A 106,311-nucleotide genomic window follows, 5' to 3' on the forward strand; every position below is an offset into this window, starting at 1 on the left:
TTGTCATACAAATGCTGAGCTTCACTTTTTTGGGGGGGGAGTCAAAGCCGGGCTGTGCGATTTCTCATCTCTCAAATTTTTTAAATGCTTCTTTCTATCACTATGGAGAACGTGATCATCTTACCTTAAGTATTCATGATCAATTTTCTACAAAATGTAAATATAAATGTGCGTTTTAAAACGTCTCGGATGTCTGGCGCAGCTCCACGTTACTCCATTTCTCCACAGTGAATGAACAAGTGACGTCATCGGACCCTGGTTGCAACACTCCTTACCTGCGTCAGCTGCCTCTATTCTGTCCCGCGCAACGCAGGCGCTTCCAATCTTTCTGAGAGACACTGGTCCGAACCAGATACATTAATTATTTCTATGTGGTGTATTGCGGAATGTTTTGTGGACGATGCGTACATAAAACACCACTAAACACGCACACTAAACGTATAGTTTCTTTATTGTCATCTTTCCTATCTAAAGCGAGATGTTAAACATGCAGCTGAGCAGTTTTAATCCAAATTTTAACCACAATACGTCTATCTTTCGCTTGCCAGTTTCTGCATCACATCTCTCCGTCTGATTCCCTTGAGTAATCGGCTGTTTTCCTAGCCTTAGCACTCATTCTGCGACTCTCAGAGACCAACTGGTACGTTTAAGTATAATTGTGCAACAACAGCGACAACAACAACAACAACAACAACAACCGAAGTATTATTTTCTTATGTACAATGAGAGCTTTTGTACAGAATAAATAAAACAGAAAATTCCAGATATTGGCGGAGGTGCCACTTCCCGAACACATATTGCTCCGCGTAGGGCATTGCCTCTGCATTAAGTATGGAGGCGTCGACCTTTCAAAGAAAGGGAGCTCACGCATAAAAAAATTTGTATTGCTTTGAACCCTTGTGCATGTGATGGAGAGCTGTTCGTGACTGAGTTAAGGGAAAGAAAACCTGCGTTCACAACGGGAAGTATAAAAATGCTGTGAACAATGTAAGACCTGGTACGAGCAACTTTAGTGATATAGTGCTGTGGCAATATAAGTTTATATAACCCGCTTATAGCGCATGTAATATACACGGCATGACATAGAGCTACATATGCCTAAAACGTTTACAGTCACTTTAGCATACGGTAAAAATGATGAAGGCGAAAGCCTGCTCGCTCACGAGACATTGGTTACACGACATTTTCCTTCTAATGCGTTGTTACTTCCTATGACTTGTTTTCTAACACCAAAGGTCATGGGTTCGAGGGCCTTAATTAACTCTACCTAAATTACCTGTGCCTCAGTTAACATCGCCATAATTAACACCAAAGGTCGCGGGTTTGGCTACCGCTAAAGGGCGTGGGTTCGACTGCCCTAATAATTTTATATTTTTTATATGATACAAGGAGATGTTGACCCACAATTTAAGGCGCTGGCTGCTCTTTAGCTCTTGAATAGGTCTACCTTACAACATACAGGGTACGAGATTACATATAAAAAAACCTTTCCATACAAGCACCAGTACTTTTATGGCAACGATTTCACAGTAACACTATGACGTAAGAAACATATGGTACGTAACTATACAAGTTAAATGACTCTACAGTTCTGTAGAAAAGTCTCAAAAATAAATTAAATTTAATTATGGGGTTTACGTTCCAAAACCACTTTCTGATTATAAGGCATGGCGTAGTGGAAGACTCCGGAAATTTCGACCACCTGGGGTTCGTTCACGTGCACCTAAATCTAAGTATACGGGTGTTTTCGCATTTCGCCCCTATCAAAATGCGGTCGCCGTGGCCAGGATTCGATCCCATGACCTTATGCTCAGCAGCCCAACACCATAGCCACTCAGCAACAATGGCGGGTCTCAAAAATACAAACGATACTGTCTCCCAATAACAGTTGCTATTCAGTGGGTGGTACATATATCGTGTAAATACATTATCACATATAGTGACAACAGAACAGTCAACATAGAAGAATCGACATTTCGCCAAGTTGGTTCCGGCAGATCATCTTGAAGGGCCGGCGCGAGAGGACGAACAAAAAAGGCAGGAAACACGCAGGACCGCAGTGAACTCACAACTAACTTTATTAGAAGGCATACACAAATTATGTAATAATAATAATAATAATAATAATAATAATAATAATAATAATAATAATAATAATAATAATCCCCTGGGGTTTTTTATCATCATCATCAGCCTGGTTACGCCCACTGCAGGGCAAAGGCCTCTCCCATACTTCTCCAACTACCCCGGTCATGTATTACTTGTGGCCATGTCGTCCCTACAAACTTCTTAATCTCATCCGCTAACCTAACTTTCTGCCGCCTCCTGCTACGCTTCTCTTCCCATGGAACCCAGTCCGTAACCCTTAATGACCATCGGTTATTTTCCCTCCTCATTGCATGTCCTGCCCATGCCCATTTCTTTTTCTTGATTTCAACCAAGATATAATTAACACGCGTTTGTCCCCTAACCCAATCTGCTCTTTTCTTATCCCTTTACGTTACACCCATCATTCTTTTTTCCATAGCTCGTTGCGTCGTCCTCAATTTAAGTAGAACCCTTTTCGCAAGCCTCCAGGTTTCTGCCCCGTACGTGAGTACTGGTAAGACACAGCTGTTAAACACTTTTCTCTTGAGGGATAATGGCAACCTGCTCTTCATGATCTGAGAATGCCTGCCAAACGCACCCCAGCCCATTCTTATTCTTCTGATTATTTCAGTCTCATGATCCGGATCTGCGGTCACTACCTGTCCTGAGTAGATGTATTCCCTCACCACTTCCAGTGCCTCGCTACCTATCGTAAACTGCTGTTCTCTTCCGAGACTGTTAAACATTACTCTAGTTTTCAGCAGATTAATGTTTAGACCCACCCTTCTGCTTTGCCTCTCCAGGTCAGTGAGCATGCGTTGCAATTGGTCCCCAGAGTTACTAAGCAAGGCAGTGTCATCAGCGAATCGCACGTTACTAAGGTATTCTCCATTAACTCTTGTCTCCAATTCTTCCCAATCCAGGTCTCTGAATACCTCCTGCAAACACGTGCCCTGTTAAGCACACGTGCCCGCATGTGCGCTGTAGAATGGGAGTTGTTTACGAGCTTCATTTTTACTGCGGTCACGTCTATATCCGCCAAACAGGTCGATGCCTGAACATTAAATTGTCAGAACATAGGCGCTCCCTTACGGGTAATGCCTACTCCCATTTCGCGCGGCATTGCTCTGAGTGTAGGTGCACTCCAATCTATGAGGACATCAAATACCTTTCGCTCATAGCAACCAGACTACGAGGGAAATTATTGAGGCCTACTATATCAGGAAAAAAAGGATCGCGTTCTGTAAGCATACCATCATTAAATGTGTATGGCTATGAATTTGAATATTTAAATCACATCATGGTGTCACATTAAATTACGGGATTTTACGTTTTTGCCTGCACACTGATAATGACGCCATCGATGGGAGAGCACGTGGGTATGGGTTGTAGTAGATAAGTTTGTGTATGCCTTCTAATAAAGTTAGTTGTGTGTTCTGTGCGGTCCTGTGTGTTTCCTGACTTGTCTTCTTCGTCTTGCACTGCCCCTTCATGATGTTCAAGAAGTCAAGATAACATAATCCGCAAACACATACGTATATACAGCGACATTGAAACGGAAGGAATGATAAAAGCGTTAATAACGGCGATTAACGGCGTTAATAATAACGGCGTTAATAACGGCAATAACGGCCGCTGTCTTGAAGAAAAGTCTTTAATGATTTTAAAACGCTCTTCTGCAAAGACGTTGTTGGCCAAGGACCCAAAAGTTTCTTTAAACTGAAAGGTGTGGGATTTGATGTAATTAGCGTTGATTTAGATCAGGGTCTTGGTGTGTCCTGATGTGGGCAATCTAGAAGGAGGTGATATATATCTTCGTTTACAAATCCACGATTACATTCTGCGGCTTCTGCACGGCCAATTCTAAGAAATGTTTTGTGTAGGCAGTGCCTAGGGGCCTTGTTCGATGAATAAGGGTTTCCATATTTCTGTGTAATGACAATGAAAATTTGAATTCAATAGATGGATCAATGTGATACAAATCCGAGCTCTTAGAAATCTGGTCAAACCACGTATTTTCCCACATTCTGAAAGAAGTTGTCCCTATAATGCAGCGTAATTCATTCGTAGATATTAGGAGCGGAACCACATAATCTTTGAGGTGTGCTTGTCGTGCTGCTTCATCGGCTGCTGTGTTGCCAGGAATGTTAGAATGCCCTGGTATAAACTGAAATGCTATTTCATACATCGCTTGGCTTGCCTTTGTGAAGTCTAAGTGTTTCGTATAATTTACTATCACTAATTGCTTTTCCTTTTGTGCTGCAGTTTGATGTTAGAGCCACCTGTGAATAGCTGAAAGTTATGCATTTTTGCGCATTTTTGCTGACAATATAAATTTTAGAGCACATAGTATTGTCAACAGTTCAGCCGTTGTGCACGAAGTCGACCAAGGTAACTTAAATGATTCTTGTTTGTTGAGGCGTGGTGTAATTAAGGCTGAAGTTGAAGAGCTTACTGTACTGGAGCAATGTATATAGACGTGTCTGTATCCCGAATACCACATATAATCTGAAAAATTGCTAGTTGTTGAGCAGCTTGAATGAATGTCTTTTTCTGAATATCCCGCCTACTGACAGTTACATTTTGGGAAGTTTAAGCAGCTATGGATGATATTCGACGTCTGTGTTCCACAATTAATTTCTTGGCAATATATGAAGATTTTCTTGAATTTCTTTATCAACATAACTTCTATCTAGCTTCATTAGGTCTAAAGCCAATGGGTTGTTTTTATGCTGAGTTTGAAGACGGAAATAATGTCGACATTTTCTGTAGTTTTCATAACTGGAAACGGTGATTGGGGAGCCTCAGCTATAACAAGACAGCTAGAAGCCGCTCGTGCAACTCCTAGACATATGCGTAGCCCTCTAGCTAAACGTCTTTGAAGTGGCTCTTCTGATGTGTGAGAGAGACCGTGTAAGATGGGCGCGGAATAAGTAATTTTTTTGTCGTATTAATTCATTGTAAACAGTCAGCATGGACGATACTGATCCGCCCCATGATGTGCCTGCAAGTCTGCGAAGTGCAGACACTATCGCATTGGCTTCGTTTTCGAGTGTTTTTCATGTGGGGTGCCCAAGATAATTGCCTATTAGGTATTATGCCAAGAAATCAATGCTGTGTGAAAATCGTTAGACGGTGTCCTTCTAGATTAAGAGTGAAATTTTTTAACTGCCTCAGAGTGAAGGGAAATATAGCTGTTTCGCGTGTGATATAACCATTCCTATCTCTCTCAAAAATTCGTTAATGATATTCATGCCATCTTGCAATGGTATCTGAAGTAACTGAACATTAGACCCAGATGTCCAAATGCACATATCATCTGCATACAGTGAAAATCTTAGCTGTGATGGCAGTCTTCTTGTTAAATCAGCCATGACGCAGTAAAAAAAGAAGGGGCTGAGTACGCTTCCCGGTGGTACTCCCTGTTTTACAACGTGTTCAGCACTGTTCCCTTCACCCGTGTGAACAAATATTTTGCGACCTGACAAAAATTGAGAAATTCATCGCAAGGACCGGCCAGGCAGTCTGAGTTACAACATACTTAGCAGCACATGAACATGACTAACAGCCTCAAATGCCCTCTTGATGTCTACAAATATTGCTATCGTCATGTTTCCACGTGCACGCTCGTGTTCCACACAGGTTACTATACCTAATATTACATCCATTGTGCATCTGTGTTTTCTAAAACCTGCTAAGTAGTCGGACAACACACGCGTTTCATTACACTACCATTGAAGTCGCGCGTCAATCATTTTGTCCATTACTTCGCATAAACAACGTGTCAAACTAACTGGGCGGAAGAATTCAAGGCAGTACGGCGTCTTACCTGATTTTAAAATTGGGGTACTTCGAGCGGCTTTCCGAAAGTTAGGTGCAGGTAATTATATCCATAGATTATTATAGATGTCTTAGAGAGCATTTGTACCTGTCGGCGCGAGGTTTCTTAGCATATTGTACGTAATGCCGTCCGGCCCAGCAGCAGACTTTTGACGACATGTTGCAATTGCACATTGAAGCTCTCTTAGTGAGGAAGCATGATCTAATTGAGGTTGTTGTGCCCAATAGCAAGCAGTAATTTTCTGCATAGCTAACACTACGGAATTATCAAATTCTGCACATTGTTATGAAAAAGCTGGTCTGGAAATAAGCTCGCAAAATTCATCTGCAACTATAGTCTCACACGTATCCTGAGCTACAGCGAGAGCACGAAATGGGAAGCTCTGTATTATAGGTCCGCTTAAAGAATGCATTACTAGAAAAATTCATGGGACAGACGTGTGAGAAGACAGCGTGCCGCATAAATCGCGCCAGCTCCGTTTGCCCAAATTTCCCATGTGTCTGCGCATTACATTGTGAATTTTCTGAGCGTTATTGTATGCTTCTATACTTCTGCTCCGTCGGTACGGTCTTTGGGATCGGCGTCTGATGGGTCTTAGGTGTTCATACTCTCCGTCAACTGTGGCATAATCTTTTGGTATTGAGACATTTTGCGTGCATGTGTTCATATTATTCTGCAAAAATTCACTAAATCTTTCCACCGCTGTATGTTGATTATTTGTACCGTTAGGCGGTACCGAAAGGATTTCCAGTTGGTTAGTCTGCTGCAACGCCTGATATTATAGGGCATGCTAAGGTGATCTACAAGGATGGGAAAATGATCACTTCCGTGCGTTTCCATATCGGTTTTACATCCTACACCATTCACTAGATAGATTTTGCGAACACAGGCTAACGTCTATGCAGCTTGAATAAATATATCCGCGAAGAAATGTTGCCGAACCATTGTTTAAAATAGTCAAGTTGCATTAATCTATGGCGCACTTATTAACGTTACCCCGTGCATCATAATGATCCCTGCCCCAGATAATATTGTGTGCATTGAAGTCACCACATACGAGTATAACTACATTAGAATGAGCTATTTTGAAAATATCCACTAGCGCTTTTCTGAGATCCGGTTTGAAGGTTGTAGATATATATTAATCACTGTTATGCAGAGCTTACTGAAGTATACTTTACATGAGATGAATTCCGGAAAGTCTGAATCCCTAAATTTGATAAGGTGGTAAGTCCTTTCTGACGCACAGGAGCACTCTGCTAACACCACCTTGATGAGACGTCTTGTATATGATATAATTCAAGAGGTTAAAATCGTCACTGATTCCCGCCTCTTGAATGCAAAGCATTGGAAAGTTGTATTCTATAAGCAGTTTACGAGAGTGAGCACACTTCCTTCGAAGACTGATGGCATTCCCCTAAAATTCCACATTTTTGCAGTGGTTATTTATGTACTGCTTGCAGCACTTTTGGCCTGGATTGTTGACACAATAGTGCTTCAAGAAGTAACAAGGCTTTCACTTCTGGTAGGTTTCTTGCTTCCGGCAGAGCAGAACGAATTGCCTTATGAGCTTCGCAAAGCAATGGCAAAATCAGTTGCATCACCCATACGGTGGTATTGTCGCTATTAACTGGCGCTACTTCTGCAGTAAGTGCGTAAGGTCGCTGATAATAATTTGTACAAATATTGGAGCTTTCTGGTGTATTACTTTCTGCTGTTGTCGTGTGGGTCTCCGTAGCATTGAAGCATAATACCGGCCGCTTGACTGCGATTCTCTTGGTTGGTCACTTGATTGCAATGTTGGTTGTTCTCTTGAGGAAAAACAGATTCTTAGTTCTCTTGGCTGCGGGGGTTGCGGTGCCCACTGAGGTGGGGGACCTTGCAATGGATGAACAATCTCAAGGTTTGGGGCGGGTTTATTGCGTCAGGATTGTCTTCCATGGATAAGCATGTCGAAGCATTTGCGCTGTGTCCTTGTTCTGTGGGCAGCCTGAGTAGGAGGCGGCATGGTTCCCTGCACAGTTAGCACATTTAGACTGAAAGAGCGACTTGTACTTTTTGCGTTCATGATCTTCTGAGCAGATTTTGCATCGACGTGTGCTGGGGCAGTTTTTCGCCATGAGCCCAAATCGCTGGCCATTAGACCAGCGAAGTGCGAGTCTTAGATATTCCTCCACAGTATGAATGGTGAGACTTAGGTAAATTCTTCCGGGAATAGGGCGATCATCTCTTAAAGTCAGAATTACTGTGTGAAGTGGATGCAACTTTACTGCTCCATCTTCCTGGCGGTAATACTTTATCTCTCTGCGTGCCGATGTTACTCCTGCCTCTTTCAAGAAGTCTAGGAGTTGCTCGTCTGTATTCTGCAGAGGCACATGTCTTACTTTCTTACGACTGTGGAATGAAGGGCTTGACTTCGAGGCCGCCTACACTTGAGAATACCAACGGCGCTTTGCGGATGCTAGAAAGCAACGCTGAGACTGAAAATTCCATGTCTGTCCGTCCTGAAAGACTGTACTTTTTCTTCGGCAGCGGAAACTATTTCGGCAGACACTCGGTTTCGATTCACTTGCCCAAAATTTGTATCTCCACTTGTTGGGCAAAAGAGAACCGGAATGCCTTCTGCTCGCTTTTTCTTATACGTGACCAAAGTAAATGCCTCTTCAGCCATCTCTTCTTCATCACTTATGTCAAAATTCGATGTTGTATCGTCATACTTGCTGTCCTCTAGACGAGGTGTCTCAGCCTCGGTTTCACCATCAGCCATTATACCTGAAGTCGCCGAAGTTGATTCCGAGCTGTGGAGAACCGAACATGCCGGCTTTATGAAGCTTTGTGAAGCTTGCAAGACCCCAGGCTTTCCATTACGGCCTGTAGTATCATTCATATGGCTTGATACATGTGGCCGAGCATAAGGCTCGTGACAGTGTTCTCGGCTTCTAACTACCCTAGTGGCGGAGTAATAGCCAGGTCCTCAAAAAAGGGACCTCGTACCTGTAAGGCGCCCGGCCTGCACAAGCTTCACCCGACGTCTTGTAAGTAACTCGTAGTCAATGCTGACCGTCAATCACCAAAAAAACCACAAAAATCAGAGCACCGCACAAAGACAGCGACCAAACAGATGAAATTAACTTATTTTTCTTAATTAACCGTGTCCTAAGTACTTCGCCCTAATTAACACGAAACGTAGTGGGTTTGACTCCCACCAAAGATCGTGGTTTAGACTCTCGGCGTTCGCGATGACAATTGGAATCCAACCTGTATATATACCGGTTCACCCATATCTCCCACTGGATTCGACTCCCAATAAAGGTCGTGGGTTTCAGTGCCCTTAAATAACTATCATTTAATTAACAACACAGATCGTGCTGACGCTACCTCTTCGCCTCGGCTTCACGCTTACTTATAAAGAAATTGATGGCCTAATTGATGGTGGCGGGTTCCAACGCCTTGTGGTGTATATTGTGAACCGACTACCGGTGAAACCGTGGATATGTGCAGCTATAATTCGCGTCTCTGCATGGAGCGCATAATTAGCCGCACGGCGAACTAGCCCATGACTTGATTGATGATGGCCTAATTCCCAGTAACTGACAGCAAAGGTCGAGGCCTCGACTCCCAGCAAAGGTTGAGGGTTCGACTCCTTAAGAACTTTGGTGCCATAATGCCGGATAGCGTAACGCCGGACATCGGATTTTTGTCCAATGAGCCATCTAAGGCTTTCGCCTGAATAATACCTACACATTTACCACAACAACAAATGAGACAACGAATGCCTTGGCTACAGTGAATAACGACAACTAATCTCCACTGCGCTAGAGAGACTTGACGATGGCTGATTATCGGAAGAGGCAGTACTAAGAGATTGGTCTAGATGGCCATCAGCACCGAAGAACTTAAGTGCATATCTCCGCTTCCCGAATGTCCACGTGCTTTGTGACATACACTGAGTGTCCACGTGTTGTATCGTGTTGTGTGGATAATCTATCATTTTTTTCTCTCTCTTCCTTTTTTCTGTCTTTATTCTCCGCTATCCCTGACCCACCTATGGTGCAGGTAGTCGATTATATACTAAGGGCGAATGAGAAAGTTTTTGCCCCTATTTCTTATAAGGCAAAATAAGGCACATAGAAGTAATTGCAGATTAACATAATATTCTGCGTACCTTACCAAATTTCGCACATAATCCCCGCACCGGTTCAGACATTTGCCTCATCGCAGGGCTAAATTTGAGATTGCCCTGTGGTAGAATTCGTCGGGCTGAAAATAGAACCACCGTCGGACTTCTGTCTTGGCTTCATCGTTGCACGTGAATCGCTGTCCTGACAGGAACCTCTTCATCGGACAGAAAACGTGGAAATCACTAGGTACGAGGTCGGGGCTGTATGGCGGCTGGTCCAGACATTCGCTATGACATGACCGGAGCTTATCGGCGGTTCTGACTGCCACATGTGACCTCGCATTATGGTTAAACCCAACCGCCATTTTCAATAACTGACAGATGCGTCGTACTGCGGGGCTAACGGCAGATAAGGCCGGGCCGGTCCAAGAAAGGTCCACCGCTGGGAATGTATATGTTGACTTTGCATTTACGGCCTTAATTTGGCTAACAAAAAAAGGTGGTAAAGAATTTCTGATTAGCCCTCCTACTTTCGCTCTATTTATCCTTATCCTACACTAAAACACTCTATCATACTCGAACCCTCTGATGCTGTCTCGTCTGATTTAGTTGTCCTCTGACTTAGAATCGTTTACTGCCTTTTTACCACGGCGCAAACAAACCATGTATTAACGTTTGAAATGAAATGGCCAACAGCCGCACCTGATGTACACGTACCCATGCCGAGACCATCAGACGCCTCCTCGATGGCTGTCTAAGCCCTAGTGCGGATAGGATAAGTGATGTGCTAAGTGGTTGAATGATTGGGCAATCTTGCGCTATCGGAACAAAGTGTTCTAGGTAAATGTTCGGGAAGGAACTCCCCGGATAATGCAATATTTACGCCACCCGAGATCCTGTTCTCAACGGATCTGCACGATCGACATTGATAACGTTGCCTCGTGGCTGTAAGCAGAAAAGCCTTGTGTTGTTACTTAGGTTGAGACAAGGAAACAGTTGACACCGTGGTTGCACGCGTACCGAGGTATTGTGGGGCTTAACTAACGCGTTCAGCTATAGATTAACTTGGCTCCCCTCTTCCACGGAAAGCGTGGCCGTTTCCTCTCCAGCTTTTTTTATAAAACCAGCCTTTTCTTCTCTTCGGAACTTTAAGTGCAACAGCGCAATTTCATGACGGAGTCCAAACTGAAGAGCAGACGAGGACCACGCTTGTCTTCGTTTGTTCTTCAGTATCATCCTAGTCGAGAAATCCCGCTGTTAAACTTAAAATATTGCAGAACCAACAAGCGCAACCTTTGACGTCACTTAGGTGAAATTTAGTGACAAATTAGTGAAGCAGCCTCTCAATTATTACGTTAAACGAGTGGATAGTTCTAAGAGGTACTCATGCCCATTGGAATGCCATGCCACACCTTGCTGCTATATCTGTTGTGAAGCGGAACACTAAATTTAGTCTAGGCACCTCACGGCAAGCGCTGAAGGGGTTGCCTTTATTTACTTATTTCTAATAAACGTTTCTCCCTCTCTCCAACTTGTTCTTTGTCGTGGCGGCAGCTTTTCGGACACCGGTATGCGCAGTGACAACAGAGCTCTACGCCACATTAGGCCCAGTATGCTAGCCTCAAAAGTGTTTGAACGCTAAACGATATAATGACGTTGAACGACAAGGGCTGGACGACTCTTGTGCAATGGGTTTAACAGCTGGTGCTCTCTTGTGCGTGTGTGGGTGTGTGTGAGTGTATGTGTGCATCCGTGTATGTGAGTGAGCGTGCGTGTTTGTGTGTCCGTTTGTCGCTTCAAGAGACAACGCGCATTTACTCTAGCGCGGATTCCGACCGGAAGAACTACGTCCTTTCCCGCACCTACTCGCGTGGGGCAATAACCTTTACGGCCAGCTGCAGTAGATATCGAATTTTTCCATACTGTACAGTGCCAGCTAGGGCACCTCGATAACAGCGCCGCCTCTCGCCGTTCAGCGTGGTGACATCCATTTGACCAGGCCCGCGCCGCACCGCCACCATAATTTGTCGGAGTTGTTAAAGCGGCCATACATGTGCGTGCATTAGTCAGTGTAGCACAGCCATGTTTGCCTGGTGTATTTTTTAACAATGCTGATTTCAACTAAATTGAATGTTCGGGCTCGCGACGTGAGAAGAGAGGTGCTTGACAATTTTATGGCTAAAAATACTCCGTCATGCCCGTTTGCTACGCACCTTTGTGCACCAATCAACCGAAAAGCGACACCCATGTCATATTTCACCGCGACCAAGAACGTAGCAAAAAGTAGACATGAACCTTGTCCATCTTAGCCATGATGCCTAAATGCTTGTCTTCTCGTGAAACAGCCTCCTGAAAATTTTCTCATGCACTAGGCGATTGCTTTCTAAATTATTTATTCGAGTTGATGAGAAGCTTGCTAAATCTTAATGTGTGATTCCTAACCATCCAACGCGCTGAGCAGCCAAATGTTAGGAAAATATTCTCGGGGACTTCTTGTTGCGACTCAGGATTTATACTTGCACTGATCGTACCAGCCAGACGTAACGAGGGAGATGGAAGAAGAAGTAAAACCGCTGCACGTGTAAACTTGAACTTACTTGTTGTGCATGGCTTCCTGTGGCTTTAGGCACCTTGAACGTGTAGGTGAGCTTCCTTGAACTGCATTTCGGTTTTCTGGTTGTCTTCCTCTGGTTTTGCTTGAATGAGAGTTATGCGGGGTGACCATTTCTAAGCTTTCCGGAATTCTTAAAAATACCGCCTTGTGAACTTACCAGCTACAATTTATAAATTGTAACATCTGTCTTTACAGTAATTAAGTAGTTAATTAGTCCATTTTATACTATTTGAACGTGTGCTTGGTTTTTAGTGCAAGAAATGTCGACCTGTCTGAGTAATCCATCTCAATGACTTGAATTACGTTATCTGCAGCAGGCGATTTTGAAAAAAAATATTCGGAAAATTCATGGCATGTCGCCGCTAAAACTTTGAAATCAGAAGTTTCGCCTGTCTTTTTGAAGGAGAACCTGTGAAACATTTAGTGCACACCAGATGCGCAATCTTTGTGTTAAAATAATGTTAGCGTTAGGGAAACCGCGGCAGAAGACTTAGTTGTCAGCTGGGCTCGAAGTTCATTCTAGTATTGCGTTACAGTAAGCGCTCAACCTCTGTTTCTAAGGTGAGATGTAAATAAATGGAATGCAAGTAATGGTACAAACAATGAAAATTAGAAGTGTTTACAACCTGAATTCCCGCTGTCCATCATAGCGCGCTTCTATGAGTGCCTACAGAATATAGCGGCGCAAACAGACTAGTCACCACCCTGTATGGAGAAGAGTGGCATCGAGGGGCACCGCCAGCCGCACAGCAAGGCTACTTTCGCTGCTGTGCGCACATGTCGAATATTATTCATCATCGTGGCGTGTCAGTTAAGGAGAGGCGGCGCAGTGCAGAGCTGGAAAAAGAGACCTCCTCGCTCAGGTTTTCCTGTCACCACCAGAGGCAATAAAAGGCGCTCACCGCGGTGCCTGGTTTTTTCGCTCGCGTGCGTCAATATGTTCTTCACGGGCGCACTGCTGTTCCTCTCGGCTGTACTACTGGCAGCGTTTCTCATGTGAGTTGAGGGAGAGCTGGCGGGTGTGGGTGCTCAGCAGGAACGGACGGATGTCGTGTGGGCGAGAATTGAATTTAGGCACCGTATTCAAGATTTGTTGTTGTCAAGCGAAACAGTGCGTGTAAGTGTGCCGTACTATTGCGCTCTGAGTACGAGTGCAACACGGGATCTCGCTGAACGAGGGGCTATATAGCATAAAAGTGAAAACGAGCTAAGCAATGGCATGATTTCAGAGAGTTGGCTCATCTTGAAGGTAAAGTTAAGCAGTGCGCCCTTTGCATGTGCCTGTCAAGGCAGATGGTTCTTGTCTTCTTTCGACAGATTATAATTTGCTGGTGCTTCTTGAAATAACGTTCAATTGGCAGTAAGCGCTAGTTCAAATCGGTTGGCGCCGGACATTGTAATATTTCTGACTATGGACAAATCGTTTCTTTTTATGATAACCTAAATTGTCAGGAAGAATCGTAACTAGGTAATCGGAGAGACTATTGAAGCCGAACTGATATTGTAGCTTTCTGAAAATTCTGTCGGAACCATCAATCGCGCTATCAGAAAAATAACGTTGGAGAGAAAATTTTGAAAAAGATATAACTTTAATACCTGGCGCATGTGTGGCAGAACATTTATGTAAGAAAGCATGTTAATGTCAGTAAACGTTTAGTTGAAAGCCAGTGCTACGTAATCCCAGCCTCTCTATCTCTCATTATTGTTTAGTATACGCTACGCATGCGAAATTGAAGCAAAATGCTGAGCTGAGTCTGACGGAAGCGTTTGCTCAGAAAGCAATATTTCTGTACGCAGGCACAATCAACGCTTGTATGCGCAACATACATATTGGGAAGCAACAGCATAAAATTTAATTCTACTTCAACCTATATTATATGTAATCTACGCTACCTTCATAATGAAAAAAATTCTTTCAATTACACAAAAGTAAGAATGCTCACAAAACAAAATAGGCAATTGCGGCAAATAACGAGAAAAAGAAGCATTTCTGAAATGAAGTCTCAAGTAATGTATATGCAAGCAATATTAGCAATATTTCAGTAACGATCATAGTGCGATAAAGAAAGTGATACGCACATGTAAGAAACACTTTAACAAAACCAAGTAGCAATACCGTAGCTCTATTCCATATACTACCGTGAATAGGTATCGATAATGTGTGACATTCTTTTATTTTGTGTGCGGTGCTCGTATCGAACACAATGAGAATTGAGTATAAAGTATTTCTTATTATTATCTTGCTTATCATTATGTGGTTCGCTCTCTGTATCGAGTTTTTCAAAACTAGTGGACGCCTGCTGTCCGATATTGATTCCCCGATCGCTTGTAGTATCCTTTTCAAAGCCCTCTAGCGAATCCAAGAAAGTTCACTGTCGTTTTTCTCCGCCGATTTTCGTGTAATTATTGATGACTTCAAGAGGAGTATCTGTATTTAAGTTGTCGTTCTCTCTATTTCTAGATGGCGCCGTTGGCAATTCTCTTACTTCGAGAGAATTGGCATCCCCGGACCAAAGCCTAGCCTAATCTGGGGAAATATCCGGGAGTACCACTCAATGGTAAGATCAACGTCTATTTCGACTGTGTTCATTCAATGATTCTCTTTAATCCACATTTAAGCCGTTTGACTAGGAACTTGCTGCGACGGTTTCTGTGTATTACGATTGAAACTGATATCAGGTCTAAACTGTGTGCAAGAGGCTTATCGTTGAGGTTCAAGACCCTGTCCATTTAAATGAAGCAGCAAGAAAATTAACAAGTGCGTTAGAGGCACGTTGCAGGCATTTCCCTATTTTTGCAACCCTCAGTCACTACCGCACCACCCTGTACATAGGAAGGGGTTGCATTGAACTGAATTAGCAGAGTGTGAGTGAGTGAGTGAGTGAGTGAGTGAGTGAGTAAGTGAGTGAGTGAGTGAGTGAGTGAGAGTGAGTGAAAAACTTTATTAGCTTTAGATTCGCTGGTCCTCTGCGGTCTTCAGATGGCTTTGTCCATCTGCTAGCACAACGGTTGGTTGCCCTTAGTCCAGGGCTCCGCTGGATGCTGCTGCCAGTTGTGCTCGCCGAATCAGACCTTCTTGGTCGACCTGGCGATCGCTGGAGAACACTCCCTCCCATTGCTCCGCACTCTGGTTTGGTATAACGGGTACCACGTCTATCTTCTGCCATGCCCCCGTTATGTGATACAGCGTGGGTGTTTCGTGGCACCAGGGGCATTTGTCATTGCATTGTGCGGGATACATTTTGCTGAGTACGTTTAGCTTTAGCTGCCTCCACGCGACAGAGTCCTTTCTGCTAAGGGAGTTGTGCGGTGGTGGATACCGCTTACTGCAGCCCTTGTAGTAATTTAGTATCGCCGAATAGTCTTGGGGTACAGGTTCGGTCCCCTCGAGGTCGCCTACGTTGGATGTTCGGTAATAAGTGTACCGTCGAGCTATCCAGTCCGCCTCTTGGTTCCCTGCCACTCCCGTGTGTCCCGGCGTCCATACTATCGTATGCCTAATTGGTTCATTTTTTGTTTGTCGTTGTGTTATGTGGTCTCCGGAGCGGAGTATGCGGAGCGCTCCGTGCCCTATTCTGCCGCGTAGGTAGTTGCGGCACGCCGTTTGGGAGTCTGTAAGGATTGTTAGAGACCGTTTAGACCGATATCCCTCCGCTGCCGCTAGAGCGACGGCCGCTTCTTCAGCATCGACTACCGTAAAGTCTTGTAGGGATGCGCTGGTGATCTCGCGTAGGTTCGAATCAATCACCGTTGCTACCGCGTTGCTGTTGCTCTGCCCCGCTGCTCTGGCGTATGTGGCTGCGTCCACATATACCGTCGTTTTTTTTGGGGTTCTAGTGTGTTTTGTAGGTATTCAGCCCTCGCCTCTCTGCGTGCTTTCTGTAGGTTGGGATCCATGTTCCAGGGTATGGGTGCTACTTTTAGTGTGTCGCGATATTCGTCCGGAATTGTTTCGGTCCTCTGTATCTCTTGAAGTTGATCGGCGCAGCCTAGTTTCTTCAGGAGCTCCCTGCCAGATGGGGTCTGCTGTAGTCTTCGCTGTTGGGAGACTAGTTGCGCCTCTTTCAATTCCTCGAAGGTGTTGTGTAGTCCTAAGGCTAGGAGCTTTTCGGTTGAGGTGTTGTGGGGAAGGTGGAGTGCGGTTTTGTAGGCTTTGCGTAGAATCGCGTCCGCCTGTTGTACCTCACTCTTGATGGGATTGTAGTATGGGAGGCTGTATGCCACTCGGCTTACGACCAGGCTTCTGACCAGCTTGAGTGTGTCCTGCTCTCGCATGCCGTGGCGTCTGTGTGAGATGCGCGTGATCATGCGGGCCACTTGTAGGGTGGATGCCTTGAGTAGGGCGAGGGTGTGGGTGCAGCGTTGGTTTGACTGTATCCACATCCCCAGGATTCTGATGAGCGTCTTTTCAGGTATCGGCTTGCCCTCGAGGTAGACCTTGAGCTTTAACTCGTCGCTGGTGGGGACTGTGCTGTTTTGCTTTCCTCTCCAAACTCTCAGGAGCTCGGACTTGGAGCAGGCTACGTGGAGCAGGCTAGCCCTCTTGGTCTGACGTAGTCCTCTATGCAGGTGGCTGCCTCTTGTAACTTCTCTTCCTCCTCTCTGAGCGAACCTGTGTTAACCCAGATGGTGATGTCGTCGGCATACATAGCATGGTGTATGCCGTCGATTTCTTTTAACTGTTTTGCCAAGCCAATCATGGCTATGTTGAAAAGCGTGGGGGAGGAAAGCAAAGCAAACAAAGCAACGACTGAGGCTTGTCAAAGCGGTGAAAAAAAATAAGATTTGTCATGGCTTTGTTTTCATGGTATTGCAGAGTAACAACTGGTGTATTTAGCACGACGTGGTACATTGTAGCAACACTGATGAAGAATTCATCAAGCAATAACGTCAAGAAATAGTACTAGAATAAGTCACATGTACCAGAGGAACGTGCAGGCTGGTACTACGAAGTGAGACACGTTTTAAATATATTTGATAGAGAAACTCTTTTTCATTGATCTGATGCCTTCTATAATATTATTTTCGCCGGTTCGGCACAAGAAGAGTAAACGCTATCCGCGGGCGACTACTAGTCAATCGCCAGAGTTTGCGAACTTGCTACGACAATTTCTGCACATTGCGATTCAAGTTGTTATCAGCTCGAAACGGTGTCCATGAGGCTTATCATCGATGTATAAAAAAATTATGGGGTTTTACGTTCCAAAACCACTTTCTGATTATGAGGCACGCCGTAGTGGGGACTCCGGAAATTTCGACCACCTGCGCTTCTTTAACGTACACCTAAATGTAAGCGCACGGCTGCTTTCGCATTTCGCCCCCATCGAAATGCGGCCGCCGTGGCCAGGATTCGATCCAGCGACCTCGTGCTCAGCAGCCCAACACCATAGCCACCGAGCAACAACGGCGGGTAGCGATGTATAAGAGTATTTAAAAGAAGCAACAAGAACATGAACAAGTGCGTTAGAGGGACGTCACAGGCACTCGCCCCCGACCTCCCCCTTTTTTTTACACTCAGTGACTACCTCACAAGAGGCTGTATAAGTGATATTTTTTTTTACCTGAAGTCGTGAAAGGTGTTGACAATGGTACGAAGGCAAACGAGTTGCAAGCCTAAACTGTTTTAGAGTCTATGCGCTGTTCCTTCAGCAGCTGTCTCATGTATTATTTGACCTACATTCCAACAGGAGATATACAAGGTGATGGGAAAATGGCTTGACCAGTACGGCGATATATATGGGTAAGTTTTTCTTGAAGATATTCTCAACCAACTAACTGTTCTCGCACTACACTCAAGGCAGCTTTAATAGGCTTACGCAAATGACGCAGCACTTCCAGGCGGCTTGGTACAAATGCAATTTCATGACGCAGGTTCTACAACGGTGACGCTCCTTTTGTTGTGACCAGGGACCTAAACTTCGTAGAGCACGTCTTTGTTCGCAACTTTCAGAACTTCGTTGATCGGGGCGTGAGTATTCTGTAATGACGCTTTTCTTAATGTCTGGCTGCTGCACTGTTGTCGAGGCGCCATGACGGTGAACACTCATTATATTTCATGCTGCAGTTTGACATGAGTGGAATGGCACCAACGTGAATGGTGCGGAAGTATTTTGAAAACGAGATCTTGTTCACATTAAAGCAAAATATAGATTTACAGTACTAACCATCTCGTTATGGTTGTTGTTCCTTTTTTGTTGCAAATTTTTATTTGTACTGTACATTGTGCAGTCGCGTTCAATAGGAGCTGCAATACGGTGCCCGAGAGTGAGGTGGTCCCAATACTACTGAACGTTTGTGGGTTTATTGATTGGAATTAGTGGCAACACAGTGCAGGCAGCTAGACTGGACGGGGACAGAGAAGAATTTGACACACATATACACCGCACTGTGTGTGTGTCAAATTATTCTCTGTCCTCATCCAGTTGCCCTACACTGCGTTATCACCAGCCATAAGACTGCTCGCTAGCACCCACATAGGAACCATTGGAGATCTCAGCATGATTCCAATTACTGGTATTAGCGAAATAACTCTTGTATGTGAGTGGCTCAGAGTAGACCTGAGATTCCTTCGATGTCCGTCGCCGTGTTGCAGCTAATATTGCACGAGATGGCGCATTGGGCTTATGTCATATAAAGTCTACGTGTGCTCATGTTGATTGCAGTACGTTAACTTGTATCGATTGATATTGGAATCGGAGACTAGCGTCAAGTTAATTTTTCTGACTTTCCTCTCTTGTTTAGCTTTGGTCTTTTGAAGACATTGCACATGTGTAAAATTATTGCATTCTTGTGGCATGTTTAATGCATTTTTTATGTGGGAAGGTCTAACTGGCGTCACTCCAAATTAAAAATTTGGAAACACGTTATTTAGCTTCAGTACTGCCGATTGAAACAGAATTGAAACCATGGCCTTTCCCATAACCAACGTTCGCGACATCGGTAAGTGACATAACAGTTTAAATTTCGAGCGAGGGGATTCCATTTGAACAATAAAAAGCTGCAACAACTTACGGAGTTACTGTTGGCTTCTGGTTCCTGAGCAGTCATGAACCGGCATGTTCTCATTTCTTTACACGACCTCTTGCCTTTAAAATGATGTGCCGTAACAGTATGTGTAAGTTAAGTTTTACAGCAACAGAGACAGGAAGGCAGAGTCACAAAAAGTTACTAAACGGGTACCGAGAGGAGAGAAGCGCAGTCGAAGACGGCTGTGAACTAGATTAGTAGATTTGCTGGCATAAGATGGGAGCCAACTGGCGCAAGACAGGGTTCATTGGACATAAGTGCATGCATGTTCGTCCTGCAGTGGACAAAGATGGGCTGATAATGATGATGACTACGACGACGACAATGACGACGACGACGTGGATCATGGTGATAAGAATGATGATGGAGTGGCTAGGAAGGCTACTTCTACTCTGCCTAGGGTGCTTCAGGACTGCTATTTAAAAAAGCTGAAGATATGTAATCAGCCGTAATGGAACAGCCGCGAGTAGCAGTCATAGATGTTGCCCTGGTTGTGTAATTCGTACAAATAAAAGGTTGCCTTCGACACTTACGGAGGTGTAACGAACGTTCTCGTTTTTCCAGATCACAATGGCGACCGATCAAAATCACCCTGTGTTGAAGACGTCCATCTTCCATGCCTGCGGCCTCCCATGGAAAAGTATGCGGTCATGTGTTTCGCAGAGCTTCAGTGGTAGCAAGCTGAAACAGGTGCCCCATCAAGTTTTTCTGTAAACGTGTTCGCTAGGTATACTGAGGTGTTTTCACAGATACGTTACGTTGTGAACTCAGTTACAATGTCACAGTCAAATAAAACAGCAATTAAGACTTAAGTGCTATCTCTTGTCAGTGAAAATTTCATTTCAATTTCATGAAACTTTCATACATCTGTGTCTGTGGCATTGCGCAGCTGCACGCGAGGTGGTCGTGGGTTAAATGCCGGCCGCGGCGACTACATTCTGGTGGGCTCGGTAACGAAAAAAAGCACTCTTGTACCGTGCATTGGATGCAGGTTAAGGAACCTCGTGTGTTCGCAAAAATAATCCAGAGTCCTACCCTATGGCATGGCTCATAATCAGATCGTAGTTCTGCACGTAAAATCCTAGAAAAAATAATTTTTATGAGCTGAGGGTTGACTCCTCTGAGTATCTTTGAATTCTGCTCCTGTCGGAATGCGGCCGCCTCAGCCGGGATCGAAACGGCGACGTTGGACTCAGTAGTGCAATGCGATTGGCACTGAGTTACTGAGACTAGTTGTTGATAACATAAATATTGTAAGTCAAGTGGATAGGAATTCTGATCGACCTGCAAAGAGGTTGTTGGTACTCACCTCGTACGAACGTTACATGTGCCTTGGATAGACAAATTTCTCTAGATTTGGCGCTGTTTCAAGATGAGCGGAAGGTAGTCTCGGATAATTTGTGAAACTTCGATTCAACTCAATTCCGGATGTTCTTATGGTGTGAGGAAAGACTTGAACCGATGAACCCAAACGGTTAACGTGCAAATAAGCTATTTCTCAGCGGCCAAAGGGTCCACGCTGGATTAAGCGAGGCATCGTTGGTGCATTATGAGAGTCATATATGGTTATCATTGCTTTCATTCTTAACGCACGCGGCTGTGCGTCACTGATGATGAGTGCTTGATCTGCGCCTCACCAAAGGTGTGCGTTAAGAGTGTGTACTGAGTGAAATATGTATACAGGATGATAAATTTAATCCATGGAAATAACAAAAGGCGCGACTCTATAATGCAAACAATTGAAAACTATGAACCTATAAGAACATATATATGTACACGTGTAGGGGTTTACAGGCTATAGCTTTGTAATTAGTATATCGTAAGACGCCAGCAAACAATGACAACAAATAAAATATGAAACGTAGTAGGGCCCGCGTCACCTTGCAAGCTTGCGACGCGTGGTGCCATGGTCTGGGAATCTTAGTCCCTGAATATGGTGTGCTATCCAATCGGTTTAACACCACCTGAAGAACGTCGCGTTCGATCTGATAGAGATTATAAAAACACAACACGTCCTCAGTCGTCTCTTCCCATTTGCACGCGTCACAAATCGGTGTGTCGGACATTCCAATTAGGAATGAGAAGGCTTTCGTAAAAGCCACCAGTAAGCAGAGGCTGCCCAGTAAAGTTGCATCATGGTGGAAGAAGTGCGACGGAATCTGCAGCTTCAGTGTAGGATCCAGCCAGGGGAAATGGCAGTTGGAGAGAATCGGGGTGTTCCACAAAGTTGCAGTCTTGGTTTGAGCAAATAAAGAAAAACCTAACGCAGCGTCTGTCCTTGATAATGCTATCGGAATTGTCAGGGTTCTTTTGTGGATGGAACGGGTGGCATCATTAGCAAGGATATTTCCGACAACGCCACAGTGCCCCGGAAGCCATAGGAAGGTGATGTCACGTCCGTTTATGAGCGCTGGATGAAGAACCTCTCTGGTCTCAAAACACCAGTTCTTCATGAATCCTGTGCGGTAAGGTGGACTACAGACTCTGAAGGGCTGCCTTGGAGTAAAAAAAACGACCCACTTTCGAGGTTTGCCTTGTGCGATGTAATCAACAGCGGCACGTGGAGCGGCAAGTTTTGTTGCTGTAGAGGTCGTTATATGGGACGCTTTTAACGTAATTGTGACTTGTAACGCCGGGATGATAGCAGCGCTTGTGGAGCTGGTGGCTGTCACAGATTCATCGATGTAAATGTGCATTCTTTGTTCATATGCCTCGTTCAGTAATATTGAGTAACAACATTGTTAACTGACGTAGAGCCACTGTTGAATGACGGGCCTTGCTCGTGATTCCCGGACTCGTGAGGCGTACTTGTCTCGTAGCCACCACAGGGGAAACAGTGGTCTTGCTGCTGGTGTAAAGCCCGACGGAAGGTAGCCTTGATGCGTCGCAACAAGTTTGGAATATGTGGCTTGTGGTCTCTGCGCTCGTAAATCAGCCATGTAGTGACTGGGTACGCGACACAGATGTCGAATGTGTGCTCTTCGGTTGTCAGTCATTATATATGTTGCAGCCAACTAGTGTCTAGCCGTCATGATTCTTGCGTGAGTCGAGACGCATCGTGGTAGTCCAAGACATGTCCGTAGAACATGCAGCTGCAAACTTTCGAGGGTATAAATGTTTGTTCTACATGGTTTAGCCAAAACCGGCAAGCTGTACCATAAAAAGCCCAGAAACAGTGCTCTGTACAGCTGCAGCGTGGACCGTACCAACGTACTCCATGTTTTTTCGCACATGAACCTCATTCTATGTACAATATAAATTAGTCTGCACTTCAGGTAGATGCAGTGGGGGCTCCATGAAAAGTCTCTGTTAATAATCATACATGATAAGCGGTGAGTCTTCTGGTATTTGATAGCCTGGACATTGAGAGAAACAGGGTACGGTGCTATGGGTTTGCGCGTAAAGGCGATTAACGCGCATTTCTAAACTGCCTTGCTTTTTTCAGCCTTCTGGTTCCTATCTGCTGCGACCGGTGTGGGTAAGGGAGGTGGAGTAGCAGTGCAGGCGACGAACGTGGTAGAGGCCCCGACTTTAACGAACTTCGGCGTTGATATCGCCTCTTTCTGATGGTTTTGGCAGCCTCCCGATGAGATGAATGGTCTCTCGCCATTTGTTTTAGGACAGCCAGCTCATTTTTAATGTTTGGGCAATCCTTTGGCGAAGCTTCACTGGACCCATGACAATTCGAACACTTGAGAACAGTCGCCCTGCAATCATCCGCGGAGTGGGTTTCAGCGCAGCGAGAACACACTCCTGTATTCTTGCATGATCCCTCTTCATGCAGTTGAGGTACTGTAGTGGATTCGATGTGAAAGGTCGTACAGGATGCCGAAAATGGCCCAATTTTACATTAGAAGGTAGATATTCCCCCTTGATTACTACCTTCAAACAACGTGAGTTGCGCACACGGGTAACACTCGCGACGACAGCAGCTTCATTGGCTGCTTTTACAAGAACTTCTAAGTCAGAGCTGGGAATGGTGGCATCCATATCGTAGATGACATGGGCGATGACGTCAGGGCCAAGCGGGATGTGGGAACGGGCCTTCATTCCGTCAAGGTTGGTGACGTAGCGCATGGTATACAGCGCGGCCGCGTGCGTGACATCAATCGCCCAGTACGCTCTTACGTGTATTCACTCCGATATCAGTAATTTCATTCGGCACCAATTCTTCCAGGACCACCGAAATAGTTTGCCTGTTGAGCCGTTTCGTGTTCCCATCGGGCACAGCAGGAACGAAAAGTATCCAGTTGGTCACAGGCCTCCGTTGTGGTATTTCATTCAATTTGCTCAAGGAAGAAGAGGTCCTGGTGTTACGTCACTTCGCCTTACGGCCCACAACAAGTTCTAACTCGACGTCGGAGGGATCCTCGCTGCTGATACGGGTCTCGTCGCTGTCAGAGACGCTATCAGGGCCAGTATGCTTTGCTTTCTTGACACGGCCAGTGGTGACGCCTCCGAGTCTGGTAGACGTCCGAGGTGGTCCACGTCCATCACCAACGGAGAAACAAGCGACGCGTCAGAGGCACACGTATATTTTCACACAAAAAAAGGGCAAGAGAAATTCAAACTTTCTACCGAGCAGACACTTCGTCGTCGCCTTCTCTACGATGTTGCGCTGACTTATGGTGTTTGGCTGGTCATGTTCGACCACTTCTTTGTACATTGGACACGCGGCATTAAGCCTTTCATTTCTTTTTTCGAGGCACAATTAAGAACGCTACAAAGTAGATGTGCAAGCGCGCCATTTCATGGACTTTCCTAAGAGCAAGCGTAAAAGCTGGCATTTGGAAAGAACTTTATTTTGCATCAATATCTACAATATTTTTACATCAAATTTAACATGAATAAACTTAGCTAACAAGTTAACTAATTACACCGCAAGAAGTGTTCTTAGTAAGTTAGGACGACTACGAACTATAAGCCGTTGGTCTTAATCACTTACGGGTTATCGCCTTCAATTTCTGTTATCTTTATTGCGAAGCCAATACAAGTGCGCTTTTCTAGATAAGTAGTGAATGCACCATATAGAGAGCAAACATTCTAAACTCTAGATGATGCCACACATTGAAGAAGATGCAAGTATCTTCATCAAGTCTCTTCAGCAGTACGCGGACACTGGAGAAGAGGTTCACATGCTTCGCAAATTTGAGGAACTCTCCATGGACTACGTAGCCCGAGGATCTTTCGGCATCGACGAACGCTTTCAAGGGAAGCCCGACCACCCTTTTATGGTCATCGCCAAGGCTGCCCTAAGGGGTACTATGAAGGGACCTTTTCATATGATCGCACGTGAGTTCATACTTTGCCCAATACAAATATTTACTCTTTTTCAATTCATAGTGTCTGACCCAGGTGCTGTGTAGTCTTACTCGGCGCTTTGTATTGCGCTATTTTTTCATGACAATGTTAAGCCAACTGACCTGCACATTTGCACTTCTGAAGAATTTTCGAATAACATATATTTATCACTTAAGTAATGGTGTGCAGTAGAAAGATCTCAAGATTAAAAACCATCCGGTTGACCTTCGACGAAACGAACGATATCGCAGGGGCGAGCCTAAATGGTCACGAGGGAGCAAGGCACCCAAAATTTTCTCCAGACCCTAACATCGTCCGCTCATAACACCATAAAGTGACAGCAATGAGGTGCTTGGAGACTCATGCTCAGCGATCCCCCACCCATTCAACAAAAGATCTCTCATATATCGCATCGCTTTCCCTCTCCCCCGGTACAGGGTAGCCAAGCGGAGATAATCTCTGATTAATCCCCCGTCCTTAATTCCTTTGTGTTTCTCTCTCTGTGGCACCGTCCCTGCAATATCATGCTGCAGACACATTCATTATCAGCCGAGTTTCCCTCAAGGCTGATAAGCTAACTATTGCGCAGCAGCTATGTCAAAAAAGTGTTTACTAGATACTTTCTCTGAATGAGCTGATCAGTTTTGAACAGTCATTAGAATGCAGCTTTTTATAAATGTTTTCTCTCTAGAGAGCACGACCTCACTTGGGGCGCTCATGATGCCGCTCTACTGGCTTTCGCTTGTCCTTGGAGAATTTTCATTGGGAGACCTGAATGAACCGACAGCCAAGGTGATTCAGCTGAGAAAGAGCGATCCCTCGGTGAGTGCAAAGTTTGCGCCACTTGGGTATTAGGAATTACTTCTGTAGACGCAAGGAATAATGTTGCGTACTCATGCGCACCGTGTGTACCGAGTTATTAGAACCAGAATTTAAAATAAAAGCGGTATACCTTATTAGTAGAATGAGTTCAACAGTACGTTGTTTGCAGTCGTCTTGAATTACGCAACAGTTTTTTGAAGCGCTTTTACTTAGTTTACTAGTCCCATTTAACTCTGCAAAATTTTAAATATTCATTCTTGGACACAAGTCGTATATTAAAAGTTCTAGAGCGAGCTCAAAAAGACTTAATAAACTGGCTTTCATGACGTTGTCTCTCACGCGGCTGTATTTCCTGGAGATCTGAAAAACGCCCACGAAATATGAAAAGTATTAATCTCACTGCACGCTTGTGCGTGTCGGTAGCGGCGCTCTCTATCGTGTTTCAAAGGAACGATGGCCGCATGCCCATCAAAGGACTACGAGTGTGTTTGCGTCGAAGAATTTCCTACAACAAGTGCTAGAGGAAACACTGGCGGCGTGATCACGAAGCCATCATGGGAATGGTGGTTAGCGCATGGGTTTCAATGATCTTCCTGCTTGTGGCTTCAGATGTTCTTGTGGCTTCGTTTATTAGGCTTTATGTACCTTCAATGACATAAACTTCAAAGCAATTTATACTTTTCTTAAAATGCAGAAGGCAATAAGACTCTGCGAATAAGAATAACCGCTGCTAATTGCAGTGGTTCTGCTTGTCCATGCAAGAGTTTCTCACAATAACACCTAGAGGGAAATCTGCCGCCACCGTCTATGGGAGTTTCTTAAGGGGCGCTGTGCCGTCATGGGAATGATGGTATATGTGTCTGCGAAGGTTGTGTTAGCTGGTGTTGTAAGAGGCTTCGTCTAAAACGTGGATATGGCTACACAAATAACGCGTTCTCAGAGTAAAATCTTCATAACATGTTTCCATTCATGCGTATTACATCTTTACTCACCTACAATGCATGACCAAGCGAAGAAAAGCAAGAACAGACGAAAAACTGTTTCAAAGCGAGCGCGAATCTTGTCGTCTGTCCTCCAACTTGAGCGGCCCACTGATACTTTTTTACGTATCATGTAATTGTACATACAATGACAAGTTTTCATTGTTAAACAAAACGTGTTTTTGTATAATAATAAAGCTAAAACAGCTTTTTACATGCTGTTTTAGTAGAATATGGATCATTGTGGCAGATGGAAAAGGGCTTGCCTGGCTCTCCGAGAACGATGCCCATACGAAGTCACAATATACCGGCATTCCTATGCATACCATAGCGCAGCAGTGCCAGATTTCCCTCTAGGTAATATAGTGAGAAACCGTATGTGTCCTTGGGTCCGTTTCGTAATGGTTTCAATATCGGAATTTTTCGCTAGAGGCCTTAATTTCGAATCCTGCTGTGAAACAATCTGAATAATGTGAGCAATGCGTTAGCATTCTTTGGCTACTTCATGTAGTTTCCGAGGGCTATCTATCTATTATAAAGGAAATTTATTGAGGTTCGTAACGACAACCAGTTCTAGGATGCACCGAGCACAGTCCTCCTAGCTCGAGCCTCTGCCGCGCGCTTGATGCTGCCGATGCTGCTGACTCTGCGCGCACCCGCCGTGGTTGCTCAGTGGCTATGGTGTGTGGCTGCTGAGCACGAGGTCGCGGGATCGAATCCCGGCCACGGCGGCCACATTTCGATGGGGGCGAAATGCGAAAACACCCGTGTACTTAGATTTAGGTGCACGTTAAAGATCCCCAGGTGGTCGAAATTTCCGGAGTCCTCCACTACGGCATGCCTCATAATCAGAAAGTGGTTTTGGCACGTTAAACCCCCCCCCCCCCCCACTCTGCGCTCACGTTTGTTATCTTCCTTACAATGGCCCCGCGGAAATAAAGGAGCCATCCTGGCGACTTAGTCTTCTGGCAGGACACTATTATGGTGATATGGCTTGAGACGCTGAACGTGAACGACTTCGCGGTTATGACGTCGCATGTCGGACAGCGGCATTAGCGGCTCAACCAGGTAATTAACGGGTGGTGGTCTCTCGAGAACGTGGTATGGCCCGTCGTACTTCGGAAGGAGTTTTGAAGCGAACCCAGGTGTGCGGTGTGGCACTAACAACCAGACGAGGGCGCTGGCGAGAAAAGTGGGAGTCGAGTTCTGGGCGTCGTGAACAGCTTTTTGACGGTTCTGGTCTGCCGACGAGAATCGGCGGGCCAGCTGGCGACATTCCTCGGCGTGTCTGGCGGCTTCCGAGATCGGCAGCCATTCGGATGTGTCCGGCCGGTAGGGCAGAAAGGTGTCGATTGCGTGCGAAGGATGACGGCCGTAAAGAAAGCAAAAGGGCGAGAATCCGGTAGTGGCCTGTGTCGCGGTTTTGTAGGCGTAGGTGACAAACGGGAGAGCTAGATCCCAATTAGAGTGATCAGGTGAGACATACATGGCGAGCATGTCCCCAAGAGGTCGATTGAAGCGCTCAGTGGTCCCGTTAGTCTGTGGGTGATAAGCAGTGCATTTACGATGAACAATAGTGCATTCAGCAAGCAGTTGCTCGATGACTTCAGATAAGAAGGCACGGCTTTGTCGCTGAAAAGTTCACGTGGACCTCCATGACGAAGGAGAAAACGGCGTAGTATGAAATTGTCGGCCTCCTGAGCTGTACCATTTGGTAGAGCAGCAGTCTCCGCATAACGTGTTTAGTGGTCTACCGCAACGATTATCTACCTGTTGCCGGTAGGAGTCAATGGAAGTGACCCATAGAGATCGATGCCCACACGATCAAAGGGTTGTGAAGGGCGTTTTAAAGCTTAGAGTTCAGCGGCGGAGTTGTGCGGTGGCGCTTTGCGGCGTTGTCACTCATGACAAAAGCGGACGACGTTTCGAACGTAATTCGGACAATTCGGACGACGTTTCGAACGTTGGCGCTCGAGGGTCAAAATGGTGAAGAATGGGTGGCGTCGTGAGAAGACGGTGCAAGGTTGTGAAGGTGACGTCACGCTCTGGAGACCCATGATGCAAGATCTCTAGCGCCACAAAGGAGCTGCGTGAGAGGCGATATAGTTGGCGCAAAGTTTTGAACGAATCGTCGGAGGTAAGAGTAGAGGTGGGCGAAACTGCGTAGCTCTCTCATGGTAGGTTTTGGGAACGCAGTAACAGCACGTAGCTTCTCAGAATCCGGGCGAATGCCCTCCTTTGACACGACGTGGCCTAAAATTGTGAGCTGACGAACAGCAAATCGTCACTTCAGGTTAAGTTGCAACCCGGCGTTGGCCAAGCAAGTGAGTACGTGCTGGAGGCGGAGCAGGTATGTTACGAAACCAGGGACGAAGACCACGCCACGCAGAACAATATCCATCATTCTTTCGAGCGCAGCAGGTGCGTTGCAAAGTCCGAAAGGCATGACGGTGAATTCATACAAGCCGTCAGGTACGATCAAGGCAGTTTTCGGGCTATAGGCCTCTGCCATCGGAACCTGCCAGTAGCCTAACCGCAAATCCAGCGAAGCAAAGAAATCAGCTCCCTGCAAACAGTCCAGAGCATCATCGATGCGTGGTAATGGGTAGATGTCCTTCAGCGTGATCTTGTTCAACCGTCGAAAATCAACACAGAAGCGGATGGAACCGTCTTTCTTTTTAACTAGTACCACATGGGAGGCCCATGGGCTCTTTGAAGGTTGAATGACGCCTCAACGGAGCCTGTCATCGACCTGGTCTGCTATGACGCGACGTTCCGTAACAGACACGCGATACGGTCTTTGTCGCAGCAGTGAGTGAGAGCTAGTGTCGATGTGATTCTCGACTGTCGATGCACTGCCAAGAGATGTTTGCGCAACGTCGAAAGGACGGCGGAAGTGCTGAAGAATCGCGAGAAGTTCAGATCGCTGCGAATGTGTCAGATCTTCGGCAACGAATGGGCTGAACACACCAGTCCGTGTTGAGTCCGGGGCGGAGAGGGTACTCAGTTCATGGACGGTAGAACAAGGCACTTGGTCGAGGACGGAGACAACTCGTGTTGAATCGACCGACTCGACGTGACCAATGCATTTTCGGCGGAGCAGTGATAGCGGCGATGAAAGATGATTGCAAATGGGCATCGTGCTGACACCGGCGGCAAGGTCAAGAGCTGCATAAAGCAAAGGAAGCGCTTTTCAGGTAACAAAGTGATGAGAGGGCATCAGCGACGGTGACGTGGGGAGGGTGACCGGAGGCGTTCGATCAGTCTGGGAGCGAGCTGGTGATGGGTCGAAGGGTTCATAAGGCTCATTTGGATCGGGCGACACGTAGGGCACTCGTCAATCGTCATCAAACGCCTGCGATCGGCGGCGGTGGAACCTTGTGACATGAGCGGGATACCTACATACAAAGCATATAGGGCGATTGACTGGCGTACGCCACGGATTAGCAACGGCCGTGGTGGCCCAGGGGACGGGAGGGGGAGGGCGGTGCACAGGCTGCAGGAAGTGACCTACGAGCACACTGCGAGGGGCCATCGCAGCAACCGTAGCATAAGTGACCGGTGTAGCCACGGCTGGTGAACAGCCGGCAGCGCTTCGCCCACATCTTCTTGGATTACGTTACGGAGATGAGACGGCAATGTGCTGGCAGACTCCTGAGTGACGGACACCAGAGATAGCTGTCGTGCGACTTCTTCGCGGACAAAATACTTGATTTGGTTTATCAGGGAGGCTTGGTCGGGGCCGGTGGTCAGGCTGCAGGGTGACGCGGCATTTGGTGTAGGATGTGGCCTTGTCAGAGCTCGCTGCTTACGTGATTCATCACTGATCCGGCAAAAGCTGATAACGTCGCCAACAGTCTGCGGGTCCTTGGCCAGGAGCATCTGGAACGCGTCATCATCGATTCCCTTCATGACATGCTCGATCTTTTCCGCTTCCGTCATGGCAGGATTCATGCGCCTGCACAAATCGAGAATGGCTTGTATATAGCTGGTGAATGTCTCACCCGTGTCCTGTGCGCGTGTACGCAAACCCTGCTCGGCTCGGAGTTTCCTAACGGCGGGTCGGTCAAATACTTCTGTAATCGACGTCTTGAACGCCGACCACGTTCGGATATCCCCCTCATGATTTCTGAACCAGACACTGGTCACGCCCGCGCGGTGGAATGATACGTAAGCCAGCTTGTCCGAGTCATTCTATTTGTTCCGAACGCTCACCCGTTCGTAGGACGACTGCCACTCTTCAACGTCGTTGTCGTCGGTTCCGCCGAAGATGGGAGGCTCCCGCTTGCGAACGGTGCCAGTACAAGGGACGGGTGGCGATGGAAGAGACTGCTGGTCGGCGTCCGGTATGGCAGAGGGTAGCGTCCGAGAATGCAGTTCCAGGATGGTAGAGTGGAACGTTGCCCCGCACGGCTCCACCACTTATAAAGGAGATTTATTGAAGTTCTTAACGACAGCCGGTTCTAGGATGCACCGAGCACAGTCCCCCTAGCTCGAGCCTCTGCCGCGTGCTTGATGCTGCCGATGCTGGTGACTCTTCGCTCACGTTCGTTATCTTCGTTATACTATTTTTCTATGTTCGCGTCTAACCGTTTTCCGACCTATTTTGGTCACTGGGTAGTCAGTGATGGATTGGGTAGCTCATCAGGCTTCTGTGTGGAAGTAACAGGGTTCGAAACCAACCATCACACGAACTTGGGTTAATGAGTACGTGGCAATGTCTACACACGTGCCGCTCTTCCCCGAACCTGTTTTACGCTGACATAGGTCACTGTAGAGTGGGGACTGTGTAGGTGTCCCTGTTCGAAGAAACGCTTTGACGGCAACATGGAGCACCGAGTATGTGCCACTTGGTCTGTGCTGGTCGCCAATGGACCCATTCGATGCCATCTTAAGTCATTGCGTATGTGCAAGTAGGCGTGTGCCGCTCTTCAATGAAAGTCTCTCACGCCAACTTGGCTAAGTAGGTGTATATGCCACTTGGAATGTGCCGCTCTACAATGACGGAAAAGATCATTGAAATTCATCCAATGCTTAGCGAAATGAGCCCACGTAACATGCGTTCCTCAAGGACAGCAACCCGATGCATTAGCAGGCTGCGCCATAAATGCACTGGGTATGTGGGACATTGAAACGAAAGCTTTGGACGCTTATGCTTTAGCGAAGTGCGCCATGAATTCAATAGGTATTTGCCACTTTTCAATGAACCTCTCGTCAACGTGGGTCACTGAGTATGTGCCACTGTGTGTGCGGCAAGCGCGAGAACAATCCTCACCGTTTGCAGGCGCCGGTGTGCCATCTTTGGCGTCTCTGAGACCACGCGCGCACTTCTCAGCAGTGCCATTAGATGACGCGTCGTGTCCAGAAAGAAGCGCGAGAGAGGCGCCCGGGGGGAAGATGACCCGTTTCTCAGCGTTCGCACGCACAGGCGCGCCATGCATCTCGGAGGCCACGTGCAGGCTTTGTGGTAGCGGCGATAAATGGCGCCGAATATTGTTAGAGATGTGCGAAAGAGGAGTCCCGCTACATTATGCGCCTAATATATGACTCGTTCCTGGAGTTTTACTGGCAGCAGCGGCATTGCATGATCCACATCTAACCCTGAATCCTCTGTTTGCGAAGCTGTCCTTGTCGGCCGCTGTTTCTTCGGTGACCGTCTTCGTGGTGCCATCCCGCCGCCTTGCTTCCCTGGACGGCGCTGAATCATCCACCGGGTGAATCTGCGACTACGTAGCCACTGCGTGGTCTGCTGCTGGCATCGGCAGAATCACCGCTGGAGATCGCCGCTATCGCGGCGCGCCCTATAATCAAGCCGACATCGACGCCTGCTCTTCACTGGAAGCAGCGGCATTGCATCATCCCCGTCTAACCCTGAGTCCTTTGTTTGCGCAGGTATTCCTACGTTTTTTCTACTATTTCTGTATTTTCTGTTGCCGCTGCCATCAACAGTTTGTTTTCCTTTTTTTCTATCCGAGTTTCTGTTTAATATCATACCATGCCGACGAATGCAGAACTATCGAAAGAAGTTGAGGAGCCGGAAGTTAAGATTAATAGCATGGCTAAAAACACGCATCAACTCGTCTTTGGTAAAATCTTGCTAAGAATGACGAAATCTGGGATTGATGTTGTCGAGCTAAAAAAAGAAGTTGATTCTTTGAATACATGTGCCGAGCACTTGAACGCACTTGTAGAAGAACTACGTAGCGAAAATGCTACCCTAATTCTTGAGAACAAACAATTGAAATCTCAGAACCAGTCATCGATTCGCAAGATGGAGGAGCTTCACTTTCACCTTGGCAATGTCGAGATCAAGGGCATTCCCTGCTCCCAGGGAGAGGACTGTATAGTAAAAATGAAAACAGTAGGAATCAAAATTGGCTGTCCCGTATCGCCTAGCGATTAGGACATTGTTCACTGCGTACCAACCAGAGCTAACGACAAGAAATATATCATTGCTTGGTTCTGTTCCAGAACTAAGAAAGCTGATTTTGTGAGCAAAGCCCCTAAAGCCAAACTCTTAGTGTCTGGATTTTTTGGCTCATTTAATGCTCTCGTCTTTTTAAACGAGCATCCGACCCCATCTAATAAGGCTCTTTTTTCCAAAGCTCTAACTTTGAAGAAAGAGAGGAACTGGATGTTCTTTCGGACGGACAACTGCCAAATCAAGGCTAGGAAGACTACTAACAGCAGAGTTCTCCGCCATCGAGATGAATCTGACCTAACCAAAATAGACTAGATCTCATTGTTTAAGCAGTTGACATAACAATTATGGCTTCCCTACTGAAACCCCATCAAGTGAATTCCTTTTTAAGCGGATTTACTTCCATCATTCGTTTTACCTCGACGAGTCTTCGTAAGCACTTCGACGCAATCAATAATTTTCTCGCATCGCTAACTAGTTTCTTTTCACTAATTACCATTACTAAAACTTAATTATCTGACGATAAAAAAAATTTGTATTTCTTCCCTAATTATAAATCGGAATACTGCTATAGATTAACGAGCTGTCCCAGTGGTGCGGTCATATATGTTTCTCTTAATATTGCTTATGGAAGAAGACACGACCTTTGCTTAACCATTACTAATTGCGAATCTGTTTGGATTGAATTCGGTAACTGCTTTCTTGCTCAGGACAACAAGAATTTCATATTTGGCTCCATTTACCATTCCCCATCACCGTCAGCGAATGATTTCTCTACCAATCTTGATCATATCTTACACACTATATCACTAGAAAATAAGAATGCTGTTATAATGGGTGATATGAATATTAATTTACTCGATGAAACATCACCCATATGTATTCACTATACTAGTTAGTTCCATAGCTACGGATATGATTCTTTAATTGACGTCCCCACACGCGAAGTTTCTAACGGCACAAGTACACTTATTGATCATGCTCTTTCTAACTTTCTTCATTTACCAGAGGCAAAAGTTTTGCACATTGACATCACTGATCATTATGCCCAGCTCTTACGCGTCAATTCCAACGTAAGACCGTGCCTACCTTCACATACTAAAGATGTTCTGAACAAAGTCGGCTTCATAGCTGCTCTTGCTAAAACAAATTGGTCGGAATTTAAATCACTAAACGACCCACAGAATGCCTTTCCCACATTTTTTTTCACGTGTTATATCATACTTACGACAGTTCACCTCCAAAAAGAAATGTAAAATAAGTTTAGCATTTTCTCACAATCCATGGATCTCACAGCAGTTATTAACAGCATTGCGCAAACGGGATAACTTATATAGGAAAACCAAAAGGCAACAGTTTAACATGAACTTACGTGCTCAATATAAAAACTTCTGTAACACTCTTACCTATAAACTAAAATCAGCTAAACAATTGTATTTCGAGCAAAAAAATTTTACAGGCGGCTAATGACACTGAAAAAATGGCAGATTGTCAACTCCTTTTTAAACAGGAACACACGACTAAACCAAGTGTCCAGAAGTTTAAATGATGGAGTGGAGCTCAACCTTCCTGCCGATATAGCTCAAGCCTTTAGTAGTTTTTTTCTTTCTTAACAAGTTACCTTCTCCTACGCAGACCATCAGTATGAACCATCTACCTCATTCATTCTTTTTTTTCCCTACAACACCAGAAGAAATAACTGCTGTTATAGATAATCTAAAGATGACAAGCGCTGGAAGTGATGAGGTCCACCCTGCTAACATTAAATTACTTGTGCACTTAATTTCAGATATACATTCATTAATTTTAATTTATTATTCAATACTGGTTTATTTCCTTCTGAACTTAAGCATGGAAAAATCATCCATTTCTTAAAAAGGCGATAGCTCATTATTAAATAAGTACACATCTATTTGCATTCTACCATTCTTTGGGAAAGTTATTAAGAAACTAATTGAAATTCGACTAACGAAATAGCTTTGTACATTTAATATCCTCTCGTCATGCCAGTTTGGTTTTCGCCATGGATATTCCACAGAGCTGGCACTCATTCATCTTACTGACGAACTAAAAAATTTAATCGACGAAGGATTTCTCGTCGGCTCAGTTTTTATCGCTCTAACGCAAGGATTTCATAGCATAAATCGTAATATCGTTTTCTGTAAGCTCGAAGCATACGGAATTTGTGTGCCTGCTCTTTCACTACCCCGAAGCTACTTATATAACAGAGTTCAAGTTGTTTCGACATCCAATGCTTATTTTCGACACCGAATTACTAACATTGGTGGGCCTCAGGGATCTATCTTTGGGCCACTTCTGTTTTTGGTTTATATTAATGATTTACCTAACTCTCTTTCTTCCACAAAATGCATTCAGTACACAGATTACACCACTCTATTCATCTCTCATAAAGATATCTCATCTCTCTTTAATAAGTTAAATGCTGACTTAGAATATATCCTAAGGTGGTGTAATGTTAACATGTTATTTGCTAATGTAACTAAAACTAAATTTGTAGTATTCTCTTCACATCAGCGAAACATACCATCCATTTCACCTATCACTTTTGGTCCTCACCGCCTTCCTCCAAGATCATATTCATCTTTCCTTGGTATTCTACTTGATTGTAATTTGAAATATCACAATCATATTGCTTACATAAAAAAGAAAATAGCTTATGGTACACGCATCTTAATTAAAACACGCCCTTACTTCGCACGTAGCGTATTACTCTCACTTTACCACTCTTTTGTCCTCTCTCATATTACTTATGACCTAATATGTTTGGGTAACCCCTATAATACTCATGTTGCGTCTCTTCTGACAGTTCAGAACCGAGCCACAATAATAATTACTTACAGTCCACGCTTTTCTAATGTCACTTCTCTACTACACGAAAATAACATCCTCACCATTGATAGACTCACTAAATACAACCTAGGTATTTTTTCTACAGATTTGTGAATAATGATCTACCATCAATCCCATTTTCACAATCTAACCTGATGATTCATAGTACCACCAGATTTGCGTTCAATAACAATTTCCTTTTACCAAGAATACGCAATAACTATGGTAAACAGACTGTATAATTCACTTCCACGTCAATATGAAACACAGTACTTTGTCGAAAATGATCAATATGCATAGCAGGAAGGACGAAGTTTAGGCAAATACATGTGCTAACCATAATTCCCGTGCTGGCTGAACCATCCTACTTGAAGCTCCATTAAATACTAGCACCACAGTGCGCTCTACAGTTGATTGCATGAAACTCCATAGTTTGCGTCCGTGCTCGGCACTGGCTTATCATTAGGTCCGTAGCGGATTTAGATTTCACAAACAAGATGGGGACGTACACTGGACACTGTTCGAAGTAGTTTTGTTTTGCGATTGGCAAGCGAGCTTCGTTCTTTTGAAACAGGATTCAGAGCGCTGCAATCCAGATGCGCAAGCACGCACTAGTTATTTTTCATATTTTTCTTCTTGTTTCATATTTCGCTGGCCATATTCAGCACTCAGGGAAAACAACAACAACAACAACAACAACAACTCTAGTAGGTGTTTCTGAGTACGCTGTACAACATATCAAATCAACCATGATTCCACAAATTTTCTTGGGCCCCATCGGTGTTACACCGATGGGGCCCAAGAAAATTTGAGGAATCATGGTTCATACGTCGCAATCAATCTTCATGCAATTATAACCGTGGCCCCCTGTCGGATGTTTACTGCAGTATCATACATAAATAGGCTGTATTTCTCATTTGTTGCCATTTGTGTACTGACGATGCCACGAGCATAGGTGGCGAAATGTCTGCGTTTTTTTTTTATTTTATTGTTGAGTAAAGCCAGTGAAAGCAACACGTTGAAGTATGAGTTCCCCTTGCTTTTGGAACATTTTTCAAGCCTTTCCTTTAATCCACACTTGAAGTGATTATCTGTTGAAATATTAAGATCTTAGATCCAATTAGTCTACCGCGTGTAATGAGAATACAAAAAAAGCAGGCTTCACCTGCTTTCCTGAGTGAAAGCAGCTAGATCACTGGCGCCAAGCGAAAATTTTTATAGTGATCTATTGCCTTGTCGAAAACAATGTTACGCAATTCTTTTTTTTTTCAATCACGTGACAGCTGCGAAAGCATGACTTCTTGCAAGGTCTCCTCGACGCGGAGTACATCGAGGCAGAAGAGGAACGGGGCGATAACAAAGTTGCAAATGGTGACTCTCTAAATTCCTTTCTCTCTGAGAGCATATTGTATCCTGCTGCCTAATGCGAAATGTTTAAATTGAGGAAACATAGCTAAGGATTGTCCTCACGGTGAAATTTCGAAAAAACGCACGTATACTTATAAATATATAAATATGCACCATCTTGAATACAAATTGCGCAAAACTCAAACTGCGTCCGCTACCCAGCGCGCTAATTTTAGCATTAATAATGTAATCTTTGGAAGAGCAATAATGGAAGAGGCAACCGAATAAGACTGCGTACGAGAAAATACATGTCGCCAAATACCAACGCAAATCTGAAAATAAATGCTGTTTGTCAAAATAGACGCAAAAGCGTTGTGGATAGTAGAAAACATAGCGATAATCATAAAAGAAAGCGTTGACCTCCAGAAGTAAACGAGTGATCAGGTGATATTAAAACCAGTATCTCAGCTGGCAGTCGCAAATCATTTGTCTGTGATAGGACCAGAGGACGTTACGGCGCGAAAAAATAACCACTTATGAAGCCGATTCGCAAACCAGTTCTTGTGGCAACGACACTTTTCGAGAACTGAAAATAACTTTTCGCTCAAACTACCGTATAGGAATAGTTAAGCACATCTGGGGGAGCGACGCGGGGTGTTGGAGCCGCTATTGGAACGGCACCTAACTCTATTAGGGACCAAGCGATTTCAAGAATGCTCGTGGTTTATAATAGATACACTACGGTTCTAAGATCCAGTCCACAAAAAATAGAGAAAACGACGAATTATGTATCATTATATCGAATATGTTCAATATATATATACCGTAATTTATTACATTAGAATTTTCTAATGCTTAAACCCTTTTGTCGTACCAAACAGTTACAAAATTATCCTGACTGTCACGATACACGGAGTGCAGGACTAAATTCACATGCAGCCTTGGCTGTACTTTAACCAATCCACCCGTTACCTTCAGAAAATGCGTGGCCTATAACCAGGTTGAAAGGGCTGATGCTATTTATGCATACTCAGCTAAGACGTAATACCACTGTCTGCTTGCCTAGACATCAAGCACAAGTCGTTTTAAAACAACAATCCAGCTACTAAGCAAGAATGAAATATAAGGAAGAACAATGTCCTCGCGATTGTCAGGGCTTACGATTGTGACCGTGAGGTGCTTGCGACTCCTAATAGAATCACTATTTTCATGGTTTGTACTCTTCTGTTGTGATTTCGCTTTGTAATGAACTTACATTAAACAGACCTGCGGCTGCCGCTGTTTTCAAACTCTTATGGTATTAGTCAATCTCCCCGTAAAAACGTGTGCTATGTTACTTTACTTACATACACGTCTATGAAATTACAGATAATGTTCTTAATATTTTCGATTTATTTATTTAGTTATATATACATCATTGGCTACAATCGGAGGCTTGCGCCATGAGAGAGGAAGTACAAGAAAATTACATAGAGCATAAAGAGGAAACACGGAACGTCATTCATGATTGCAAAAACATGGTATACAATATTGAACACTCAACTTTACAAAAAGTGACAGCATAAATTCCCTCGGAATGTTATGAAGAACGAGTTAAAAGAAATTGTTCTTGCTCTCTTTCAGGATGTGCTAGAAAAAGGGCTCTGACCACCGAAGAAATTACAACGAACGCTGCAGCGCTTTTCATAGCCGGGTAAGAATTAAAAGCGCACCTGACGTTATGGGTAAACAACGAGTAATTGAATTCTGGTTGCCTTTCGTGCTAATCACCAGCATGAGAATTTACCTGAACTGATGTGGTCTCACAATGCAATCAAATCCTGAATATAGAAATAAGTTGATAGGTAGATTAGTCCGTGAAAAAGAATGAGCAACATAGTTCGTAGAAAGATCGAGCGTCTGATATATACGAACGCAAGCACTTTGACAATAGATACAGTACCAAGCAACACTGTGATTCAGCGTACTTTCGTTGAAGATTGTAAGTTGCCTGTGGTAAATGATGATGCGTTAGATGTAACTAACGTAGGTTGAATAAATGCAGGTTTGAATCTACAGCAACGGCCTTGAGTTTCATTGTCTACTGCCTCGCGAAACACCGGGATGTCCAAGAGAAGCTTCGGCGAGAAGTCATCGATGCCTTCGGTCCCGACGTAAGTGACGCTGGTATTATGATGAGACGCAGGTCGGGCTCTTCGATCTTCCTAAAGTTGAGGATCTAAAATACTTTTTGCCGTCGCAGAAATATGTGTGCCTTTGGTTACGTCATAGAAGATGATCGCTTTATTTTGTAACTAGATAACCTTGTTTGCTAAGTGATGGGATCCCGCGTAATTAAGTGACGTTTGGGCGGGCTATCTCAATGGTGAAAAAAGAAAAGTCCACCTCTTCGAGCGATCACCTGGTATCGCTGTGATGACTTCATGAACGCTGAGAGAATTTATGTGAGGCCAATGCTGCATGCGTGCGGGGACCGTACGCACGCTTTCTGTCTATCTTTTTCCGAGCTATTTGCGCAGTGGTGACACAAAAAGTTGCTACTTTTTGCTGGTGAGGTTAAGTATGAAAAATGTACTTAATGTGGGCCCACTAATGGGTGCTTTGACATTGCTCGCAGACATTAACTTGATTGGCCTTAATTTGGACTCCGAGGATGCTTAGATCCTTAGTTTTTCAATCCGCCTTGCTTACCACCGAAAACGAGGTTCTAAGCCCGAACGAACCTATATACTCTTCCTGCCTGCAACCCGTTATTCTACGGGAAGCTAAAGATAATGAAGTTTCGGTTCGAGATTAAGTTTTCAATAAAATAGTTATGTGTCGCTTGTGAAATCTTGAATACTGTGCGAAGTTACCTATATTCTCGTTTTTAGGGATCCCTGGACTATGAAACAATAATGAAAAAGTTGAAATACCTGGAACACGTAGTGGATGAAACACTACGACTTTATCCTCCAGCATTATCGTGAGTACACTCACTGTGACAAACTTCGAGAACTCTAGCCAAAGAGCTAGACTTGGCATTAAATTGCGCTGATTATCTGCTGACCAGGACCCGGGAGAGCAGCTTAATTAGTTGACTAAATGGTAACTGTCTACAGTTGGTTTTAAACGGAAAATACTGTACACCTACTCATAATATGGTCCGTTCTGTACAAACGGTGAAGACTTCAGTTATGCAGTTGGGCCTTGCATTATAAGAAATATGAAATTCTGGAGTTTCTCATGCCAAAGCAATATAACAATGTTAATATGAGGCGCGCCGTAATGGAAGGCTCCGGAATAATTTTTCACGACATGGGTTTCATTAACGTGCACGCGATGTACCGTACACGGACGTTTTTGCATTGAACACCCTGTGAACGTGGCCGCCGTGACCAGGGTTCAGCCCGCGACCGCAAGACGAGCAGCGTGACGGCGTAGGCACTCGGCTACCGCAGTGGCCATTGACCGTTGCACAGCTGCTGTCAGCAGAATCGATGACACCAAATATTTCTTGCATCCTCAAAAATAACAAATCTCGAGCAATTTTTCTGGATTTAATTCTCACGCCGTATTCGAAAACAACTGTAGAAACATTTGCTCGATCTCAAATATTTTTGATAACGGTTGGACATTTAAATGTAAATAAATCGCTTCACCTGAGGACCAGGCGGGCAATAAGACCACGAGCTCCAATTCGACGTAAAGACGTCTATGATGTACCAGTTTTCTCAAATAGGAAGAATAAATTGATCTGATCTTTTTACTAAAGCAGCGCATCGCTCAGAAGTCAAATCTTAATGACTAAATGCCAAGAATTACGTTCCGCGACTTCAAAACCCATTGATGGAGCTTGCTACAAATTTACCATTGGATAGCGATGCCGCAGACTCCCAAGATCCCCAATGTTGCAACCACAATGCACTTATTGTACTTAAGCATAGGTACCTAGGCGAACCATTTCTGCAATTATTCAGCGACGTCGTGTTTTAAACAAATTTATTTTGAAGATAAGTGTGGCAAAACTGCGAGCTTGCTCTGGTGAATGTATTTGTATCATAATATATTCTCTGTTATTGACTGAATAGTAGTTCAGAACGGGTGTAAAAGCGAGTCTCCACTTACTTACGAAATAAAGTACGTGTTTACGGTTTTAATTGCTGTTCAAGCTGCGAGAGCCTTTTGGGGGCATTGTTTATGCTCGTAACGGAACTGGATGATCATTCAGCAACAAGATACATTATGAGAGCGAAAGACTTAGCGGTAAATTGATGATTTTTAAATTACTGCAGAAGGTACATGATATACCGCTCTACGGCATCTGATCTCCGATGAAACATTGCTTTGCAGGAATCTGAATCGACAGGCCAAAAAAGACTTCGAATACAATGGCATCAAGTACAAGGCAGGTACAAATGTCATGGCAGCGTTGTACCAGATCCAAACAGACCCACGATATTTTAAGAACCCTCTAGAGTTTAATCCCGACAGGTGAGTGAACTTACTACTTACTCTACTGACACTCCTTCGAATGCAAACTTGGGTACCGTGTTCAATGTACTGGCAAAGAAAGCTCACTACTCAGGGAATGGAATTCAGATTAAATGAAAAACAATTAGTCAGTTTGTCGCTTATTTGAAAAATAAGCGCATGGTGCACTTTACCGCTTGAAAGCTACGAAAGTCTTACAGAGAACTTGACATATTTTGCTACTTCAGAGGAGAGATGTTTTACGCGTATTTTGAATAATAGTTGTTACATGAAAGTAAAAAAAAATGTCCTGTGGCTCCGTAGTTTGGAGCCAGAGGGGCTGAGAGTAGCGCTGCGTTCTAATATTATTATTCCCTATAGACGGCCAAATATATGACTAAGTGTACAGCGACCATCTTGTGTCTAGTTCCAGTGGTGACTAAGCCGGCAAGAAAAACAGCTTCTTGCCGAGAGCGTCGAGATAAAGAAATAAAAGCAAATTAAGAAATTAAAGGCCGTTCCGCTCTCCGAAGGTGCATGACCAGCGGAGCTGTAAACATCGTGGTAGAATACTTGTGGTAATGACTTTATTGCCTCAATCCTTGTCAAATGAGTAAAGACGGTCACACTGGGTTTGTGGTCACTATGATATGCGCTGATCGGCATACTCGAAACTACAGACATATTCTTTGGTGAGGTCAAATCGATGGACGCAAGCCGCTGTGTGATCCGTTATGCTGGATCGGTGTGGTATGTCAACCGAAATGCCTCCAATACTTCTCGGCACTTCTCGGTACCGACACACCCACATTGAAATCACCGACAACGTCCAGAGGCTGGTAGTGTCATCGCAGCTAATCCACGCAAAGTTAGTAGACACGAACCTATCGCCATCGCATTTAGACATCGAAAAGACTTTTGCAGCTCTTCGCCGCGTTCTCCGATTCGAGACACACGTCGTCCCGTCTGGCCCGCCGCTTACGTTCGACCCCTCGGGCACCATCTTCTGTGGTGTTTGCCGCGCACCGCCTGCGACCGTACTCTCTTCTAAGGTCGCGTGGCGCTTCGTATGCGAGCTGCTCGTCGGGAGTCCTATAGCCACGCGTGGCCTCCCCATGGCAACTCATACTCAACACTACCCAACTAGGTTCTTTACGGAGTCGCAACAGAGCGTAGACGAGGCCAAGCATTGTTTTCTCCTAGGCAGCCGATGGCAGTTTTCGGCATGCTGTTCTGTATGTTGTTTGCGTGATTACAAAGAATGTATGCACTGTTCGCTTCACTTTGCCGAGTGCTTGTAGCCTTTGCCTTACAGTGCTACGAGCCATTGTTTGAGTGCTTGCGCGAGTATGAGCCATCGATGATGATAGTTTCTGTGTGCGGACACGAAAATTCTATGGCACCATAGCCATATGCAGCTTCGCTGTAAAAAAAAAAAAAGACCTTCGGCAGCATGTTACACTCCTCTAACACGTGAAGACGAAAACCTGCTGCACATTTCTTAATGCATTAAGTTATATGATCGGAGGGTTCAGACTTCTTGCAAGACATAACGAACCGCATTGTGAAGTAAACGTTAGACAAGCCGTTGTCTGCGAGCTTTGGCCTGCTCTCTACATGACCGTCTCGCATCATCGCGTTGCTGCTTTCGGAGTTCGTCTTCTTCGGCTCGTTTTCGACGCTTAGCTGCGGCATCATCTCAAAAGGGGAAAGCAACACACGCGGTAGAGCGACTTCCTCCCACCGCTTCGCATGCCTCACCTCGTTTTTCGATTGACGAGCATCCTCGGCCCTAACGTACTTCCAAGACGGTTATGCATTGCCTTATTGATGGTTTGGATGGTTCTTTTGAACCTGTTCCTTAATGAACCGTATGCTGTTCTGTGTACTGTATGCGCGAGTTCAATAAATTTATACTCTGTTTGCTTCACTTATCTGAGCATCTGTAGCCTCTGCCTTAAGGAGGTATCAGGAGAAGAAGAAGAACGTAAACTTTATTTTCAAATCATGGAGATTTGAGTGATTCAATTTTTTTCGTGCTTACAGGGGTATGAGCCACTGCTGCGGATGATATTTTTGTACCACTAGACCAGACTCCGCGTTTTTTATTTGTATGAGACATTGAAACGAACCACCTAACGTTTTCGCTTTAAAAGAACGAAGTAGGCTACCTTGTAGGCCGAGCAAGATGGCGGCTAAGCGGAAAGCTTGGAAATTCGATAGGAGGGTTGCCTGTGCAGAAGAAAACGCAGTCACGCTTTCCTATGCGTTTATTGTAAGGTACGTTGTGTTTCTTGGGCAAACCCATCAAATACAGCTATAATATATGCATTTTTTTGGTTTTGGTTGTCAACGCGAGGTGCCGCCTAGTAGCAGAGACGTTTTCCAGGGGCCGCATAACGTAGAACTATTCCAATATGTTTTTATTCCAATCTCCTGACGTCAAATTTGCGTAACCACCGACGCAAGCATCGGGCGGTCACCCGCAGGGTTGTCTGAACAAACGAATCAAATGCTCCCCTCGTTCATAAGAGGTCACATTGTTTGCTTGAAAAACGAATAACATTGCCTGCACTGAGCGGCTTGTCTTATCTAATTGGCTCACAAGAGGCGAGGAGCACGCTCAAGTGGAGAGGAATTCGATGGGGCCGAGCCACTGCACTGAAAGTGATAACCGGATGAACAGAGTGGTGCCGGCGTCTGCGATTGGTCCGCTTTCTCTTACTTAGCTTGTGGTGGCTGGTGGACAATCGCGGAGGCATGCAACGGAAGCTTAAGAATGACGCCAAAACGGATCATCAACAAAGAATAGTTGGCAGAACCAGGTCGTAAACGTGCCGAAAGTTCTTGAAAACGTCACACGGCCACGCAAGAAGTTTTATTACACGCAAATAAACCCATGATCTCCGGCAGGGGCGAGTAGCCAGTGCCGGAGCGATCGGCAGCAGCCATCTTTTATTCCTTTCGAAATGGGGTAGCCTGCGGCTATTTAGAAGGAAATTCAATTTTGTTCGGCATATTAATGCATCTTTAACGCGTACACGTCACTTTGACGCGGTAAGATTTTGCGGTTTTGTGACGTCGTGTGAGAGGCAGGTGAAGTTGGTGCAGCCCGAAAACTTTTGACCAATAACCGAAGGCTAATGGAAAAAAGGCGTCGTATCAGAAATAACTATTTTTGTTTTGTTCGGTCAAATTAGGCATAATCAGTGTGTAGACATGATATCAGATGGGGAGCTATCGCGGTTTTCGTGATGTCGCGTGACAGACAGGTGAAGTGGGGGTGGTCAAAAAAGTTTTTGACGAATCGCGGTGGGCTGATTGCAGAATTGGAATTGAAAAGTTTGGAATAGTTTTACGTTATAGTGCCCCAGATTCCTTCCATTATTTGGGATCGAAGTTGTTTTCTTAGCTGTTAAAGTGGATTGCCTCCAGCGCTCGTCAGAATTAGAACACACTCTAAATGAAAGAAGAACAAGAGCTTCTTCTGTGTCACACAGATGTTACCTACAGTCATATGAGGACTTTCTGATCACGTGAAACTGTTTCTGTAACTTTAAGCCTAAATTGGCCTGATAGCGTTTTCCTCAAAGCAATTATTATTGTTTATAGGATTATATATTTATTCATTCTTGTCTGAATAAGATGTTTCCCACGCAGAAGTGGCAGTGGCAAAGACATGTAATAAACGGACCTATATATATACAGAGAGAAAGTAACGGTGATTTGCTGTTAGTGATGGCGCAACCACGACTAGAATTGGGAGTGGATGTGATCGAATAAATTGAGTAAGTCCTGTTTGGTAGGATAACTCCAACAAGTTAGGTTACCTGAAGCACTCGGCTTTGTGCCTTGTTAAAAGTAGGACTGTGATAAAAATATAGATTCGAAGTGCATTGGTTTTCCAAACACGCTCTTCCCAAGCGATGAAGGCGTAATGGATTTGTTAGGTTTTTAATATAGGAATATAACAAAATGTAGAAACTGAGATAGCGTAATCAGGAAAATAAAGGTCAACCTCAGAATTTCGCTGAGAATATAACTTTTTGCGCCACTACTAAGAAATGCGCTTTAGTTTGTTATGCTAAGAATTTAAAAGTGCGAATGGAATTCTACGTCCGGTGCCAGGTTCAGGCTACCTTTAATAAATTGCACATACAAGAGCTGGTAAAACTGACCTAAGAAAGAAATGTCCTAGAACGATTACTTCGTTGTTATTTTTACTCTGCAGTCAGGTACTACATTCAGGTATACACAGATTGTTCGCACCAGAATGAAAGTTCCAGATCCGCCTGATACACAGCCGGCACTTGCATTCTTAGCCCAAGGATGAAATCAAACAAAAGGAGGTAAAATGAGGATAAGAAGACTGTGGCCATGGTCGAGTGCTTACATCAACTGATTTATTTTACAGACAGAACGATGTAACAAGACAACCAAATGCGCACACGTGCAGCACTTGGGTCATAAACACAACGTCATGTCAGGAAACTAGAATTCACTACCAAAGAGATACACTTATCTGTCACTAATACAATCCACGCCTTTTTTTTTTCATCATGTGGTAACCTTCCGAAATTTCTCCTCCCAACGTACCATCACTTCTGCCTGCCATATTTATTAACCTCCTAAAGCCGTGGTTAACATTTGAAAATGCTAACATGCTTTATGCCGACTGTAACCAACTCTTGCCACAGCAATTATTATTCTACACATCCACTATGATAGATCCAAGAGTGTTCAGATAACCGTACTTTACGTATTCTACGACCTTTCTTTTTTTCACTCTATTTGGTTGCTAGGTTTTTGAAGCCAATATATGTTTCCATGCATCTTTATCAAACGGAAACGAGTAGCTTGCACCACTAAACGAGCCCTAAGGGTACTGAAAAAATAAAAGACAGAACGAGAACAAACAAACAAACAAACAAACAAACAAACAAACAAACAAACAAACAAACAAACAAACAAGCAAACTAACTAACTAAGAAATGGACGTTAGTAAACAGTATCTAACGCTTGTAAATGCAGCCTTGCGGCTTCATAGCGCACATGTGCTTTTTATACCGCGCAGGTTTTCCCCTGGAAATGAAGCCTTGTTTACGAAAGCAGCATTCATGCCCTTTGGCGTCGGGCCTCGCAACTGCGCTGGAATGAAGCTGGCATTGCTAAAAGTGAGGTACACTGTGGCCAAGATAGTCCAGAAGTACCGCATGGAACTAGGCCCCTCTCAGAAGGTAACGATCATTTCACACTTTACTAGAAGGAATGAGTTTGCCAAGCTCACTGCTTCACCTTACTTTTATTATCTCAGTGAAGTGTTTTTATGCGACTGTGCGTTTGTAGTTTTCGATTCACTTATCGTGTACAGAATCGAGGTTCAGCGGAAAACCAATACATAGCGTATATACTTGTACATTATTGTGACTCGGTGTGCACTGCATGGCGGGAATGAGGACGGGTGGTGCAAAGGAGTGACGGAACGCACGAAAGAAGCATGGCTAAACTTAGGAATACGCCAGCTCGAGCTGTTTATCTATAGTGCGTTTGCAGCGTGTGCTATTTGCCCCCTTGGCCTCGCAAAGAGCAGCTAAACACAAACGGCAGAATGCTGTCGTTATTTATTTATTTATTTATTTATTTATTTCAATATACCTTACAGGCCTAATGAGGAGCATTGAGCAAGTGGGGCAACACTACAAGACAGATGTACACGTGAATACAGCAAACATGAGTAGAAATCATGGTCACAAAACAGGGCTACAGATGAATAATATTCGGTAGGGATGACAAAATCGGATACGTTTTACTACGTACATTGCTCGCGTGCATAATCAAACATCGTGTAACAAAAGGTGTAGATTAAAGCATGAAAAAAAAACCTACCAATAATATTTACGGTGATAGTTAAATCGTAGAGATTCAACTATCTTCGTAATAATTGCTTATGTGACGTCACAGTTGTAATAAACCCGGAAAGATTGAAACCTCTTGAGTCGTATAGGGAAAAGGCAGCATGACACAAATACTCTTTAGCAATGTTCACTCACTGAAGCACTCGACCTTTGTCGGACCACTCTCTTGCAGTGTTCTTGCAGCTCCTTATCATTCGCCTTTAAGAAGACTATGCGTAAGGTGCTGCACATTGCCAAAGATCATAAGAACTGTTAAAGCAAGCTGCTTAAGTATGACGTCACGAGTTACGATTCCCTGTGGCGGGCGACTGCATTCCGATAGGGATGTAATGCGAAAACGGCCGCATACGATTTAGGAGCGCGTACAATAGCGCAAGCTTGTTAGCATTAATTCAGAGCCCTAGCTGAGGTGTTGAGTTTTTGTTTTGTTTGTACTGCTTCAATAAAATGGTATTCGATGCCTATTCTGCTTCGTTCTAGGGAACCATGGAGCTGGGCCAGTATGCGATGGCATCAACGCCCGCAATAGGGCCCTGGATTGTCCTACACAGTTTGGTCAATGAACGCTGAGACAACTCATTCTCTGAATGGGCGTTTTAAATGGTGATGTGAACATTCCTTCATATGTGGAGTTGTTCCTTTCTGTCATTTGTCATCACTACGTATGTCGCTTTGTGATGCGCATAAACATGGGGCCCTATAACGTAAAACCATTGCAATATGTTTTTATTCCAATCTCCCGATGTCAAAGTTGCGTAACCGCCGATGCAAGCACCGGGCGGTTACCTGCAGGGTTGTCTGAACAGAGCAATCAAACGTTTTCCTCGTTCATAGGAGGTCACTTTTGTTTGCTTGAAAAATGAATAACATTGCCTACACTCAGCGGCTCGTCGTATCTGATCGGCTGACAAGAGGCGAGGAGCACGCTCAAGTGGAGAGGGATTCGATGGGGCAGAGCTAGTGCACTGAAAATCTATAACCGGATGAAGAGGGTGGTGCCGGCACCTGCGATTGGTCCGCTTTCCCTTACTTATCTTGCGGTGGCTGGTCGTAAATCGCGGCGGCATGCAACGGAAGCTTAAGCATGACGCTAAAATGGATCCTCAACAAAGAAGAGTCGGCAGAATGAGGTCGTAAACGTGCCGAAAGTGCTCGAAAACGTCAGGTGCGAGTAGCCAACGCCTGAGCGATCGCCGGCAGCCATCCTTTATTCCTTTCGGAACGGGGCAGCCGGTGGCTATTCAGAAGAAAATTCAGTTTTGTTCGGCATATTAATGCATCAATAATGCCTACACGTCACTTTTACGCGGTGAGTTTTCGTAGTTTTGTGACGTCGCGTGACAGGCAGGTGAAGTGGGTGCAGCCCGAAATCTTTTGACCAATAGCCGGGGGCTAATCGCGAAAAGGCGTCGAATCAGAAATAAATAGTTTTCTTTTTTTGGTAAAATTATGCATAATCAGTCTGTACACCTCATATCAGATGGGGAGATATCGCGGTTTTCGAGACGTCGCGTGACAGACAGGTGAAGTGGGGGTGGTCCAAAAAAGTTTTTGACCAATCGCCGAGGGCTGTTTGCAGAATTGGAATAGAAAAGTTTGCAATAGCTTTACGTTATAGCGCCCATGTTCTCTAATAAACATTCTTGAGTACTTGTTCTATATGTTTTATTCAATGCAGGATTTGCCATATGGCAGGTTAGAATTAAATAACAGTGCGCAAACCCTTTATTAATGCTGTGGGCTGCACTAAAATTGTGCACGCTAATGGCGTACGCCTAACGTAAATGTGCAGTGACACAAAATTTGCCCTTTCACATTTGAAAGGTCAAGCGCTGAAGACTATTGGAAAAATGCAGACAAACCCGAGCACGTTTAAAAAACAACAAAAAAAGACAACCGCACAGCACTTCATTGCGATAACACTACATGAAGAAAGAAAAAGGCGCTCAGCGCTCCTGGTTATCATCGAAACTAGTTAGGACGTCAGGAAGTATAATCGATATAAATCAGTGCACAGGGAGAGAATAAACTAAAGGGTATCGGAAAGGAAGAGGCTGGTGTAAGCGATTATGCCATTCCGCTCGTTTGGTTGCACCGTCCCTGTCGGTGAATGCCTCATCGTCTCCTCTAGCCATAAAAGGTGTCAGTGGTGTAATCGCATACTGCCGTCGACGCGGACAACGTCTGTTTCCGTGGGATTAATAGGAAAAGATGGCAGCTAACTCGTCAACGCTACGAAGAAGTCAATCACTCGACGGCAGACATGCTTTAACATGTTGTTTGCGCGGACCATGACTGCTTCGCGTTCTGGATTCCCTGCAAAATTTACTGTTTGTTGGGTTCTACTGACAGTGTCACAGTGTGCATGAAGAAAGTGACAGAAACGGCAAAAAAAAAAAGATATATCGGTGCTTGTGCACCGAGATATCTGAAGTATACAGCGGTGTTGTCGTATTCCTAAAAGTTAAGCTAAAAGGTGATCGTGTGAATAGACGGACGAAAGTATTTTGAAGGAAATCTTGGTGACGTTCTGGCACAGAATGACTTGCAGGGTGTTTCACAGAAAACTTGAGGCTCACACGTGGTGAATGTTTGGTGGGATACCATCAATGTTGAAATTCCACAAATGCCATCGTATTACATCTCTCTCGTGTGTAACCAACACAAAACGTTCGGAGGGAAATTGAGATTGGAAGCGATCAACACTGGGCAAAAAAATTTGTTAAAATTTGGAGAAGCCTTTGCTGGGAGCCAGCGTTTTGACAAGGGGACTCGCTCGTCTTCGTTAGGGCCTCTCAGTTGATAACATGATGAGTCCGTGATATATATATGATTACCTTCTTTATAGCAATAGGTGCTACGTGCTTACTCCCTCAGTCATTGTGACGTCCCCCAACATTCGTCGCAGAAATTACAATGCGGTTTGAAGTAAGTTTGTAAAGAAATAAATGAGAAGTACCCCGATTAGATTTGAACTCCATTCCCGCGGTGTGGTAGTCGGAGGTTTTTAGCGGTTAAAACGTCTGTCGATGCTGCAGTGGAGAAATATAGTCAAGTGTTCGGCGAAAACTCCTCTGGGGAGGAAACAAATTGGTGCCAAAAACGTGCACTCGCCAAGAATAAAAGAAAAATGAAGAATAGACGTTTAAGGCCCCGTACGGGTCCTTTGATCACAATGAAGATGTAAGCGTCGGCGCGCGGCTATTTATGCGTGAAGGGGCGCAGCGTTCGGGTGTTCATCTGGGGAAGGTTACTCCGCGTCCTGTTTATCGTGTGTGTAGTTGATTGGATTGGAAAGAAAACGGCAGATGAGTGTTTCTCTTTTGCGATGATGGCTGCTGAGTCCCAGTCAATGCTGTGTCCGGTTAGTTCGCGATGTTCCGTCAGGGCTTTCGCGGCTGTGTGGCCCTTGGTGATGTCATGCATGTGTTGTTTGAAGCGCCATTTAAAATTTCCGCTCTCGACGATGTACGACAAGTCACACTCCTTGCATGGTATCTTGTATGTCACACCCGGGTAGTCCGTGTGTTGCAAAGGGTCTTTTGCGTGAACCAGCTGTTGGCCATGTTTTCGGGAAGACACGTGGACGATTTGAACACCGTAGCCCTTAAAAATTCGTGCAAGGGCTTCACTTGTTGCCACTGTGTAGGTTACCGCCGCGCGTTTCACTGTTCTTTTTCGCCGTTTCACGGCGGGGCTTCGCTGATTTGCGCTCCTGCGTTCTGGGCAGTTGTAGAGGGTAACCATTGTTCAACCGGTCCCTTTTCACAACTTGTGGCTCTTGGCTAGGTTTCGTGGTGCTGGCGCAGACGCGCAATGCCCGGGAAAAGAGTGCTGCTGCGACGGATCGCTTTTGCCCGATTGGGTGCGCCGAGTCGAAGCTCAGGTAATTTCCCGTGTGCGTTGGCTTTCTGTACACACTAGTCGGCAAGCCGCTTGAAGTCCTTTCTACGAGGACATCCAGGAAGGGAATTCGCACATTGTTTTCTTCTTCAGCCGTCAACTGTATACTCGGCTTGAAGGAATTTAGGTGCTCGAGGAAATGTGTTGCGTGCCGGCGAGGGATAATGCAGAAGCAGTCGTCCATGTATCTTAGAAATAGCTATGGTCGCGTCCCGAATGAAGATAAGGCGGCACTTTCCAGATCCTCTAGAGCAATGTCGGCGCAAACGACGGACACAGAGGTTCCCATTGCTGTGCCGAATACTTGCTTGTAATACTCCTGGTTAAAGACGAAGCACGTATTCTCAATACAAAATTTTAGAAGGCGGGTCGTGCGATTCGAATGGCGTGCGTTCGGGCAAAGAAGAGTCAGCCTCGAGAAGCTTCCTGCCGCACTCGAACGCATAGTCAATAGGCACGCATGTAAACATTGACTTTACGTCAAAGGAGATCATCACTTCATCCTCGTCAATGCAGGCGCTTCTTATTTGCTCAATGAGACCATGGGAACGCGACCTTGCGGCAATCGGGGAAGCTGTCGTCGTTTCAGCCGGAGATCGCTGCCTGCGCATTTGCGAATCTTTGCTTTAATGGATGCAAGGCAAAAGAGTTCCCGTCTATCTACGTACGATTTATATACCTTTTCATTGGGCCATGAGGAAAGGGCGCGCGGCGAGCCTTTACTCCTCTGTGCCTTGTGCGAGCTGGCATGGCGCTGCTTGAATGAGTTGTCGGTGTGTGCTGCGGAACTATTTGCATATGTTTTTTACGTGATAGCGCTAAGCGACCCATGTCGCAGAATATCTGGTGTCGGTGTCGGCGCCCGTGAGCGAAAATTGTCGTATATATTTAGATATATGTGTACACCACTCCTTGGTATATGACATGAGGCATATGAGGGTTCTATTGCCACATCTACCGCACTATCACTAAAGTTACTCATATCTTGTCTTATATTCTTGGCAAAGTTATTCCTCGGAATTTTGAGAATGTCAGCTCACAAACAAATTTCATGAAACGTAACACCGACAGTGCATGCCTTTTATGTTAAATCTTCTCAGAGTTAAAGATTAAACGTTCGAAAGAATAACAGAAACCTGGAAATTATAGAATTTTTTCGTGTGGCTGTGCACTACCTCAGGGATCGGCGCACGCAAGAGGCGACGTTTCTACCAGAAAACTAGCCTTCGTGCATAGTGGTCGCTACCAGCGTTTCCCAGTAAACATTATGGTTACATGAGCTGCAGTTGGCAGGAAGCGTGAGAAGCAGTCAGCGATCTCTGAATGCTATCGTGTTCCAATGTTAATGAGAAAGGTTAAGCGTCCTCCAAGTTCTTTAACTCATTTTTCTTGAAACTTACACAACGTCGATTGACGTGAGGTACGAGGAACAACTACTGTGCAGCCTTTAGGTGCAGTGGTAACTACAGTTTGCGGAAATTACTCGTGGTCGCGCAAACATGCCATGAACGGGCATCATCAGCCGCGGTGGGTGTATTTTGTGAACTATTTCGACTGTACCGGTTTTCACTAGGCGAAAAGAACCGGCGTCTCTGTATTGCCAGCGTGAACTAGAAAATCTCACTATCCCATCGCTTGGTATAGTGAGAGCTGAAATGCAACTGAAATATACAATACAACTGAAATACAACTGAAGTGTACGAGTGTTCGTGTACGGCCAACCCAATGCAGCCCCGAAACAACAGCCAATCGTTGTAAAACATTTGCCTTTGCCATTCGTATTGTTGTGACGCATTGCAGGTTTAGTAGACTTGGAATCATTACGCTAGGTCTGCGTTAGCCGCCTGTATGGTCGCTGTGTTGGACAAGGCCGATGGCCTTGCTCAACACAGCGATCACTGCGTTTGGTAAACCAGCATGATAGCATAATTTCTTTGTGATTCGACATTTCCTTTTTTCCTCTGTAAGGGAGTAATATCTAAACGGGATCTCATAAAAAGAATCCGACGGCTGTTTGCGAGAGCACAATTTCGGTAGAACGGGTGAGTGCGTTATAGACGATGGGACGAATAAGTCTGAAAAAAAAGTAGTATAGTAAACAAAATCGGTTTTCGCCCGCTTCTGTAACGAAAAAAATTAATCACTGGATAAAGCTTGAGTAAGAACTCGCATGGTCATGCCGCGTGCTTGGGCCATGCTCTATATGGAATAGATATGTAACCCAGCATCTACCACTGCCCCGGATGCTCTCGCAGTGTGCAGATAGTCGCTCGACAAATGCTACCCACACCGTACAGTATGCGGTCATTACTAGCCAAAACAATTTTATTCGTGGGGAGAAACCTCGTCCAGCAAATGAGGTAGTCACGCTATCTATATACAGATAACAAAGCTCGTCAACGTGAACAGCACAACTTATTCCGCAGTAGAACGGTACCCACACTGTTAAAATAGAATCGTCATATGTCTCGTAACTACTCATTTGCTGCTAAACCACACTTTGGAACTACAGTGAGAATGCTGTAGTAAGATCAGAGTCATAAAACGAATTTTCGAAAATATACAACTGGTCTCCGAGGCCGATTGCAGGCTCAAACACGCGCGCGCACATCGATCGGTCCGGGTGATCCGTCCACCTCAACGCCAGGGGAAACTCCGGCCATGGCAACTTCATGATAACTTCAGTACGTATCACAGGACCGTTTCCCCCTTAGAGTGCGCCATCGAGATGTCATGCATAAATCGACCGCGCGAGTGCGAGAACAACTACGAAACACTGCCGCCGAGTGTATAGCATGGCACGCAGCACCGAGCGCTCACACAAGCCAGCATGCCGTCTGCGCATACATGGCGCAGCTGCCTAGGGATGATGGCGGCGCCCACGAAGAAGCGATCTCTAACTGGCACTGAACCAAAGAAGTTAAACGAAGCCAGCGGTAAGAAACGACGACGACGACGACGACGACGACGACGACAACAACAACAACAACAACAACAACAACAACAACAACAAGCGACCGGTCGAATAGAAAAGGCAGACCTCAGCGCCACTAAGCTGCGCAAAATATTTATTGTCCCCCTCTGATTTTGAGCATTGAAATTTTTCTTGTAGCAATATATGGTGCTTCTGTAGAAAGTCTGAGGCATCGATTACAAGTTAACGTTGGCCGAGACCCTACACTGAACGTTTACCTTCACAAGTCTGTGCTGGCATTATCAGCCTTGTGTGATTTTTTCTTTTCTTTTTTTTGCAGTGAGAGTAAGTTTGTAGAATATTTATTTTTAGCATGTCACCGGTTCACTGTTTAAAGGAGAATATTTTGTTGAAGAACTTTCCCGAAAACTTGGCTCCAATTTGGCTATTCCAGGGACCCTTTCCGTAGGTGCGACCGAACTGAGTTTCAGCCGCACGAACGTTTTTGACACACTCTGCAATTTTCTACGCAATAGAAAACTAGAAGAATGGCGAAGTTTCTCTTTGTCTTTTTGTAATGCTCGCATATTTGTTTACTGTAATACTAAGTATAGCCTCCATGTGTGTAAGTGCTGACATTTCATTTCACAATCACCAGTTATTAATTACCTATCAATTTACTTTCCTGGTTAAAAAAGTTGTTACTCTTTGTGCAGCCCTATTTATGGCCGATCCTCCAGAGTTGGCTGCGCAATTTCCCTGAGGAACAACTAATCAACCTTTGCAAGTGAAGAATTCTCGAAAGCAGATTGCGCCGCGTGTGAACCTATGAGAGAGAGAGAACAACTTTAATGAAAATGCCTGCAGAGTCGGTTAGGCTCCCTCCACGCAGGGAGGACAAGCTTTTACCGCGACGCGGCCACTACGTCAGTCTCGTGCATTGTGCTCCTCGAGCCAGCACCCCCTTCTTGGGGGTTCTGCCCCACTTCTCCTCGGTTTCGCACGGTCACTGCCTCTCTAGAGCTGCCGAGACCTGCTGGACGGCCTTGAGTTGTGTCTCTTGGTCATAGCTCCTCGTTGCAGCCTCTAGCTGCGGCGGGGTCGTCGTCTTCTCGCTGGCTTCTCGCCGATTTATGCTACAGTCCCAAAGGATGTGAGGCGCGGTGGCTCTCTCCTTCGCGCACAGTCTACACACGTCACTCGCGTACACGCTCGGACACACGTGCTTAGCTAGCACTGGGGCGAGCAGGGACCCCGTCTGTAATTGCCTGTACAACACTGCCTCCTACCGGGTAAGCCCCGGGTGAGGTGGCGGCATAGTCTGTCTGTTAAGTCTGTACCCCTTCACTATTTCGTTGAAGGTGGTCATCTTGTCCTTGGCACTACACCGCGACCAACACTCCGAGTCGGCCGTGCTTGCAGCTGCACGGTTGGTTAGTCCTCGCGCGGCCGAGTTGGCCATCTCGTTGTGGTTCACGTTCCCGCGTTCCGACACGTCACTGCCCATGTGGGCCGGAAACCACTTGATCACCACAGCACTGTTGCGTCCGATGTCTTCGGCCTTGCGCAGTATGCGCGCGGCCTCACTACATACCCTGCCCTTGGCGTAGTTCTTCACTGCCGTTCTAGAGCCACACAACAGTGCTTGTTGATCCGGGGTCGGAGACGGCCAAGGCGATGGCCACCTCCTCCGCCTGGTGCGCCTCTCGAGTCCGGACGCTCGCCGCGGTCTTCGTTGCACCCGTCGATGCCCCGGCAGCCACCACCGCGTATGCGTAGCTGCTCCCTCGATACTCCGCCGCGTCCACGTAGATGGCGCCTTCTTCTCTCGCGTGGAGGTCCACGAGAGCCCTGGCCCTCGCCAACCTCAGCTCCTTGCTGTGCTCGGGGTTCACGTTCCTCGGGATCGGGCAGATCCTGAGCTTTCTCTTGATGCTATCCGGTATAGGTACGTCTTTCTGCTGCTTGCCTTCCCTCGACTCGAAGCCAAGGTCCCGCAGTATCTGTCTTCCGGTTCTAGTTTCAGAGAGACGCTCGAGTTGCGCCGTTCTCTGTGCTTCGGCTATTTCGTCCAGCGTGTTGTGGACTGCCAGAATCATGAATTTTTCGGTGCTCGTGCTCCCGAGGAGACCGAGTGCCACCTTATACGCCTTGCGTATGGTGGCGTCCATCTTGTTACGTTCGCTCGGCCTCCAGTTGTGGAAGGCGGTCACGTACGTTATGTGGCTAACTGCGAAGGATTGAACGAGCCTAGTCAGGCTCTCCTCCTTCATCCCCGCTCTTCTGTAGGACACCCTCTTGATGAGTCTCATTGCCGCGGCCGCTTTGCCCGCGAGCTTGTTGACCGGTTCACCGTTGACTCGGTTTCGCTGGATGAGCAGCCCGAGCACTCGAATATTCTGGACCTCCGGTATTACTTGTCCTCCCGCTGTCTTGACCGTGATCTTGGGACACTCGTACTTGACTTGCATATTCTTTCTTTTCCTGCCCGCTCCTGTCGGTGGAATCACCAGCAGTTCTGACTTGGCCGGAGAGCAAACGAGTCCTGACCCGCCCAGCTGCTCCTCGATGGCGTTGACCGCTTCTTGCATCGTTGTCTCGATGTGTCCGTCGCTTCCTCCCGGTACCCGTAGCGTAACGTCGTCGGCGTAGATGGTGTGCCGGACCCCCGCTACTCTTTCTAGCCGGTTGGCCACCCCGATCATCACGAGTTTGAAGAGTAGCGGGGATATCACCGAGCCCTGCGGAGTTCCGACGCTGCCCAGCTTCTTCTCTTCGAGCTGCAGGTCTCCCGCGCAGATTTCGGTGGTCCGTTCTGTCAGGAAGTCTTTTATGTACTGGTATGTCCTTCTGCCCATGTTTATCCTGGATACTTGGGCCAGGATAGCCGAGTGCCTCACTTTATCGAAGGCGCTCTTCAAGTCCAGCCTGAGTATGGCTCTGTTGTCCTTGGTGCCTGTGGTATCGTCGATGATCTCGTTCTTCAGTAAGATCATGGCGTCTTGTGTGCCGAGCTTCTTCCGAAACCCGATGATGGAATTTGGGTAAAGCTCGGATTTTTCCAGGTAAAGCTGCCACCTGTTCATGAGAACGTGCTCGAGGACCTTTCCCACGCACGAAGTGAGCGAGATCGGCCTGAGGTTCTCTTTGTTGGGCGGCTTGCCAGGCTTGGGGATGAGGATCGTCTTGGGTGCTTTCCATTGCTTGGGCAGCCTTCCTTCTTGCCAGCACTTGTAGAAGTTCGTGAGCGTTTCGATGGCCGCTTCGTTGAGGTTCTTGAGCGCTCTGTTGGTCACTCGATCGGGACCCGCGGCGGACCTGCCATTGAGATCCTGCAGGGCAACTCTGACTTCCCACGTCTGGATGTCTCGATCTAGCGTCTCGTTCTCGTTGCCTTGGTAATCCAAGTGTCTTTCCGTGGGGGTGGTAGGCAGACACTTGGCGTCCAAGCGCCCCTTGACCTCGTCCTCCACATGTTCGCAGATTGCCTTGAGTAGGATCCTGGCCAGGTTGTTGTGTTGGTGGCCCTTGGTCTTGGTTTCGTCGAGGAAGTGCCGCAGCATGTTCCACGTCTTGCCCTTGTGCATCTGTCCGTCGGCTTCGTTGCAGGCCTCGTTCCACTGTTGGGTGCTTAGCACCCTGCAGTGGACCTCAATCTGCCTGTTGAGCTCGGCGATCTTCTTCCTTAGACTTCGGTTGGTTCGTCACTTCTGGCACCTCGCCTTTATGGACTGCTTGCCTTCTATCAGGTGGGCCAGCCGACTGTCCATCTTGTCTATCCGTTCGTCCGTCTCCAGCTCTTTGGTGGCTCCTTCCGTCGTCTCAACGACGTTGGCCGCCCATTGCTCGATGTCCGTAATGTTCAGTTGCACCGCGGGTAGCGCCTTTCGAAAGGCGCCCCAGTCTGTAATGCGATGCTTCCTTATGCCGCTGTTGCCTTGGCCTTCGAGCGGTACGACGACCTCCACGATGTAGTGATCGCTGCCCAGCTCTTGGCCCATGTTTCTCCATTTTGCTTCTCTCGATCCTCCGTCGGTTTTGACGAAGGTAAGGTCCGGAGAGGTGTCTCTCGTAACCGTTGTGCCGATCCTGGTGGGAAAGGCCGGATCCGTGATTAGGTTCAGTCCCACGTCGGTGGCGTCTTGCATCAGCTCTCTCCCCTTGACCGTCGTTCTGTGGTAGCCCCAGTCTTGGCTCGGAGCGTTAAAGTCTCTGCACACTACGAGCGTATTGCTCCCCGCGACTGAACTCGCCTTGTGGAATAGTGCCTTGAATTTCTGTTGTCCGTGAGACGGATTGCTGTAGACGTTCACCAGGAAAGTGCTCCCCTTCCTCCACTTGCCCGTGATTACTTCCACCGTGCAGTGTTCGATGGCGCTTCTGCCCATCATTGCGTGTTCCATGAAGGTGATCCCTTTCCTAACGAAGGTGCAGACCCCTCTGCCCTTGCCCTTGCACGTGTCCCTTTTGCTCGGCGGGCTGTCGTGCGACCGGTAGCCCGGTAGTCTCGGCGTCTCTTCGCTGTGTGTTTCTTGAATCATTATGACGTCTGGTTTCCTCGTTAGTGACTGCAAGTGTTGCTGCAGCACCGCTCTCTTGCCGGTAAAGCCGTCGCAGTTCCAGTGCAGGACCAAGAGGTCTATCACTGGCGGTGTGGATGCTGCTGTACGTGCTGTCCCGTCCATGATTGCTGCAGTTTGGCGATGATCTGTGCTTCCATACCTTGTATTTGTGCCTGTATCTGTGTCTGCAGCTGTGCTTGCATCTGCGCCATCATGTTCTGGATCGTGCTCTATATGTTCATTGTCATCTGCTGAACTGTTTGCGCGAGCGCAGTGAGGCGTTCGTTGGTTACCTTGCTGGTCGCCTCAAGACGGTCGAGTCTGTCGTAATGTTTTTCGACTCTCTCCATTATCTTTCGTTCCTTGGCGCCCTCTATGGCTCTCCTCTTGGGAGCCGGTCCCGCCTCTTTCGTGGCTCTCGGGTCCATCTCGACCTCTGGTTCGTCTTCGGTTATCTCTTCTTGTTTCCTCTCTTGTGCGGGCTTCGGCAGCAGCTACTGCTGTTGCTGCAACGCAATTAATATCGTTAGGTTCTCGTTGATTTCCTTGATGGTTGCGTCCTGTTCGGCGATTCTCCGCTTTAGCATCTCGTTCTCGTCTCTCAGGGCTTGTACCACTCTGTTCTCTTCTTGGGTCTTCTTCGCGGCGTTTTGCGCTGGTGGTTGTCTCTTCTCTGCCATGTTTGCCTTGACTGCGTCGGCCCAGGCGACTCTCTCCTTCGACTGCGACGGTCTGTGGCGGCTGGCGCTCCTGCCTCCCTTGCTGTTGTCCCTCTTGCGGCTGCTGTCGCGCTGCCTTGATTCCCCGCGGGGTCTCTCGGCAGACGGCGCTCACAGCGGCGGAAAGCTTTCCGGATCCGGTTGTTGCTGCATGGCTTCCATCTTGCGTTCCCATTGCCGTTTTTTGACCACGTACGGCATCTTGTACTTGTTTTTGCATTCCCTCTCGCCCGTTGGATGCTGCCCCCGCAGAGCTTGCACTTGGGCTTGCATTCGCGTTTGTGATCCTCGCTGGGGTTCACGATTCCGCAGCCGATGCACACTCTGCTGTTGGGATTCGGGCATACGTCTCTTCTATGGCCGACCTTGCCGCATTGCCTGCACACGTCAAAGTGCTTGTGGTAAAGCCCGCACCTGACTAATATCGAGCCATACTTGACGTGGTTCGGTACTTTCTGTCCTGCGAAGAGTACTATCACAGTGGTTGTATTGCCGATTCTGTGCGCCTACCGCTAGGGGGATGCACGGGTTCACGATGCTTTCGGCTATCTCCTCCGGGGTGTCGTCTACGGCTATGCCTCGGATGACTCCCTTGACCGTGCCGTCCGGCGCCGTTCGGTAGGCGCTGACTTCGTATGTCCTGCCTCCTATGTTAAGGGCTTTGACCTTAGAGTATAGCGTGGCACGCCTCTCGTCCGGGGTGCTGACCACGATGATGTTTTGCTGCGCGTTCGTGCAGATGGTGTCTGCTTTGGCTTCTTCCTTCGTTACTCGAGCCGCCGTCATGACGGCCGACATAATTATTGAAACCTCAGTTCTCGCTACATTGATACCTCCACGTGGTCTCATGACTATCTTGATGTCTTCTTTCGGCATGTCTGTCGGCATCCTCGCCGCTTTCGTCACCGAGGCTGCAACTCTCTTAGCAAAGCTGGTCCTAGTCTTGGGTCTAGACTGGCGAGTAATGGCGGCGGACTCACCGTTTTCCTTGCCGGCCATGATCTGCTTGATGCGCTTGCCGGAGGCCGACCAGCCTTTAGCTTCATCCGGTGTAATGTCCTCTCCGTGAACTTCAATGCACGTGCGCCCGCCGAGACTGCCGATGCTCGCTGCTGACGCCATGTTGTCTGCCATGGACGTGGCCATTTCCATTTCGGACGCCATCTTGGTTGTACTCGTCACCGGGTTAGGCCTAGCGGCCGGGCCCGTCGCCACCGGTGGCCGTACTCGTGGTAGGCCTACGTTAGGCTTAGCGAAAAGTCCGCACCGCAACAGAAAAAGTCCTCGTAAATTGATAGAATCAAGTACCGCTTGGTCAAAACTGGTACTGGTCGATGCCCCGCACCTTCGCGCACACTTTGGTACCAATCATGTCGCGGGACCTGTCAATTAACACTGCGTTAATTGGCATTAATTGCGTTGTTGCGTAAATTGAACCTATGCGATTAAAAAACACGGAGTATGCAGATCTCATTACCTATGGGAATTGACTCAAGCGACACTTTCTGTAGTATTTGCGTTAATAGACAATGCTTGACGGTGATGCTGACGTCATACGACACTCTAGAGGTGATGTTAAGTGCTTGCGTGACCCACTTCTGTTTGTCTACGTAGTACAAAGAACACACAGCGAGACGTCGTTGCTCGACGCGTTGTTGTACGCCATTGTTCACAGCCAACGAGAAGTTTAGTTCTTCATTGACTCACACAGCGCATCGCATCGGAGCTGAAGTGTTGATTTCCTAGACGGCCTCTTGCGTATTGCTGTCTTCACGCTGCGGTGCTTCAAGACGACTTTGCATCCGCACGCCCTGCGTCAATTGTCTGGGCGGACAAACTTACATGCGTCTTTATTTTTTAGAACTAGCAGAAACATGCCGAACCGTGCCTTGAATTAAAAATTTCCCAATTTGTCCGCGACTATTGCAATGTCTATTACAAGGATAAGCGCCGCAGCTTCTGCAATGCTTTCGCAGCGGGCTCGCGCGTATCTACAGCCGTCCAGAGGGCACTGCGGTCACGTCTAAGGAGCTGTCATTGAAGATATCCTTTAGAACCTTCTACCGCGCCACTGCCATGTATAATACACGTTCTACACCACCCTCTGACGCGGCGTGCAAGGCAGCAGCAGCAGTGGAAAAGTAGAAAGAAGAGGGGAAGAAAGAAGCTTCGCTTTAAAAAATGAATACATGCACGATTCCGCGAACGTTTAGTGGAAGCCATACAGGACAAAGTAGCGGAAGACTTATTGCGTATAATATTGCTGTGCCAGCTATCACGTCGCTGGTTAGCGTTATGAGTGAAACTGCAGTATTTTTTTTTTTTACTTGTCAGGTGGTGAATGAATGCTTGGCAGCCATCCCTCATTCAAAACCTGTTAGCCTTGTCCAAAGCAGACTAGTTAAGTATTGTACTACGGGACAAAGGCAACCGCTGCGGGTTATGGTGTGGCTCGCTGCGTGTTCAGGATCATATGCGCCGCGCTCGAAATCTCTCGCTCAAGACCTCTGGACAATCGCGCAGAAGCTTCCAAATAACGCTTTCCGTCTTCTGCAGTACCCAAGAAAGTAAACCAGACGACAGCGGGTGCAGTACATCAATTGGTCGTCGCCCGCTTCTTGAAGAGGTTGCGCGTTCGGCTTTCGGCAGCGGCAAGTTGTCTTTTCTTCTAGTTCACTTTTTTTTTTATCTCATAAACTATAGATTTTTATAAAGTGATCATGTAAATTTCCTTGCGCTTTCCCGGGTTAATTATCTGCGGACATCATTGTCGGTAGCAAACAAGAAATAAATACCCCTTGGTTCCAGCTGATGCATCACTTTTTTTTTCTGGAAATATGCTTAGGCAAGGGATGTGCACCACTTGTAGAGGTTGCCGAACGCGCAACCTGTTCAAGACGCGTGCACGGGCCAATCGATGTCTGGCAGCGGCTGCCCCCTGCTTCACTTTCTGGGATATTAAAGTAATGCTTAATAATGCTTATAATAATAATAATGGTTAATATAATGCTACACCTAGCCATGGGAGTGAGAGCAAGCGCCACTCACGAGGAAGGCGGCTGAGATGGAAAGTCTTCGATACAGAATATCTCGCATGTCAGCCACCTGCGTCACGTAGTACTGGAAGCTAGGAGCAAGAAACTGGCCAATAAACACTCGTACGATACGTCAAGGCATCAATGATGCCGCAGTCGAGTGCTTCGCTATGCAATCAGCGAGCAGAAGGAAAGTCGCGTACATTAATTGTGCAACCACTTCATCGGCTACGCCACTATACTTGCGCTGCCAGCAGCATGATCCTTCCAGTGTCGTTAACTTTTTTTTTTCCGACTGCATAATTTCTAGGCGGGCTTGGCGGAGAGAATTGGGCCGTTGGCGCCACGACAAAAAGCGTGTCCGACGTACCTGCCCTGCGGGGCAAACTACTGGCGACTGTCATTACGACATCCATTTCGTCGTTTTTGCACGCAACGTTCTCTGGCGTATCCGAGTGTCGCTCTGGTAATGTCAACAAGGAATAAAAATAAGCAAACATAAATGAGCAAGCTCAGCCATCATCATCTAAGCAACCAACACACGTACTTGACAGGTGTAGCACGAGACAAGATTTATTGCTATCACAAGGCTGAATCTAGCGGTGTTGTTTACCTTCAGACAGAGGCAAATCCCATGTTACTAATGGTTTTTGACGGGGATTTATCCACAAGGTTGCGAAAACACCTGCACGTCAAGCATCACGTGAGCGAGAGGCAATTTTCTTTTCTTCTTGAGATCCTGTGAATGTGCGCTTGTGTGCAAACTTACTCGCATATACTGCACGCCGAGGTTTCGCACCCGTAGTGCAAGCTCTCCGAACGTCATCAGCGCACCACCCGCAGTAGTTGACTTGCGTCATAAATTCACCTTACGCCGCCGTCCGCAGCAGCGTGTCGCCGCACCGCGTTCGTTTATACTGGTCGGATCAAGTTTCATAACATTGATAATGACACAGGGCTGCGCGGAGATGAGCAAGTGGCACAACTACTTACGCATACTGAGACAACTCCCAGACGAGTTTCTGCGTGATTAAAAAAAAAAAAAACTACTATCACTCTATCTGTTCTCGAGGCACCCTCGACTGTGTTTTCTTTCCATATAGCCCTCAATCTGTAACATCTGCAAAAAAGGTTTAATAGGCCCAAAGCAAAACTCCAAATGCAATTGTCTGATGGATAACGACAAATAGGCTGCGATTTTTTTTTGTAAATAAATGCGAAATTTATACTCCACACGCAAATCTGGAATTTCAATATAGTTCGCGATGTGAATATTGGCCACATGGGTCATATATTACTTGGATTGCCGCATAAAGTTTGCACGATAAAGCTTAGAAGTGGTGACCCTGTAAACAAACAGAGAAAGAAAGAAACAAACAAACAAAAAGCTGATTTTCTATGGCTTTACACTCTCATTTATGCGATAAAATCTGTTGGCGACTGAGTTACGAGAATCAACTGGCTTGCCGAAGACCAACTTGTACCAAATAAAAATTGTTTAACAGCATAACAAGCTGATATGGAACGTTACAAAATACCGTTTCCGTGTGTTCACTATGCACTAAGCATAGTCAGATACATAAAGCAATGTTGTACGTTCGGAGGCTGAGTTTGCGTTTATTTAGTAGGAACGTTGCGCGCGCTCTTCAAGGATGATGTTTATATAATATTCTTTTATTCCCTAAAACAGTTCAAAAGCCTCTCCACTGAAGATATACTATGCCTGAGAGAACTGGGGCTGAATTCACAAAGCTTTTCGTTCGTAAGTGATTTTTGCCATTAGCTGCTGGCCGCCTTCGCTAACAATATGTCCATCATCAGGATTTACGGCTATTTGCTCTTACGAACAATACTAGCGCGAGACCTTTTGCGAATACGGACCCTGATGATTACCGTCACTATAGAAACCCACAGGCACGCCTTACAAGAAGCCCCGAGTTCCCCCCGCACCCTCAAGTACGCCAAATACCTGAGTATTATAGTATGTATATCCTGAGCTCAGAATAAATAGCTCAATGCATCGTTGTTCCATATGTGTATATATATGTGTATATATATATATATATATATATATATATATATATATATATATATATATATATATATATATATATATATAAGGTTTAGTAGTAATGGGAGAGGTTAGCCAGAAACGTGACAGGCATGCTACTGCAGGTCAAAACGCGAGGGATGAAGAAATTAGAGAAAAAAAGCACACACACATGTGAAGTGCGCTTCCACAAACGCTATGCAGTCGAACGCCTTTAACGTGAAGTGGGACGTTGGACAGGTCATTTCGTTTCAGCTGCGCTCGACGACAGTTTCAATCTCGTCGAGGCTTCGTACTGCGCAAAAAATACTATAACAGCCTCATGGCATCTACGACTGGCCGTTTCGGAGCGCTCTAGGCCGCTCTCGAAAGCGGCGTTGTTTTCGGCTGGATGGAAGAGGGTGCGCGCCTTGCGTTCGGCTGGCCCTTTTCGATCGCTCTCATCCATCTTCGAGCGCTCTGAGGGGCTCCGAGCCCTGTCGGCGGAGCAGTCATCAAGGTTGAGAGCGTTTCCCGCAACGTCATCACAGCACAGCGTCGCCGCTACTCGCGAGGGTCCATCGTAACCTAGGCAACCTAGGCTGGCGTCTCGACGAACGCTCGGTTTTCCTGGCAGCGCTGGGAGCTTTGCATAGACGAAACATCGGACGTTGGCAGTAGTCCCGTGGTTATGCATCCGCCATTTCCTCCTCCGATAGCGAGTCACACGTTCGGCTTGGGCGTTTGTCCTATAACTCTGAGTTCGTGGAACCTTTGCGTTAGGGGAGGGTGGCCACCAGTCGAAGATGCCATTAGTGGTGCACTATATTATGAGGCGCACGCCAGGCTGCGAGGCAGAAAACCTCGAGCACACAAACGAACAGAGGACAGTTTTTTTTTCTTTTTGAGAAGCGTTCGAGGCAAGCATTCGCGCATACGTCGCGGTCGTTTGAAGCTTGTTTGAAATGCCGGTCACCGCTTGAGCGTGATCAAGCCCACTTTCGAGTACTATCGAATATCTGCACGCCTGTTAATCTTAGACCGCATCGCGGCCTCGTGCATACATGTTCGGTGCTCAGTATGCGCGTATACGTGCTGGAACTCAGTATAAGTGTGTGGTGCACCTTTTCCTCCGTTTTTGTCCATGTAGTTGGTTCCATTTTATCTGGTGCCGTGCCTTCTTATCACACGATCGTTTTCTCGTTATTAGTTTTAAGTGAAAAGGTGTAGTCACCACAATTTCAGGGTGACTAGATATATTTCGTTTTGATTTGAATAATAATTCAAAATAAACAGCGATATATAGTACGGGCAACCTGAGCGGGGACTACATTGACAGCGCTCTTTTTCTTAGTCGCTGTTCACTGCAGTGAATGATGGTATTTAAAAAAAAAACAATAATGTTTAAATTCCTGGCGAAACCAGCGTACTCTTTATCTGCAGAAATACGTGCTGGCCTTGGCATGCACTGTACAGCCATCGATATGAAGGATAGCGCCGCCTGCAATGCCATCTCTGTCTGTCGGCAGGGCACCTTTACGTAAAGGGCACGCATCAAAGATAATCAAAGTCACAAAATTTCCAGGATATATTTAGGTGCTGCGGGCTCCACGTCTCTTTGAGCTAATGACCGTGTTTACGATGCGCGCTGAGACGTATAGCTAAGCGTAGGGAAAAATAAATAATAAGGAAAAGAAAAAGGGCCAAGAGGCCCATCGGTTGGAACAACCAGTCCGCGTTGCACAGTGCTGTAAACAGTCACTTTTTTGTTTGGTCTGACTTGGGCTAGCTACACTGCGTCGATATCTCGTAGCTGGATCAAGAATTAAAACCGGTGGTGACAGGCGCTCAACTGATGTATATCGAAGCCACAGTGGTATCCATTGTGAGTGGCGGGTGCCACAGGAATACATAACGAAGTTGATAAACATCCGCAATACGCCTGCAAGGCTCAGTAGACTCTTCCGCTGCCCCGATCCAGTCGACCAACCATCCTACAGCCGCAAGCGCATACGGACAATCAAACTCAGCGGCCTGCGAACACAAGATGGCCACCTTTGCAGCATCCTGAAGCTGTGCTAATCCTATCGTGCGCGTCCATGCGATTGTTGCATTAGTACAGGACCGAATTCAGCCCTGCAGATATGGCGGACCTTATCCTGTGAGTTTGCCTATATCAATACAGCGAGCTCGTCATTTCATCACTCGGCCGCCAAACCTGAGTACTTCCAAATGCGCAAACCTGTCCGCGCAGAGCTTCTCCCGCATTACTTTGTTGGCTGAATCTTTATCAGCGCAGCAGTATGAGTATTTTGTAAGAAAACGTAAGTGAGGTAACTGAACACACACGAATGCAGGTGCGCACCCACTCCGACTTTGTCTCCTTTCTTATATTTGCCCCCCTTCCCGACTCAGGCAGCCAGCCGGGTGCGAACAAGGTTAACCTTCCCTTGCTTACCTTCTCACTCGCTCAATCTCGACCGCAGGAGACCAGACGAAAAATCCTTAAACCAAAATGTTCTTGTACCTATCCGAGGGGAGCATTTCTTAGATATAATATTCACAAAAGGACATGAAATAGTTCAGCCAGCACTGGTAGTAGAATATCAGCACCATGAGGCTTTTTTATGTGTGCTAAATTTAGAAAATGTCAAGGAACATTCTAAATATTCTAAAATTACGAGAGAGCTGACATGACAGAAATTAATTCAGAACAACGTAGTTACTATGTTGTGTTTGAAACAGTGGCAGAAACTCGCGGCGTTAAATAGCTCTGGTCGTGCTCTAACTAAGAAGTTTTTGAGCTTCGTGGCCGCTTTGTTCCATCTTGGATATTAACACCGAAAAAGAAAGTCACCCATACCTTAATGTGTCGTCAAAAATGTTGTTAAAACGAAAGCAGATAGCTTATAGAGTGGTGAGACAAAAGCAGTCTATACTGAAGGTGATGAAAGTACTAACAAACGAGGCAAAATCGGCACTGAAACAGACGAAGAAAGCATTTTTTCATTAATTTCACAATAAAATCAGCCAGAATACAAAAAAAACCCATGGAAGTATTTGAAAAAGGAATAAGAAAAGAGAACATATCTATTCTACCTTTTCTGGAATCTCGAACTGAGGTCAGTGACGGTGCAGATAATGCTGAGTATGTTTGTTTGCATATTTTGCAATGTGTATTTTGCCTAAATATTTTAACCTTCAGGCTGATTCCCAGTTTCACGTATGCAATGAAAGAAGATTCAGGCACATACTCCGTCGCGCATTCACATTTGCACATACTCAGTTCTCCGAGTTGTTTATCCAGAAACATGCCCAGTGGCACATCCCCAGTCTCACAGTAACCAGCAGCGGTGCAGCCAAGCCTTCGGCGATTGCAGCTTCATTCTCAGAAAATGCCGTTATTTTTTTTTAATTTGAATGACATAGCGATGATACTGGAGAGGTTGAACGTTTCTAAGACTTGCGGCCCTGATGGTTTACCGAACGCTCTTCTTCGGGAATGCTCGCGTTCAATATCTTCGTTGTTGAAAATAATATTTGAAAAATTGCTGGCAAACAGTTATCCTTCTGATTATTGGAAAGTCGCTCCAGCAGTTCTGATATATCATTCCGGCCCTCCAAACACGGGGTCAAACTACCGTCCTACTTCACTTACCTCAGTTTCCTGCAAACTTATCGAACATATTTTGGATTCATATATTATAAAATATCTTGATGGTCACGGTTTCTTAAAGCCCTACCAGCACGGATTGCGAAAACGGTTGTCGTGAGCCACTCAAATGATAGAATTCGCCCATGACACTGCCGCAGCCATAGTTAACAGCACTACTGTCGCCTGCATATTTTTTCGATTTTCATAAGGCTTTCGATACTGTTCCACGTGATTTGCTTATACAGAACAGCACCTTTATAGCATTGATTATCGCATCATTGTCTGGGTTGGGGATCATCTGGATGAAAGACGCCAACTTGTAATTGTGCATAGAACTCAATCCAGCGTCATCCTAGTGACGTCAGGCGTCCCTCAAGGGTTGGGTCCTAGGTCCTCTCCATATTTTACTATACATTAATGGTATTAATGAAGATATAGTGCCCCACATGAGAATCCTTGCGGATGATTGTATCCTGTATAAAAATATAACATTTAATACTGACCGTGGTGCGCTTCAAAATGACCTTGACACTATTATGAGTGGGGCGCAAAATGGAAAATGGAGTGTAACTTGGATAAAACCGCGTGAATGGCGTTTTCAAGGAAGCATACAAAGCTGGTATCCACATACACAATTAATAATACTTGTCTGAAAATAGGGCCAGCATATAATAAGTATTTGGGTGTCTATTTCACGTCATCGCTCTGCTGGCCTCGCCATGCAGATTATACAATTGGGAAGGCCTGCAAATCCTTAGGATTCCTCGGTCGAAATACGCGCTCCTTGCCGCAAGCTACCCGCGAGCTCCGTTACAGAACTTATGTACCGTGAGTACTCGAGTGTGCTAGTACGGTATGGGATCAGCCAACCACAAGTGATAAAGAAAAGAACTTGATAAAGTTCAGACTTTGGCGGCTCGATACATACTTGGGAAATTATTTAGACATCCTAACTTGAGTGCAACAATAGCTACGAAAATTCTAGCTTAGTCTTCATCGGACCACCGCAGAACCAAGCTAAGGCTCAAGCTTTTCCATAATATACAATATTCCTACATTGGCATTCCACGCGAAACATATGCCTTCAAACCATATTACGTATCCACTGCCTTGACCGTGCACAAAGGAAACGTGAATAGAAATACAGGACGGCAGCATACCGCAACTCTTTCTTTCTTTTTTTTTTCCTGAAAACCATTCGCGAATGGAACCGTTTGTTGGCTGCTATTACGTCTATCTTATCAAATGAGTTGTTCCATTCCGCTTTGACCCGGGTTACGTCATTTCATCGTTAGATTCGAAGATGTTATCTGTGAGCAGCTATTATGCTTCATGTGTTCCATAGTGTACCCGATTTGCGCTGACTTTTGCGAAATGTTCTTTTGTGAAATACCCGTTGCAAGTTACGTGGTACCTGTATTTCTGTGTTTACGTGTGTACTGTGTTTATGTTTTCTTTTGCTTTAAAACGCACTTTTTGGTTTTAAAACACACTTGTGTACTGCGTCGATGTAAGCTGTCCTTTTGGGCTATATTGTTGACGACAATGTTGTTTTTCCTTCTAATATCTTTTTTTTATTGTTCAGTTGCCGTATCCAGCACTTATGTGTCATGCTACATGTATCACCGCCACCAACACTGCAATGCCAAAGCACGACGCACTCGTGAAGGCTGTGTACACTTAGGGTCTATTGCATGTTCACGTTGCCCTATTTGCATGCTGCAGCGCAACAGACGGTGCAGCATTATTCAGGCGTTGAACTATACGCGTCTGTCGAATTCACCTCACGGAGGCACGTCACTTTGGTAGAGGAGGCATATTGGCTTACGGGGGGAAGAGTCTTCTTCGGTCGGTTTTCCCTCTCGCCACCAGAAGCAATAAAAAACGCGGTAGCCGCCGCGCTCCTGCTTTTCGCTCACTTGGATTCGACCATGACAGCCACGGCCATTCTGTTGATCCTCTTGGCCTTGCTACTGGCAGCGCTTCTCATGTGAGTCAAGGGCACCCTGATGGGAGCGGGGCACCGTCGGCAGCTGCGCATGCAGGTCGCATAGGCGAGAACTAAGTTGGCGCTTGTAGAATTGTCATCCAAAACAATAACACGTGTGTGCACAGCCAGATTACGAGAGTAGTTTAGCTGCACGGTACGGTAAAAAAAATATATATATACTCGTTCACGCCGTTCTCGGTATAGCTGTATTAGCTGTACAGCTGTATTAGCGTTTCAATGGAGCACATCCAATTGAGTCCTGTAGCCGTTTCGATTGCCGTATTCATTCCAGCCCCTGGAAACGAATTGCCAGTCTACTTCGCAGACGAAATATGCTCGTTTAGACCACAGAAATGCCCATTTCTGGTGTTCAGAATAGCATCTGTTTTTCCAGGCTGGTGGTATGAATTTCTTTAGCAAATGTGTAAGAGATTTCTGTCGAAGCTTGCGTTCTTTGCACGGGCACAATCCTACGTAGCACATCTTGCCCTTGCGTGTTGTTAGCACGTTGGGGCTGTTTACTCTCTCTCGTCATTCCCGAGAAAAAGACACAGCTGCGTAGTTCTGGAGAGTGTTGTGGGTGTCACACAAACAATGGGTGGAAGAATAAGAGAATGAGTGAGGAACGCATTGGCGGATGGAAACGTACGGTTTTACTGTCTGATTGTGGTGAGGCTAAGCATAAAGTAGGGCTTAGCTTGAATTCGATGTTTGATTGCGGTATATCCGCTTCTTCACTCTGAAAGCTAACAATAACGGTATCGCAATTCAAAGCCACACAAATAAAACTCGCAGTGATCACAATGGCATAGCTTCTGCGCATAAGTCTTCATCTGTTGCCGTATCTCTAGGTACCGCTTTTATCGTGTAACGTCACGGTGGTTCTGCAGAATGGCGCAGCACTCGAGGCACATGATCAAACAGATAAAGTATGTGTGCGACCTTAAGGCAGGAGACACGATAACACGGTGCGTCTTCATTAACTGAAGTTGCGCCACCTGCCACTTTATCCTACGGATAGACAATAGAGAGATATAACTGTGCGGGTTTACCGGCCAGCGGGCCCCAGCTGGCGAGCGGTGACGGCCGCGGACCAAAGAAAGGTTTTAGGTCCCTCGCTCGGTCCAGCGGAGTAAAAAGCGGGGCGCTTTGCTGCGGCACCTGTCGAATGAGCTTGGAGTCAATGTGAAAAGATCGGTACGCTGGCTTCAGGATCTCGATCGCGGTCACCCTATTCAAAGCGTTGTCAAACGGCATCGTTGCGGAAACCTCTCGCATGATACATAGGTTCTCTTCAGTGGCAAAACACCTTTGAGCCATTATCGCCTAAGGGGGGGGGGGGGGGGGGAGCCGGCGCCGCGTTTGAAGACGACGCCGATGACGTGATTCTGTTTGTGCGGGAGGTCGCCATGCTTGTTTCACAAGAACGCTGGTCCGCTGCGTGCGCTACGCCGGGGAGAGGATACCACCAGCGAGCGAGTGGCCCGCTCCGTAAAAACGCTGGCCGCCCTAGCGTAGCGCACCTTCGGAGGGGCGTCTCAGCTCGCCCCCTGGCCCGTGAGCTCGCGGAGCTATAAACCTGTTATAGCGCACGCGTACACGGGGAACTGTAAGGCACACACCCGGGGTGCTGTCTAGTAAAATTATTAGAGCTTATTTTAGTGCAGCGATTGCGGTGTAACCATAAGAATCATGGGTAATACATGAACTTTTCTGATCTCCGTTCTCATGGCTTCCGACGTTCTTGGGGTGGTACTTACAAGGCTTGGTCCTTCTAAATTTGCAGCAGAAATATTTTTATGAATGCCATAAAAGCAATATCAGTAAGAATATTTGCGTTGATACCACAATTTTTTGTCGAACATGGTAAATTTGCGCACTCGTAAAGTTTCTACAAACAACAACAAACCGTAGACGCCATCACTCCCGCGCAGGCCTAACGGACGCATTTGCAGATTTTACCGATACTAACGCCAGAATTTCGCCGAAAAAAATTTATAGAAAGCTTTATGGAAAACTCCTTAAGAGGAAGCTTTAGCTCAGATGCTCCTATCTAAACACATGTGAAAGGAGAAATTGTTTTTCTCGGCAAGGCACTGCACCAAATTAGACGAAGTTCGTTGCATTTAAAAGAAAAACTTAAAATGTAGTGACTGTTGCTTTCAAATTTTCCCTTTAGATTGTCAATGCTTTAAATAAAATTGGCAAAAATAGAAAATTTTCAGAAAACAATACTATCAAGTATACAACTCTGTAACTCGGCAATGAAAAACAATGACCCAATTCTGTGAATTGCATTTAATAGTACATCTAAAGCGGACAACATTGATATGTTACACATGAATGTCAAAGAATTTAGTAATATGGAAATACAGCTTTTGCGGAACCCTTGCACACAGCGTAACAAATTTTCGTAAGATATAAACTGACATATCAAATTTGTCTGCTTTGAATGATCTAAGGGTGCCGTTTACAGAACCCGATATCTGTTTTTGATGCAGAGCTATTAATTTATAAACTTCGTGCGTCTATCTTTTTCAAACTTTCAAATTTTTGAAAATTCTTTTCATAAATTCCATGCCCTAAATCGAACTTCCGCTGCCAACAGTCACTATAATTTAATTTTCTCTCTAAAATACAACTAATTTCATTAAAACCGGTTCAGGGGTTATTTCAGAAAAGCGTTTTTGCGTTTTACATGTATTTGAATAGGCCACGTCGGAGTTGGGCCCGAGCTAAAGCTTCCTCTTAAGTTCCTCATGCTGCGCCGTTTTCTCTTATATTACTCGTTTCGCATGACTATTCTTACATCCAAGCAAGAGTCCTTCAACAAAGACACCATGCCGTAAATGCCTCGCCTAACGCACATGCTTGTATTATTTAGCGCTAACAGTAGCGCAATCATCGGTCACAATTTCCAAGGACTAAGCATCGAAAAGTCTGAAACAGCCTCAACGCTGCAACGAAACTTAGATTCGCTGATCTAATCAATACTTATACAGAGTGACATTGCTTCGCACAGCCGTGGTGCATACATACTGGACATACCTGTGGCTCGCGCACACGCTATCCCTCTCATGAAGGCTCGTGTGCAGCTTGCACAAGAACCGGATCTTTGTACGTCTTGTGAAAGAAATGGAGTTAGTATGGCTTCAATGTAGCTCTTGTCGCAACCAAGCATATATTCGCGAAAGAAGAAAAAAAAAAAAAGCTAGCCTACAGGAACTACGTATGAGGTAACGTGGAAAAAGTTTTCCGAGGGTGTACTCGTGGATGGGCTGGAGAGCAAGACCGAAGCGGTGAAGCACCTAAACATGGTGATTATGCTAGTGTAGAGATAGGATGAAAATTTGAACAGCGCCTCTCTAAATGATCTTCATAAAAAACACATAAAAAAAGAAGAGACCTGAAGCATTCTGCTGTTTGCTTGCTGCCCAGCGCCGTTTGAGATCACGCAAGGCCATATCTCGTCGTCCAACGTGATTATGTAAGAAACTATGCGCTGTCTCATACGCATGCGTGTAGGGGACGCCAGCGGCAAGTGGACGGGCGGCATGATTGCTACTCCAGTCACTCAACGCGAGCTTAGGACATGCCTATTTGTTGGGTTCTACATGCATTGGTACTGGGTGAGCGTAAGCGTACACACGGATTGTGACGTCATGCATGACTACATGTTACACAATCGTGCGTACCTATGGCCATGTCATCTGGTGTCTTAAAACGACGACGGCATTTCCACTCCGGTGACGAAACGTTAAAGCCAGCTCTACCTGGGTCGACCATGAAGGCGGTACAGCGTCGCACAGTTTTCTACGTCGCGTTAGCCGCTATGTGAAAAGCACTGGGCAATGTTGGCCGATCCCGGAGGCGGTGCAGTCTAACACATCTCAAAGAGCTGGCTGTCACAAGGAGCGAACATGAGAAACTGGTGCGTGAAGTACGCGCCAAACGTCTGAAAGAGCTGGTCATCTTGGGCACAAAAGGCGTATGCGTTCGATCGTGGCCTCAAGAAAAATAAGAAAAGTACGGTCGTGGCCTAGCGGTTAGATTATCGGGCTACGTTGCTTGAAGGCAGAGGTTCGGTTCCAGTTTCTGTCATGAATTTCTAGTTGTTATGGGAGGTCCGAGGTATGGCGAGACCGGAAATAGCAACCTGGCTTAGCTACCCACCGACCTGCCGCAAGGTGCCTGGAATGAGGCAAATACTGCTCCACATTAAAAAAAGTCGCGGCTTGACTATATTAGGTAAAATGAGCCCAGACACCGGTGCAGGTGCCGTCTATCCTCTCCTTTATGTTGGTACATTTTGGTGCCAGAGCATGCCTTGACCGTAACCACAACGCTCGACACATATGAGGAATATCTTTCTCTGGACAGCTGTCGCCTGTTCACCTGTGCTTCAAGTTGCGCGGAGATCTAGTTTTGGTCTGATTGTCCTTTGTATAATTAAAAATTAAAAAGCTGTTCTGTTATAAATTGGTGCTGCGATAACAAACTTATCCGTAAACTGGAAGTCGTCGCTATGTACGTGTCTTTTATTTTCTTTTTCTTATCAAAAGCCGTCACTCTGTGCCGTCGAGCGAGTTCCAACAGCTTAGTTTTTCCCGAACGTCGCTCCTTGGTTGCTTGCTTCCGAAAGATTGAGCTTAAAATAGATATCAGGCCAACATGGCTGTCGTAGAAATCATCTCAACTACAGGACTAGACTCTATATAGTTTGTGTAGTGTCCAAACTCGCTGTTTCTGGGATATAACGTGTAGAGTTGGTTTAGTTATAAGTTCCAACATGAAAATTTCGCTGTTGGAAGAGTGAATCCGATTTGTTGATCTCGCATGCTGATATTAAGGTAGTGTGACGCGGAAACAGAATAACGTAAAAATTGCAGGACGGGAAAGGTGGACGCGCATGTTTATTGTTTTCGTTATGGCGGCACAGTTTTCTAATGTATCACATAGTTCAATAGAAATGCCACTACTTCTTTTCAATTCCGAATTTGCCTTTCCATGGCGTACCGAACAGCCAATTAGCGTGCTTGTGTTCATATTCTGACGTTCCGTCGCTAATTGTATAGCAATGACCCGCGAAATCTGCAATACCAAAAATGCACTTTAAGCATTTGCGGATATGAAATTGATCTCTGCACACCGGCGGGTCACACGCTGCGAGATGAGTTGCCAGCGATTGAATGCACGGTCCTTCCACGACTTGGAAGTCCTGGCAGCACATGGGTTTACACCGCATTCGTCTAAACGTCGCCTACGCGAAATGCATCTTGCACAAACTGCCCCTGACGTGTTTATCAAAGTGCAACGAGTGCAAAGTGTGCGATGACTTGACTCAAGTTTGATACACGTGCACGCGCTTTGCGACCTCAAAGGAAACATAAAATCTACTCTGCATTTACAGGGCAACAACTTGAGCTGCACAACAGCTGCACCATGTACTCGGAACTTGGAGCAATGCTGGTAGTGCTTTGCGTGCTGCAAAGGCGCTTTCAGCCTTCTTTTCCTTTTTCTTTCTTTCGGAGACATTGGTCCCTACCATCACTTGTTGCCGTGTGTGCATGCGTAGGTTTGTGAATGAGTACTATGTACGAATGCGTGATTTCATATGTTAGCTTCGTCATCCGGAGTAGTGCTTTGGGCGCTTGGTCAGGCTAGCATCTCCAGTGTTCGTGAAAGAATGTTCCTGTTTTTCTCTCTAAGGGAAGCGGATAGGTAATATAAAAGGTCGCCTGTGCTGCTTCAACCGATTTGAGCGAATACACTAGGAACAGTAAAGCTCCCCCCTTACACAAAATAGTGAATAGTGGTTGAGGCGTTGGTTACAGCAAAGCGTGAACTTGAAAGCATTCTTAACGGGCGTAGAGTTAGGTATGTGGGTGGTAAATTGCGATGTATAATAGTGTATGAGATCGTAGTCATCCTTCTTATGCTCTGTGTCGTTCTTAATTATTTGTTCAGACGCTCCCAAAATGTTAGCACACAGATGACTTCTGCGTGAAAGGACAAAGATAGTGAAGCGCTTTATGTCTTCGGACACCACTTAAACGTACATTGACCCCTCCGTCGTGATAGCTTATCTTAATTGTGACTTTATATTGTTTTGTCTTTTTTTCGTAGAACAAAGATACGTAAAAAAGCCAGGGCATTTACTGCCTCAGTCTCTCCACGGCTTTTCATTAATTACAGAATCGAACAGTTGGTCAGCGCAAATCTATAGACAATCCACGAGAAGTACACTGGTTTTCTCAGTTGACATTCACTTATAATTCTCATTGGGTTCAAGAAGAAAATATGTGGACGTGGGTACTTGGGGACAGAGCTGAAAACTGGACAAGACCACACAACACTGCGTTCTTTTGTCTGGTCGCCGTCTCATTTTTGGCGTTGTCTCGAAGAATTCACGAAAAAATGTATGAACGAACTCAGTTTAGAACTGTTCTACAATGTATGTTGCATTTTTTTTCTTCTCAGATGGCGTCGGTGGCACTTCTCGTATTTCCAGAGGATCGGAATTCCCGGGCCAAAGCCCAACATAATTTGGGGAAATCTCAAGGAATACCACTCAATGGTAACATGTCTATTCCTGAAAGTTCATTAGTTCGACGAACATATAATTTTGATCCATCCTATCAGATGGCGAGTTCGAATTAAGAAGTTGAACGAGAGTTTAGTACATTTACACTTAAATATCAAAGAAAGAAAGTGTTTCAAAATAGATAAGAGGGATCACTTTAGTTTAACGCTCAGTGCCTACAGCACGACATTGTGGGCAGAAAAATGTTCTATTGCAGTCGACAGCAACGAAACTCTTTCCTTCCTCTATCACATATTAACACACGCACGCATTCAAGCATGCGCACACGCACACACACACATGTCAACGGACTACGACAAAGATAGTACTGAATGAAGGCCTAAGAGCACATTCGGAACAGCAATGAATATGGAACGACCAAATAAATCCACATTAAGGATATGCCGTCCTTCACTTGTTTTCAGAACTTATCCGTTTTTCTTTTCTTTCCAGTAGCTGTTCCTAATTCATTATTGCACTTACATTCCGACAGGAGATCTACAAAGTGATGGGCAAATGGCTTGACCAGTACGGGGATATTTTTGGGTAAGTTTCTGAGGAAGTTATTCTCGAACAGTGGGTTTCGCACTGTACTGGAGGCAGCTTTGTAATGCTTAGGCAAATGGCAGAATGTCAAAGCAGTTCGTGCACGCAATATTACGGAAGCCAATGCAATTTCACTGTGCAGGTTCTACAACGGTGACGCCCCTTTTGTCGTGACCAGAGACATAAACTTCATAGAGTACATCTTTGTGCGCAACTTTCAGAACTTCGTTGATCGAGGCGTGAGTATTTTCTAAAGTGGTCTTGCGCTTTCCAGATGCAGTTGCCCTTTTGTCCACGTTGCCTGTCACTAAATATTCATATTTTGTGCTGCAGCTAATGAGTGGTACCATGATGAATAGTTTGGAAGTGTTTTAAATGTGATGCCTTGTTCTACATATCAAATCCTGTGACAGATTAACTTTGACTCCGTGCCTGATTGTTGGCACTTTATCGCTCCTGTATTTGCGCCGCAAGAACTTTACATTTATAGCATATGTGAGCTGTTGGCGTCACCTGCAGCTACAGATTCATAAACGCAAATTTTACAGACATTATTGCAGATTCATCGCAGTACCATGTAAACTACTTCGAACTTAAATCGCACCTTAGGCAGTGCCGATGATATGGGTAAACCGCCTAAAGTTCTCGCTTTAAAACAAGAATGCAAACGACTGCACCTATAGCCACCATCATCATTCTTCCAATTCCAATACATAGCCTGTTGCCTTTAAATTTCAACGCAGCACTAGGATTGGGAATGTGTTTCTTATAGTGGTGTTGGTTGGAAGTGGTGCTTATAGTGGTGCACTCGGTTGACTCGAGTGCTTTCTAAGTGTTATCTACCAAGCCGAAAATATCTAAGCAGCCGACCGAACGGAAGAGCAGACCGTGGTTTGCGTACACAATAGACTGAAGGGTTTTGATAGCAGGATTGCTTCGACGCTTAGAGTACCGCCACGAGTTTTCTCTGGCTTCTTTTTCAGCTTACTATGATGACTGACCAAATGCACCCCCAGTTGAAGAAGTCCCTCATGCACGTCGGTGGGCTTCCATGGAAAAGTATTCGGACATCTGTGGCCTACGGTCTAAGTACCAGCAAGCTGAAACAGGTGAAAATCCAACTGGTGCTCAACGCTTCTCTTTTATTGTTTGTTTCAAAACAGCATTCGCAGCAGCCTTAGCTACATCTGCACTATCTACGACGTCATGACAATTAAACCGCAAGCAAACAAACATGTTCTGAAATTCTCTTGTGGATGCTGCTATTAGATAGACTTGAGATGGTATACAGATCAATTAAAAGAGAGACAAGGAAGTTATCCATGGGTTTTCGTGGCCACAGAGATAACAGAAAGAATGTCGATTACAGCCACATTCACTTTGCTACCGAGCAATAAAAATGAAAGAAAAGAGAGGAAGTCATAATGAAGCAAAAAATGGGGAGGACAGCAGGTTTTAAGCGACTTGTTGCATGAAAGAAAAAACATGATTCTGTGTGGTGTGCATTATGAACTTCTATGCGGAAATCCCTCGAAAATTTGACTGTGTAGCACCGTGGGACGCTGGCAATCACTAGACAAAAGAAAGTCAGTAGAAAGGCTAATATGCAGGCTGAGAGCACTATTGTTGATCATGTCTCTGCTTTCGAGCTTTCACGATGCATGATAGCCAGTCTTTCATAGTGAGTTAGGAGCTATACTGACTTGCGGTAGTGCATCTATCAACAATTAAAGAACAGCTACATTCTTAGCATAGCGGACCGACTCTGCCAGAAGTGGGGGCATTTTATATGGCCCATGGGATGACGACCATAGTTCAACAACAGAGAGAATTGTTATAGAATTCAGGAAATTTATTCGCTAGCTCGTTAATGAACCGAATATTTCCAGTCATCTGGATCGGCAACTGAAAGTACGTTCAATAGGCTTCTGGGTCATGCGCACCTATTCGAGACATTTTTTCTCAGGACATCCATGGCATGGTCTCAAGATGAGAGGAATAGATTTGGTGGCAATTCACAACAGGTTAGTTACGGCTTAGATGGCGAATGTTGTATTTACGCTGAAAAAGAGAGAATAATACAATGTTTAGACGATGAAGTTTTCGCAGATGGTTAACATACTCGTAAAATAGTCCTTATCAAATAAAAACGTAGATGTGGATCACAAGAAAGGTCGTAGATGGATCATTGCCGCCGTTATTGAAACAGGCGGCTCTATTTCGCTGATGACGTACAGTTTGAGTGCGCTCGATGAGAGTAGTACGTTGCGAATGCACATTCAGTGATAGGCTCGGGTGGTGATATAAATTTCTAAAAAATAAAACGCAAGGCGACACTTTAAGCCAAGCAACAACATTTGAAGAAGTCAAAGCGTGTTGGTGGTTAGAGAAGCACGTTATATACGGCTAGCCAAGTAGAGATCTACAAGTTTCCGCTTGCAGTTCGCCTCCTTTTATCGAGGCAAGACAAAGTACAGTAACCGAGATGTGCGTTGTGTTAAATTTTGCAACGGGAAGCCATTTGAAGCATTATGAAACACGAGTATGCCATACTCGATATCAGTGAATGCATCGCCTATTCCCACCTTCGAAACCCTTTAGATGGTGCCACACCTACAAGAAGACGCGGATATCTTCATTAAGTCACTACAAAGGCACGCCGACACTGGAGAAGAGGTGCACATTCTTCGCAAGTTTGAGGAGCTCTCCATGGACTACGTAGCCCGAGGATCGTTCGGCATCGACGAACGCTTTCAAGGGAAGCCTGACCATCCACTCATGGCCGTCGCCAAGGCTACCCTAAGGGGTACAATGAAGGGTCCTTTTCACATGATTGCGCGTGAGTAACTTATAATTTTACACAAGTATTAACTGTTCTTGAATTTAGTATTTCCTACCCTGGTCAAATTGCATTTTAGTGACCAAAGCCATAAATGTTGACTAGTAAAGAAACAATGTGCTGTAGGAAGTCCAAAACTAAAAGCCATCCGGGGGGTTCCCCTAAAGAAAGCATAATTCCGTGGGCACTGCAACTCTAATGAGTGTCATCGTTCCCATGAATGAATAGGAAGAAGCCATCATATCTCCCGACAGGCATAGTCGAATATCGAGGCGTATCATGCTCTGGCAAGATGTAAGCAAAAAAAAAATTTCATAGATTGCGCATCGACGTAGACACTGCATCGACGTAGACACGATGCACGATATCTATATCGCACAGTAAATATTTCCCACTGAGGGAGTTGAATCCGCGAGACCATTCTCTTGACAAGCCGTTTCCTTCCCCCCTTTTTCTCCTCTTTAGAATGCACGACGGCGTTCGGTCTACTCATGAAGCCGTTCTACTGGCTTTCGCTCCTCCTTGGTGAATATACGTTTGAGAACTTTAACGAACACACAGCCAAGGTCATTCAGCTGAGAAAAAGTGACCCCTCGGTGAGTGCAGTTTTTTGCATCCGTGAAATAAAAATGCCTACTCAATGTCGAAATATTAATGCTGCATATACGTACTGTTGCACACTGTTGCATACGATTGATGGATACACGATTGGAAACGTGGCGCCATGTAACGTTAGTGTACGATATGGCCTGTGTAGCGTGTTCGTTTGTTTTTGAATTCGAAAATAATGCTCTGTCGGCATATTTATCATCTATTAACAAAAATAAACCACAAACTTCAGTGAAAAGATTGAACATGATGATCTATGACTGGTGATTTGTCGGATTCTTTGCGCCGATTACTACATAAAACGACGGCACGTGAGAACTCTGCAATGTTAATGTTAAGGAAAGGCTTATTACACACATTATATATATATATATATATATATATATATATATATATATATATATATATATATATATATATATATATATATATATATATATATATATATATATATATATATATAATTTACAATCTCCACGCTGCATCTTTGACCGAAATATGTGAAGCAAGGCCGCCCAGCGACAACAGTAAACGTGCTCTGTTGCCTTGTGGGGAAGTGCCCTATTCTTTAATTTATGTATCCTGCTGCAGGCGCGGAAAGCTGACATCTTGCAAAATCTCCTCGACGCGGAGTACACTGAGGCTGAAGAGGAGCGTGGCGATAACAAAGTTTCAACCGGTAACTTTCCAGATTCGTTTCGTTCTGTGGTTGCTCCACCTTTCTTTCTATTTTTTTTTTTTTGCAGCTGCAGGGAAAGTGCCACACAAACACTAGACAAGCATGCGAGGACATGTGCCTCGTGCCGGGCGGTGTGTGGCACTCTAGTGACGTTCACCGTAGGAGGGAGAGGACTGCCATCCGGTGCCGGTCCTCTTCCCCGCCTGCGGCACGCGGGCACATGCACGGAACATGTTTGCGCATGATTGCCCAGCATTTATGAGGCACGTGCCCAGCAAAGTATAGAAAGCGAGCGAGTGAATGTGCCAAGGATGCGGCTATGATAGTAAAATATTTTAATGCAATACAAATAGAGGAAAACGTTTGCTTCAAGTCGCAAGTCGCCCGCCGGGGTTGCTTAGTGGGTGTGGTGTTGGGCTGCTAAACACGAGGTCGCGGGATCGAATCCCGGCCACGGCGGCCGCATTTCCATGGGGGCGTAACGATAAAACACCCGTGTACTTAGACTTAGGTGCACGTCAAAGAACCCCATCCCAATGAAGAAAGGCGTCAGGTAGGGAAATATGATCTCTCCAATCCTATTCACAGCGTGTGTACAGGAGGTATTCAGAGACCTGGATTGGGAAGAATTGGGGATGAGAGGTAATGAAGAATACCTTAGTAACTTGCGATTCGCTGATGATATTGGCTTGCTTAGTAACTCCGGGGACCAATTGCAATGCTTGGTCACTGACCTGGATAGGCAAAGCAGAAGGGTGGGTCTAAAAAATTAATCTGCAGAAAACTAAAGTAATGTTTAACAGTCTCGGAAGAGAACAGCAGTTTACGATAGGTAGCGAGGCATTGGAAGTGGTAAGGGAATACATCTACTTAGGGAAGGTAGTGACCGCGGATCCGGATCATGAGACTGAAATAATCGGAAGAATAAGAATGGGCTGGGGTGCGTTTGGCAAGCATTCTCAGATCATGAACAACAGGTTGCCATTATTCCTCAAAAGAAAAGTGTATAACTGCTGTGTCTTACCAGTACTCACCTACGGGGCAGAAACTTGGAGGCTTACGAAAAAGGTTCTACGTCAATTGAGGACGACGCAACGGGCTATAGAAAGAAGAATGATGGGTGCAACGTTAAGGGATAAGAAAAGAGCAGATTGGGTGAGGGAACAAACGCCAGTTAATGACCTCTTAGTTGAAATCAAGAAAAAGAAATGGGCATGGGCAAGACATGTAATGAAGAGGGAAGATAACCGATGGTCATTAAGGGTTATGGACTGGATTCCAAGGGAAGGGAAGCGTAGCAGGGGGCGGCAGAAAGTTAGGTGGGCAGATGAAATTAAGAAATTTGCAGGGACAACATGGCCACAATTAACACATGACCGGGGTAGTTGGAGAAGTATGGGAGAGGCCTTTGCCCTGCAGTGGGCGTAACCAGGCTGATGATGATGATAAAAAACCCCAGGGGATCCAAATTTCCGGAGTCTTCCACTACGGCATGCCTCACAATCAGATCGTGGTTTTGGCAAGTAAAACCCCATATTTTAATTAATTTAAGTTAGAAGTCGCAAACAAAGAGGCTGTTTGTAAGTGGCGGATAATACAATCGCCCACAACTGCTCAGCGTGAATGCTAGCCGAACATGAAAAGTCGGCCCGACATTTGCGATTCCCCGAATGACATTACTGGAACACATAATTGCAGACGACTATGGTGGATTGAAATGCACTTTTTCACTCGCCAAAGCAAAATTTAGTGTGACTGCTAATATTTCGCACTGAAGACTACCCAGCATGTACGATAACCTTTACATTACGTATATCTTTGGTAATAGTTCGTTTCAGAAAAGGAGCAATAATATGCGTGCCATTAACGAGAAGCGCAAATTTACAGTAACAAGAAATAAAACATACTCCTTTAGTCCGCCGCAAACTTTGGTACAGATAAACATTTAGAGAACAAGCCGAGATTTCCAGAATCACAACCCACACACTAGCAACGCATTTTTCGAGATATTGAAGGACTCGACGCCAGCCCCTTATACAGTCTCAAAGCATGTTTCCGTAAAGAGGGCCTTTTCTGTGCATGTGCAACGTTTTCGCCGCCCTCGTGCGGCACACTCTTTAGCGTCCTCTGTCCACAGCTACTGCGCAATCGCAGTTAAACGCGCAACCGCTTGATGCTCTATAATTTCCAATCATACACACAGAAATACACTTTCACATAATTCATTGTAAGCGTGTGTAGTTGCCTGCTCATGTGTAGAAAGTTTCAGGGAGAAATATCGATTCGATTCCATACAGCAACCATCATAAAATTTGTCTGCTGTTAGAAACGTATGACAAAATCCAGTGACACTTTGAAATTTTTCCTTTGTGCTCTCATTAGTCCTGCAATTTCAAAAAACGAAGTTATCAAAATTTATTTGTCTATATTTATTGCCTAATTTGTCTTATTTCCTATTTTATTTCCTCTTATTGCCAAAAATTTTTTAAATCTATTTCAAGAATTAAATAAAATTCTGAATTCAGAACCACATTAATATCGTGAGGCATGCACGCCGTAGCGGGGGACTTTTGATTAATTTTCACCACGAGGGGTTCTTTAACGTGAAGGGTACACGGTGGCTCTTGCATTTACCTACCATCGAAATGCGGCCGCCACGACCGGGATTCAATCCCGTGCCCTAGGGCTTAGCAGCCCAAGACGAAAATCATGTCACTACGGTGGATAAGCACATATTTCGAGAGCTATACACTTTATTCCTAGAGAAGTTAATATGTTCCGGGGACAATCATACGTGCAGCTAATCGAAGCAGCTAATAGAGAAAAATTAATCGCTCACAAAGAAAGTACATCTACATACGACGAGTAATCTTCAACCCCGCGTCTTTCTTCACCGGGTACGTATAGCGACTCCGGCGTGGAAAGGAAACCAACAGAAACACGCTTTATCTAACGCAAACATCATGAGACATCCTCCCCAGTTGAGACTCCCTTACTCTAGCAGGATTAAAACAGAGCCTCAAACCAGTGTAGCCCTCAAACTACAGGACTGGCATGAACAAGAAATCACTCAGCGAGCTTCCCCACACTCCACAACACGTAAAGCCGCTGTCACATGACGCCAAGCTAAAACACATTCACATTGTCTACCGACACAAAGCACCCGCCGCAGTACATAACCGAAAAGCATGGCTCGCCCATATGCTCATTAGGTTGGGGATATCACTATACATCCCGTACACTCTGGGATTGCCCTGGCACTTAACGCACACTTCATTTTACATTAGGACCTTAGAGACCCCACACTCTTTGAGTGGCTACGCAACCTGGACGACGCTTCGATAGAGGCCCTAACCCATTACTTCAATGAATGATGGCATTCGGGCAAGCTCCCCCGACAGTGGAAAACGCAAGAACGATCCTGATTCCGAAACCGGGCAAACCACTGGACATCGGCAACCTGCGTCCCATCTCGCTGACGTCCTGCGTGGGCAAGGTGCTGGAGCACGTGGTCGCCAACCGGTGGCAGGAATTCCTAGAGAAGGAAGGCCTCTATCCTGACACGATGATCGGCTTGCGGCGCAGACTCAGCACACAAGATGCCATGTTACAACTCAAACAAGAAATCATCGACAACAAGACACAAGACAGCAAAGTAATCCTGGGTCTCGATTTACAAAGTGCATTCGACAAAGTCAAACACTCAGCCATATTAGCACAAGTATCAAGACTCAACATGGAGGTAACGAGCTACAATTATATTCAAGACTTCTTGCCCAACCGCACGGTGGAACTGCACGCCGGAGACCTCAAGCTTCCCGAACACAAGCTCGGCAGTACGGGTACTCCACAGGGTTCGGTCATCTCGCCGTTGCTCTTTAACCTCGTCATGATCGGGGTAACGAGGGCAGTAGCGGGGACCGGCGTCCGGCATACGATCTATGCCGACGACATTACCCTGTGGGCGGCCGGCGGCACCGACGCCAGCATCGAGCAACAGCTGCAAGCGGCAGTTACCGCCATCGAGCAGCACCTTGACGGCACTGGCCTAATATGCTCGCCCGCCAAATCCGAGCTGTTTGTCCACACACCACTTCGACCGGGACGGAAGCACGCTCCCCTTCGGGAGTGTGATCACATCAAGATTGTGACTGCATCGGGGCAACGCATCCCCGAAGTTCCGAAGATCAGGGTCCTGGGCCTACTGCTCAACAAGAGCGGCCGCAACGACGAGACCATCAACAAGGTTAACACCAAGGCAATGGACGCCATCCGGCTCATACATCAAGTCTCTACACGACGGGCGGGCATGCGTGAAGACAGCCTCGTGCGCCTTGTCCAGTCGTTCGTGATGAGTCACATCGCCTACGTTGCGGCCTACCTCAACTGGCACGTCACTGACAGGACCAAGATCAACACGCTGATCAGACGGGCTTACAAGACGGCGCTGGGTTTAATGGAGACCACGAGTACGGCTCGGCTCTTGCAGCTCGGCGTCCACAACACCCTAGAAGAAATAGCCGAGGCGCAGCTCACCGTGCAATTCGAGAGCCTCTATACCACCAAGACGGGCCGCAGTATACTGACGTCCCTGGGTTACAACCCCCAAGCTCCCAGCCGGCAACCGTGCGAGATCACAGATGAGGCGCGGGCCCACATTAACGTGGACCCCATCCCGAAGAACATGCACCCAGAGTACAACCAAGAACGGCGGCAGGCGCGGGCCAAGGCCCTCACCGAAAAACACGCCCAAGACCCGCACGCCCGGTACGTGGACGCCGCGGAATACAAGCGGGAAGGCTTCGCGGCAGTGGTCGTTGCGGCGGCTACCGGCACCAAGACAACGGCAGCGAGCGTGCGGTGCGCGAACGCCACAGACTCTGAGGAGGTTGCCATCGCTCTGGCGATCACCGAGGCCGAGTGTCGCACCGTGCTCAGCGACTCGAGGAATGCCGTGCGCAACTTTGCCAAGGGGCGAATATGCCTGCCCGCGGCCGCCATCATCGGCAAGCTCCAACTTCAAGACCGCGGCAGCACCGTCCGTATCAAGTGGTGCCGGGCGCACGCCGGCGAGTGTGCATCCTCACCGAACCACAACGAGACGGCCCATTAGGCGGCGCGAGCGCTTACTTTCCGCGCCCCCGAGAGTGACCGTTCCGTGTGGTGGTTCGAAACCAAGCACAGATTGACTAGTTATGCCGAAGTAACCAAGTGTTACCGCTTAGCTCGACGAACAATGCCGCCTCCCCACCCGGCACTCACTCGGGAGGAGGCCGTAATCCTAAGGCAAATACAGACCGCGTCACTCCTCGCCCCGCAATGCTGCGCGTGCTTCACCCAGAGCTATATACCTAAGTGGGATGTGCGGTGTTTGTGCAGCGGGTCCGGCCGACCAATGGCACATCATGTGGGACTGTGCCAGGTTCCCGACGGCAGCTACCTCCAGGACTTACCCGCCTGAACTTCAAGGTGCACTGCAGTCTGCAGACAAGGACTCACAACTATGGGCCGTCCAGCAGGCCCGGGGTGCGCTCGAAAAGCACAAGCCTCATGACCCACTACAAACGGGCCCAACTGGGCTAGCGCAGAGTAGGATACAACCCCGGGTCGACGTTTGACCAGCGTCACGACGCGTTAAACCGTCGTTTGCCGGCACTTTATTAAAGTTATGCCTATCCTATCCTAACCTAAGACCAGGGGTGTGGTCGCATTAAAAGAGCTTACCACGACTCTTGGGCTCACCGTACCAGAAGTGGGCCAAGCCCAATCAATAGTCGACTCCAGCAACATCGCGCCTTAACGCCGATTTCCCGCCACCTGTCACCATTCCACGAACACCCTGCAGCCTCGAAGAGGACGAAGAGGAGGCCAAAATTTAATAAGCTTGTTATATATATATATATATATATATATATATATATATATATATATATATAATCTCCGCCACATTGAAATTGCTTCACTGCAAAATCAACTTCTTGTGTTGGCTCAGCTGCCACTTCGTCCATCTTCTAGAGAGCTTTCAGCTACGGCGAAAAATAATGCTCCACACGACTGGTAGCGGGAATAGCTACGCCGTTCTGGATGTATCGGGGAAGACTACGAGCCAGCCACTAAACAACGGTAGCTGCACAGCCCTTTTCTTGATGCAGGGTCAAGGGGTTCGAAATCTTTGTGTGTTTGTGGGATCGTTGAATATATCATATTTATCACCCAGCACATTTCAGCCCACTTGGACTAGCATGCCATGTGATCAGCCATGCTAACATTTCGAAAGAAAGAAAAAGATGTCAACCAGACGCATGTCCGATTTGCTACCTGGCACGGAAGGAAGGGGATATAGGGACGAAGAGAGTGAGAGCGCGGGGGAGAGAAACATTAGTTGTGCGTACATTTTAAGGTGTGCACCATGTCTATATAAACAGCCTCACAGACCTGTCGGATTGAGGTGCTGCAATAATGTTGTCGCTCCTTTATGCGCCAGCTACGTGCCCGGCCATGATATTCTCGAACTGTCATCTACATACATTTTATCCTTCCTTAGTGCTAGGAGTGTCATCAATAGTTTCCCCCTCTGATGCGTTATTGTTGTCGCCTCCGGTTTGGAGTGACGTTTACAAAGGCGTTCCGATTCCTCGTAGAAATAAGTAACATGCCTATGTGTCACTTTTGCATAAGCAAATAAATTGTTCGACACCTTTTGTGCCTGCATAACTGGTGTGAATGACTATCGCGGACCTCTGCGGAGAGCATAAAAGTGGCTGGGCGCGATATCATTTGCGGCTAACACATCGAGCTTTTCACTAACATTTGAGCAGTGATTTGAAGTACGTTCGCGTTCCTAAGCTATTCAACCGGGCCACATTAAAATACTCGCAAGAGCATACAGTCTCACTCAGACATAAAAAAAGAACCCTGTATGAAGCAAATTATTCTCTACTGACCGATACTGGTGTAAAATGACTCCCTCATAACAAACTGGACATTGGACATACCAGACTCGGGGCGTTCGCTGCTAGCTTCCTTGTGCCACGTTAATGGCGCGAAGGCAGCGTTCAGGACAGCTATTTTAATTTTTTTGGTCATGCTGTTTATTTAGCACTTACTACAGTGGTTGTGCTACGGCGGCGCGGTGCCGACATTGAGGGAGTGGACTGCGGCGACACTACACAATGTCGCACATCGAGGTCACTATTCTTAATGATTCCGAGAAACAGTTTAATGAATGAGCAAGAATTAACTTGTTGGGCTTGGAAAATTACGCTGTTTTGTTTGGCCAATAAACCAAATTACTTTGGTTTATCAATAAACCAAATTACTTTGGTTTATTGACAAGTGGCCTGCTCCTGAGCTTACGTACAGCGCGACTTCTGTGGTTAAAAGAACGTTACGCGTCAGCTGCCATGGCCACGAGCGACGTTGGCTAACGCTCCCAGAACTAACATGGTACACAAACTACAAAGACGGACGAATGGCCGCCGCGGTAGCTTAATTAAGGATGCGGGTACGGCTTCCACCTACGACTCGTTGATGCTTCGCCTATTTGAACTTCCCTTTTCTCTGATTTTTACATTTCGTTTAAACACAACACATCATTTCCTCTGCACTTTCCCTGGTTTCGTTGTCTCCTTTCTTCCTATGAAAGTAACTAACAAAAGCACCTATCGCTTCTTCTGCTTACGTGTTTACGGTTTCAAAGTTATATATGTTTAACATTTTTCTTGCTCTCTTCCAGGAAGTATTAGGAGCAGAGCTCTAACCACTGAAGAAATCATAACCACAGCTACAGTACTTTTCATCGCCGGGTAAGAACTAAAATCACGTTAATTGCCGCACAATTAACGGTTCCTGAAACTGGATTTTTTGGCTGTCTTCTATGATTTGCCAACTGGAAAATATAGCTAAAATATGCTATCTTAGGGCACAGCTGAACCTTAAATTTATATATACCACGAAATGCCACGACGGATGCTTGAGCCGGATTCGAATGGGCATCTGTTTATCGCCGGTAACTATATACTGGTCGAACAAGGAATGTGTGAGGTGAAATTGTTTCGACAAGAGTATTTTGTCTTCGTCAGGACAACAAACGATTTCCTTGACATCGTTTATATAGCCCCCTCTCACCCACTCCCAAAAAGGGAATAGAAAAAAATTTGCGTTTAGTAGGGTTAGAGAAGTCCAGATGTTAAACAAAAATTGCGAAAAGGTGCTATAGTGAAGTGGCAGTGTTTGGGGTGGGGGGGGGGGGGGCTACTGCCGGATAATTCATGACGTAGGGGTGAAAAAACAAACAGAAAAGCATCTTTACTTACAAGGGGACGCTGTCAATCCGGTGGGCTTAGTTAGCACCAAAAAATTGACGAACGATAAGAGAGCATTAGGAGAGTTATAAAGTGAGCGACCACCGGAAAATAAAGAAATAAAATAGTAAAGAGGGGCGGGTAAACAGTGAAAGAGAAGAATAACTTAAAGCCAGGGACGTTAACCAGAACTGAACCTGGTTGGCTATCTCTGCCCTTGGTAACGGGAAAGGGAAAGAATAGGTTGATGTCACGTGTGTTGATGTCACTTTGGTTAAACAAAAATCATTTCTATCAAAATTTGTCTGAAGTGTACATAAAGTTCGCGAAGGTACATGCTGTACATGAAGATTGTTTCCCTTTCTATTTCACCTTCTAATTCTTGGAACAACTGGCACAATAATCCCTATTTCGGCCCCCTTGCTGTTACAGCTAACCGCCTTCTAGCTTTTTTTTTAACAAATCGACTTCGCTTACATTACTTTACGAACTCCCTAATTGTGGTAGTGGGTGAGAGTGAGCTATGTAAACGCTGTCAAATGAAGCAATTGTCAAAGAAAGCAATCACCTAACACGACGAAAGAACTCCAAATGGTCAAAATTAATCCAGAGTTCCTCACTACGGCGTGCCTCGTAATCAAGTAGCGGTTTTGGCACGTGAAATCCCAGACTTATATTTTTAATGAACTTTTAGTAATGACTTGATGAAGCCAAGTCCTCTTGTCAAAACAGCGGTGCACGAGACATCCCTTGTTCGACCCTCCCCAGCCCCAACCACCCCGAGCGATGGGAGACCTTGTTGTCCAGCCCCGACCTACCGACCCAGCTCGCGCTGGCGGCTAGGGGCCAGGAACTGCTGGACACATATGGGACCTGAGAAGAAGGTTCCACCCCATCTGGTGCCAGCGCGCACCATCCCTCACTAAGGGCTCAGTACAAAAGTTGATTCTCTCTCTCTCTCTTGTTCAACCAGTGTTGATCCCACCCTAGCCGTATTCCGGTGTGTCTCTTTTTTGTTTGGATTTGAACGCCGGTACAATATGTGTCACTAACTTATGTCACTTGAAAAAACGCAGGTTTGAAACTACAGCAACAGCCCTAAGCTACGTAGTGTATGCCCTCGCTAAGCATCCGGAAGTACAAGAAAAGCTACGGCGAGAAATCTTCGATGCGGTTGGTACCAATGTAAGTAGCTCTGGTACTAGGAAGGGAAGCAGACAGCTATTGCGATCTTTTTAATCCTCAGATGATATTCCATCATATAGGTATAGATGGAAAATATTGTGTTTTTGTTGGATCAAGACAGCTAATGATGATATCTGATCCTGGACCCGTATAGAGGGTGAAAAATTAACGTTACGTTCTAAAACACACACGCCTACGCATACACAGGAGAAACACGCATGTACACACTTTCGCTATTCATGAAGAGTTATTGCTCTATGCTAGCGAGTTGAGGAATGATAATGCTCTTTACGTCACATGAGTAATGGATGCTTCTGATGCGTCACCTGCTCAATGGTTCGTGCCAAATTTTGCATGCAAGATATTTCTATGCTAAATTTTGCTCTCATCTTAGCATGATAAAATTTAATGAATGCGCAGAACTATGCATTGAAACGTAGGGACTTTCAGCTGTGTCTTGAGGGAGAACTTTTGGACATAGTAAACCAGCATATCTTTCTTGGTTTCGTACTGCACAGGCAACTATCTTGAATTTCTCACGTTATAGAGCACCTGAAGAACAAGTGAGCTCAGTCATAACCGTTCTTTGTCTCTTTGCAGGGAGGGCATGGGGTAGATCACTTTCATAATTGCGAAATGCACAGAATGAATTTATAAAGCAAAATATACCGTATTCTTCCCCAGGTGTGCATGACCCCTCCTGCTCATCTGAGGAATGGCTTGAACGCTTCATAGCTAGAAGCTTTTGAGAATGCTTAGGTGATAAAATGAAGCGTTTGAGGAAGTCTCCTCTAGCTGGGAAGTAACGGCACAATAGGAAATAAAAAAGAACGCCGACCAAAATAGTGTTGTCTTAAGATTCTTAAACGCTTCGGCTTCCACACTGAAGCCGTGTTCACTGAGCTGAGAGGCATAAAACCTCCAGCTTAAATCCTCGTCAATAATCACTTCAGGCGTCTTGCATATGTTCCTGGGAGGTTGTCATTGTTTGGATTAAGCGTTTGTCTGGTTGTTAGGATAGTAAGATATTCCAGACACTGCCGTTTGGTCCAGTACTTTTCTTGGACAATGACTGAAGCTTGCCTCCAGTTGAAATCATGTTGCTGGGTTTCTGTGTGTTCTGCAAGTGTACTGGAAGGGACTTTTTCTTTCTCAAATCGCTCATGTGCTCCTTCAGGAGACGCTCAAAAATGCCACTTTCACCAATGTAGACATGGTTGCAGTTCGGGCATGGTATCTTATATACAATGCCAGAGAACCTTTATTTTCTTTGTCTTTAGCGTTGACAAACTCGTGACGTAACTTGCGGTCGGTAACATACGCGACACGTGGCAAAGCTTCGCTGAGGCCGGGAACATAACTACTCGTCAAGCTTTGGCACCTAAAAGACGTTCTTAAAACACTTTCTGCGCAAAATTTAGGGGTAGGTAAAGAAATCGTCCCTTTAAAAATGCAGTTGATCTTTCTGTTTCCTACACAAGCAAAGAAATTGAGGTGTCCATTCAATGCAATACTTCATTTGAGCATTGAGTAGCTCTAAATAGCCCCATGTTACGAGTCACAACAAATGATTGAGGACCTTAACAGAGAGAGTGTAAGAGTGGGCTTGAAGTTTAATAGGCAGAAGATAATGCTTAATAGCCGGGCAAGGGAACAAGAGTTCAGGATCACCAGTCAGCCTCTAGAGTCTGTCACGCAGTACGTTTACCTAGGTCAATTACTCACAGGGGACCCTTATTATGAGAAGGAAATTTAGAGTAACATAAAGATGGGTGGGAGCGCATTCGGCAGACATTTTAGATCCTGACTGGAAGCTTGCCATTATCATTAAAAAGAAGGTTGTCCAATCAATGTATTCTACCGGCGCTGACATGGGGCAGAAACTTGGAGACGGACAAAGCAGCTCGAAAACAAGTTGAAGACCACGCAAGGAACGATGGCACGAAGAATGTTAGGCAAAACGTTAAGAGACAGGAAGGGAGCGCTGTGGGTCAGAGAGCAAACAGGGATAGCCGATATTCTAATTTACATTAAGAAAAAGAAATAGAGCTGGGCAGGTCACGTAATGCGTAGGTTAGATAACCGGTGGACCATTAGGGTTACAGAATGGGTGCCGAGAGAAGGGAAGCGCAGTCGAGGACGGCAGAAGACTAGGTGAGGTGATGAAATTAAGAAACTCGCAGGCACTAGCCGGAACCGTTTGGTGCAGGACAGGGGTAATTGGAGATCACAGGGATAGGCCTAAGTCCTGCAGTGTGCATAAAATAAGTTGCTGCTACTGCTGATGATGATCAGACTATTTAGCATTTAGGTAAAGCACTGCATCATGTTCAACGAAAAATTTGGGCGTCTCCTGTGAATAGTGGAATGCTTAACCAAACGACTTATACTTTTATTTTCTTAGGGTCCTTTGGACTATGAAACAGTCATGAAGAAGCTGAAATACTTGGAAAAAGTAGTGGACGAATCACTACGTCTTTATCCTCCAGGGCTAACGTGAGTGCACTTTCTGTTACACACTACCAGAACAACCAACGACGTGCTGGGCTTGATACAAAACGGCGCACTTATTGTTGCTTAGCAGGGTCGTAAGAGAGCTTTATCTAATTAACGTGAAGATGGCTGCCTAGAGCTTGTTTTAAAAGCACTTCGCCGTAAAATCTCACATGAAAGGTCGTGGTTTTGCGTTGTGCTATAGAATCATGGGCAGCTGCTCCCAGCGGAATGAGTGTTACGAATGAGTGTTGAATTACCAATGTAGAACAGTGACCTTGGTTTCAAATATCCTGCCAAGGGAAACCAATCGTGCAAAAAAATTCTCTGCGTGATCCTAATTTATACGCTAATTGCTAGGCCACTTGTGATTAAACCCTTTGAGAGTAACAGCCAGTATGTGATTGCAATACAGTCGTCATTTCGATGGAAGGACCTCAGGGATACTGCACTAGGCCCATTGAATAAAAGGGTCGAGTGCATCGGACTATTTACAAAGATGATGTCTCAGAAGAAGCTTGCTATTATTACTCTTTTATTTTCTTATTTTTCAAGTCTCGCTGGCATTATTTTTTTATTTACTCATTTATTTATTTATTTATTTATTTATTTATTTATTTATTTATTTATTTATTTATTCATTCATTTATTATGCCCTCAGGCCTATATGACATGAAAGAGGAGTAATTAAAAAGCAATAGCAAAACAATGATGTAGAGGGAATTCTGGTTATATAAAGAGCGTTCTGGTCACACGATGTTTGTTCAATGAAAGCTGTGACCCATGCTCTGAAATCTTTATTTCTGAAGATTATTCTTTGGAACATATACCTTGTTATATTATCCCCAGTAAGTGAAGTACCCGCGTCCCACCGTTTCAACCAAGCCTAGATCATTTTTTGACACCTGGCTAAAAAAACAGCATCCAATATCTTAAGTACACCTTGTTCCAGGTCAAAGCAATCTCTCTTACTGTGAGGTACGTAAGATAATCGGAGTGTGTCACAACAGGACTAACGTAAGGGTAAGGGTATCGTTGCGATGCTTCGGGGAACCGTAAAAGAAAGACATTGTTTTGACATCGAACAAGACATAGAACCAGGCGTAACCAACTTGGCAATAGATGGCTTCACTCGTGTTATCTAGGCCTGGCAGAAAAGGTGGGACTCATGCATTTGACTTACTGGGAGCATTAGAAAGGGATAAAGGTGTCGATGTATAAGTTTCAGAAACAAAGATGTTGGAGATTCAGTCGGTCTTTATTGAACAACCCAGTCACACTGTTAGACAATATTTCACGAGAAACTTAGTTATCGGTAATGGTTACGATAATTACGCGAAAATGGTTTATTGATATCTTATTTATTGCTTACAGTGCACAGTGAATATCTATTATTTCTGCAGTACTTTTTCAATGCAATTTTGGACTGTTCCGTTGCGTGCTGCTGAGTGGTGGCGGAGACTCTCAAGTACCAGCTTTTTCTTAGCTTTCCCAATGCAGTTTAGCACAATGTGCATTCGTTTGAAATAAACTCAGTGATAGCTCCAGCCAATCACTGATGGATGATTGCTGGAAAAGGGTACGAGATCATGCTCCTCTGCCTCTAATCTCCCTAACCTTCGCTTGCAGGTTTGTGACGCGGCAGGCCAAAGAAGACTTCGAATACAACGGCATCAAATTCAAGGCCGGCACAAGCTTTATTGTACCGCAGTACCAGATACTAACGGACCCACGATATTTTTCGAACCCTATGGAGTTTAATCCCGACAGGTGAGGAGCAAATATTCTACTAACACTTTTTCGACAGCCTATTGGCTGGTTAAGTCCCTGTCATTGTGAAAGCAAGTATGCTAGTAAGGATTAATAATTTTTAAAAAAAATTTAGTGCCATTCCACTCTGTGAAGGTGGACGACCATCGAAGCTGTATGCGTGGGTCCATTAATGGCGCACTGTCCGTTGCCACGCGTCAAACGCCGCAGCCTCGGAAGATGATGAAGCACCGGGACGTATACGTACCCACGTATTCTCGCAAAACGCGGCACGACACCTTTTACTAACGCATCCCGGCACGAGGAACAGACAACGCACCTAGCCCCACTCCGAGGGCGCGCGCTGGTTCACCGTAGCTAAGGCGATCGTTCGTTGGTCGACGTGCCGCAGTGCAATAATGGTTGTGAGGTCACTTGAAAACCACAAGCGGTCACACATAACACAGGCCACACAAAATTGCTTCCCCACAAACTCCCTCTGAAAACTGGCTGTTGCTCCGGTGAAACGTTCCAAGTTTGCGGGATCGGGGCCACGCGGATGGTCATCATTTCTTCCCGGCTCACGGTCCTGGCGGGCAGCACCAACACCCTCTTGGCAGCAAGCTCACGGGGCCGCCACCACGGGAGAGCGCAAAGGAAAGGAAACGAGACAGGCAAGCGCCTGGAACGCCGACCAAGAGAGGGGGATGTGAACGTAGACATGGCCGACGCGGATAAATGTGTAGTATCTGTTCTAATCAGCTCATTTCTGATGCGGGTTGCATTTGGCCCTAAGATATTAAACTTAGTTTTGCAAGTTGACGGAGTGCTTAAAGCCTGCTCAACTCCGCCGCGAGTCGGCCCGGTATTGTCCTATCTTCGGGATCGGCCAACGTATGGGGAGAAATTCTCGATCTACACGGCTCGATAGCGCACGCAATTTTCCCCAGAACCTAGCCATAAGCAGCTTCGCTGTAAAATGAAATGCACAAAGGAGAGCCTATTGCTTAGTTCTGCATAAGCACATGGTGCGATGAGCCACTTCAAGGTGCCACAAGTGATACAGTTCATTTGGCTTGTCTGAAGGTTAACGGTGAAAGTGTCTTAAACCCATGTAAGTCGGTATGTTAAACTACAGATTTTTCTAATTGCTACTGTAGCTATATCCTTCGTAGATAAATCCTTTGCTGTAATTTTTCTTGTAGTGAATACAACAGGCCCTGTTACAGTATTACATGTATTGGCAAAAATTAGTGGTGCTGTGGTGATCTTGCGCTAAGTTCGGGCAAATACGTGAATGAAGGTGTGGTCGTACGACGTTCTTATTTTTGTTTTCGTAGTCCCTATTGAGGCACAAACCAAAATGTATACCTACTATTTTGTAAGGCTTATCATCTTATTGCAAAATGTAATTTTAGTCTTGCCGATCAAAAAGTAATATATCATCATTACACTAATAAATAGGGCTCCTTGATAAGGGTGTAATGTTGGTCCAGCCATAAGGGTGTTCTTGCACTTAAACTTGTTATAGCTCCAGGTGTAGCGTGTACATAATCTGACAGTGACGTACGGGTGCGTGTACTTAAACCTCGTAAGAAATGTCCGTAAGTGTTTATTTCGCGTATTTCACAAACCTTTTGCTTTTTTTTACTTCTCGTGAAATTAAGTTCTGCTGTGTAATGCACTATACATTACACTTTAATCCAAGCTGTGTGGAAATGCATTCTAGCATTAACTTAAACTTTATATTTACTACTATATCTATAACAGTATATATATTTTATATCTAATTTACATTTATGTGCATCATCATTTAAAGGATGACTCATGTTTCGTAAGCAGTATTTGTGCAAACAGAAACTTGTAACCCGTCTCACCCATATGCCAACATGTCCTACACACATTCATCCATAGTTTACAAAAACAGCAATAAATATGTTGCTGAATCATGGCCAACGTTCGTAATTCTCCTTGCTGCTTCACCATGTCTTTGTTTCGGCCATACAGGTATTCCCCAGGAAATGAGGCCTCATTCACAAAAGCAGCACACATCTCTTTCGGAGTGGGGCCTCGCAACTGCGTTGGAATGAAGCTGGCATTGCTGAAATTAAGGTACACTGTGGCCAGGATGGTCCAGAAGTACCAGGTGGAATTGGGCCCCTCTCAGAAGGTGAGAAATATTTAATTGAACGACAAGAATATTTCCGGCCGAACCATTCACAAGGTGGCGGATAAGCCAGCGAAGCTGTCAATCGCAGACCTAGCAACTGTGGCATGCGCGTACGGATCCATTCCCTTGAATTTGGAATTCGACCCGGTAAAACTCGAAGGAGGTGAAAACTCACGCTTCTGCCCCTTGGATGCAGACTCGAACGACCTAGCTTCACGCTTACGAGCGGCCTCCAATGCGTGTTCTTCATCGGTAGCTTGTGCTCGACGCCGACGATTAGACGCTCCCATCTGCTTTCTCTAAAGTGTTCTTCGGAGGCAAATCACTGGCCGCATTCTCCGCTTTTGCACGGGCAAACATTGTCGTTGGTTATAGTCACGTCTCTGCTGCCGACGTCACTCCTCGTACTGGGCTTGTTCTTGGCCCGCACGCACAATGCGTGGTCTTCCCACTTTTTCCATTTTTGTTGGAGTTGCCTCTGTTCTAATGGTCTGCCCCTGCAATGCACAACCCGGTTCTTGCACACCGCGGCGGCTACCACGGCGGCTACCACGGCGGCTACCACGGCGGCTACCACGGCGGCTACCACGGCGGCTACCGCGGTGGCTACCGCGGTGGCTACCACGGTGCACATCCCCGTGTTTTCCCGCTACAACAGCCGCATCGTTATATTGAGGGCACACGACAGCAGACGCAGCCGGCAACGATGGCGGCCTGCGCAGGTGCACTCCCCGCCCCCCCTTCCCCCTCCGTTGCGCAGTTGCGGCGCGCGGTGAAATCAAGTGTCCTTTCTTTCTACTGCTCCGTACTATCGTTGGTTATCTTTTTTGTTCACTTTACGGACGTTAGCCAGCCCAGATACCTCTCTACGGGACCACGCATACGTCTCTTTCATACAAGTCCGTCAGGTAAACAGCGCCGCTGTAAAATGGTTCAATTAACCTCGCTGCTTAATATGTTACGCATGTTTGGCCAGTGCAGGCGTCACGTGAAACTGTGCCTTTGCAGTTCTTGACCAACAGTTCAGCAAAACTTAGTTTGAACCTCTTCGATACACTGTAGCGGCTGAGTGTGCGCTTTACTGTGTCACTGAGCAAGGTTGACGCAGAAGGGAGACTCAGCAGACACGTGAAACCGGCTTCGGAGTTGGAATCTGTCAACCGGATTTGTTAAGGTATACACTAATTTGTTTGTTGCGCATGTGTAGATAAATAGGGACTCTACAAATTTCGTCATTACGACGGTCTTATACCGCAGTAAGTAATGTAATTTACGTAGCCTAAATCTGGAACGTCGAGGTATATCCGGCAAGGCAATGTGCTTTAGCAGTGCTGCTTCGTCTAACTACCATGCGCCTCTTGAAGCAATCGGTTGCTGCTCCTCGTGCTGTCTTAAGGAAAAGTGTGTGTGAGCATAATTCTACGACATTACTGAAGCTGATTGCACCCTCCTGAAGAAAGCTCCTGATGACGATGACGTCACCGGTATGAGTCCCTGCGGTGGCGGCACCATTCCAAAGTGCGGAATCCAAAAACGCTGGCGTTTTCTTCGATTGCCATAAGCGTTCTGTTTTGTTTGTATATTTGTTTCTGTCGGCCTAACTTTGATATGTATTGTTTGGCTATACGCGAAGGAGTAGCTCGGGTCATTATGTGGTGTCAGGCTCTCCAACACGCTTCATTAACATTTTTTTTAGAACTGTGGTGCCCGGCCAACGTGTTGCCTTAAGGCGTCCAAGTCAATCAGTCATACCCATCATGAATAGAAACCAGAACGTGGCTCAGTAACTCAAAATAGGGCAGTCATTCGGTTGGTCGTAAGATATACAACAACGCTATATGTTTTGAGCCACCACGCAGGGTGACAAATATTGCTTTGCAGGATCGTAGTACCTCTGAGAATCTCCAAAAATAGCAGTAACAAGCATAATAAAATAAGTATACACTAAATGGCAAGATTCTAAAAAAGGAAGCCAAGCTAAGCGACTTGGATAAATTACAGTTTACCACTTATTTAATAATACAGGGGACGCAACGTATGCCTGCTGACTACTAATTACGGAAGCAAATTGTTTTAACCTCGTCCTAGGAACGGCCGCTTCTGGTAAACAAAAATATTTGAGCTAAACGTTATTTTCCTTGCATTTTTTTTTCTCTCAGGGAACCATGGAACTCGGCCAATATGGAATGGTATCAACGCCTGCGAGGGGACCATGGATAGTTCTGCGCACTTTGTCAAATGAACGCTCCGGAAGCTGATTCGCGAAGTTCCACTGTAAATAGCCATTGCGTTAAGTCGTTCCTTTGTCATTCGCCGCCACTACGTGCGCCATTACGTGCGCCATTACGTGGCAGATTAAACCACCACCCTTGAATGTTTGTTGTACGCATGTCCTTGTTGTGTGTGTTGCGCACAAATTACGCTTATAAATGGCCTTTGTACACCTTAAAGGGACACTAAAGCGAAAGAATAAATCAGTATAGACTAATGAAGCATTATTTGAGAACCCTGCAGGCAGTCATTTAAAAAAAATAGTTTGATTATTCGATCAGAAAATGAAGGTCCAAGTATCAGTATTTGAATTTCGCGCCGAAACCCCAGCGCCGGTACGTCAGCGTGACGTCAGGGATTCCAAAGTATGTTTTCGCATTTGGGCCGCGTTGGCAGAATAAAGGTTCCCGAAACTTGCCATGTTTAATGTTGGGTTCCTTTAGAACACAATGTCGTCAATCTGTACCACTATATATAATTAGCAGGCCTTAGAAGATGCCATCAAAATACAAGACGTCACAGCCCCCAGGTGCGGGAACTTAAGTAGGCGTCGCCACCCGTACTTCGTTCTTGCGCTTTTTCTGGCTTACCAAACGTCTTATAGTTGTAAGAGTGGTGTTTTTTGGTGTTGTAGAACGGTAATTTACTGATGCAGAAGAAATCATTTTCCCCTTTAGTGTCCCTTTAATGATGTACTGACGCTAAATTTTCAACTTTATATATTTCTCTTTTCTTTTGCGGTTGATCTCAGATCGAGCGGAGCGCTCACGACATTAGGAAAAGCCTCAGGAAGTCTCAATGTACACTAAAACATCTAGGTTTCACCTACCAGCTGTAGTTTAGCTCACGTGTCTCGAGTTGGACGAGCTATCACACTGAAGGCTCCATGTAGTTATGCTACAACCACTCCATCGCTGGCTCCTCGTCGCATGTGCTGCAAGCACCTATAAATTATCAAGAGCGAACTGCTGTCAAGCGATTCCGGCTAGAGTCGCAATCACTTTAACCGGCTGCAGGATGGCTTTGGCCTTTGCCGCTACTGCACAAGGGGAGCACAGGAAACCGTATTGAGGGGAGAAGGGGGTGAGGCCGGCGGGGTCAATTATCGGTCTGGATTTAAAGCCGCTAAAACAAAAATGAGAGCGTCTGCTTGCACCCCGGACTTTCTGCGAGATTTATTCTTGTAGTGATCCACGTTAGTGCTCATAAAATTTCTGGTGAAGGTGCTGGATACCGTTCACTTGCACTGGAACCAACAGGCAAAAAAAAGGTTACATTTTAGGGTTTATCAGAGTAAGGAACGAAAAGCGCTGGCTCTTATCCTAGATCTCACATTTAGTGCTCTCGGTTATTTTACACGTAAGATCAACCAGTGTTGTCAATATTGAACAAGAAATTCTTACAAAGAAGGCTTACCCATATTGCGAATAAATCCATCGTAGCTTGTCGTATTATCTCGTACACGCTTACAGTCTTATCAAGCCTCGCTGTATGTCGCCGTTCGCGTTAATTCGACCCATCACACGGCACCACCGACAGCACTCGGAGTAACGGCCCTCGGTCCATATCTGGCCTTCTCAGCAGCTACAGATTACAGCCATTATAACACAACATTCTCCTAGACGCCAAAGTAATACTAAATGCAGCATTTGCTAAATCAGCAATGCATTTACTAGCGTGTTTTTATGTTCAGTGAATTTTTGCTAATACGTGTAAAGTTCAAATACATGTTATTGCATAGTGATGTCTAAACTCTAAATGCTAGCGTTCAGACTCCTGCTATTTGAGACGCACGTAGCGTGTGTTGGAGAAAAAAAAATTAACTCGCCTTCCCGGCCCTGCGAAAGCGGATGTCCAGCGAAGCTGTTGAAAACCACTGCTACAACTGCTGGGGGGCGCGGGGGGGGGGGGGGGGGGGGGTATGCAATGCTTTATTTCTTTAGAGCAATGGTAGTAATGCTACTTTTGGCAGCACGCCGCCATTGGTCGTACTGCTATATATTTTTTTTCTGTGCCACTCCTCATAATCACGCTGCTCCTCCGGAGTCCCAACTATGCGTTGCCTATACCCACAGCGGTGCTGCAGCAACAATGAAATCAGTTGCTTGGCTGGTTCTTTCATATATGAAATGCTAGTGACGTCACTCCCCACGTCGCAAGCTGCCATCGCCGCAGCAGCTTGCGCAACAGTAATCTTTATCGGGAAACGTATGCGCGGAGCGCTAAGCGCTTCCCATTGTTATTATGACCACCGTGTCCTCAACGATCTCGCTTGGATGCTTGTTTTGTGCTTGTTATTTATTGAAACGAAAGCTGTGATGCATGTTGTATGCGTGATGCCAAAGAATGTATGCACCTCTCACTTCAATAGTTGAAGGCATTTTTTCCGCGAGGACGCACGGCGACAAACCCCGACAAACTACAGGCTAACAGCTTCATTGTAAGAAATGCCGCTAAAGTGTGAATTCCATAGTCTACAAGTGGTGCAAATGCGACTGTTACTTATATATATATACTTATATATATATATAATTCAAGGAAAAGTTCTGTAGGTCCGGTGCATAGGTAGTTGGAGAAACGAAGGCGCACACTTACGAAAATAGCATTTTTAGTGTTTAAATATTTCGTCACCGTGGTACGGCTTTACGACGAAGGCCGTGCCACGGCCGAAACGTTAAAACATTAAAAATACAATTATTTTCGAAAGTGTGCCCGTTTCTTCGTTTCTATAACTACTATATGTATATATGTATATATATATATATATATGTGTGTATTGGCGTCCGTATATGCCGTTTGTCTCACTTCGTCCTCGTCTGCTTGGCGCCGCAACCTTTGTTTTTGAGCATCTTTGTCCATAGCTGACGAAGTTGCTTGCCATGACCATCGAAAAAAGAAAGGAAGAGAAAAGAGAACTGGCGGTTTGTGTAGACCACTTAGGTGGCAAAATATTCATCAGAAGGACTGAGCCTTCGAACGTGTTTCAAATGACATGTATCGCTGACCTAGTGAAGATTGATGAACACCTACTGAAGGCACACGCTTAGCTTTCTTTCGTACTTCTTTTTTTTTTTTGCTTGAATTCCACTCTTGAATGATGGATCCGAATTTTAAATTGTCAACTGATTTAAATATGCCTGCCTCTGCTGCCGGCCATATTTCAGCTCTTCATATTTCAAGGCCTATATTGAGCCGGGAACAACTAACACGTCATAACACCCCCCCTACCCCCCTTTTTATAGATCGTTTTATATTCTCTAATGTCTGTATGATGACCGAAATTCGGTATTCAAGTGAGCTATAGGTGCTGAAATTGCCAGGTTATACAGGTAACTTTTTAAACCATCGCGGTAAAAGAACGTGGTGGTCTAACGTTAGTGGTTTAAGATAGTTTTCAGAGCAAACCACTCTCGCATTACAGATTATGAAATACTTGCGTTCAAGTACAATTACGGTATCTTAACGGTGACGGATCGCCCGCTTGGAGATATTCTTTTTTTTTTGCGTGGATAAACGACAATAATCACAAACTGATCTTGGAAGGAGATCTTAACGATTATATTTTCAGAAGCTCAGTGCCACAGGGGAAACAGTGCCTGGGCAAAAACTTGAAGTAAATGCGTTGGTAAGTGTGATAGAGCCACGAACACGCATATAGGGTGCGTCGACATGTATGGACACTTCCATAACAAATTGTAAAAATCGGGCATTCGGTTCGAGAGTTCCTGGATCACGTATTAGTGACCATTTGCCCGTATACATGATATAGGACTTTAACAAATCAAGCACGAAAATTGAAAAAAAAAAATGAAAGTTCTGTTGTTTACCGTACCATAAACCAGGCGACATTGCAGCATTTTGGTTCAATTTTATTAGCGACAGCATTCTATCTACGGTAGTGATAATGCTACTCGCACGTATGAGCTGCTAACAGACGAAATCAAACATCTTTCACCGTAAGTTTTCCTTACTCCACAAAGACCTTTCCCCGTGATGTCAGAAAGCCGCGACTTACTCGCAAATGCTTGAAAGCTATCCGTAAAAATAATGTACTGTTTGAAAGTTTCCTTGGTACAAAAGGTGACTCCAATTTACAAGCATTTAGGAAGCACGGAAATAAACGAAATAGCCTTTTGCGGAGACAAGAAAAACGATGCTTTTATAACCTGTTTAATGATGAAGTATCTAGAAAGCCGGAACTCATCTGGAAGAGGTCAAATTATTCCCTGAAAGGCTATACTGAAGAAAACACTGGTCCCACTGACATTAAAGCAGATAGCATTACCTTCGCTGGCCGTAAGCTAACTGGCCTTCTTAATAATTATTTGCGTCAGTCCCGAACAGTGTGCATAATACTTCCTGCATGGAATTTATGTCTTCATGAACCCGTCCATCGGCATATCTGTTTTTATTCCTCAAAGATAGCAACTGCACCGACACTGATGATATGAAAATTCGACCCTTCAAGTACGTGCTTGATATTACTGCTCCAGCTTTAACACATGTGATCCATCTAATCTTTATTTCTCGCGATCTCCAGAAGGAGCTGCGAGTTTCTATAGCTATACCGTTATCTTCAATGATGGAATAAAAATAATGCCTCGAACTAGAGCCCTTTCTATACGGCCCATATTTTTCTACGGGCATTGCAATGCTGATACTCCTCAGATTGAATCGCTTTTTGAATCACCGGTGTATCACAAAGCCGTTTCAATTTGGCTTTAGTAAAAGAAATATATATGGAGTCCCGGCAACTTCTTCCAAAAGAAATTATATTCGACTGTTTTAAGCGTCAACCTCATGTAACTGGAAGATTTATATACTATTGAAACGCTTTCAGTCGGGTTATTCGTACCGTAATTTTAAATAAAGGTAAAGCACTACAAATTGCGTGGAGCATTCTTTTAACTCTTTTCCTACCATGGGGAAAATGGAGGTTTTTTGTAGGTTACGCGAGATCATTTATTCTGAAGGAAATACTGCACTAAATATTACGTAAACAAAAAGCAGAATGAATGCAGTTTCACACATAAAAGTTTTATTAACGAGATGTATGTCATAAAAATACATAAATTGCCAAAATCAAGATTGTGGGATAAAATTTGTAAATAGTTTTGAAGTTTGTAAAGACACGCTTGTATCTACTAAGAAAAATAGGTAACAAATATTATGAGATATGCAAAATGTATTAGCATCTAATAGGTACTATCGCCGAAAGAATCGAAATTTTTCATTGAGCAGGTATTTCACTACAAACAGTTTCCTGCAAGCACTCCAGTAGGGCGTGCCGGGCTGCGACCGCGTATGTTCCGGGCTGGTTCGCGTCATCGTCGCGCTCAGCGTCAAAGTCCGACAAATAGGCAGCATCCTGAGACTCGTTGCTGCTCGATCCATCGATAAAATCAGCCGCAGAGCCAAGGCAATCGCGACATCTGCGATCTTTCCAAGCGCGCGCGCCGCTTCCGGAGGCGGCCATCTTTGCTTTCTACTTTGACGATCGCTGTACTACGGAGCGCATTCAAAAATTACAGCCTGGCGTGAAAAAAGCTAACTACTTAGAAAACAAAAACGTATTTCTCCTCCTTCACGTCCAATGGCGCAGTGTGTCCGTGACCGGCGCGGAAAGTCTCGAAAGCGGAGTTTCCAGCTATCGTTAGCGGGCTATGTCCAATGGGTGCAGTACGGAAAGAGTTAAACTTATGCAAAGTTACCCGAGCTATTGCGAGCAGCAGGTACAATTGACTGATTGAAAATCGAGCTATCAATCCATAAATAGTGGACTACGGCAGGGAAACATCTTATGGCGTCAACGTTTTAGTGTCCGCGTTAATGGCATAATGAAAATAAATGAAAATACCTAATTATACCTGATGCTGCCGATACGAGTTGCTTTTCTTTTTCTTTAGGAACAAATTTATTGGAAATTCAAACCCTAGCAAATAACGTACTCGCTAACCTGAATACCTGCATTTTGAGCACCTCGCTGACTATAAATACCTCTAAAACAAAAGCAGTTTAGTTTAGAGCTAAAAACAAAGAAGTTAGCCTTAATTGGCGCTCCTTCCTGCGTCAAATGTTGAGAGGTTGCTGCGGTGGAATGCCTTGGTATGCTTTTTCGCTGAAAACCGGTCTTGGGATAGACAGCCTTTCTCGCACGGTTGGCATGCTATCGGCTCATTCATATTTAAAACAGCGCCAATAAACACGGACAAGGGAGGACACAGGACGAGCGCTGTTTATTGGCGCAGTTTTAAATATGAATGATCCGTACCAACTAGCTCTCACCCAAACCCTTCTGAG

The 106,311-nt window shown here is 45.6% G+C and overlaps 2 protein-coding genes, 2 long non-coding RNA genes and 2 pseudogenes across 4 annotated transcripts; 5 read left to right on the forward strand and 1 right to left on the reverse strand.

Moving 5' to 3' along the window:
- The first annotated feature begins 18,352 nt into the window (after positions 1-18,352).
- Positions 18,353-20,428, forward strand: LOC126536657 (uncharacterized). Its single transcript, XR_011893596.1, has 3 exons — positions 18,353-18,403; positions 18,535-18,631; positions 20,254-20,428. It is a non-coding gene; the product is annotated as an uncharacterized lncRNA (long non-coding RNA).
- A 5,259-nt stretch (positions 20,429-25,687) lies between these two features.
- On the forward strand, positions 25,688-39,110 carry LOC129386339 (uncharacterized). The gene is made up of 3 exons (XR_008613755.1): positions 25,688-25,812; positions 37,347-37,434; positions 39,034-39,110. It is a non-coding gene; the product is annotated as an uncharacterized lncRNA (long non-coding RNA).
- Positions 39,111-39,488: 378 nt separating this feature from the next.
- LOC129386307 (cytochrome P450 3A19-like) lies at positions 39,489-49,425 on the forward strand. The gene is made up of 5 exons (XM_055074133.2): positions 39,489-39,563; positions 40,284-40,375; positions 41,743-41,883; positions 46,937-47,099; positions 48,258-49,425. The coding sequence occupies exons 2-5, from the start codon at positions 40,308-40,310 to the stop codon at positions 48,345-48,347; spliced, it is 462 nt and encodes a 153-aa protein (XP_054930108.2). The 5' UTR covers positions 39,489-39,563; positions 40,284-40,307; the 3' UTR covers positions 48,348-49,425.
- Positions 49,426-59,236: 9,811 nt separating this feature from the next.
- LOC126536658 (uncharacterized) lies at positions 59,237-61,039 on the reverse strand (annotated as a pseudogene).
- A 9,446-nt stretch (positions 61,040-70,485) lies between these two features.
- Positions 70,486-100,114, forward strand: LOC126537073 (cytochrome P450 3A14-like). The gene is made up of 14 exons (XM_050184209.3): positions 70,486-70,584; positions 77,065-77,161; positions 77,661-77,713; positions 77,856-77,952; positions 78,697-78,822; positions 80,315-80,552; positions 81,018-81,148; positions 81,753-81,840; positions 89,576-89,645; positions 91,220-91,328; positions 93,733-93,824; positions 95,451-95,591; positions 97,578-97,740; positions 99,900-100,114. Exons 1-14 carry the CDS (start codon positions 70,526-70,528, stop codon positions 99,996-99,998), a joined length of 1,563 nt encoding a protein of 520 aa, XP_050040166.1. The 5' UTR covers positions 70,486-70,525; the 3' UTR covers positions 99,999-100,114.
- Positions 96,292-96,469, forward strand: LOC126537226 (U2 spliceosomal RNA; annotated as a pseudogene).
- Positions 100,115-106,311: the final 6,197 nt, after the last annotated feature.

Source organism: Dermacentor andersoni, chromosome 4, assembly GCF_023375885.2.
Source record: "Dermacentor andersoni chromosome 4, qqDerAnde1_hic_scaffold, whole genome shotgun sequence".
Classification (NCBI taxonomy): Eukaryota; Metazoa; Arthropoda; class Arachnida; order Ixodida; family Ixodidae; genus Dermacentor; species Dermacentor andersoni.

Coding starts and splice junctions, on each gene's coding strand:
- LOC129386307 (XM_055074133.2), top strand. CDS start 40,308: ATGAAAAAGTTGAAATACCTGGAACACGTAGTGGATGAAACACTACGA. Junction 40,376..41,742: donor CTTTATCCTCCAGCATTATC/GTGAGTACACTC, acceptor ATTGCTTTGCAG/GAATCTGAATCGACAGGCCA. Junction 41,884..46,936: donor CTAGAGTTTAATCCCGACAG/GTGAGTGAACTT, acceptor TATACCGCGCAG/GTTTTCCCCTGGAAATGAAG.
- LOC126537073 (XM_050184209.3), top strand. CDS start 70,526: ATGACAGCCACGGCCATTCTGTTGATCCTCTTGGCCTTGCTACTGGCA. Junction 91,329..93,732: donor TCGATGCGGTTGGTACCAAT/GTAAGTAGCTCT, acceptor TTATTTTCTTAG/GGTCCTTTGGACTATGAAAC. Junction 97,741..99,899: donor AATTGGGCCCCTCTCAGAAG/GTGAGAAATATT, acceptor TTTTTCTCTCAG/GGAACCATGGAACTCGGCCA.